This window comes from Macaca fascicularis, chromosome 6 (assembly GCF_037993035.2).
Source record: "Macaca fascicularis isolate 582-1 chromosome 6, T2T-MFA8v1.1".
NCBI classification, from domain to species: domain Eukaryota; kingdom Metazoa; phylum Chordata; class Mammalia; order Primates; family Cercopithecidae; genus Macaca; species Macaca fascicularis.
The window spans coordinates 66,739,242-66,883,420 of NC_088380.1; the positions used below are offsets into that span (position 1 = coordinate 66,739,242).

Consider the following 144,179-nt stretch of genomic DNA (forward strand, 5'->3'; position numbering starts at 1 on the left):
TGCCAGAACCAACACGCTCCTTGGGAAAGCTGCTATCGAAAGATAAGGAAATGGGTGGATGACAAATTAGGAAGTAGAGGCAGTTTAAGGGCTACTCTGAGTGGCAAAACAAAAGCATCGTGCTCAGGTACAATGACCGCCCCTGGGGAAGGGAGCTAAGTTGGCAAGGCTGTGACCACCATTGCCTTTTAATGAAATCTTCAGAAGTAACCCCATAGCAAGGTGATATTTTCCTGATCTTAAAAGAAGCACAGCAGGAGTTTTTGTTCTCCAGCCGCCAAGGCGTGGAATACGGTTTGCCATCCAACTGGAACAGCATTTTTTGCATCAGTGCCTTTCGGTAGCTTTTCCCAGCTTGCCCCCCACATAAGCCAGCCACTGCTGAGGCAGGCTGCGGTGGCACCACGATGCAGATGCACCAGGCCCCCTGGGCTCACCCACTTGCCCCTGTGTTCCAAATCAGCCCAGTGTTAATGCTTCATACCCCCATGGTGATGACTCGTTACAACCCCTGTGTCTGAGAAGGTGCCAGAGAATTCAGAGAAGAGAAGCTCAAAATTGTCCTGACTTACAGTCAAAACACTAGTATCTGGCCAGTGTATGCAAGTATCTCAGGACCGGTATAGGGGGCGCTAAATCCAGACTGCACTCTGCTCACCAAGCTTGAGGGTGGGGTGCTTCCTCCATCTGCCTGGAAGATGGGGCTCTTTTCTTCTCCTAGATGCTTCTGCTTGCCAAGCCAGGGCTGCATCTGGCTAGAGGGGCCCTCTCATCTAACTGGTACAGAGGCACAGTGTTCCCTTCCCATCCTGTCCCTAGGACAAATCCAGAAGCCTTGGGCTGATTTGAACTTGCTTTTTATTCCAACAGGAAGTATGCAAGTATGCAAGAACCAGCAGCTTTCTTACTGGCAGTGAGACCATCCGAGATGCTTGTCCTCCTTGATCCTGTTCTCTGCCAACTTCCCATTCCCCTTCCTGCAGATGGGCCGTGATCCTGGCCTATCTTCCCAGCCTTGCTCATGGTTATCTCTGTCTTCCTGGTTGCTGTCTGTCTGCAGAGCATCCTCTGACCCATTGATCACCCTGCTGGTGGGGGCCGTGGCTGCTCTCAACCTGCCCCCTGGCTCCTCGCCAGGCTGATTCCTGGCTCATGGCTTAGCCCTGGACTTCCGCTTGTTTGTGCCTAGGCTCCTGCTTGATTACTGACGCCATCCCTGAATGCTGCTGGCCCGGGCTTTCAGTCTTGACTCTGGGCTTCAGAACTTATAGGCTTAGCACTGACAGCAACCTCTGATCTGGACAGGAAAGGGTTGTTTTCCGTGGATGGAGTGTATCTGTCCACCCCAATTAGACATCTTGGAGCAGCCAGGCCCAGCTGGCTGAGCGTGCTATACATGCCCCTGTTTACGGATGGCCTCCTGGACCCTCTTTCTCTTCCAGCACTCGCTCCCCACCCTGTTCTTCTGGTCAGCAACCAGAGTTCATTCCACTGGTGTCTGTAACCCTGTTAATCTTCTAGATTTCAGATGATCTTTCTCAGCATTGTTTAAGCAATTTGCTCACAGACTCCATCATAATATCCTTTATAGCTTTACCCAGCTTCTAAGATTCTCCTAACCTGTGTCTCCCCAAGGAGCCACCCTCTCTCCTCTCCTCCCTCCCTCTCACATACAGCCTGCTTTGGGAGTGGGGTCCAGACACCATTTAGTTCTGGGCAGAAGCAGGATGAGTCAGAAGCCTAGTTTAAGAGGAAGGGAGACAGGCTGCCCTGAAAGTGCGCATTGTTGCTGGAACGAGTTGCTGTTCCCATTCTGGAGCTGAGCTGCACGGTGTGTCTGGACATGAACAACATGGGCCAGCAGGGCAACAGAAAGCCAGGATTGCAGACGAATAAGAGACTAGACATTATGGACTAAATGTGTGTGTTCCTCCCCACGAATCAATATGTTAAAGTCCTAACCCCCCAAGTGATGGTGTTGGAAGATGGGGCCTTTGGGAGGTGATTAGAATTAGATGAGTGTGGGATCCTAATGATGGGAGTGGAGGCCTCATAAGAGGAAGAGTCTCTCTCCTCATGTGTGAGTGTGTGTGTAGGGGTGTGTGAGAGTGTGTGACTGTTTATATGTTTGTGTGGGTGTACATGTGACAGTGTATGAGTGTGTGTACATGGTTGTGAGTGTGTGGGCATGTGTGTGTGAGTGTATATGAGAGAGTATGTGTGTGTGAGTGTGTGTATGTGTGTGTGTATATGTGAGTGTGAGTATGTGTGAGTGTATGTGTGTGTGTGAATGTGTGTGTGAGTGTGTGTGTATGTGTGTGCATATGTGAGTGTGAGTGTGTATGTGAGTGTGTGCATATGTGAGTGTGAGTATGTGTGTGCCCCATGCACCAAGGAAAGGCCATGTGAGGACACTGTAAGGAGGAGGCCATTTGCAAACCAAGGAGAAGTTTCCTCAACAGGCACCAACCCTGCTGGTACTTTGATCTTGGACTTTACAGCTTCTAGAACTGTAAGAAAATCAATGCTTAAGCCATCCAGTGTATGGTATTTTGTTACAGCAGCCTGAGCTGACTAAGATACTGGAGGAGATAATCCTGTCAAAAGCCTGGGAGAAAACATTACACTTTGAAAAATGAGCTTGGAAGTCATCGTGCCTCCTGCTCCCTTCCCCTGCCCCCAGCCCCACTTCTGCCTGGGATCTTCAAAGAACCCAGTTCCCTTTTCCCCCATAATTCATTCTGTCCACCTACTCATTCCGGCACACTTTTTGACCTTATTTCTATGGCTCAGCTCCAAGGTGCTTGCCTCAGTCCCCTGGGCTGCAGGAGCCCACTCTGTACTACTCCTTTGCTCCCACCCGACCCTCTCCCAAGAGATGGTTTTGGCATTCAGACTCTGCTGCCCTGCACCTGGCTCCAGTGAAGCACGAATGCAGTGAAGGCAGCAGTCCTTTCTTTACACTCCACAGCACCTAACGTGATTTGGGACATGTGTCATGACTAATCCATGTTCATTAATTGATTGATGAATAGATTGATTATAAGAACATTTTCCATTACACTTTATAATGTGGTATTTTTCTAAGTGTGCTATAAGGACCTGTTGTACCGGAATCTCATTGAATTTCTTCTAAAATGCAGATCTTGGACCCCACCACACCCCTTGCAAACCAGAATTTGTGAGAAGAGAGCTCTGGCATTTGTGTTGTGGTGGATGAAAGATGGTTACAAATTCTTTGACATTTTCCCCATCTAGAGGTGGGATCTATTTCTCTGCCTCTGAAATGCCTATGGCTGCTCTGATCAATGGAATGAGGCAGTGCCAATTCCAGAGCTAGCATAGGTCTCTGGGAGCCCTGGGCCACGAGAGCAATGTGATGAGACACTAAGACCATGTGGAGACAGAGGAAAACATGACTGAGCTAGCTTTACAATCACCCTCCAATTTTCCAGTCATGTAGGTGAAACTATCTTGGACTCTCCAGACAAGACCACCCACCAGCTGAATACCAGTGGGTGACCCCAGTCAATCACATGGAACAGAAGAATCACTCAGCTGAGCCCTGCCAGAATGCTTGACCTGCAAAATCCTGAAATGCAATTAAATGGTGGTTGTTTTAAGCCCCTAAATTTTAAGGTGGTTTGTTAAATAGTGATAAACAACAAGAATATGCAGGTGTCACAAATTCTCCAGGTTATTTGTATCCTAGAATGTAGGAGTCATTGCTATAAAAGGATCTGACATTAATGAGTAAACTTTTATGTTAAAGAATAGAAAGGATAATTCATTTCATAATGTGTTGTCTGCATATCTTAGGGGAAGGAAGATGTGGTAAAACAAAATCTCACAATTTGTGTTGTTGGTACTCATTTTATTGGACAGCAGGCCGGATCTGCTCATAGCATAAACAAGAGAGGGCCTCCAGCTCTCCTGAACTTTTCTAGACAATCTAATTGCCACAGACAGTGTTAATAAACAGTGTCACCCCAATGGAATAAAATTTAGCTTTGGATTTAAAATGTAGTGAGCCCTGAAAACATTTGGTTTGGACATGTTTCCTTAGTCTATGCTTCCAGGCCAAAACTAAGATGATTTTTTTTTCTGGTTTGTCTCTTGGGAGTGTATTTTAAGACTAAGCTTGTCGTTTTTTTTAAGGTTTTATAATGAAACCTTTAGGCTTGTGAGTCACATGACTGACCACTACTTTTGCCGTCGTTTTGGACAAAAATCACGGACCCTACAAGCCCCATTGGGATTAGTGATTTTTGTTTTGATTTCTCAACAAAGCAGTTTGGACAAATCTGAGAGATTTTTCCAGACTCAGCAGAGATCTGTGTGAAACTCAGCATCTTCCTTGGATGCTTCAGCTCAGCTTCCGTGGGTTTGGATGGACCCAGTGCTTAAAATGGAACTCTAAAAGCATAAAACCACATGAGCCAAAAATATTTTCCAAAATGAGTTTAACTAAGCTGAAGCTGCTGGGATGTGTGCCCTCTCTGTGCAGACAAGCAAATGTGTCCCTTGCAACTTGATCTCCAACTTGCCTTCAAGCACATGGCATCTGCAGTGTCACCTGCTGAGTAAAGCTGTCCCTTAGAACTGAACTCAGGCCTCTTTAGACACTCATCAGAGGTGCTAGCGTGTTTCTAAACACTTGATAATTTAAGTTGGGCAATAAATTCACCTCACCGTTTATTTTTATTTTGTTCATCTGAATAACAAAGTGCCCATATGGTGGTATCACTTGAGGATAGCTGACAAATAAACATTATCATCCTTCGAGCCAGTGGTTCTCAAACAGCAGGCCTGGTAATGGCAGGGCTGCTTCAACACTGCTTGGGGCTCTGGTTACAAATACAGATTCCCAGGCAGCCCCGCCAAATCGGAATTTCTGGGTGGGAGCCCAGGAATCTTTGTTTTTAATGAGTTTCTCAGATGATTGTACACATCCAAGTTTAGGAAACACTTTTGTGTTTAAAAAACACTTCTGCTTCTGGCTGAGATGAAGTTACAGGGACTGGATTTATCCTCCTGCCTGACACAACTGAAAAACTGGACAAAATGTGTGAAAGAATGGTTTTTAGACCAGGGACATCAAGAGCCCAGTGTGGTGATCTCTGCAAGGGGAACAAATGAGGTGGACCATAGGATAGCCCCAGCTCACTGTCTGAGGAGTTTCTGGGCTGCAATGCAGAGCATGGTGACCTCCCTGAGTCCAGGGGATAGAGCTGGGAGTCCTGGAAGCCACAGTGGCTAAAGGAGAGCTGGATACTGCTTGCTGTAGGACAAAATCTCTTCATCAAAAGAGATGATTAGGCCTGGCGTGGAGGCTCATGCCAGTAATCCCAGCACTTTGGGAGGACGAGGCAAGTGGATTGCTTGAGCCCAGGAGTTCGAGACCAGTCTGGGGAACATAGTGAAACCCCATCTCTACAAAAATTAGCAGGGCATGGTGGCATGAGCCTGTAATCCCAGCTGCTCAGGTGACTGAGGTGGAAGGATTGCTTGAGCCTGGGAGGTCGTGGCTGCAGTGAGCCAAGATCATACCATTGCACTGCATCCTGGGCGACAGAGATGATTAGAAGGCAATGGTATTTTGCTCTCCAAATGATTTGTCTTCATTTCATAGAAGAGTCATCCCACGGTAGGGACCTGGCTGCTAAATTACTAGATGCCTGTCCTTCCAATGTTCTGTGGGAATATTCTGTGGCTTTGGGAGAGGTGTGAGAGGTATGCAGCTGCTAACATGGACTAAGGCCAAGCAAAGAACGAGTTTACTACTTGCCCTTGTCTGTGTTTTTAAGATAGAGATATTGACATGTTGAGATGTGCAGAATATTTCTGTGGGAAACATAGTGAAGTGTTGTGTTAGTTACCTCTGAGGAACAGGCCTGACTGCCTGGGATGTAGTGAAAGATTGTTTTTACTGTACACGTTCTGTACTGTTTAAATATCTTACAATGCACATGTGTTTCTTTTTCAACAAAAAAGCTAGTTAAAATAAAGTATTAAAATAAATAAATCACCTTAAGGATTTCATTAAATTTTTAATAAAATTTCATTTCATTTCCACAAACTCACTCGTTATATAACTCTAGGAAATATCTACAATGTAAAGCAATTGTTATAATACTCATCTATGTGATGATTTATTCTATATGTCATTCACAATTTAGTTTATCTTTTATTCATCTGGCATATATATAACACTACACAAAACATGACAACACATTTCATCATTATTGTGTTTCAAATTGTTCAAAAGACAGGTTATTGTCTTTGCTGCCTATTCATTTCCAAAATATGAGTTTAAAAGTGTTTAATTGTTTTGGAGATCTGGCCCAGTCCTACACAATGCCCAGCATCAATTATCTGGCTACATACACATTCCTGCTGTCTCTGAAATCTACAAAATTACTCTATTTGAGACTCTTAAGCGTCAGAAAAATAAGGTATTTCTAAGGCTTTCTTTGTCTCTATGTCTAGGTGCATATAAGATAAAGAAAAGTTTCTGGGTGGAATAAATGTCCATGCCTCAGGCCATGGCCAGCACCCCAACGTGCTAACGCAGAGACCCAGGGTGAGGGCAGCTCTTGCTAAGGGTACACTGTACCGCACTTGCCACTGTGTTTTGTGTTCTTTTCTTAAAGTCAGCATACACATGTTTTTGTTGTTTAGCAAAAAAGATGAGCTCTATGAATTATCTAAAACTTTTAGATTTTGGAAGTTTAAAGAGTTAAGGGCCCGAGGAATAGGTTTAATCAAAGAACCAAAGTCAAATAAATGATTCTGGGAATCTAAATAACAGAAATCATTTCTATTCTTCCAAGCTGCTGATATCCCATCATGTCTTCTCTATGCATGGATGCCCACCACTAGGACAAAAAAAGCAAGTTCCTTTTCTCCTAAATTCTTTCTCAAAAACAGTGGGAAAGGGAGGAAAATATGGATATGCTTGTGTTTGCTTGTATCGGCATGAATCCTGGGATGATACACGAGAAGCTAATGATGTGCTGACCTTCAGGGAGAGAGGGTGGGGAAGGGGCCGGGCCAGAGCAGATGGGGACAGACTTCTCAACATACACATTTGTATATTGTGTTGATATTTCCACATGTTAATACATCAGGTGTATTACGTCACCTAGTTTTATTTTTATTTCTTAAAGACAAGTTCTGTCGCCTAGGTTCTAGTGCAGTGGCTCAATCCATAGCTCACTGCAGCCTCAAACTCCTGGCTCAAGCGATCCTCCCACCTTAGCCTCCCAAACAGCTAGGACTACAGTCATGTACCACCGTGCTTGGCTAAATTTTTTATTTTTTGTAGAGACAGGGTCTCTCTATATAGCCCAGGCTGATCTCAAATTCCTGGCCTCAAGCAATCCTCCTACCTCAGCCTCCGAAAGTGCTGGGATTACAGGCATGACTCATTGTGCCATTTTTAAAATTAAAGTTAAAAAATATTTCTCAAAGTTTATCTCTTTTCATAAAACCTTTATATAATAAGCCTGTGCCTGGGTCAAATGGATCGAAGTTGCACAAACTGACTAAAAACAACAGGAAGCTGGAGCCTAACCCTGTCTCCCTCCTGTAGTTATCAATTTGAGTGAAAAGGGATCTCAAGAAATTGTCATTTCTTATGCAGCCAACAGACACATGAAAAAATGCTCATGATCACAGGTCATCAGAGAAATGCAAATCAAAACCACAATGAGATACCATCTCACACCAGTTAGAATGGCAATCATTAAAAAGTCAGGAAACAACAGGTGCTGGAGAGGATGTGGAGAAATAGGAACACTTTTACACTGTTGGTGGGACTGTAAACTAGTTCAACCATTGTGGAAGACAGTGTGGCGATTCCTCAAGGATCTAGAACTAGAAATACATTTGCCCCAGCCATCCCATTACTGGGTATATACCCAAAGGATTATAAGTCATGCTGCTATAAAGACACATGCACACGTATGTTTATTGCGGCACTATTCACAATAGCAAAGACTTGGAACCAACCCAAATGTCCATCAATGATAGACTGAATTAAGAAAATGTGGCACATATACACCATGGAATACTACGCAGCCATAAAAAAGGATGAGTTCATCTCCTTTGTAGGGACACGGATGAAGCTGGAAACCATCATTCTGAGCAAACTATTGCAAGGACAGAAAACCAAACACTGCATGTTCTTGCTCATAGGTGGGAATTGAACAATGAGAACACTTGGACACAGGAAGGGGAACATCACACACTGGGGCCTGTTGTGGGTGGAGGGAGAGGGGAGGGATAGCATTAGGAGAAATACCTAACGTAAATGACAAGTTAATGGGTGCAGCACACCAACATGGCACATGTATACATATGTAAAAAACCTGCACGTTGTGCACATGTACCCTAGAACTTAAAGTATAATAAATAAATAAATATCAGACACCAATTTAAAAAAAAGAAATTGTCAAATTGACTGATTTCTTTTGGCTGCCACTTTTCACAATCTTATGTCAGATGAATCTCTAGGTTCTTAGAACATTTTGAAAACTAAGAGACAAAATTCTACTTTGTGTAGCTTTTCCTTCACAGGCATTTTGGGCACTTCACTACAGAATAACCTGCGTACATATTAGGAAAACAGAGGTGAACTAAACAAAGAGGAGCTAAAAAGTCTAAGCGATTGTGTGTGTGTGTGTGTGTGTGTGTGTGTGTGTGTGTGTGTGTGTGCAGGGGCTGGGGAACATTGGGGAGAGGGTAAAGAAGGACTGGAGGTATTTCCCAGTGTAAACATTAGAGGTTTAATTTTTGCAAAGCAGCTTTTCTGGTGAAATATTGCTGACTGTATTTGGAAGTTGATAATATAATTCAGTTCTCCTCTGGGCATTGTGGGTACCCTATTATTTTCTTGGTTGAAATGCTTTCTCCCCACCCCAGACTAGTAGAGAAAAACTGAATAATTTCATATTGGGCACTTTCCTTTTGGGGAATAATTTAAGCACTACCATATGTCTTCTTATTTTGTCCTTCTACTGTCTCTCATGAACCGCTGGGCTTTGAAAATGCACATAGAAAACAAACACAAAGAAACACTGGAGAAGTAAGTGTGTGTGTGTGTGTGTTTAAAATCACTCTGGTGATTCCTCAATCACTGGGCCATGGTAATTATCCAGGAAGGGGTTTGAAGATATGCTCCACTGAAGGGGAGTGATAACAACCTTTAGAAACTGCTCAAGCCCTAGGAGCTAAAATCAGCCTGATGGTGGCTGCACAAGATGGGAAGAAATCATCATTGAAACTAGACCCAAGGAAGAGCGCATGAAGTATGTTTGCCATCAGCCACCAGCATCAGAACACTTCCGGCCCAGGTAGCAGGCGTTTTACCTGCGCTGAATAGCTTGCTCTGAGGCACTCCTGTTGAGTTGGTGTCTGTTTCCCAGTATTGTGTGGTGTTATCGCGCCACGTTCACAACGCGCTGTCAGATTTGCCAGAGCAGAGGCCTATTTCCGAAGCATCCTAATCAGCCTAGAAATAATAGTCCAGTTACCTGATTTTTTACACAGTTCTTTACCTTTTCCCAGCACCAAGGAGTTGTGTAGCTAACATTATTCACATCAAACAACTGCGGAGGTTAAAGTTATCTCAGATTTGGAGCCATATAATTTACTTGAAAGATGCAGTGATTTTTAAAGTACATTTAAAGGACTCAGCAAACCGATTATTCAGAAGGCCTCTTGTCTCTGAAAGCTGATTAAATCATATAAATTATCAAGACACTTATTTCAAAGATACTGAGAAAATCAGAGTGTTTTTGGAAGGTGCCTGCGGCCCCAGCATGCCTTCACATCCTCTGAAGAAGAAGGGTCCCCGTCTCCTCAGCTGAATCAGGATGGGCTGGTGACAGTGAAGGATGGTGACTTCCAGTGCTGGGCTAGAAAAGGCCACGCTGCTTCTGCTTTGCTGTCTTTGGCCGCTTACTCTGGGGGAAGCCAGTCAGCATGAAAGAAGCCCAGCTCCATCGAGAAAGCGACATTGGGAAGCCCTTCTGGTCACAGCCCCACTGGGCCTCCAGAACAGCCGGCATCCCCTGCCAGCCATGTGGATGGGCATCTCGGGCACGCAGCCCGTGTGAGCCATCAGGTGATTGCAGTCTCGTCAATATCTGACAACAGCTTCATGAAAAACCACATGTGGCAAGGGAGCAGCCAAGCCCTTCTTGAGTTCATGACCCGCAAAATCATCTTTTTAAAAAATTAACCAATTGGTTTTTGGTTTACACCACTCCATTTTGGGGTCACTTGTCCCACAGTGCCAATGGCAAAGAACTTTCTCTCCTTAGATCTTCTGATCATTCCAGCTGCTCACTTTCACTTCTGGGTCTTTATATCATGGGTGCTTTTATCCATTTTTCCTTGGGTTTATCTTTTCATACTCCACACATAGACACACAGACACATACACAGCTGCACATGGACAGCCACCCGCATGTACACAAAATCCATCACTTGGCTCAGTTTTACTCCCTGGGTCACTTAGTTCTACCCTCATTTTTCAGCTGAGAAGACCTTGGTCTAGAGATTAAGTTTCTCACCCAAGGTCACTTGGCTAAGTAGTGGCACAGCTGCAAGCACACCCAGGTCTTCTGATGCCTAGTCCAGTCTTTTTCTCATTTAATTACTTTAATTTCCCACTGACCTCATAAAATATAATGGATCAGTTCTTTTCGAGTTCAGAGACCATAAACTCTGAAAGTGCCAAACAAGATCCTGGGTGCAGTCCCTCCTTTGGCCCCCTAGGAGTGTCCAGTGGACCCCAGGTAGCTGCCTGCAGGTCTCTGTCTGATTGGGGAGAGGAGGCGAGTGAAGAAAGGAAAAAGGGAAGTGCCAGGGGGACCTAGCCTACTCCCTGCCTTCTTCCTCCTAGGCCTGCATTCTGAAGGCACCACACTAATTATGGTTAGAGTGCAGGCGGGGATTCCCGAATGTGATGGAAAAATGCCAAACTCCTCCTTCAAGCTTCTATGTTGGACACTTCTAAAAGCAAAAGTATTTTAAAATGGCACATTGCATATTTTGGAATCAAGCTTTAAAAAGATGAGTGACTGGGACAAAAGACTGAGAAATTCTCTGGTAACCGGGACTGGGGCTGCTTCACTGTGGGCAGTGTGTATCTGTGTGCTTTATCTGCCGCTCAAAGGCCTAGGCAGGCTGTCATTAATACATTCTCAGCCGCCCACTGCCTCAGAGTTGCTCCAATTTTTCTAAGCCCTACAGCATTGCCATTCCGTGTGTCTGGTGAGGGAATGAGAGCCAATGAATAAGAAGGCCACCCCCCCACTCTGTAATGCTAGATTTCTATTCCCTTCAACTATCCTGCCCACAGTCAGATCTCCCTCCTCCACCCCCCACCTACCACCATTCTCCTACACCAAAGAATGAAGGATGATTACAAGTCTTTTACAGGAGGTGTGGTTTAGTTCAATATGTACTGTTGGTTCTGCAAATATGCTGGTGGGAGGTTGACTATGCATGTTATGTGCCATATGCCACCCTGTTGGCTGGCATGCAGTGGGAAGCCTGAAAAGCAAGGGCACAGAAATGGATATTCTTTCTGCTTTTGAAGCACAGGCTTTAATAATAATAATTTTAAAAACAAGAGTTTTTGAGAAAAAAATTCACATAACTACAGTTGTGTTAATTCTTCACGGATTCCTTACACGGAGCACAATTTGCCTCTCAAAAAAGCAGCAGCAGATTAAATCGACCTCTTCAGATCCATAAAGTCATGTTCAACTAGATATACCTCACTTTGTGTGCTCGATATATTCTGGAAAAGTTATGTGTAAATTGAATTTTGCAAATCTTGTCATATTTCAGATAATTCTCAAGGTGCTTTCAATTTAAATTGGTTCCATTTTGTAAAGCAAATAATAACTTTGTAATGCAAATAGTTACTCCCTAGCTTATTTGTTTTGTAAGTTTGGGCTCTTGTATTTACACGTTTTTTTTTCTAAAACGAGGTACATCTATAGATAAGAGTAGACAGTAGGACTTTAATTTATAAGTAATACAATGTAAAAATATAACATATAAACAAAAATCATTTTAGAAATGTGATCTAGCAATTTAGATGTTTGCTTTTTAGAACTTTAATGTAAGAACTTGCGCCTGTCCCAAACGTAGACCTTGTAGCATCACAGAGAAGTGCACAGTAGACTTTCCTTAAGGCAGTCTGGCAACACATAGCAAAATATGGAATCTAATTGTGAAAAGATAAACGTACCAAAAAGTTCATTGCAGCATTGTTTACAATAACAAAATATTGGAAGGAACCTAAACATAATCAATAGAGAGATCTTTTAAATAAAAATATTATTTTAGGCCAGGAGCAGTGGCTTATGCTTGCAACCCCAGCACTTTGGGAGGCCAAGGTAGGCAGATCACTTGAGGTCAAGAGTTCGAGACCAGCCTGGCCAACATGGTAAAACCTGGTCTCCACTAAAAATACAAAAATTAGACCAGTGTGATGGCACACACCTGTAATCCCAACTACTCAGGAGGCTGAGGCAGGAGAATCACTTGAACCCAGGAGGCGGAGGTTGCAGTGAGCCGAGATCATGCCACTGCACTCCAGCCTGGGAGACAGAATGAGACTCTGTCCCAAAAACCAAACAAACAAACAAAAACAAACAGAACCAAAAACATTATTTTACTCTCATGCAATAAAATATTACGCTGCTGTTTAAAAGGGTAAGGTGATAAAGAACCACAATGAGATAATCATTTTTTTGCCTACCAGATTGGCATTTGAAAGTTTGATCATCTACTAGTGAATGTGAAATAATGAGGTCAGGAGTGGTATGAACAAGGACCATAAAACACTCACTGTGTGGTTTTCACTGGGAGCTGTTGGTAGGGTGGGGTACCATCACGTTTGCTCATCCACAAATATTCAGGAGACTGAGATGCCATACTCAATGTGATGTGAACTTGAAATATTTACTTACAAAATCCTCAAAAGTCAGTTTTATATATTTTAAGAGATTCAAAAAGAGACGTTAAAGAATCATGTAATTTAATGAGCAAATATTAAAGTTTAATCTTCCTGAGATGTTTTTATTGGAAACATCATTTATTGGTTTTTTTAAGAGGAAAATAGGTATCCAGCTCTTCCAGAGCAGGTTCTACATAAGATTATTTTATATATTTTCAAGTTGGGTAGTGCTTTTACTACACTTGAGTAGTGGTTTTACTGCATTTATAATACTCAATGTTACCCACTTTGGAGTCTTTTTCAATCTATACTTCCTTTCTAGATTTACTTAGTTGAAATAAGTTAAGAATTACTTGACACTTCAGTTTATGGAAATAAGCTATTATTTTAAATGTGATCCTAAAGACACTTTTGATTACCAACATTAAATTTTTTCCATGTATAGTACAGAAAAATGGGGGCAAGAATTGCTTACCAATAATCTCACTGTCCTAACTTAATGTTCTTTGTTTGTTTGTTTATTTTCTTCCAAGAGTACTTCTTAGAATTGTTATTTTTTAAAATATGAAACAATTCAAACAACAAGTAACATAATAGGACTCCTGTTCACTTCAGTATGGCAATAGATACTCTGAACAGCCCTCCACTGGAAACAACTAAAAATGCTAAATAAAATGTCAGAATTCAAAATTATTTTTGGCCAGGTGTGGTGGCTCATGCTTGCAATCCCAGCACTTCGAGAGGCCGAGGCGGGTGGATCACTTGAGGTCAGGAGTTCAAGACTAGCATGGTCAACATGGTGAAACTTCATCTCTACTAAAATTACAAAAATTAGCCAGGCATGGTGGAGGGTGCCTGTAATCTCAGCTTCTCAGGAGGCTGAGGCTGGAGAATCGCTTGAATCCGGGAAGCAGATGTTGCAGTGAGCCAAGATAGGGCCACTGCACTCAAGCCTGGGCAATGGAGTGAGATCCTGTCTCAAAAAAAAAAAAAAAAAAAAAAAAGGCCGAGTGCAGTGGCTCAAGCCTGAAATACCAGCACTTTGGGAGGCCGAGGCAGGCAGATCACGAGCTCAGGAGATTGAGACCATCCTGGCTAACACGGTGAAACCCCGTCTCTACTAAAAAATACAAGAAAAATTAGCCAGGCATGGTGGCAGACGCCTGTAGTCCCAGCTACTCAAGAGGCTGAGGCAGGAGAATGGCGTGAACCTGGGAGGCAGAGCTTGCAGTGAGACGAGATCACACCATTGCACTCCAGCCTGGGCTACAGAGTGAGACTCTGTCTCAAAAAAATAAATAAATAAAAATAAAAACAAACATAAATTTTTTTTGAATGCACCATTGAGCTAATAGAAGAGTAAAAAATATCAGAGGCAAATAAAATGAAAGCAGGAATCCTGAAAGGTGGGAGTGCTTACCTGAATGTAGCCTTTTCCATGGAGGCATCTGTAAGATCCTTGCTGACAATGATCTTAGGTTTTGATGTTGGCATGGGGTGAAAGGGACAGGAGAACAACCCCAGGGCCCAACCAAGGTGAAGTCTAATACGAGATCCCCATGTAAATCTAGGTCCCCAAAAGGAAGCACTTTCAGTGTGAAGGTGAACAAGAGGTAAGTCCACTCCACAGATAGAGACAGCAAGGAAACTTCCTTGTCTTCACCATTGTGCTGAGTGAAAAGGAAAAAAAATCTTCCCTGAAAATGTATAACCACAAGCAAACCTGCACAGGAACTTGAGGTCCAAAATGTATATTATCTGTGAGGACCAAAAAAACCTCTGAAATGCTTATTTTAAGCTGATTTCAAGTTTTAGTTGCTTTCAGGTATATGGCAGAAACAAACACAATCTTCTCTGGAGGAATCCACCTTCAAATCAGGCCTCAAAAAATTCCCACAATTGAGCACCAAAGGTTGTGGTCTGACCTTCAAAACTCATAAGACACACAAGCAATTAAGACACCATGGAGGATAGCCAAGAAACCAAATAGAAGGATCAAACCAACAATGACATTAGATATTATAATTACCATGACACATAAAATATGTGAGTTTTTTTCATAATCATGTTATTTTATTTTATTTTTTAAGTTCCAGGATACATGTGCAAGATGTGCAGACTTGTTACATAGGTAAACATGTGCCATCGTGGTTTGCTACACCTATCAACCCATCACCTATGTATTAAGCCCCACATGCATTAGCTATTTATCCTGATGCTCTCCCTCTCCCAGCACCCTCTGATAGGCCGCAGTGTGTGTTGTTCCTCTCCCTGTGTCCATGTGTTCTCATTGTTCAGCTCCCACTTATAAGTGAGAACACGCGGTGTTTGGTTTTTTGTTCCTGTGTTAGTTTGCTGAGGATAATGGCTTCCAGCTTCATCCATGTCCTTGCAAAGAACATGATCGCATTCCTTTTTATGGTTGCATAGTATTCTATGGTGTATACGTACCACATTTCCTTTATCCAGTCCATTATTGATAGGCATTTATGTTGGTTCCATGTCTGGTATTGTGAATAGTGCTGCAGTAAACACACGCATGCATATACCTTTTAATAGAATGATTTCTATTCCTTTGGGTATATACCCAGTAATGGAATTGCTGGGTCAAATGGTATTTCTGGTTCTAGGTCTTTGAGGAATCACCACACTGTCTTCCACAATGGCTGAACTAATGTATATTTGCAACAACAGTATAGAAAGCGTTCCCATTTCTCCATAGCCTTGCCAGCATCTGTTGTTCCTTTCCTTTTTATATTTATTTATTTATTTATTTATTTATTTATTTATTTATCGAGACAGCGTTTTGCTGTGTTGCCCAGGTTGGAGTGTAGTGGCACAATCTCAACTCACTGCAACCTCTGTCTTCTGAATTCAAGCGATTCTCCTGCCTCAGCTTACCGAGTAGCTAGGACAACAGGCATGCGCCACTGTGCCCAGCTAATTTTTGTATTTTTAGTAGACACAGGGTTTCACCATGTTGGCCAGGCTGGTCTTGAACTCCTGACCTCAAGTGATCTGCTCATCTCAGCCTCCCAAAGTGTTGAGATTACAGGCATCAGCCACTGCAGCTGGCCTCTTGACTTTTTAATACTTGCCATTCTGACTCGTGTGAGATAGTATCTCATTGTTGTTTTGATTTGAGTTTCTCTAATGATCAGTGATGTTGAGGTTTTTTTCATGTTTGTTGGATGCATAAATGTCTTCTTTTGTGAAGTGTCTGTTCATGTTTTTTGCCCACTTTTTAATGGGGTAGTTTTCTTTTTCTTGTAAATTTAAGTTCCTTGTAGATTCTGGATATTAGACCTTTGTCAGATGGATAGATTGCAAACATTTTCTCCCGTTCTATAGGTTGTGTCTGTTCACTCTGATGATGGTTTCTTTTGCTGTGCAGCAGCTCTTTAGTTTAATTAAATCATATTTGTCAATTTTTGCTTTTGTTGCAATTGCTTTGATGTTTTCATCATGAAACCTTTGCCCATGCCTATGTCCCGAATGAAATATGTGAGTTTAATTGGAAAAAGGAATAATAGAGGGGATTAAAATTATATAAGGAGAAAGGACTAAAAATAATCATCTTACAAATTTCAAAACAAATAGAATTTATAAAAATAAAAAAGTTGTAATTGAAATAAAAATTCTAATAGACTGGTTAAACAGATTAGGCACAGTCAAAAAGAATAAGAAGAAGGAGAAGGAGAAGGAGTCAGGCGAAGTGGCTCATGTCTGTAAGTCCAGTACTTTGGGAAATTGAGGTGTGGGGATTGCTTGAAGCCAGAAGTTCGAGACCAGCCTGGGTAACAAAGAGTGACCTGGTCTCTACAAAATACTTTTTTAAAAAAAAATTAGTGGGACATGGTGATGCACGCCTGTGGTCCCAGCTACTTAGAAGGTTGAGGCAGGAGGATTGGTTGAGCCCAGGAGTTCAAGGCTGTAGTGAGATATGACTGCGCTGCTGAACTCTAGCCTGGACAACAGAGTGAGACCTTGTCTCTTAAAAAAATTAAAAAACTAGGCCGGGAGCGGTGGCTCACGCCTGTAATCCCAGCACTTTGGGAGGCCAAGGTGGGCAGATCACGAGGTCAGGAGATCAAGACCATCCTCGTTAACACAGTAAATCCTCTACTAAAAACATAAAAAATTAGCCAGGCATGGTGGCTGGTGGCGGGCGCCTGTAGTCCCAGCTACTTGGGAGGCTGAGGCAGGAGAATGACATAAAACCTGGAGGCACAGCTTGCAGTGAGCAGAGATCGGGTCACTGCACTCTAGCCTGGGCAATGGAGTGAGATCCTGTCTCAAAAAAAAAAAAAAAAAAAAAAAGCCTAGTGCGGTGGCTCAAGCCTGTAATCCCAGCACTTTGGGAGGCTGAGATGGGCGAATCACGAGGTCAGGAGATCGAGACCATCCTGGCTGACATGGTGAAACCCCGTCTCTACTAAAAATACAAAAAAACTAGCCAGGCGTGGTGGCGGCGCCTGTAGTCCCAGCTACTTGGGAGGCTGAGGCAGGAGAATGGCAGGAGCCCGGGAGGCGGAGCTTGCAGTGAGCCTGGATCCGGCCACTGCACTCCAGCCTGGGCAACAGAGGGAGACTCCGTCTCAAAAAAAAAAAAAAAAATTAAAAAACTGGTAAAAATTATTCATAAGGTTGAACAGAGAAGCAACAGAAAAGTATAAAAGGGAAACCAAGAGAGTTTATAAAATCTTACATAGATCTAATAGGAGTTTTGGAGAAAAGACTCAACTTCGATAGTAATCAGAGAAGGTTTCTTGGGGAAAAAAAAGAATATAGAAGTGACTGGATGACTTAAGCAAAAAATTGGGAACTATTTTAAAATGTATTTACCAGTGTAGCCCCTTGTCTTTGTTGCAGGACCCTAACTCTGAGGTTATTTTACATGTAACTGGAAATCCACAGAGAAGAATTGGCATATGCAATCAAAATATATCACAATATGTATAGCGAAAGCCTGGATGGAGGTATTGAAAAGAAGCTTATCCTATAGCTATGAAGTCTGATATTTGTCTTCTTTATGATTCTATATAATTAGCTGCATCTAAGGGAACAAGAAAACAGTGTCTCCTGAATCTGCATATCCATACACTTGAATACACTTCCAAATAAGCCCATTCAAAGCAGTTTTAAAACAGTAATTTTGCAGTATCAGATCTTGTTTTTAATTAAAGTTTAACTTCCACTCTCCCTTGTATTGCACTGAAGGATTAGGCCAGGCCACATCACATCTGGCTGGGCCTGTGATGTCTCAGGGATTTAGGAATGACAAGCTGTATTAGAACTGCGGTCGCGTGCAGTCATCCTGAAATCAGAAGCTGAGTGTTCCCTTCCCAGCGGCGCTGGGTTTGGGGTAAACAGGTCATCAAAGGCAACACTATCTCTGCTCTCTCCTTTTTCCAGAATCTTGCTTCATGAAAATTCAGAACCTGAATCTTGTGGACTTTTCTAATGAGTAACCTATCTTCAAAGCCAAGTGATTTATTTCTTAATGTTGGCTATGAAGAGGGCAAGGCAAGAAAGAGGCTGGGACCAGTGTGAGAGAGAATCAGAACAAGACAGAAGGGCACTGCAAGTTCACCAGCAGGAGAGGCTGCCCTTGCACCCCGGCCAAGAGGTCCGTGGAAAAGCAAGGTCATGGGCCTTGTCTATCGGAGTTCCCGCTAATAAGCTGAAAAATATGCAAACTAGCGAGTTCACACAGAAGTTCAGACATTCTTGGGGCATTACTGAGAATTATTTTGAAAACATACAATAAGATTATTGAGGGGCTGATTTGTCAGTGAGCTGCAGCAGAGGCTCTGGGAATGTGGGAGCCTTTCCTGAAGCCGCCGTGGTGGCCACGGGTTGTGGAGAGACACTTGTCTCCCTGGGAACAGGGCTGTCTGTGTATGGTCCGTCAGACTGGCTGGGCAGCTGTCTTCCTCTTTTCAATGACTGCTGCCACTGAGGCCACCTCCGGCAAATCTCTTGAGGTCATGCCTTGGTTCCTTGAAGCCCTGGCATCTTGAAGCCCTGGGCTTTTGCCTCTTCCAGGGACAACGTGCTGGAAAACAGCAAGAAGAAAAGCTGTTATCCCAAAAGACTGATCTGGGAGAAACAGACACCTAGAGATAGACACTAAATGGGACTGGGATAATAGCATGTGGAAGTGTTTTGAAAAATTCCAAGTGCGACATAAATCAAAGCTAATACTATTTCTGTATAACAGCATGGCTTAATGGATCCACAAACTGTAAGCACTGGGCCATGGACAAGCTGGTCCTTAAGAATAGAACTAATAGTACCACCTTTCCTCACTGTGCCTAATCCATAATTCAGCCTTGTGGAAATTCAACTAGACTTTGCGGTGTACCATACATATTTGGTACCATGCAAATAGAGTCAGAAACTTAACATCAGTTATGGTCAGCTAAGACGTGAGGGAATAGAAAGTGGCATCTAATCGTTCACATTAATATGCATTACAATTTTCAAAGCACTTTTGCTTTGTAGCCTCACAACTGTGTGAAATAGGTAGGAGTTGTCATCTCTATTTTCCAGGCAAGGAAACCAAGCCTCACCCAGGTGTCACAGTTCACCCCAGGTCACAGGGCTGATGAACAGGTCCCTCACAACTGTGTAGTCAGTGGCCTCTAGGATACTCTGCAGAAACATGGCAGGATAGCACTCTAAATCTAGGAATTTAACCAGCTGAACTGCAGGCAGAGCAGTAGACACTTGAGGCCCTTTCCTTTTCTGGGGCTCTCAATATTGCTGAAAAGCTGAAGTGTGCCCGGGGAGAAGGTGTGTGTGACTCACCTAAATTACACCTCACCTGCTATACCTTCTCTTTCAGAGCCGCGTGTGCTCGACAAAGGAGAGCTTGCTCCAGAAATTGCAACCTGGTAATATTTAGCACATTCAGCACTTTCCATCTAGATGTTATCTCATTAACCTTCCTGGTGTCCCAGGGAGGCATGTGCTACATGCAATGTTGCTGAGCCTCTATCGCTCTAGGAAAAGGTAGTCCATTCTCCAGTCACCTCAGGATGAAGGCCTTTGGCTCTGCAGCTATTTTGCCATGTCCTAGGTGCTTTTAAAGGAAATAACTTGGGTGCAGGTGGCAAATGCTTTCTATTGCTATTTTCTGAATGCAGGAATTTAGAAGTCAATTATTGCTATAAAAAGGGGGCATTTGCTTCTCTATAATGATACTGAGTATTATATAAATACTTTCTTTATGTCTGGCATTGAACCCTTATAACAATGTGGGAAGTAGGTATTTTTACCTTTATTTCGTAGGAAACAGGCTCTTAGAGATGAAATACCTTGCTCAAAGACACACTGGTATTAGGTGGCAGCATAGGGTTTGTTACAAGGTCTGGGTGACTTCTAAGCCAAGACTTGAGGTGCCAGCACCCTACTTACAGGATTGTTCTATGCTGTGACTTCATGAGCTAAGGGAGGGAATGAGGACCCAAATAACCAGAGCCTCACTGGCACCACCTAAATCCACAGGTTTCCCCACTGCCCGCTGCAAGCCTCGAAGCAGGTAGGGGGCAGGGGGTGTAAAGGGAAGGGATGGACAGCCTGGGACCCCAGACTCTGCTTCCCTAAGGTTGCTCATCCATTGTGGAGAAGGTCTTTTGAATGCCTCTAATGTGGAGAGGTGTTTCAAGGCTCTCTGTGCTGTCAGGGAAGGGAGCGTGTGCCCTTGTGTTGCAGACAATCAGGTGGGGGCATGGTGGGATTCTCAGAAACAAGGCTAAAGAAAAAGAGAGGACAGGAGCTGGAGAATCCATGCTAAAGAAGAGGAGCAGGGGGCTGGAGGGGGCCAGCTCACGCTGTTCAGTAAATGCTGCAATAGAAACGTGCCTGGTGTGGCTGAAAGAGGACTTGCTGATTTGTGAAAGAGTGCTACGTTTCAATGCGGGGACTGCATTTTAAGAGCTGTCCTGCAAATTTTAGAAGGAAAAGAAATGTCCCGGGGCAATCTCAATCAAATGAAGTGGTGTATGCATAATCAAATCAACAAGAATGGAACTTTTCAGAGGTTTTCAGATGCCTTTATTGTATTTACATTCGCCTCTGGGATTAATGAGAAAGTCTTGCTAATAATAGTTTTTATATAAAATTGGTTGTAACATAAATTAAAAAGAAAAAATTTGGTTGTAAGAGGAGAGGTAGTCATTACTCAGGTTAATGATGACCCAGTACCATAATTTCACAGCTAGTAAAATCAACTTGCAGTAGCATTTGAGTCGTTCCTTTAATCTGGGTCTTGGACACGGGAACCAGTGGCTGTGAAACAGAGCTGCTCCACACCGGGCTGCTTGGTGACTTGCATACTGTGTATAGAGTTTTTACATGGTCAGAGAGACTGACCATATCCAATACTCATTTTTACATTCTTCCACGGAAAAGTGGATTCAGATTAGGATCAGACCTACTAATAAGCACCCCAGACATAATCAGCCACCTTCCCTGAGGCTACATTTCTCATGCAATGTCCTTGTTCTGGGTATGTGACTAATCACAAAACTCTGATAAAGTAGTGTGTGTTTAACGTAAATTATAAACTGGATGTTGGGCTGCCATGTTGGCCTGATAGAGCTAAAACAGGTATTTCCAGCTTTGTCAGATCAAACTTATCACCTAATGGATACTTTCAGAAGTCTGTAGCTGATTCCTCATCTACTTAAGTTTCAGTAGCTTCTCTTCCCCAGACGAGCATAAGATTACAAACTTCAAGTAGCCATTTGGTTACTCCCATTGCCGTTAAGTAGGTGAATAATAAACTGCTCAAGGACTTACACTTGCCCTTTCTTGTCCTCTTCCAAAGGGACAGAATCTCACTCTCAGTAGCCCATGTCATTATTTGATCATTCTTACAGGCAAATTCTCCCTTAAATCTGGCCAGAGTCTCTCCTGCTTTAATTCCATTTCCTCTTTCACTTAGGTCTTGAGAAGTCTTGTAGAATAACAGTTTAACACCCCTCCCATAAAACTCTCCAGGAGCTTGGAAACAGCAACAAAGTTCTTTCATAGGCTTCTCTACCATAAGGCAAAACTTCTGATGCCTTTGTTTTATTTTTCATTTTATTTTATTTTATTTTTTTTGAGACAGGGTCTCATTCTGTTACCCAAGCTGAGTGTAGTGGCATGATTTTTCTCTTTCATCAACTTCAGATAAGCCATAAGCATACCGCAGCCTCCACCTCCCCAGTTCAAGCAATCCTCCCACTTCAGTCTTCCGAGTAGCTGGTACTACAGACACATGCCACCACGCCAGGCTATTTTTTTTTTATTTATTAAAAAAGATTTTTTTTTTGGTAGAGACGGAGTCTGGCTACATTGCCTAGGCTACTGTCCGACTCCTGGACTCAAGTGATCCTCGCTGCTCAGCTTCCCAAAGTGCGGGGATTACAAGCAGGAACCACTGCACCCAGCAACCTGATTCCTTTTAACTTTCTAGTTTCATTCTGTTCCTCCTAGTAGAGGACTCCTGAATCCTCTCTGGTTTCCCCCACCTTTATTAAAGTGTACAGGATTCAACTAGGGATTAATTGTCTCTCAAAATGAAAGTCTCAGGCAGAGTGGCTCCAGCCCAAGCAAACAACCAAGGCTCTTTCTACAGTCTCTAGTAGGCTGGGGATGTCCCCCACTCATGTTGCAAGATGTCTGTCTGCAACAGTTCCAGACATCCCATGCAATACTACAATGTCCCGTGAAAAGAGAGGGTCTCCTCCTATGAGTCTCTCTGTACTATAAGAAAAGTCTTTTCCCAAAGCTCCCTAGGTGGCTTACAGTCAGACCTCCTTGGCTAAGATTGGGCCACAGGCCAAAGGCATGAGTCTGCCAAGACTGCCTGAACTAATAACCCTTCATGTCCCCACCCAGCCTGGCAAGGGGAGTTGTTTCCTGAGCACATGGCCTTCAAACAAAATCAAGGCTCCACAAGCAAGGTGGAGAAGGGGGAGAAGGGAAGGTGTGGCTAAGTGGCAATCAGCTGTCTTTGTCATAGGTGAGCAAAAACGGGGTCCAAATGATTCTCCGTACAGTTCAAAATAGTAACAATAACACAACAAAACAAGTAATTACTGAGAGCCCACTAAGTATCAGGTATTGTGAGATCTAGCAGGTTCACAAATATGAACAAGATGTGGCCTTTGACCTGCAGAGTTAGCGATCAAGTTGGGGAGAAGATACATCCCATATAATTCCAAAACTGTATAGTATGTGATAAAAGAGGCATGCATAGAGTGTTCTGGAAGCACAGAGAACAGAGGCTGGCTGGACTGACTGCAAGTGCTAAGAATGAGTTAGCTCAAGAAAAACAAGACTTGGGAAGAACTATGAGTTATGTGACTTCTGATTTTCTAATCTTTGTGTAGTATTTTATGGTTTGTTTGTTTGTTTTGAGACAGAGTCTCCCTCTGTAGCCCAGGCTGGAGTGCAGTGGTGTGAGCTCAGCTCACTGCAAGCTCTGCCTCCCAGGTTCACGCCATTCTCCTGCCTCAGCCTCCCAAGTAGCTGGGACCACAGGCGCCCGCCACCACGCCCGGCTAATTTTTTGTATTTTTAGTAGAGATGGGGTTTCACCATGTTAGCCAGGGTGGTCTCGATCCCTGACCTCGCGATCTGCCCGCCTCGGCCTCCCGAAGTCCTGGGATTATAGGCAGTATTTTATGTTTTATTATTATGGCTCATCTAAAGTTGATGAAATAGAAAATCCTTTCAAGCCTTGAGGGTGGTGTGAATTTCAAGGGTCATTTCCCATGAGTTCATTTTTTCATATTTTGTGTCTGGATGAAATCCATTTTATGATGAGTGAATTCCATGTTTAAACAAGGAAGCCACTCATCCAGTAGGAAAATGTGTGAAGGAGAAAATGAATGCAGTCTTGATCATCATGATGTCACTGGCTCTGTAAATGGGCTTGTTTTTAAGTATTATGAGAAAACTTCAGTAATTTGGACTGAGGAAGAATCAGAATGAGTGAAAGTCATTTGGAATTATTAAAACACAGTTTTTATTTATTTGATTTAGGTCTAGCTTAAGTTTAAAACTGGATAACAGAGTTGCTAATGAGGAATGTGTATTAAATAGGTAAGAATGATTTCCTTAGCAAATTTACCATCTCCCTAAAAGTGTTCCTCAGATGGTAAGGAACACTAGAAAACCAGTTATTCTGTTCTCCTATGTCTTTCCTGTTTCAAGTTTTTACAAGATTTACACCTCACTAGGAAAATCTGCTTTAACAAACATAAACTTTAGTCTGGTCTCTGTGGAGTTTATTAGAGAATTATGAAAATGTAAAAAGTAATTGCTTTTTAAAATCTCAGTTACAGACCTGGAGTTCTGTGTCCATGCTCTCATGTAAGAATACAAACCTTTTTTTATAAATCAATAAGAAAAAGATAAACATTGCAATGGACACACAGGCAAAAGTCATGAACAGGCAATTCAGGGCAACAAATCATATAAAACAGATTTCTTAATGATCAAATAAATGAAAGTTAAAACAAAGTTATCACCTATCAAATTGGCAAAGGATTTTGTAGAACATAAATAAAGTGCTTGTGCCCACGGCTGACAAGAGTATGGAGGAATGAACACCAAAGTTTTATTCTGTATACAGAGATGTATATATAAGGATGTTTGTTCTAGCACAAAAGTTTAAAATAAAATGTCCATTAATAGAGAACTGGTTAAATAATGGTGTAGTCACGTAAGGGAATACTACACATCTGTTAAAAAGAATTAGGTATGTCTCGATTCTTTAAAATTTTAAAATGTATTACATAAACCAAGGGACAGAGCAGAATAAAAGTTATCCATGTGTACATATTCAGAGATACTAGTAATTATGTTTTCTGGAAGGACATATGATAAACTAGTACAGGAATTACAGTGATTACTTCAAGAAAAGAACTAGAAGTAAATGATGGAAGATTTCTACTTTTTATTTTATACCTTTGTGTATGATTTGATTCTGTGCAAGGGCTGCTTTATTTTAAAACATAAAATGTGTTTTTATAAAAAATATAAATAGATTACATCTTTGTAGTTAGTTGACATGGAAAATATCTACAATATAAGAAGAGAAAGAGTTGGTGCAGAATGACCAGAATGTTATGTCACTCCATTATGTTAATGATTTCATTTGTATATAAACATAGATGTAGACCAATATAGTGTTTGTATTAAAAAACCTGAAGGGCTGGGTGTGGTGGCTCACGCCTGTAATCCCAGCACGTTGGGAGGCCAAGGCAGGTGGCTCATTTGAGGTCAGGAGTTCAAGACCAGCCTGGCTAACATGGTGAAACCCTGTCTCTACTGAAAATACAAATATTAACCTGGCATGGTGGCATGTGCCTGTAATTCCAGCTATTCAGGAGGCAAGAATGGCTTGGACCCAGGAGGTGGAGATTTTAGTGAGCCGAGATCGAGCCACTGCACTCCAGCCTGGGTGACAGAGCCAGACTGTCTCAAAACAAAACAAAATGAAACAACACAAAACAAGAAAAGCCTGGAAGGATATATCTAAACTATCAATGCGGCTGACCCTTAGACAGAGGTGGAAAAGTGTTGACATTGCAGAAACATTTACTTTCTCTGTACTCATTAATTTTGTATAGTGGCCCGGGCACTGTGGCTCATGTCTGTAATCCCAGCACTTTGGGAGACTGAGGCAGGTGGATCGCTTGAGCTCAGGAGTTTGAGGCCATCCTGGACAACATGGTGAAACCCTGTTTGAATTAAAAAAAAAAAAAAATACTGAGCTAATTTTGTACACCGCTAGTAAATTATCAGAAAGGAAAACATAAATTTTTCTGACGGGGAGGAAAACTCAGAAGAAAGACTACACAGCCCTCAGGCGCCCGCTTCCATTTGCATGAAGCACTCCTGTCTGCCCTATGCAAAAACAAGGGTTGGTCTCCATCTCTCACCTGGCTCTTCCAGGCTTACTCTCACTCATTTCCCTTTTAAATCCCACCTGCAGGGAGGTCTTTATAGTTCAGAGTGCGATAGGTGAGAAATCTCTCCTAGGATCCAGTTTACCTACTTGAGTCTTACCCAACTAGAAAAACTGGAAAATAAAAATCAAAAACAGAATGTACAAACAGGACGCTGAAAACTAGCCTAACCTGTAAATGAAATCAGCACCTTTTAGAGCACCATGGATTGGTAACAGGAGCCAGCAGCCAGCTGAAATGAAAGGAACCACGAGCTGCAGAAGCAGGCCCTGGCACTCCCAGGGACCATCTGTGAGGTTCCTCCACTCTGTGAGCCTCCTCACTTTTCTCATTTGCTCATTATATCTATTTCTCTTAACTGTAGAGGCTGCTATGAGAATCTGTGGGGGCAGAAGGTATGCTATGAAAATGAAAGATGATTAACCAATGCGTAAGCCCTGGAGGGTAAGGCTTAAATCATGGGTTCGTTATGAATATTGCCTAGGAAATCAGGAGAACCCAAGATGTTCATTAACCCTAATATGCTCTGACATTATTAAGAAACTGCTATGACAACCCAATTCTAAAAATTCTTTTCAATTATTTTTCATATCAAGATCTCAAAAACCCCTAAATGTCACTTTAAGGTTTTCATCATGACTATACAATAATAGGTGTAAATGCTACTGGGCAACCAGTATTATCCCTATTGACATATTAATATATGTTCTAGCATCTCCCCTCCTTCACAGATAATGAAAAGTTGTCGGGTTTTGTTGTTGTTGTTGTTGCTGTTGATAGCCACCATTACAGTAAAAATTAAATAAAATAAATTTTTTAAAGGCAGCTCAGATGTGTCCCAGTGCTGAAATCTCAGTTAAATCAGTTAAATCTCAGTATAAATCAGATTCCCAGTTTGCTGGGGAAACCAGAAGAAGAGGCTTCCGCAGATACACACAAGGGGAAGTGGCCGAACAGCAGTTCCTAAAGCTCAGGCCACTATTAACCTCTCAAGCAGTTCTTCTTTGCCATTTGTTTGAATCTCATTCGTTATTACTCTAGTTACAGAACATTCCTTGTGCCGATTCACAAAACAAGATAATTTTTTGTAAGTTGAGAAAATATTTAAATGACAAGGTAGATGATGGTTATTTGCAGAATTGTGTTCCTCCCAAAAAGATATATTGAAGTCCCAACTCCCATTCCTCAGAATGTGGTCTTATTTGGAAACAGGGTCTTTGCACATTTAACCGAGTTCAAGTGAGGTCATAAGGGTGGGCCCTAATCCAGTAAGACTGGTGTCCTTATGAAAAGGGGAAATTTGTATACAAAGACAGACCCACACAGAGGGAAGAAGATACAAAGAAACAGGAAGAAGGCCATGTGAAGATGGAGGATTGGAGGGAGGCAGCTAAGCCCAGGAGCCCCTGAGGCTGCAGGAAGCTGGGAGGGGGGTGTCTAATGGCCCCCTCCCCAGCACCTTCAGCGGGAGCATGGCCGTGACAACATTTTCATTTTGGACCTCTGACCTCCAGAACTGTGAGACAATACATTTTTATCACATAGGTCTGCACCCATTTTGTGAGACTTTTCTTATGGCAGTCCTAGGGAACTAATACATCTACTAAAGTCATAGTTCTTAACAATGGTCAGAAAGTAGAGTAAGAGTAAAATCTCAGCTTATTTCAGTGCGGGATGTTTGTGTGATGACACACATAACAGGAGCTCATGGCTTCTCCATTGCAGGGGTGGGTTTTTACTGAAAACACTCAGCCTGTAGGTGGTTCCCTTCCTGCAGAGTGCAGAGAGCCGGTTAAACCCCTCCTTCAGCGGCAGGGCAGAGGGGAGAGGCCCAGAGCCCTGCCCATGACAGCAGGGAGGGTGCTATCCTAACCTAGACCATTGCTTGGCTCTGTGCAGGAGCTAACACTGTGCACAGCGGCTCAAGCCCTATCTGTTCCCCAGTAGACACAAAGACAGTAACACAGCTCCTCAAAGGGGATGAGAGTTCTAAGCCCAGCAGCCAGGCAATGACCCTTCTATGCCAGCCCTGGAAGGTACGAATCAGAGGCCAGCGACGTCTGAGACCAACAGAAACAGAAAAACTCAAGAATACCATTAACTGGACCCCATCGTCGTGGATTTTTTCTTGTGTTTTTTTTTTTTTGTTTCTTCTTTTTGTTTTATTTCAAAGCTTCTTTGGAGAGTAAAAACGAGCACTAAAACTAGAGTCCCAGCACATAATTTTTGCTTATGCTTGTGGGAATATAATTTATTCCTAACTCTGTGTGTGTGTATCATTCTATTATATGGAATCAGTTTGTAGCTCATCCTTTTGTTGGAAGCGAGGAAATAAAAACAAAAATAAGCAGATATTGTTGAAGAGAGGACCCACGTGGACCAAGAAGTCCCCACATGACGGCAGCCCTGAGTGGGCAGAGCCTGAGGCCTGGAAGCTGCCTTCGCAGGAAGGTGCGGTCCTTACACAGACCCACCCTCAATCAGAGCAGGGTCAGACACAAGCGTCATGATGGAGCTTTTGTTGTCCTTCCTTCAGTAGCTCCTAAGACCCAGCTCCGCTCCCTTTCATCTAAAGAATAAGCCAGGGTAGGAGGGGAGGGAAAACTGACATCACACAGGATGCTCGAAAATAATGTTACAAAGTTGAGGTAATTTCCCCTGTTCATGTCACCTTAGAAAAAGGCCTTCTTTTGTCAAAATTAAAACCATTTACAAAAGTGCAGGTTTGTTGCTGTTTTGAAGAATGTGAATAGCTAGGTGTTTTCCCTGGGACTCAATTTCAAAATCAACAAACGGACACCTGCCTGAAGAAGGAAAAAACGGACTCAGCGATGTCATCATCCTTCCTCAGCAGCACTCCAGGTGAGAGGAGCCGCTCCTGGGTCCCACTGTCCCCAAACGGGAACTGCATGGTGCTTCAGAAGCTGCCCAGGCATGGGAGGGAAAGGAGGAAAGGTCAAGTTGTTTGTACATTTGGTCTTCTTACTATGACTGGGCTGGTAAAATTGTTTTTCTGAGAGCTCCTTGTTCATCTGGCTTTTAAATACTTATTATGCTTGTTTTTTTTTTTTTTTTCTTTTCTGAAGGGTGAGAGAGAAGCAAAATTTCCAGTGTGAACTGTCACGGATTTTTCCTGGGCAGTACAGAGTGGCAGCAAGGTGGTTCTAAAATGTGTGATTTATTTATAAACATATCTGGAAATATTTTTAAAATAAAAAAAAGCCAAAGGTGAGGCTAGGTCATAGGCAACCATGAGAGGTAAGATGTTTGTTCTGGAGGTCGGTGTTAGCACTCTCCCACGAGTAGTTTTAGAGCAATCTAGGGTCAAGTGGAAACATTCTGACTATGCTGTCCTGCAGTTTTGTTTCAAGAGCATCTGGATCCCAGTTTCAGGGAAGCTGATTTGAGTTGCTCTGTGCTTGAAATACAACCTTGTTCTGTAGAGTTCCCAAGACAAACGCTGAGTGGGTAGTATTTAAAGAACAGCTTGGCAGTCCCTGTGCCCTGAGCCCTCACCTTCATTTCCTCCTTCTCCCTTCCTTTGTGCTGTGTCTTTCCCTTGCAAGGCACACGCAGACAGAGGAGGAGGCCAGCAGAGGATGGGGAAGTCGTTAACACGGCTTGCACGCCCTTCCCAGGTTCACTCTGCCACCTTTCTATTCTTTGCAGTCTATTCTCATTACTCCATTCTCGTTGGGAGTGTTTCTTCAGTTGCTTTAAGTAGGGGTGGGGAGAGGATGTTTGGTCAAAGGGCATGGGGATGGGAACAGGAGAATCGAGGAGAGGAAGTAAGGGGCCAGAGATAAAGAAATAAGAGCTAGGAGGAGGGAAGTAAATAGAAGCAAAGATGACGAATAATACCAGGTACACAATAGACAGGGAGCAAAATGAAAAAGGAGCGACACATAGAGGTTGTGCTGCAGAAAGGAACAATTCAAAAATAGAAAAATGTGAGAAACCTGAAAACAAACAAACTTGGAAGCCCATACAGGAAAGCAAAGAACCAAATGGAAGTAAGAAACAGAACCCCAAACAGGAAGGATGTCTGAATGAGAAATGTGATTGAGGGAAGGAACAGAGGAGCCTTTGTGGTGTGTTTGTAGATTAAAGGGAAAACGACAGAACAGAGAGAATCCAAGAGTGTTTATTCCTTGCACCTGGCAAACAAAAAATTCATTTTAATCATTTTAATCATCGAAGAAGTATCTCTAAGAGCACTGGGCCTTTCATGCTACTGGCCTGTCTCTCACTCATCTCCATCCCTTAGGATTCTTTTAAAAGCGTAAGGAAACCCAGCACAAGGAAAACCAAATTTCCACCCAGATGCTATTTATCTGAAGTTTATTTTATAGAGGTGAGTCCTCATGGTCCTTAGAGTTCAAGCTGGGTTACCTGTCCCCGGTGGTGAATGATGTCCAGCTTTTTGGTCCCTATAAATCCCAGGTAAATGACAAAGATATCTCAGTCCCTTAAAAACACGGGTAAAAAATGAAATCATTATTTGCATGATTCTCATTTCCGAAGCCTGTCTTACCATTAATAAGTTAGAGGTTGCCTTGTAAGTTTAAATAATTTAGGAAATGGAGTCATAAAAAAATGTAAGTAAAGCATAAGCCGATAAATATAACACATACCCAGGAGAAGTAAAGATTAGTGATTTCATTACTGCAAATTGCTGTTACTAAACATTACGATAGATTACCAAAAAGATGCCTCTTCACCCTTCTATAATTTTAGGTTATTAATTTTATTCACATACAAGTGATTCTTTCCTTCTACGCCTCTCTCGTCCTGTTTCTCTAATGAGGAGACAGAAAAAAAAACGCAGTAGATAAAATGCTTAAACTGAGGCTGAGGCAAATGAAAAAAGATATCAGAAACAAATAACATTATCAGCTTTTAGCTCCATAATAAGCTCTTGTTTATTTAGACCCTATTAATTTGGAATTTACAATAACTTGATTGGGACCTGGGCAGAAATTTTCCTTCCATTTAGCAAACCCTGTCTTGCTAAGTAGTGCAGAAGAATGATGTAAATGAGATTACAGGAGGAATATTTGAAATACATCTTTGAGCACTTCAGGCAATCCCTTATATATGAATAATTAATATAAGAATACGTATCATTCTTATCCAATAATTATCTGGCAATTCAGAAGGAATTTGTTAGGTCACCCTGCAGAGTAACAAGGTGTGTGTTTGTCACTAAATAGCTCTATGACCATAGGCAAGGCACTTAACTTTTTCAGCCCTTATTTTTCTTACCTAAAATTGGATTGATAATAACAACTCTGACTAGTTTGAGAGGTTGTTATGATCATGAAATGAGAGAATGGATGGAAATCCATTTTGAAATCCATAAGGGATTAGGAAAATCTGTATTATGTAAATGAGTTTAAAATTCATACTTTCTACTAATTCAATCCAACCCTCCCTCTGATGGTCTACACCAGTGAGGTTTTTATGTTTTATACAGCTGTTACATAATGACATGTTTAGCGCCTTCAGCCATCACTGAATTTCCCTTTTGTTAGGGAAACTGCCTAATGAATTTGTGTGTGTGTGTGTGTGTGTGTGTGTGTGTGTGTGTGACACTACTCCTCCTCCGGCCTCTAACAGCTCTTTGGAGTCATTCTTTGTGTTCTGAGTACACTAAATATACTTAACATGACATAACTGGAGAAAGTTATTGTACTTGAAAGAGTCTAAGCTTTGAGTCTGACAGTCTTGGGTTCAAATTCAAGATCTTCCACACAGATGAGTTAGCTGAAACAATGATTTCTCTGAGCCTCAGTTTTTTAATACAATTTTTTATGAAGCCTAAAAGAGATAATGTACATAGCACAGTGTCTGGCACAGAGTCGGCACTTCAAAATGATGACGATTATATGAAAGATAAGTTATCTTGAGGTGATATTTGCATTGGATAAAATATCTAAGACTCCCCCCTTGAAATCTCTGGCCCCTATTACAGTTTGGTTCCCAAATTACAAAGCCAAATAGAGAGTCACCCTTACAATATCCAGTCTTTTTACACATAGATAACCTGTATTGTTTTTGGTATGTCGCAAAGTATTAAAATAATGTCTTCTCAATTCTAAGACTCCTGCTTTTTCACATTTGGATGCTTTGGAAATCAGAATGAATTTTACAATCATTGTCAAAATGAACATGTCAACTGCTAGGTAGAAGAGTTGCTAAGAGGAATTGTCATTTGCTTGTAATAGGTGAAATCAGCCAAAGCTTTCAGAATAAAGGGTTTTCAAAGCCGGGAGATGTTGGTGTTTATGCTTCATAAACAGATGTTTATGCAAAACCTCTGTCTGTCAAGTGCTTTCAACGAAGCTATTGAACTCCCTGTAAGATGTAATCAATTAAGGGGGAAAAAAATTGAGATCCCAGATCAAGAGTGCTAAAGAGGTCAAACTCCCAGGCACTTTTATCAGTGTCACCACCTCTTCTTTGCAGCAACCGCCAATGTCCTGGTGATTCCAAGGAATCTTTAGAGTGTAGTTAAGATGAAGTAATTACATTAATAAAGTGCATGCTGTTTGTTGCCAAAAAATGTGTATATTTAATGTAGCATTTCTTTTTTTTTAAATATCTGATGATATGGTTTGGCTGTGCCCCCACCCAAATCTCATCTTGAATTATAGTTCCCATAATCCCCAAGTGTTGTGGGAGGGACCTCATGGGAGGTGATTAGATTATTGGGCAGGGGGTTTCCCCCATACTGTTGTCATGATAGTGAGTGAGTTCTTATGAGATCTGATGGTTTTATAAGGGACTTTTTCCCCACTTTGCTCTGCACTTCTCTCTCCTGCTGCCATGTGAGGAAGGACGTGTTTGTTTCCCCTTCTGCCATGAACGTAAGTTCCTTGAGGCCTCCCTAGCCACGTGGAACTGTGAGTCAATTAAACCCGTTTCCTTTGTAAATTACCCAGTCTTGGGTGTTTCTTCATGGCAGTGTGAGAACAGACTAATTCATCTGAATAAAACAGTATTTTAATTCAATAAATTAATCTCCTTTCTTCTAATTGACAGACTCAGCAGAGAAAGTGTCTAGCTTTTAAAAATCATCTAAAAACAGGTTAAATATAATTATATTTATACTTAAGACATCTGCTGATTGCTGAATGTGTGTTATACTTTAGTAAAACATTAAAAAATTAGAGATGTGTATTTGTGTATTTAGCTTGAATAGCTGAAGATTTGTCAAAATATACACAGTTACAGCTTTCAAACTAATAGGTGTACCATTTATAGAACACACTTTCTCGATCAAGTCTTGGGCACTTTACACTTGTTATTTAATATTAATAATAGCAGCTAATATTTATTAAGCATTTACTACGTGCCAAATATTTTCAAGGGGTATTTCATCTCCTTTAACCTTTAAAAGACTAATTGAGGTGAGTATTATTATTGCTGACTATATGAGATGGGTAAGTTTTACAAAGATGGAAATTCATATATAAGGCACATATAAGTTAGTTATTTCATGAAATCACACAGCTAGAAAGCGGTTGGGGAAAAACTAGAATCCAGAAACTTGCATTTATGTATTTCTTCATAGTCACCCTAAAAAGTACATGACGGGTCATACTGTCCTTATTTCACGGACAAGCACCCTGAACCTCAGAGAGGTTAAGTGATTTGACCGTATCACACAGCTTGCAAGTGGGAGAGCCAGGATTCTTAACTGAGCCTGTCTCCAAATAGACAATGCAATGCCTTTTTTGGAGATCATGTTCTTCAAACATGGGCTTCTTAATATCACCTCCAAATAAGCCAAAGAGTGAGAACCCAGGGGTGGGGAAAAGTGGGGGAGACAGGAGAGCGGAAGAAGCAACTCTCAGAACTTCCAGGGAGCTGTCACTGATGTCTTTAACCCAGGCAGTCCAGAAACTACAATTTTCCTCCTTTTTTAGTTACTATGACTATGGATGTAGTTGCCAATGAAATTTAATTCACATTCATTGGGATATTAAGTCACAAATTTTCTCTAACTCAGAAGTATATTTTCCTTTCTCCCCCCTTCCTTTCTGGTTAGCCCCAATACATCTGCTCCCCTTAAGAAAACAAAAGAGCAATAGTGGACTTTAGGAAGCATACTCCTCAAACATAGGAACCCGCACAGGCAGCCACTGTTGTCTTGTTTAAAGAAGGGGGTGGCTGAGTCCTGCCCCTCAATGCCAACCTGGAAGGTTAGGCTTCTTTTAGCTTCCTCTATGTCTTGTTATTTGTACATTAGTACCACCCTTTTAGTTTCCAACTACACACACACACACACACACACACACACACACACACACACACACACAAAATGCTGGCTTCAACAATAATTAATTTGAGGCCATTTTAATTGGCTGCACTTTTCCTTATTAGGAACTGAAAATTATGATTGGGGTCAGTTCCACTGTCTATGAAAGAAAAGCTTCATTCTTCATTCATCCTCACTCTCCAGGCCCCCTCCAAGACAGTCACAATATTGGCTTAGGAACTTACAGTAGAGGAGACGGCATTGAAATTCAGGGTACTATTTTGGTATTTTTAGCATTTTGAAAACCATCTACTACATTGTAGCTTGAGAAATTTTGAAAGGTTTCTCTAAAAGTTGGCTTCTAGAGACAAACAGAAAAATAGATATGAAACAATTTTACAAAATTGCTGATTTTTTGGAGAAGTTAACAGACTACAGTAATTTTTATCAGTAGAAGTATATTCTCATTTCCACTTGTTTCACTCTATAAATGTCTCAGGAAATAGTTTATGTTGTAAAGAAAGGTAGTACTCTAATGTCAGCATCTACCTAAGCAATACAAGTTAAAATAGAAAGAAGGAAGGAAGGAAGGAAAGAAGGAAGGAAGGAAGGAAGGAAGGAAGGAGGGAAGGGAGAGAGAGAGAGAAGAAAGAAAGAACAGAGAAAGAAAGAAGGAAAGAAAGAAAGAAAGAAAGAAAGAAAGAAAGAAAGAAAGAAAGAAAGAAAGAAAGAAAGGAAGGAAGGAAGGAAGGAAGGAAGGAAGGAAGGAAGGAAGGAAGGAAGGAAGGAAGGGAGAAAGAAGAAAGAAAGAGAAAGAAGAAAGAAGGAAAGAAGAAAGAGAAAGAAAGAAAGAAGAAAGAAGATTCAGTTTGACCTCTCATTAATCTTTATGAAAAAACAAGGTTAAAAAAAATTGCCACCGTTCATGGTTTTTGAATGTTTGAATGTTTTAAATAGTGGGTTACTGGGTGTGTCATTTTTTTCTTTGTGTTCAATTTCCTTTTTAGCTGTAACATAGTGACATGTTTACCACCTTCAGCCATCAAGGCAGCTGAAAAATAAAATAATCTGCCCCTCTGAATTTTAGTTTTGGGTCTGTACCCCAGTACCTGTCAATGTCAAATCTCCACAGATGCCAGATTCCAAGCTTGAGCCTCCATTCACAAACAAAGGAGTTGGGCAGGAGGTGGGGACAAGAAATTAAAAAAAAAAATTAAACCAGTGGAATCTAAAAGCAATGGTTATGAAAGTTGAGTTGGAAAATGCTAGACTGACCAATGCATTTGAGTATCAGGAGTGGTAATGTTAATGCCCCCTTCAATAATGATTTCTGTAGTTTAAGCCATCACCTACCCATGGACACTCCATGATCTGATCACTAGATAAAAGAGAGGCTCAGCTGGTCTAAGGTAAGGGCCCTGTTTAATAAGGCAAGGTGGGTCTGTTTTTGTCTAGAATCCCTAGACAGGCCTCTTTTTCAGGAAAAGAAGAATCTGCAAAGTATCAAGAAACATGAAGCTACTTGCTGAGTCTGTAAGATCTTCTTTAGCCACAGCTACATTCATGCAGTGGGAATCTACATGGATGCATAGAGTGATAGCCTTAGACAGTACTAGGTTCCGATGCCTGCCTTGCCACTTTCTAGCCCTGTAATTTAAAGAAAGTTACTTAAATCACCTAAGCCTCCCTTTTGTCATCTGCAAAGTGGGGATAATAATGGTCACTACCTATCAGGTGTGGTAAGGGCCAAATGTCACATGTGCACCTGGCATGTCTCATGTGCTAATAAATGCTTGAAATGTATTTCTGTCCTTTCACTTCTTAGGTCATTTTTAACTGTATGATTTGTATGTTGTGATAAGATCATTTACAAAACAGCTCACATCTCTTTGACGTTTCATATGTAACAGAAGCTCCAAGTTCTGCCCTGAGATAGGTACTTTCTTGGCTTCCTATTGAGGAATTTAGGGTATAACATGGCTTCCAGGCCCTGAACCTTCTCTGTGGAACTGTGGGAAATGCCACAGGTGGGAGCCAGTTACCTGCTGAGAACAAGGATGCCAAAGCCCCACCCTGCTTCCTTACCCTCCGGCCCTCTGGCCCTTTGGCCCAGGACTAGGTGCAGACCAGGAGAGTGACTGGCAGGGGGCAGTCCCAGTGGTGACAGTCGGTGTGAGAAGGTGCCCAGCTTGGGGCAGGTAGGCATCAAGAACTGCATCCAGAATGACCAAGTACAGTAGACCAGAGATGGGCTGGTCCACTCCAGGTCTGGAAGGCCACCATGTAGATCAAGTAGAGGACACTTGTGCCCACAAGTAAACACCAAGATCCAGCAAGGAGGCTCCAAAATCCCTTCCCCAGGGCAGCCGAGTGTCGAGGTCTGAGCTGACTCAGAGCTTCAGGGAGCTTCACCCACTGCCAGGGACTGTTTCTATCCAGATATCTGCTTCTCCCCACCATCTCACAGGCCGACAATGCAGACTCCGAGAATGGGGATTTCCTTCCTTCCCCTTCTGCCTTGCAGGCCTCATGGAGCTGTAAACTTCTTGGAGAAAGAAATCACAGGCCAAGGCTGCAGACATCATTTCAACTAAGAGCTGTTCATACAAAAAGAACCTACAGGGCTCTGTCTGCAGTTCCTCTGCAGAAATGGAGGACCCTGGTGGGTGCCCTGGAGGCCCAGCCCTCTTCAACCTTTTCCTCTTGTCCCCTTCAACCTTCTCCATTTTTAAAAATCAATAGGGAAAAGACTAATGACCCAAAAGAAAAATGGGCCAGGCCATCAGCAGGCAGTTCACAAAAAGAGAAAGAGAGAGAGAGAGAGAGAGAGAGAGACCAAATTGGCTGCTAAATATTTTTAAAATTCTCTTCCTCTCAATTTAAAAAATCCAAAGCAAAGTAAGATTTCATTTTCCACTTGTCAGGCTGAGTAAAATAAAAAAGATGTTTACTAATACATTGCATTGTTTATGATCAGGAAGAGCATAACACAATGTAAATAGCTATAATCTCTTCAGAGGGAAATTTCAAGGCTACATATTTTTCCTGTGTATACACTCTTACCTGTGAGCCAAGAAATATGCACAAAGAACCAGTTAAAGAAAGCATGGTTCATAATGGGGTAGATTTATTTGTACTCATGTGGCACTATCTCCAAGACACGATATTCAGTGAAAAAGAGTGGGTCAGAGCAGGGCATAAAATATCTCTGAAAGAAGATACAAGAACCAACAGGTCACGGTGGTTGCCTCCAGAGAGAGGGCTGGAGGGCTGGGCCGCTAGGGTGGAGCACAGACTTCCATTTCACTATACATTTTTGGATTTGTTTTTAAACCATAGGTATGTATTTCTACTTTAATTAAAAATATACTACATTTTTAAAGAAAACCTTCTCCATCCTTTTCTATCCCTCTATCCTGTCCTGTAAACTTCTTCCTTAGTCTCTTTTCTTCTCTCTCTCTTTTTTTTTTTTTTTTTTTTTTGGGAGACAGGGTCATCTCACTCTATCGCCCAGGCTAGAGTGCAGTGGCACAATTGTAGCTCACTGCAGCCTTGACCTCCTGGGCTCAAGCAATCCTCCCATCTCAAACTCCAGAGTAGCTAGGACTTCAGATGTGTGCCACCATGCCCAGATAATTTTTTAATTTTTTCATGGAGTCAAGGTCTCACTATTTAGTCCAATTTGGTCTCAAACTCCTGGTAACAAGCAATCGCTCCAGCCTCAGCCTCCTATAGTGCTGAGATTACAGGCATAAGCCACTGCATCTGGCCTCCCCTTCATTCCTTCATTCTTTTTTTTTTTTTTTTTTTTTTGAGACAAGGTCTTGCTCTGTTGCCCAGACTGGAGTACAGTGATGTGTGCACCCTTGATCTCCTGGTCTCAAACAATCCTCTTGCCTCAGCCTCACAAGTAGCTGGGACTACAAGCGTGTACCACCACACCTGGCTGATTTTTTTTTTTTTTTTTTTTTTTTTTTTTTTTGTGGAGATGGGGTTTCAGCACATTGCCCAGGCTGGTCTTGAACTCCTGAGCTCAAGAGATCCACCCATCTCAGTCTCCCAAAGTGCTAGAATTATAGGCAGAAGCCACTGAACCTGGCCTCTACCTCTCATTCCTGACAGATTATCTTGCCTTCCACTAACATAGAAAATCAAAACATCAGTGAGAACATCTTCAACTCAGTGCACAGCCAAGACCATACTCTTAACTGCACCACATCCATCCTTTCCACTTTATTTTCTTCTCCCAGTGCCTGGATGCCATCCCTAGTAGGACTTTGTCCCTCTTTGGTAAACCCTCACCCCCAATCTTCTGGATTTTTTCATTGATATTCAAATTCACCAGTCTCCCAGTTCCTAAACCACCTCTCAGCTGCTGCTCCTGGACCCTTTAGTCCCTTTTGTGGTTAATTTTCTCAAAAGAGTTGTCTACATTGCCTATTACTTGTTCCTCTTCCTTTGCTCATTCTGCAATCTGGCTTCTGACTCCATCCCCACCCATCTTATACCTCCAAAATCATGTGTGACCTCCATATTACTATTATAAAATCACTGGACACCTCTTCTTGAACGCTCTCTTCCACTCCTATAACTAGCTTCGGTTACCACGTCTATATTTTTAGTGCCGATTCATCAGCTAACTTACTCACTCTACACCGGTCATCTGCTTTAGATGCCCCATAGACACATCAGCCTCAGTACCTGTGTTCTCTCTTTCAATGAATGGTGCTGTCATCCAAGCCAGAGACTTAGGAGTCTTTCTCTCATCTTCCCCCTCCCCTGCTCTCTATAGCCAGCCTTCCAATTGTCATTTGAATCTGCCTTCTCAGCTACTATCCTAGTCCTTGCCACCAGTTTCTCTGTGTCATTACAACAGCTGATCTCTCTGCCTCCAGCCTTCCCCTCCCCCATCAATTCTCTACACTCTCTGCTTTGACCCTTTCAATGGCTTCCCCTACCCTCAGGATAAATCCCACGTTCCTTGACATGGATACAAGACCCTGCATGACCTCGTCTTATTCACCAACCATCTTTTGCATTCTAAGATCCAGCCCTACTGCTTTCATTCTTTAAATACTCTATATTCTTCTATACTCTGAATCTTAGAATGCACTGATCCTTCTGCCTAGAAAGCTCTTTTCTTTTTCTCTTCTCCTGGATAGTTTCTCCTCATTCTTCAGGTCTCAGTGTTCATCTCTCTTCCTCCAGAAACCCTGATTTGATGAGCTTCACCCTGGGTTAGATGTTTCTCCCATAGCATCTTGTGCTTCCTCTTTCATAACTATTATTGCCCTGTAATGAATTGCTTCTTTACTTCTGATTCCTCCACAAGATTGAAGTTTAAAATGGAGCTTATGGCTGGGTGCTATGGCTCACGCCTGTAATCCCCAGCGCTTTGGGAGGCCAAGGTGGGCAGATCGCTTGAGCTCAGGAGTTCAAAACCAGTCTGGGGAACATGGAGAAAACCTGTCTCTACAAAGAATGCAAAAAAGTTAGCCAAGGATGGTGGTGTGGGCCTGTAGTCCCAGCTACTTGGGAGGCTGAGGTGGGAGGATCACTTGAGCCTGGGAGGTGGAAGTTACAGTGAACCCAGATTGTGCCACTATACTCCAGCCTAGGCGGCAGAGACAGACCCTGTATTTAAAAAAGAAAAAAAAAAAAAAGAAAAGAAAAGAAAAAGGAGCATAGCCCTCCTCGTACATCACTCTGGCACATAGTAAATGCCAAATAATCACTGTATGAACTGATGAATGCACAACCAACCTCCATTTCACAGTGCATTTTAACAAAGAAACATACACAGAGCCTTGCTGCCTTTGTGGAATCACCAAGGGAAAATAGCTCAGCCAAAGGTACTCTACATAGTTAGAATTCTAATTCTGACTAACTTGTTATGGTTCTCCCTCTGGTGATATATTGTAGAATTTAAAACATGTTTGCAGTAATGCATGCCTTCATCTTCCTTTTAAAAACTGTGTGTGGGGGTGTGTGTGTGCATGTCCACGTGAGTGTGTCAGAGAATGGGTTTGCCAGATAGGCCTTTGTAGTCCAGTAGTTTGAACTATTTGATTCCTAATAGAAATCTATGAGAAGATTGTTCTTTAGCAAGTTTTACAGAAAATTATCTCCAGGCAAGAATGTAGCAACTGGGTATTTTAAAATGTATTTTTGTAGCAACTATTGACAAAGTACAGCCTGTATTGCTTAAGAAATTTTAACATGTAGACACCTAAAGCGCATTGTTGAAATAAAATGATACATACATTCCAAGGGTCAAGGCTGACCAATGTCAGATTTAAGAATGTCAGTTGGTAGAAGTGGAGGAATTTGGGAACTAGAAAACATGGCTATTTGCTCAGGTTAATGCTGAAATGGGTAGAGGGAGAATCAATGAGCATGTGAATCCAAGCAGTCCTCAGACAGAATTTTTAGCAATGCACCACAGTGAAAGTAAAACCTTTAGAAACTAAAAGAATTAAACATCAAGCTGAAAAAAATAAATAAAGCAGGAACAAAATTGGCATAGGTCTGGTCTTTTAAAAGAAGAGAACCAAAGCAGGCAGTTCTTAGCTGATCTCCTGGAATTCCTAGTAAAAGAAAGAAAGAAAATAAGGGTGCCCACACTGGATTATCAAATCTGTTTTCTTTTCCTTAGCTCTAGGGCTGTACAGAAGCCTCCACACCCTTGGATATGTGCGCCACCCCAAACCCAGCCCCTCCCAGACGCTTCAGGCCCTGAGCTGCACCCCCACCTGGCTCTCCTTCCTTCCTCCCCCACCTGGCTGTCCCTCTCCCCTCCTCCACTGCTGGTCTGGGTGTTGTCAGTTCTTCCCATTTAATATGGGTCTGTCCATGCCACCACCCTGGTGCAAGCCCCCACTGTCTGCTGCCCAGCCTGTGGGCAGGAAGGAGCCCCTGGGATGTAGTAACTAAGCTCCAGGCTCTAACCAGGGACCACCAGGGTCACATCATAGTTCTAGCACTTACAAGCCAACCAGCGCTGGTCCAGCGACTCTGTGTCTTAATCTCCTTTTCGGTAAAAGGAGAGGGATGATCGTCCCTGGCCCACAGGGCTGTGTGAGGACTGAAGGAGACCATGTGTATAAAGATCAGAGAGCAGTACGTGGTCCACAGTAACACGCTCTGTACACACCAGCTACTGTTATTTCTTATTGTTTCCTTGCTCCCTTTCTTGCCTCCTTTCAATCCATTTTCCTGCAGTGATCACTTTCAAATAAACTCTGATCATGACACCTTCCTGCTGAAAACACTTGCAAAAGTTGCCCATGATTTTTAGGAACAGCCTAAATCCGTAAAAAGGCTTCCAAAACTGGAGGTAGCCTGGGCCCTACCTCCCTCTCCAGCCCCATCTTGCACCCTCTCTCCTTTGTTCTCAGAGTTCCAGATGCCTGGCCGTCTTTCAGTTCTTCAAACTAGAGGAGCTTCCCTCCACCTCAGGGCTTTACACAAGCTGCTTCCTCTGCCCAGAGCGCCGACTCATCCTTCCCGTCTCGGTGTGAGCCTCATCACTTCCTCAGGGAGATCTTGCCCAGCCTCCCACACTAGGTCAAAGCAGGCTGTGGCACCAATCATACTTCTCCTTCAATGGCGTTCCTCAGGGTCGCCATCTAACACATTTGTGTGGTTACTAGATTAACACCACTCTCACTGCTACAGTGAAAACTCTGTGAAGGCAGGGAGCATGACTATTTTTTATTTATTCCAACCCTCAGAGCCTAGAGTAGTTCCTGAAATGCAACAAGGTAGGTGCTTAGTTAATACCTTTGAAATAAGGAAGGAGCTGGGTGAGGTGAGGTGGCTCACATCTGTTACCCCGGCACTTTGGAAGCCGTGGTGGGAGGATCATTTGAGGCCAGAAGTTTGAGACCAGCCTGGGCAATGTAGCAAGACCCCATCTCTACAAAGAATTTTATTTTTATTTATTTATTTTTGAGACAGGGTCTGGCTCTGTTGCCCAGGCTGGAGTGCAGTGGCACAATCACAGCTCACTGTAGCCTCAACCTCCCAGGATCAAGCAAGCCTCCCACCTCAGTCTCCCAAGGAGGTAGGACTCTGGGTATGCACCACCACGCTCAGCTAATTTTTTTTTATTATTTTTTGTAGGGACAGGGTGTCCCTATATTGCCCAGGCTAGTCTTGAACTCCTGGACTCAAGCGATACTGTTGACTTAGCCTCCCAAAGTGCTGGGATTACAGGTGTGAGCCACTGCACCTGGCCTGCTCTAAAACATTTAAAAATTTCCTAGGCATGGTGGTGCATGTCTCTAGTCCTAGAGGATCGCTTGAGGCCAGGAGGTCGAGGCTGTAGTGAGCTGTCATCGCACCACTGCACTCCAGCCTGGGTGACAGAGTGAGACCCTGTCTCAAAGAAAAGAAAAGACAAAGAAAAGATATAAGGGAGGGAAGAAAAGAAGGAGAGGGAAGAAAAATGCATGCTGGTACCCTTGCCTGTTCAGGAGGCCACACTGCCCTGAGGATTTCTGTCAGTCTCCAGGAACCATCTCATTCCATAAGCCTCATGTGCTTTTCTCACTTTCTACTGCCTTTGATTCATTAAGGTGTTGATTCTCAATTCAATTCCAGTGTTTATTCTTAGGAAAAATGGTCCTTACATTGGCATGACGGTGTGACCTCTGAATGCATTTTATGGCTTTTTTGTGTGTTTGTTTGTTTTGTACAGACATTTTGTGATTTCAAGAAAGGAAAAAGTGAGAGGTATGAAATTGCAGGGAAAGAAAATTCCACCAACCCAAATCCAAAAGGGAATTCCTTGCCCAGCACAGCACAGCAGCTCACTCTCTGGTATTTCTGCCCCACACTGAGGAGAGACCCACAGGAGGAGCTCCAGCACAAGCCGATGGCAATGGAAGGAAAACAATAGGAGGAGAGAAGAGCCTCCCACGTCCACCATTTCAACCTCTCAGAGAAAGCACTGAAAGTGAAAGGAACATGAATAAAAGAAGCCATTTCTCTGAACTAAAAGCAGAGGAGAGGGCTCTTCCTCCTGCTGCACATGAGTGAACAAAGATGGGCTCCAGAGGAACCAGAGGAGAAAGAATGCCAGCGCTGAGAGGAACTTTTTCCCTTAATCCAACTCCATTCTTGCATGAGGGAGGCAATGAAAGGCCAGAGAAGTGAAGGGATTTACAGAGGACACACAGAGGCGAGCTAGAGGAAAGGAAGTGGGGTTTATTGAGTGACTACTGCTTTCAGCTCCTCCCTGTAGTTTAGGTATTTTGCCCTGATTGAATCTTATGTAACTATATGAAGTAGATTTCATTACCACATTTTACAGAAAAAACAAACAAACATGGATACTCTAAAAGGCCCAGGACGAAGATATAAAGCTGTCCAATGGAAACACGCTGTGGCTGACACTGCAAAGAATCCCCACTTAGCCACATCCTTGGTCTTGTGCAAGCCAGAGCCCTGCACCTGAAGGCCCTTATCTGGAGGGCGACCGCAGACTCTGCCTTGCCTGAGTCAGACCTGGTTTACACCTGTTGTTCTCAGTAATAGCACCTCCTCTCCCAAAAGTGCCTTATTTGAGGCTGGGTGTGGTGACTCACACCCGTAATCCCAGCACTTTGGGAGGCCAAAGTGGGAGGATCGCTTGAGCCCAGGAGTTTGAGACCAGCCTGCACAACTCAGTGAGACCTCATCTCTACTAAAAAAAAAATTTAAATGTAAAAGGTGCCCCATCTGGGATAACGATTTTTTTGTATAATCACCCTACTGTCTATAAAATGGGGATATTAATGTTACCTAGGTCATAGAGCGGTTGCCAGGACTCACTGAGATGTTGCACAGAAAATGCATGGCATCTAGTCAGTGCTCAATAAATGTTAGCTGTTATGATTATTATTAGGGTGGCATCTAGAGAGGGGGCAGCAAGGAGTGAAGCCCGGCTTCCCACTTGAGATTCCCACCTTGGTCTCTGTGAATGATGCTCCCAGGAGCTGTGCAGTGCCAGCCTTTGTGGCTTCAGACTGACCCAGCATGGGCAGCACTAGCTACTCTAGATTAGAGACCATATGGGGGCACCACACTTGCCACTTCTACCTCTGCACCAATCAGATTCACCACCTGCTCCTTCTTCAGTTCCATTGTTGGGACTGAATCTTTTTTCTTTTACTGAAAAGTTTAGAGCCCAGATTTCTTAAAGAGGAAGAGTGTCAAGCAGAGAATCCTGCAGAGCATCCCTACCCCCAGCCCCAGCCCATGCTAATTAAGTGAGTGACTTAAGGAAGTTGCCTCCTCTTAGAAATTAAGAGGTGGATGTGAGTATTTTCCTCTGTCCTCCTTAAATGCTCTTGATTACAGTAATAAAAATGCTGAGCTCTATTGCCTCCTATTGGAGTGAAGGCTGCTGGAAACTCCTCATTCCCTGAAGATCCTAATTGTCGACGCTAGTGCATCTAAACAGGTGTTCTTTAGATTGCTTTTGCTAATGCCTTTTCACTGCAAAGATCAATTTAAATGTTGCTTTGAGCTAATTAGTTATTGCTTCTGTGTTCATCCAAATGTATATATTTGATTCTGTGTGCTGGATGTGGCATTATCCTCAAAGTCTCTAAGCTTATACAAGGTAGGTAATTTTTAACTTAGTTATTTGTCCTCTTCTATATTTTATACAAATATGCATATATTTCTTTTATTATTTAAAATGCCATCAGGTGTTGTGGCTCATGCTTGTAATCCTAACATTTTGGGAAGCTGAGGTGGGTGGATTGCTTGAGCCCGGGAGTTCGAGAGCAGCCTGGGCAACATGGCGAGACCACGTCTCCACCAAAAAGAATACAAAAATTAGCTGGGCATGGTGGTGCCCGCCTGTAGTCCCAGCTACTTGGGGGGCTGGGGTGGGAGGATCACTTGAGCCCAGGAGGTTAAGACTTCAGTAAGCCTAGACTGTGCCACTGCATTCCAGCCTGTGTGACAGAGCCAAACTCTGTCTCAAAAAAAAAAAAAAAGAAAGAAAGAAAAAGAGAAAGAAAAAAAAAAAGAAGAAAAGGAAAACAAAATGAAATGCCTAGTTTAAACCTATATTAGAACGTCCAGCGTCATCTTTGGATGTCCTCTATCACCAAGCATGGTGTGTTATATAGAGTATGTGTTGAATGACTATATATGAAACAGATAAACTAATACCCTAACTTAAATGGCAAACAGATTAGATTTGTTGTCTCTAGGTGTTTTCGTTAGAGAATCCTTTAAATGTTGCCTAAACTTTCTGTGTCTATTCTGTTCTCTTTGCCTAGAATTTCCTCCATTTCATCTCTATTTGTGGAAATCTTGCCATTCATTCAAGATTCTCTTCAAATGCCAGTTTCTCCATGAAACCCAGCTTGCAGTCTTCAACCAGGTATCATGGAGTCATTCTTAGAACAAAGGATCTGGAAAGGGCCACGTCTAGTTTTCCAGATTCCACATTACTCCAGGTCTCTATTACCTTATCTGGTGGGTGTGCGGAGAACGTGAACTGACTAAAATGAGACAGAGGGTATACTCTGCTGAACCAAGTATGTTACCTAACTGATAGAAAGTGCTTAATGAACGATAAGTTTATAGTTTTGAAGAAGGATGTTTAAAAAATAGGGTACACCTGAACCTATTAATAAAAGTAATTTATGTGGCTCTTCGCATTATAGACATTTTGTACAGACATTTTGTGATTTCAAGAAAGGAAAAAGTGATAGGTATGAAATTGCAGGGAAAGAAAATTCCACCAACCCAAATCCAAAAGGGAATTCCTTGCCCAGCACAGCACAGCAGCTCACTCTCTGGTATTTCTGCCCCACACTGAGGAGAGACCCACAGGAGGAGCCTGTTTTGGGGGAGCTTTAGAACCTAGAAATTGTTTGTTCGGACTCTCCTTTTAGAGTCTTAGGATCTTGTCTAAGGTCACCTGGCTGAGGAGGAGCAGAGTCCAGCCAACAGGTCTCTTGAGTGCTGTTCCAGACATTTCTTCAGGCATAATTTAACATGTATCAGTTTATCCTTGAGTGTAAAGTACACTTCATGATTGAATGAGGGTAACTGGCTATTCATACTTCCCCACCCCCTTTCTTTTACTGCCTGTTTCTAAGCAGCAAAGTTGTGGTTCAGTGACTTCTGTCTGTATAATATGAAAACAGGGCACTCAGCCAATTTTGATGAGCTAACTATTTCCCTAAATTATCATGCCTAAGCAAAGGGCCCTCAACTCTGCTGTTCAACACTTATCATTGTATTTGGGGGATGAGTTGTACACAGGCATATCATCAGATAGCTGGGATATTCTATTTCAGATTGTCAAGCAGTGAAAAATTGTCGTTCTTAGAAATGACTGGCAATCCCCCTGCCTCATTTCTGCTATATTGAGTTAGGTAAAGAAAAAAAAAAAAGACTTCAGTCTTTTTACAGATTTCTTGCTGAAAACACATGACAGAACTGTACATTTTCACTACAAATTGATGGAAAAATGAGCACTTCCAAATGCCTGAAAAACTTGGCAAAGGTCCCAATTAACAGAATGTGGCTAACACCTCAAAAAATAAAGCAAAATAAATGTTGCAGTGGGCATGAATGTTGCTTCAAGTGCTGGGTTGTTGGCTGGTTGCCTGGGGAGAGTGGGGCCAGGGCTTGCCAGCTGGCTGAGCCACATGCCTATAAAGGATGCAGTCAGCTTACACCTTGGCAAACTACAATTTTGATGGAAATCTTAGAGGTCAGCAGACATTCTCCCTAGTAAAGTTATGTTGGCTCAGGTCATTGTTTTTATTTGAGTGAAGAAAATATCTTAATGGCCATAATTCATAGGACCAAGTCATTACCCTGATCTAAACCAGAGTTCGTTACTGGATCTGAATAGGTAGATATACCCTAAAGAAGGCACAGGATGTAATTGAAGGTGGCACTTTCATCTAATCCCCAAGTTCAACCAGTCATGCCACTGAAGCACACCAACTGGCTGGTGAGCAAGCACATATCTGCCCAAAAGTCCCACTCAACAGCCATTGTTTTCAAACTCTGAGCTCCAAAGCTACCACTATCCTATTCTCTGATGCTCATTCATACTCTGCTTTGTGTAGTTGTTGTTTTGTTTCTTTTTCATAGATCTGAAGGCAGTATCTCCAAAATAGCCAGCTTAGTGCTTTTTAGTGAAGGAAAGAACTGCAGAGAGAGATTCTAGATTTCAGAGTCCATACTGAAAATTATAGCCATTAATATTTTTAATTGACAAAATACCCATCAGTCTCCCAATGCATTTGTTGTTGTTGTTTTTAAATGGTCTAAATTGATTCTAATATTTATTCTTCTAAATATTAGAATCAATATTGGTATGGAAAATAGCCAAAATAATACTGTGAACAAATTTAAAAGACAACTATAGATTGGAAAAACATTTGCAATACTGTGTATGTAACCAGCAAAGGGTCAATATCCTTACTACATACAAGTGGACAAAGAAAATGATATAAGAACTTACAGAGGAAGAAATAACTATTTCACATGCAAAAGCATTTTCAACCTTACTAGTAATCAAAAACTACAAATGACAGCCAAATGCCTCTAACCTGTCATATAAGGAAAAATCAGAGTTGTCCTGAGTGGTTATTTGACACTTTGATACACTACCCATGACAATGCAAAATGATACCACCTTTTGGAGGAACAAATTGTCTTTCTCTCTCTTTCTCTCTCTCTCTCTCTCTGTATCTATCTATCTATATAGATTCAGGATCACTATATATATATATGTGTGTGTGTTTGTATATATACAGAGAGACTGTCATATAATACATATATATGACCTCTATGTGTGCAGATATATATATACTGCAGAATATATATATGTGTGTATATATATGTGTGTATATATATGTGTGTGTGTGTATATATATGTGTGTGTGTATATATATGTGTGTGTGTGTGTATATATATATATTCTGCAGAAACCCATCCCAAGGGAACAATCAGATGAGTGTGTAATGGTTTATGTGCAAGCAAATTGGAAAGAGCCTAAATCTTGGCCAACAGAGGACTAATCAAATGAGGTAAACTACATCCATATTATTATGCAGCCATTGTATTTGTAAGAGTATGATCATTTTTTGGAAAAATGTACTTATATATACATATATATGTTTACATATTTTTATATATATACACATATACCTATGCACATATATGTTTACATCTTCATGATAGCTATGATTTATGCCCTCGAGAGTGGTTTTCATATGAATGGATTGATTGAACTTAGTTTTCTGATAATAAATATGAGGGTTTTGTTCAAACGTGCTTAATGTTTTTTAGAGACTGGTCTCGGTCTATTGCCCAGGCTAGAGCACAGTGGTGCAATCACAGCTCACAGCAACCTGCAACTCCATGGCTCACACAATCCTCCCATCTCAGGCTCCTGAATAGATGGGAGCGTGTGCCACCATTCCTGACTAATTTTTGTTTTGTTTTGTTTTGTTTTGGAGAGACAAGGGTCTCCCTATATTGCCTAGGCTGGTTTTGAACTCCTAGCCTCAGGCAATCCTCCTGCCTTGGCCTCCCAAACTCCTAGGATTATGAACGTGAGCCACCATGCCCAGCCCAAACATACGTATAAAATTTTTAACCGTAAAGACTTAATGGAGCTCACGTATTTGGATATGAGGAATAGAACAGAGGACTTGAAAGAGAACTCTTATTGATGCTTACATGAATACTGCAATAATGAATGCATTGTTTTTTCTTTGCCAGATATCAGCCTAGTTAAGGTCTTTAGATTTAAATATTAGTCAGTTTGAGAAATGGATATACACATACTAATAAGGAAGCTGAATTAGATGAAAACTAACAAGTTTTCCATGCTTTAGACTGACTGCATTACAAGTATACACAAGTGACCCTTGACTGATTTACCCCTCAGTTGGATATTGAGGGATCATTAGAATTCTAGAACTGATTGTATAATTTCAGATATATGGAAGAGGGAAAACTGATGAAGTGAAGAATAGTAAGAGAGCAGGTTAAAAGGAAACTGTAAAGAAGTAAGAAAAAAAATACTTTTTTAATGCTATAAAGTTAGTTGGTAGAGGATAGTTTACAATTATTAAAGTTGAATATAGTAAATCAAATTACCATTAATATTTGTGAGCACATGGTTGTGAAAAGATGGATGAAATGACTAGCTAACTGTCTTTTTAATAAGACTATTGGTAATAGAATCAGTTGTGGTTCATTATTAACTGTATTAACAGAAAATTAGCCTACATGAGCGCTTAAAAATGTGAGGTTGTTTTAATAGACCGTGGTCCCTTATCAACACATGTAAAACTTAAAGGTTTATAAACCATTTCCCTTCCCAGAACTAAACTAGATTAGATGATCAATTAATGGCTAAAATGTTATTATATCTCTTTTTAATATTTCTTGTTAAAAACTTAAATATTCCTGATTCAACTTGTGCTTCTATTTGCCTAATATAATTTGGTCATAATTGGTTTCATTTTGATTGTCTTTACATTTGGGGTACTTATTATCTTTTCTCTCATCCACTGGGAATGCCAAGCACCAATTTTTGCTACTTAGCAAGTCAGTGAGGAGCTTCCCACTGAGTGCCTTAATTATTGTTAATTGAATATTGTAAATGATTTTTCAGGATAACCATCCTGGCAATTCACATAGCATTTTTCTCAGTTAGCAAAAGTTAAAGCACCAAGTGTCCCTTCTACCCCTTACCGTACAGTCATCAAAACCAGTATCAGCAGTAACCAGTTCCTGCACAAACGAGTCTTCTCTTTTCAAATGTCACATCATGTATATGCTTCATATGGCATTTAGAACATGGTGGCTGCTCAATGAATATTAAACGACAGCTGTCCTTTTATATAGAAGGAGTCGCAGTTCCAGTCTGAGAGGGAACATTCAGTTTCACTTTCCAGAGCTCTCACGGTTCATCTCATGTCGCATGGCATGCCTGGTACCCCAGGGTAGCACTCACCCATTGTCAGGCTCCAGGACCAAGCTTTCTAGAACTTTTTACTGCTCTATCATCAAAATGAAGCAAAAAAGTAGTAAATAAAGAGCTTCAGAAGATCTGAGAGTGTTGGAAATGCTACAGGCAAAAAACTGGAGTGACTGAGCCAGCCTTCTTAAGTACTTCTTGCCTTACAATATACAATAAAAAAGAAATGAGAAATGTATGATCTGCCTTTTCAGCTTTCCAACTATGTCTCCAACTTTGGAGGGGGCTGGGGGCTAAGGCTTCAGAGGAATGAAGTTGTGTTGGAGGTTGGTTTCAGCCACATAAAATTTTGCCTTCTTAATAATTTGTTTTCTGGCCCAGTCAATGAAATTTCAACCACTGCTATGAAATCAAGACCAGAAGAAGCCTTGAGACATAATTTAGCATCTTCTTCCCTATCAAGGCAGCCCACAGATGAACACAGAAAGAAGAGAATCTGTCTCTTTTGAGAGACAGACTTCCACAGGGTGGGCTTATAACCTCTTCTATAAATGACATTTTCTGCCTGGACTTTCCTCTTATATGTAGCCACTTGCTATTAAGTTTGACAGGTCTTAGATTTAGAAACAAATTCAAGGCCCACTGTCTTAGTCCCTTCCCACTATTATAACAATATACCTTAGACTAGATAATTTGTAAACAACAGAAATTTATGGCTCACAGTTCTAGAGGCTGGGAAGTCCAAGATCAAGGCACTAGCAGAGTCAGTATCTGGTGAGGGCTGCACTCTCTGCTTCAAAGATGGTTCCTCCTTGCTGCATCCTTATGTGGTGGAAGGGGAGAACAAGCTGCCTTAGTCCTCTTTTATAAGGGCACTAATCCCATTTATGAGGGCTCTGCCCTTATGGCCCAATCACCTCCTAAAGGCCTCACTGCTTAATACTGTTTCAATGGGGATCAGGTTTTAACATATGAATTTGGGGAGTGGTGGGGCATACAAACATTTAGACAATAGCACCTACTTTTAGCAATTTTCTAATGTTGAGTGTTATAGACTACTTGGTACTAATTTTGTCCCTGTGAAATAGGGACAAATTCTCTTTTTTTTCCCCATTTGCCTACATTTCTCAACTATTTGGTCCTTTTATATTGTACATAGTTGTGTAAGTCATCTCAAATCTTTTGTTGTAGAGATAGGTAAGAATTAATACATGATTGAATGAATAAAATAATAAAACATGCCCTCAGGCTGCAGTTTAAGGGCATTTTTGCTGGTTCTGAAGGAAAGCTGGTCCTCATTAGTAATCAGAGCCTGCCTGTGCCTCAGCCCTTTCTGATGAGCAATGCTCTGACCACACCCTTTTGCCTCCCACCCATCATCTGCTTTGGTGAATTGGACCGGTGGTGGGCACCTGACCTAAGGGCCACCGTTGCATTGGCCAGACAATGGTCTAAAATGCAACCTGACTCCAGTAGGTGAACTGGGCCAATCAGAGTCATGCTCCTGAGAGCTTAAGTCCACCAAGAATATGCTAGGTTGTAGCACTGAGCTGAAACTGAAGGGTCTTGGTTGGAGAGAGGCCCAAGAGGCTATAATGAATGCCATGTGTAAGCTGGTTATGAGGGAGCAGAAGCCATGAGGAAGCCAAGAAACTGGTCAGAAAGGAGAGAAGGATGAGTCAGGGTGGCCCCAGAGAGAGATGGGAGAACAGCCAGACCCAGAGCTGCCATTGTTTCTGGAGGTTTCCATATCTGCCCAGTCCAGAGCTTCTCCTGGTAAATCTCCCATTTTTCCAAGGTGACCTGAGAGAGTCTATATTGTTTGCAGTCAGGAGTCTTGCTCTGTGTCAAAATATTTTCTTTTCTTCCTGTTTTCTCTCAATTATAAAGTTTTTACCTGCTCACTTAGGGCTTTTCTGTTTTTCCAATAAGGTATAAAAATTATTGTCTCGTAGAATGATGTTTGGGAACAGAGGTTTAATAGAAACCAAACAGAAAAGAATAATTATTCCCATCTACTTGTCTCCAAATAAATACTGGATTAAAAATTCTAAATATTTATGGAAGGAGATTCCCTAACTTTCTTCAATGTCTTGTTTAATCTTCTCACAAGTAGGAGAACTTATCTGCCCTGAGGCTGCACTGTCTAATATTTGCAGATACTGAGCTTTTCCCCCTCCTTTTCTACTTGCTTTGGGATGACTTCAATGCAATTCTTGGGCAAGTGATTTCCTTCTCTGGGGCTCAGTGCCATAGACTGGAGACCTATTTGTCTGGGAGGAATGGGAGGGGACTATCAGCCTGTTTTAATATATTAGGTAGCTGAATTTTAAACTTTGCACATGGTCAAACTGACACCTAGTGCCAGAGAGATCCAGAATTTTTGGTCATTCCATCTCCTACAAGGGAACACTGGTGACTAGCATGACGAAAATGTAGATCTCATGAGGGTTTTGCCATCATGACATGTCTTACGTCACTATATTAGCCACTCTCTCTCATTTATTGGCGTTCCCTTGAGCTTTTAGAAATATGTAAACATATAAACCCTTAGAAATATGTAACATTCCTACGTTTTCATTACTTTCACATTCTTTGGGCCTAGGATACCCACCTGCTACACAGAGTTCATAACTTTAAATAATTCATGAATTTGTCAGTGTCTAGTTTCTTTTGTAATCATCCTAATGACAAAATTCACTATACAGCAAATCAAATCAGCTGTGCATCATCCAATTTGATCATCAGCTGAAAATATCAGAACTTTTCCCTTTGAATATGTGTGGATGCTGATGTTTCAAGAAATATAATTCAGAATCACTATGTGATATACTTGGACTATAGGTAATGCCTATTAATGGTGGCTAGATTTGCCAGCTCATTCTTAGCTTTATGAACGGTTAAGGCTTGCTCTGCTGAGGAGTTCGTGGTGTTAATATCTCACTTACTTTCCATAGGAGAACCCTAGTTGCTTAATGGTACTGGTGTATAGAAACATTCTGGATATTCATGCCTCTAAGTGTCCCATGGTGTTTTCATTCTTTTTAGCTCAAGTATCCTCCCTTTTCTGTGCACCTTTCAAGACCCAGCTGACATCTCCCCTCCTTCCTGAATTCTTTTCTGACCTTTCCAGCCCCCCATGATCTCCAGTTCTTTCAAATTTTGACAGCCTTAGCCATCCATACCAGCTTACCTCTTTATGACAAGCTGCAGTGGATAGCTTCCTGCTGTTTAGCAGGTCATCCCCTCAGCCAAATCACATCCTTTGAAATGGGCAGAGACCATGGCCTTTACCATGGCTTTATACTCTACACACCTTGCATGACCACATTCATCTTGATTCGAGAAAATATTGTTTGGTTGATTCACTTCAATTCTATTTTCTTTGCACGTGGAAAAGCAATATGAGGCCCAGTCACCATCACTTCTGTAGGAAAAGCTAGAGGGGCCACAAACCTTTCAATAGTTCTGTAAAAGAACCCTTATTCACCCAGAAACTATATTGCAGTAGGGCAGCCTGGAGAGAGGGCAGGCAGACTCCCAATTCTTCCTAACCTTGCTTCATTAAGTCATTCTAAGGGAATGTCCAAATGCTCTGACACGTTCATATTCAAATGAAAGTATAAAACCCCCTCCAAAATAAAACCAAAATGATTTTTTTCCATTATCCTCTAGTGTGGCCAAGTGAGCACTGAACACAGTGAAATTGCCTAATATTGATACTGTGGTGTTGTTATCGCTCCTCTCCTTCCTAGCTCACAGGAGGAAATTGCAGTGACATTTAAAAAGTGCTCTATCATGATTTGAGTTGAATTATAACTAGAAGACCTTCTTATTCTCAATTTTTACATATTCGGAATGTCAAAGATGCAAAATTACTTTTACCATGCCGTTCAACGGCTCCATGATTTTTGACAATTAAGGTTACTGCGGCATTGCTTACAACCAGTAGGCTTGAGTTTGTAAAGCAAGCCCTATTAAGACTGGCTAATTTAAAAAAAAAAAAAAAAAGACTGGCTAATTTCCCCTAAGCCCCACGACTGCAAATTAGGTTGCTGCCACTAGGGTTTTCACATGACTCAACTGTTCTCCAAGCTCTCTCTGCTGAGGCAAAGCATTTAGCACACAATGCAGTCAATACCTTCAAATGAGATAATGAGTGTGAATGGGCTTGGAAGTGTCCCCCTCACTGCAGGGGACCTAGCTCTGACAGCTATGATCAGAGAATAGCAAAGACTGTTGTAGTCCTCAGCCAGCCTGAAGGACTCCAAGGCAGAGGAAAAGAACTCTAAGACCATCCATTTCTGTATTACTGCCCCTATGGCTATTCCACATAGTGGTCCAGGAGGCAGGGCAGAGAACCTGGAAGTGGGGGGGCACCAGGAAGTAGTCACATCCAAGTAGGGAGCACAGCAAATGCTCAAGTCCCAGCTGCAGTTCCTGCCCAGGGTGGGCATCAATGAGGACAGGCTGGAGAAATGCAAATTCTGGACTGGCTTGGTCACTGCTGTTCTGTTCTGGTGAACTCTCCTTTGAAGGCCTCTTGCACCACCGGCCCTGGGGCACATCTGCAATTGTTAAGACAGCACAATTCAGAACTGCCTTACGCCAAACTGCAGGAGCAGAAAAATGAGAAGAACTGATGAAAGGGAATCAGAAGCCTTGGATGACCTCTACATGCAGTGGGATACCACAGCTGGCTCGTGAGAACCAGATATTGCTTCCCAACTCTATGTTCAACGATGTTAGGTTGATACCCTGAGATCATTCTTTATTGGGATAGTTACACCATAGAAGTTGGCAAAGAATAAAAATCAGTGTTGTGGGTTTTCACCCCCCAGAGAGCCACCACTACATATCTGCCACATCAGCCATAAGAGTCTGGGTTAATTTTTTAACTTTCCCAAATCTTACATGATACTTATTTCACAGGGCTACTGGTGTAAATAAGATAATTAGTTTGGAATTTCTCTGTAAGATGACAGTTTGTACTAGTTGAAATAAAAGTTAAAGTTTTAATATTTATAAAAGTAAAACATATAATAATCATCTTTTTTTCTTAAAGCATTTTTTTCAAAATTTTTTTTATTTTCATAGGTTTTTGGGGAAGAGATGGTATTTGGTTACCTGAGTAAGTTCTTTAGTGGTGATTTGTGAGATTTTGGTGCACCCATCACCTGAGTTGTATATGCTGAACCCAATTTGTAGCCTTTTATCCCTCACCCGCCCTCCCACCCTTTCTCCCTGAGTACCCAAAGTCCATTGTATCATTCTTATGCCTTTGCATTCTCATAGCTTAGCTCACACTTATGAGTGAAAACATACGAAAAACATACAATAACAATCGTTAATTATAAGCTTCTGATATGATGTAGGACAAGATTTTAGAAAGTGTAACACTTAGGAAGCAGCGTATTTGTGTAAGTTAAAGCTTTACATACAAGTTACAATACTCTTAACTCAAATTGGTTTCAACAATGAAGTGAGTTCATTGTCACCTAGACTAAAAAGGCCAAATAGAGTGCTAGCTTAATACAGCCAGCTGAATTCAGAGTCAAGGCTTAATCTAGCAGCTCAGACAGTGTCATCGTAGAGTGGATGACTGTGTGTCCCTGTTTGCCCAGAACAGTTCTGTTTATGCCTACTGTTCCGGCATCCTGTCTGGTTTAGCTTTGTCCTGCCCTTTTTCATTCTCAGAATTGTCCTGGTTTAGAAGATAAATGATATGTTTACTTAACCCAGGTTTGCTTTCTCTGCCCAGTTGTTTTGTGTTGGCAAGCTTCACCCGCAGGCATCACATGATACATATTCCCCACCCACTCCCTGTAGCTCCAGCCTCTTTCCATATTGGTAGCAAAGTATCTGTAGCAGCCCCAGACCTCACACCCTTACAACAGCCAATCTAGTGGGACTGAAAATCTCTTCCAACGGTTCCCATCCAAGTGCTGGGGTTCACTGTCTCTCACTGGTCCAGTTTAGGTCATGTGGCCATTTCATCCAGGAAAATTGATGGACCTAGTCAATCATGCTCATGTCGAGAGTGAGTTTAAAATAATTCTACACAAATCACAGAGTTGAGTATTAGGAAGAGGTGAATCTCCCCAAGGAAGAGTCAATGATCACTGGCAGTAGAAGAAGTGAATGAATCCCAGGAGATAAGGAGAGTGCTCCAGGCCAAGGCAGAACAGTGACAGTGCTGGAGGAGGAACCAGTTGACCTGGCTTGTAGCCTTTCCACTAACTGGTGTTGGGACGGTGGACAAGCCTTTGCATGCCTTGGGCCTCAGTTTCCTGATGGCTAAAGTGGAAAGGTAGACTAGAGGACTCCGAAGGTTCCAGTTTGCTTTGAATGTTTCAGTTTCATGTATGGCTATGTTCTCTCATTAGTCTTCAGGGTTATCAACCACAGGTTTATTTTCTTACCTGATTTTCTCAGTAGGACTAAATAGAACTCTCCTTGGCTTTGTTTCTAATGCTAGAAACCTTCCAACTCTGGTAGAGATTTGAAATATGCCATTGCTCCTATTAACTAAGTCATATTCTTTAACCAGCCAACTTTCCCCCACAGTTTACAACTTCTGTCAGACACAGGGAAGATTTGCTTTTGATTTTTTCCTTGTGAACAAAACAAGTCATTAAAAAAATGTATATCATGGTTTCCTTGCAGTTGCATTTCATCCTGGATTTCTTAAATCAAGAAATTGACTAACATAATGGCTGAATGAATAAGACACGGCAGCAATGAATGACTGTCTTTAGCAAACTGAGAGGGAGTCTCATTATTTAAGTGTTCCTGGTTATATTAAGTGGAGCAAAAGGCTTGGAATCAAAAGTGAGAGAAATAGGCAGCCAAGTCAAAAACGCCACCAAGCTGTAAATAAAATATGAAACTAGCTTAGAAAGGGAGCATTATTTCGAAGTCCAACACTGATATATGGTCCATAATTGTGGGACGTTTGTAAAAGGTGACATGACACCTGTCAATTATCCACAGCAGCCAGGAAATGTAGATTACATGAATAATTCACCAACCCAGTGCCCTTTGTTGTTAAGCTGTCTCAGCCCAGTTCCATAAAATAACTGCTGATATGAAAGAAGAAAAAAATATGTTTAAGTTGCAAAAGCCTTATGTTACACGCGGAAACGTTTTCAAGGCAGCTTCATCATATGACTATGTTCCAGTTAGCACCGTTGGCTAAATAATTAACATGTGAGCCTTTATCAGGTGTAACAAAGGAGGGGGCTAGGACTCTGGAAACTTTATATGTTCCCTTTGTGGTGGGTGGGAGGTGGGGGTGTCGCATAAGAGAATCTTCAGTATCAGAAACACATCACTATATATGTCATAATTTTCTCACCCTCCCAAACAGCACACAGTCTTTTAAAGAGGCTAAGTCTGTGTTTTTGTTTTGGAATCATGGAATTACAGAATAATCAATTTCATAGGTCACTTAGAGATCACCTAGTCCAGTGGTTTTTAGAAGCCAACAGAAATTTTTCTTCTGAGAAGGTTTTATGTGAAAATATAAAATATAAGACAGATGAAAGTGGAGTCGTTTTTGTTGCCCTTGGGGTGGTGGCGAGCAGGATTATAGAGGATGGCAGGAAACTGCCTGGTCAGCAGCCCCTACTCTGCACCCCACTCCCCACCCTTTCCCAAGCACCTACAAGGATCCAACTGTGCCATTTTGTAGATGAGAAAACGGAGGCTCCTTGAAGTGGCAAAGGGGCTCTCTGAAGTCCCAGAACGAGGCGGAGGCAGAGCTGGGACTGGAAGCAGGACTGCTGATTTCCATGCAACACACATACATGTGTATCACTATAAGTACAGCTTGTCTACACAGCCATGCGAGCCGCCAGGATTTGGAGAAATACCAGTTCTGCAGCTCCCAGGACCGCACAAGAGAGCATGTGACATGAAAACAACTGACTCTTTCATTTGTAGCCTGGGCCCAGGCAGCCTGATACCTATACCCACCCCGCTCTTTCCCCACACCCTTGCTGGCTACAGGGCCAGGGTCAGAGGTCATGGGCCAGGTGGAAGGTGGGGCCTTGGAATGCCCAGGGGACTGGGCAGGCAGCCACAGGTAACCAGAGCCAGCCATCTAATCCATCTGCTTCCCTGGGCTGTTGTGAGAAAAAGCCTCATTGGAGAGACCTACCAAAGTGGCTGCTTCCAGGAGCAAATCCAGCCACACTGTGGAGAAAGATTTTCTTGCCCCTACAAGGTGGTTCATTCCTTGTAACTTCCTTCCTTCAAAATGAAGTTTCCAGCAGACAAAGAGAACAAAAAAGAGGTCTGTTTCACATGGTTTACAAGGAAAAGAACACCTTGTAGATAAAGTACAGCCTTTCCCATTTTTCAGAAGCAAATGAGAGTTTCTTTCTCGTTTGAGGCTTATTTGCAGCCAAGGTTTGGCTTTGTTTTTGAAAGTTTGGAGAAGGTTACATTCCTGTGTATACCCACTGGGTGCAGGTGCTTTGGCATAGGTTTTCTCTAATATTTGCTGTTTTTCTCCAACTGTCCCAACTGGTAGTTTACAGTATTTCAGCTCTTTCAGAGGCCAACTTACAGGGAAATGCATGAAAAGGGAACTGAGTTTCTGATTCAGGTGAAAGGCAATTGTAATTTCAAGGCTCTCTGCGTGTATCTCTGTGCAATCAGTCATTACTTTTAAAATGAACAACATTATATTTAGTCATATGCAGAAATAATAACAAACGGCTGGTTTCATTGTGAAGATCTGAAGTTGAAAACTTCATGTTTTAACGTTGACCATTCCAACGAGCATAAAACAGGAGACACTGAACATCTTGACATTACAGCTGCACTGAGACTGATTCTCCAGTGCGTATGTCACAGGATCCCTTTGACAGCGTGGCTGAGAGGGTTTCTTTCAACAAATGGAGGTAATTATTAAAAGAATCAATGATTACCTAAGCCAATTAATGCCTTTTCTAATAATGCTGAAATGTCTCCCAAGAATAGTCTGGAAAACTCTTTCAGAGTAACAGATTGGTGGAGCTGGAGCGGTAGAGTGTGAGTCCTGGCAAACGGATGGATGTCGCTGAACCTTGGCTTTCTTATTTGTAATTTGAGTGCCATGCTGATAGCAGCAGTCCCCACTTCACAGGAAAGCTGGGCACATTAGGGCTACCTTGTCTGCCTGGAAAAACCCTTGACCAGTTGGGTCGTAGCCTGGGTTCCCAGAAAGCTGGGGCCAAGGCAAAGGCCTACCTGTTCTGTATTGTGGATGTGACCCCCAGGAGCTGGATGAGAGACAGGGAGCCAAGCAGGGAAGGAAGCAGAGCCTGTTCCACGCCATATTGGCAAGTCGGCTACTACTTAGGGTTGTCGTGTTTAGCAAATACAACCACCAAACACCCAGTTAACTTTGAATTTTGGATACATGACAAAGAATTTTTCACTCTTCATATGGACCAGACAGTATTTGGGGCATACTAATACTTAAAAATCATTTGTTTTTTTGTCTGATATCTGAAGTTAACAGGACATCCTGGATTTTATCTGGCAACCCTGCCAGGGCAACTTGTGATGGGTTGCCGGACCTTGTGGGACTGTCTGAGATGCCGAGCGAAATCAGTCTTGGGATCCATCCATTTGTTCTAGGACATTAACTTCTCAAAGCACTTGTGGATTGCTCATGGCAGGGCGATGAGTGGGCTCCTGTTCCACTCTGCAATGCCCAGTGAGAAGCCTGCGGTGAGGCATTGTCAAGTTGCTCCAGTGTGAGGTTGATCAGAGGCAGGCGCGAGACAGCAGAGGGTGTGTAAGAAGCATGCACAAGTAGTGAAGTGTAGCAATTGAGAACACAGATCTTAGATCCACAGTGCTTGTGTTCAAATCCCAGATCTGCTGCTTATTAAGGCAGATCATCAAAAGTTTCCAGGTCTCAGTTTCCTCATTTTTAAAATGGGCATCATAATAATGCTCGCATAGTAGGATTGTGATGAGGATTATAAACACATATATATCTCTTAGAATGGTCCTTGGGACATTCTAGGTGTTTGCAGTTATTATTCTGAGAGTAGTAGATATCAACCACTGTAACTTGGCAGGCTGGTGTATCTTGAACACCTGACAACTAAGTGTGCTGCCAGATTTTGATCAATGTCTAGAATATATTTTTCCCATAAAGGAGGCTAAACATTATCATCACCTTGTGGGTTTGGTTGTTCTTCAGCACTAAGAAGAATTCTATTGCTCCCTAGCTGCAGTCTTTCATGTAATCAAGAGGAAAAGCTTTTCATGCCCCATTGAACATGTGGTCTTCCTTTGGAACCAGCTCGATGCCGTGAACTTCCCACATCTCCCTCTCAGCCAGTCCCACAGCTGCCTCTAAGCCAGTACCCTCTGTCCTGAGCCAAAAGGTTGCTTAGCTTGACACTCTTGGCTAACATTGAGGTGACCATATGTATCCGCAGTTGTAGCAAAAATATGTCTTACATATTGATCAGAAGACAAAACCATATATATCTCCATATACCAACATTAACAGCAAGTTTCTTCAGTTCTCTGAAACTTGCTTCTTTGGCCCAGTGTTCTTAATTTGTTAATTTATCAAGAAATTATAAAATTTGAAAGTGGGGGGCCGGGCGCGGTGGCTCAAGCCTGTAATCCCAGCACTTTGGGAGGCCGAGATGGGCGGATCACGAGGTCAGGAGATCGAGACCATCCTGGCTAACACGGTGAAACCCCGTCTCTACTAAGAAATACAAAAAATAGCCGGGCGAGGTGGCAGCGCCTGTAGTCCCAGCTACTCGGGAGGCTGAGGCAGGAGAATGGCGTGAACCTGGGAGGCGGAGCTTGCAGTGAGCTGAGATCCGGCCACTGCACTCCAGCCTGGGCTACAGAGCGAGACTCCGTCTCAAAAAAAAAAAAAAAAAAAAAAAAAAAAATTTGAAAGTGGGCCTCAAACACAAAATTGCTGAAAAATGCTGGCTTAAACAGCCACTTGAGCAGCGCTCCTTTCACAAAGTTGTCCTCCCACTGTTTGTAGGGTTAGGAGCTGACCCCTCCATGCTCTTGTAAAACCAGTAACAGACTTAAGTCATAGCCCTGTTTGCCAGCCACCAAATGGCTTGCTTGCAGGTCTGTTTCCCTGAGACTGTTGAGCTCTTTAAGGTCGGGGCTGCATATACTCATCCTTGTGTCTGTAACCCATAGCCCATACTTGGCACAGGGTGGCCAGCAGGGCTGGTCCCTCTGAGAAATACAGTAAGCATAGTGCCTGGACTCACAGTGCTTTTTAGGGGCCCAAGAAAATGTTTTCCTTTGTTTTGTTTTCGTGTGTGTGTGTGGGTGTTTGGTTTTTGTGTGTGTGTGTGTGTGTGTGAGACAGGGTCTCTATCTGTTGTCCAGGTTGGAGTACAGTAGTCCAGTCTCAGCTCACTGCAGCCTTGACCTCCTCAGCTAAGGCAATCCTCCCACCTCAGCCTCCTGAGTAGCTGGGACTACAGGTGTGAATCACCATCCCTAGCTAAAGAAAATGTTTTAATTTCTTTTTTTTAATTATTATTATACTTTAAGTTCTAGGGTACATGTGCATAACGTGCGGGTTTGTTACATATGTATACTTGTGCCATGTTGGTGTGCTGCACCCATCAACTCGTCAGCACCCATCAACTCATCATTTACATCAGGTATAACTCCCAATGCAATCCCTCCCCCGTCCCCCTTCCCCATGATAGGCCCCGGTGTGTGATGTTCCCCTACCTGAGTCCAAGTGATCTCATTGTTCAGTTCCCACCTATGAGTGAGAACATGCGGTGTTTGGTTTTCTGTTCCTGCGATAGTTTGCTGAGAATGATGGTTTCCAGCTGCATCCATGTCCCTACAAAGGACACAAACTCATCCTTTTTTATGGCTGCATAGTATTCCATGGTGTATATGTGCCACATTTTCTTAATCCAGTCTGTCACTGATGGACATTTGGGTTGATTCCAAGTCTTTGCTATTGTGAATAGTGCCGCAATAAACATACATGTGCATGTGTCTTTATAGCAGCATGATTTATAATCCTTTGGGTATATACCCAGTAATGGGATGGCTGGGTCATATGGTGCTTCTAGTTCTAGATCCTTGAGGAATCGCCATACTGTTTTCCATAATGGTTGAACTAGTTTACAATCCCACCAACAGTGTAAAAGTGTTCCTATTTCTCCACATCCTCTCCAGCACCTGTTGTTTCCTGACTTTTTAATGATGGCCATTCTAACTGGTGTGAGATGGTATCTCATTGTGGTTTTGATTTGTATTTCTCTGATGGATAAAAGAAAGGGCCAGGCGTGGTGGCTCATGCCTGTAGTCCTAGCACCTTGGGAGGCTGAGGCGGGTGGATCACGAGGTCAGGAGATCAAAACTATCCTGGCTAACACAGTGAAACCCTGTCTCTACTAAAAAAATACGAAAAAATTAGCCGGGCGTGGTGGCGGGTGCCTGTAGTCCCAGCTACTGGGGACGCTGAGACAGGAGAAGGGTGTGAACCCAGGAGGCAAGAGCTTGCAGTGAGCCGAGATTGCGCCACTGAACTCCAGCCTGGGTGACAGAGTAAGACTCCGTCTCAAATAAAAAAGAAAAAAAGAAAAGAAAAGAAAAAAAAGTGAACTGTTAAGACAGAAGAAAATGTTTCAATTTTTCCTCACATTAGAAAAAATGAAATTTTTAGGACCCACAAAATCTATTAAGCTATTTTAATTTTTCTAATGGAGGAAGGGGCCCAAGAAGGCAAAGGTCCTAGGACCCACAAAAGGCACAGTGTGGTCCTGGCGTTGAAGGAATAAGTAAACAAACAAATGAGTATGTAATAGCTGTTAAAAATGCACTGCAAATGATAAAGTACCATGAAAACATGGCTGGTTAGTAAAAGCTGACAATTTTATTGCTGTTTTAGACTTATCCTGCCCTTTAGGACATTATACTCTAAGGAGTTTACTTTTTTTTTTATTGAAAACTTTTCTTAGTCATGTCTATATTTTCTTCCTCTGACATAAAATCTTCCAGTGACTTTTTGTGAAGATATTTGGGTGTTGATAGGAAGACGGCAGTGAATGCACAGAATATGAAGTCTCCACTAACCAGAAGAGACGTCCTGATATTCCAGTATCCCACACTTAAAATGAACCCACTGCATGAAAAGCTCAATTCCTACAGAAGGTAGACCAACGGGACTATTTTTGTTTTGTTTTGTTTTGTTTTTGTTTTCTTTTCTTTTTCGTCATCTTTTTTTTTTTTTTTTTTAAATAAGACAGAGTCTTGCTCTGTTGCCCAGGCTGGAGTGCAGTGGCGCGCTCTCTGAGTGCAGTGGCACAGCCTCGGCTCACTGCAACCTCTGCCTCCCGGGTTCAAGCTATTCTCCTGCCTCAGCCTCCCAAGTAGTAGCTGGGATATAGGTGTGAACCACCATGACAGGCTTTTTTTTTCTTCAGAGTCTTATTCTGTCACCCAGCTGGAGTGCAGTGGCACCATCTCAGCAGAGATGGGGTTTCACCATGTTGGCCAGGCTGGTTTTGAACTCCTGACCTCAGGTGATCCACATGCCTCGGCCTCCCAAAGTGCAGGGATTACAGGCATGAGCCACTGTGCCCAGCTGGGGACTATTATTTTTACAAAAAAAAAAAAAAAAAGGGGGGATCTATAAGCCTTAACTCTCATGTATGTATTATTAACACTCTCCAGCCATGGTTCTCCTCTGAAAAAAAAAAGAATTCAAGCATTTCTGAGGGGATCTGGGGCTATAGTCCATCCTTTGAGTTGGTTGATGACAGATGAATCTCAGCACCTTCTGTTTTGGAAAATACAAATGCTGGAGTTGCTCCAGCTCATGAGATCTTCCAAGGGGTTCTGAGGCTGTTCTGACCTGGACAGTGCTCAAGGAGATGATACCCTAGGCTTCCTCACTTTACCAAAGAGAGTCCAGGCACATCCTTTTCTTGCAGTCTTGAAGGGCCTAACTGTCTAAGAAAGAATCTTCACTCTGTGAAATGGTTATCAGTAGAATTCTTTAAAATACGAGTTCTCGTAGTACATTAAAACATGAGAGTACAAAATGACAACAAGTGGTGGACTTAAGGAAAGGATTTATTTTTCCTTTTCTTCCTCTTCTGTGTTTTCTGCATGTGGCTAGAGTGGTCTTACACAAATAAATGAACAAGATAATTTATGGAGCCCCAAGCCCTGCTCAAAGCATGCTATATATGTTATTTCCTTTAAGGAGAGAAATTAAATGTGATTTCCAAACGTTTTGTGGAGTAATTGAGGAAGACGTTGTTGTCTACCTACAACATTGGGACAAAAACACAGTGAGCTATAATAGAAAACCTGCCACGTTATTTCCTTCCTGTTTCAGTTCTTGACTTGTATGTTCTAGGCCAGGCTTCCCCATGGTGTGGTTTTCATTTGGTGCAGAGTAGAGAAGAGTGCTTGTGAAAACACACTGTGTAGAGAATGCACGAACAGGCTTCCTGGAAGTGAGCAGCCAGAGTGGACGGCGAGAGCAGCAAAGGGTAACTACCACCTTGTGACTGTCCCCAGGCAAGCTGCATTCTAGGCATCTTCTATCATGAACAAATGTCATGATGGCCAACTTTTGGGGAAAGCTCCTGTGTGCTAGGTATTATTCCAGGTGATTTTATGTTTATTCGCTGATTTAATCTTCCCAGTACACTAATATAGTAGGTCCTATTATTATCACTTTAGAAGTGAGGATACTTGGTTAGAGAGAAGGTCAGTATCTTGGTCAAGATCATCGAACTAGTAAGGCATATACAAGCTTGGAACCCTGGAAGCGAAACCCCAGGGTTATGGAGCATAATATAAGGCTCACAGCCATTCCAAGAAGTAGAGTTTTTCATTATCCCCATTTGACTTGTGGAGAACATGAGATTTAGACTAGATAAGTAACTTTCTCAAGGTTATCTCGTTAGTAAATAGCAGTACTGAGAAGTTTACGCAAGCAGCAGGCCACTGAGTCAATGTGTTGAATCATTTCAACACACAGAGTCTCCACATTCAGAATGGCGCCTCCAGCCTGTTTGCTGAAAATGGATATAATAGTGACAGAGAGCCTGGAGAGCAGAGAAAGGAGAGGAAATGATGCATGTGGGACAGGGCCGGGAGGAGAGAAGAGGCTTTGTGGAAGACAGGAGAAAGGGAAAGGGGAACGGTGCTATGCTTTGTGGAGCAATAGTGGAGATAGTGCAGCTTTCCAGGACACAAGGAGAGAAAACAAATCAGAAAATGGGTAAGTCAGAGAGATTTAACAGAAGCTTGGGGCTAGGGGAGAAGGCACTGGAAGTGGAAAGAAAGAGAAGGTGAACAAATGATAGAGGCTACAGTACAAATGTCTGGGTGAGTCCAAACCACCAGCTTACAGAAGGCCAGTGTTGGGTGGGTGAGGTGAGAGCTCACCATGCACCCAGATATCCTGCGGTTGTGTGCAGAAGATCACACACTGCAGCACTAGGCAGCCCTGTCTTCATGAGGGTCACACACATGTGAGGATTGTAAGATGAGGCCCTTGGGGCTCTGTTCACAACAAAAACATTGTATGAGCCTTTTACACATGACTCAGTGTGTATTGTGTGTCTGATTGAAAAAAGATCAGCTTTACCTACAAGTGCTAACATGTTGACCGAGTTGAAAGGAGTGCACAATTGCATAAGGAAATAAAAATACCAGGGGGACAAGCAGTTTACCACCTTGTATGGGACATGCTGAATCTCCAGAGGAAAAGTGCCAGGTGACTCCTTTGCCAACTGTGAGAATAGCTGTGGTTGGACTGGGTGTTTGTTTTGTTTTGTTTTTACCCCAGTGTTTGGCACAGAGTCCTGAACACCAAGTGAGGCCCCTGAACCCTGCTTGACACCAGATTGCATTTTCTAATGTCATTCCTGTTTCACTTCATTTGAAAAGGACTGGATAACAACAAAAGAAAAAGGGAAAGAGTAATTAAATTTTGTTGTATTGGAAAAGTTTATGTGCTAAGCCTGCAAAAAATAGAGTGTAATGGTTAAAAGTAAAGATTTTAGGGCTAGACATAGGTTGAAGCCTTAGCTCCATCATGACTCAGCTGTGGGGCCTTTGGCTAGTTACTCGAAGTCTCTGAGCCTTAATTTTTTCCTCTATAAAATGGGCATAACAATAGTACCAACCTCAGAAAGTTCATGTGAGAACATGTGAGAGAATACAGGCAAATAGCTTGGCTTAGAACCTGGCACATGATGCCCAGCCAGTGTTGGCAAATATTATACGTAAAGACGGGCAGATCCCTTCCCCCAGTTTGCTCAAGGGAGGTGATATGGTTTGGCTGTGTCCCCCCGCAGATCTCATCTTGAATTCCCACATGTTGTGGGAGGGACTTGGTAGGAGGTAATTGAATCATGGGGGCAGGTCTTTCCTGTGCTGTTCTCCTGATAGTGAATAAGTCACATGAGAGCTGATGGTTCTATAGGGGGAGTTTTCCCACACAAACTGTTTCTTTGCCTGCTGCCATCCACCTAAGATGTGACTTGCCCCTCGACTTCCACCATGGTTGTGAGGCTTTCCCAGCCACATGGAGCTGTAAGTCCATTAAACCTCTTTCCTTTGTAAATTGCCCAGTCTTGGATATGTCTTTATCAGCAGCACGAAAACGGCTAAGGAGGCTAAGGCTGAAACAAAAGTTTGGCAAGGTGGAAGCTCTTTGAAAAGTACCTATTAATATCTGTTTTATACTGTATGTAGTGTGGCATAGTAAAAACAATATTGGATGAGGAAGTAAAAGATGTGGATTCTGGTCTCTGGACCCTCATTTTTCCATCATTTAATAAGTAGGCTAAATTAAGCCCCATTTAATATTCCTTTCGGCTCTGGCATTCTGTGACTCCAGTGCCCATTCATTCCCCTGCCTACCTGCAGCAGGAAGGCTGGACAGTCTCCCATTCCCTGCTGGCCTTGCAGAGATCTAGCTGATTAACTTGAAAAAGAAAAGAAAGAAAGCCCTCACACATACCTGGGAATATATCCCAGGTACTTTAAGTGAAAAGAAAGATAAGTTGAAGTACTATGTGTAATTCTAATATATAAACATTCTACAATACTTTTGAAAATATAGATTTGGTAGAAACTATCTTTTAGGCAGGATTGAAGGAAATTTTACTTTAGACTTTACACATTTCTATATTGTTTGAATCTCATACTGTGAGCAAGTTTCATTTGATAATCAAGATAATAATAAAGATGTAAAAAATAAAATTAAACATGTTCATTATAGAAAATTTGGAAGAAAAAAAGAGAAACATCAATTACAGTCCATCCCAACTTAGAAATATTGCCATTAACTTTCTAATTGATATCCTTTCAGTCTTTTTTCTATGTGTGTGTATTACCTGGAACTATACATGTATATTCATAAAATATAATCATATTGCCCATGCTGTTTTAAAACTTTCTTCACTTAACAATATATTGTTTATATTTTTCCGTATCATTAAAGTTTCTTCTACAGTCTACAGCACGATTTTAATGATGGCTTGTTTTTCCATCATGTATGTGGCCAACCTTTTATGCTGCACATTTTGGCTGTTCCCAGTTTCCCCTTTGTAGTATTGACAGGCTTTTGGAGAATAATGAAACACTGAAATGTTTGGCTTGGTTTCCCTCTTGGGTAGAGTCTGCTGCTCAGTCTTTTCTTCTTCCTCTTTGTATCCTTTAGCTTTTGGGTGGAGGCCCAAAGAGCTCCACAAGGGGTGATGTGTGTTTAAGAAACTCAGCTAAAGAAACAAACTGATTGCAAAGAACTCTGAACCTAGGGTGTTGGGGAAATGCTGAGCATTGTAATTGGCCTAATGCTACTCCCGTGAGAGATGCCATCTCCCTAGGCCTCCAAAGTTCTGGCAGGGATTTTAACTCTTCTCATCCAGCTGATGACAGACAAATATTCATCACTTTAACAGTTAGGTGCAACCCCCAAAATGTTTCCTCAAGTCCTTCAAACACTCACTGCAAATGCTTACCACCCCATCTCTGAAGATGGAAAAGCAAGTGCGGTGACATCTGCAAACCAGGACAGTGGGCTTTAGGATTCATCTGAAAAGAGAGGCTCTTCGACAGTGCTGGACCTTGCTCCCTGAGCCAGGCTGTGGGTCCAGTGGTGACTCAAGAAGGAATGCCACTGACAAGCCACAGGCATGCCAGAGAATTACTCAGCACATGCCAACAAGTAACCTCATATGAGAATCAAACGCCAGCCAATCTGTGAACGCTTTGCGTAACAGCATATTTGGATTTGGGGCTTAGTTTTCAGGCTTGAGTTTCACGTGTGCCTGAGCATACTCCCAGCCTCCCAGGGCCCCTTCTGTGTGCCCTGCCTCTGCTTGCAAGTGCAAAAAGCAGTTCTCCCAAGAGCCAGGGCTCAGCTCTCCCCTGGAGGTAACGCAGACCTCTGCCAGGGATCAGCTGTCTCTAATCTGGCTGTGCCCCTCTTTCTGGCCAGTGCTACAACTTCATATGCTGTTTCTTACCAACAGGTCAGCACTGTGGGTGACAGATGCTTCTTTTTGCTGTTGGAACACTTCATATTCATCTCTGGTATTGTTACGGCCTTCAACATACCTTACCAACAAGAGAGGTTTGTTGACTGATGACAGCAGATATAACAAAATCTAACTAGCGACGGCTGTAAGAATTGGCAAAGCATTACTGCATCAACAGGTATGTGGACTATCTAAGAGCCCCAGAAAGGACAAAGAAAGAAGTTTACAGATTCTAATGCCCCTTACTACTGTATCCGGCCTTTCTCCTGGTGGTATGGTGAGAGTTGACAGTTTGGTGGATTTAATTTAGGATCTATATTAGGATAAGATACACTCTGTTTTCCTACACAAATTTGCTGCAGAATGGCAGCCACAGTCTGGGACCCCCTTGATCTTGAGGCTAAATGACCTGGTGGCCCACCCTTCTCATCTGTACCACCTTTAATATGTCATCGTTTCCTCAAGGCCTGGGTTTTGTTCACTTAGGGTGATATTGAACATGAAGTTTTCAAACAGCAATACCTTGAGTGACAGACAAGGGCTAGTTAATGATCTCCTTCATAATTCATCCCGTGAAGGAACCATTTACACTCAAACTCCAAGCAGGAAGAAAATATTCCCATTAGTTAGGGCTTTTTAAATGCTTCTGCCTTTGCCACAGTGCTGAGAGAAAACTGTGGTCTTCAGTAGTAAGGGCATATGGCTGCAAACAGAGTGCCCAGGTTAGAGACACCAAGAGCTGCAGCATCACTCAGCAATAGCTATTTCAGAGGGATGCAAAGCCTTCCCTGGGAAAAAGTTGAACAGGACTCAGTGCCTAAACACAGCACTTTCAAAAAGAAATGAATTTCTAATTAAACATCCCGAAGACAGAAGCTGACATGTCATTGCAGAGCTAATAATAAGACCTCCTGAAATGTTCAAAAGTTCTCCAGAGTAGGTGTGAACAATTACATTTCCCTCTCTCCGTCAGTGAAGGGTTACCACCAGTTCTTTAAGAAAGAAAAACTGAAGGTTAGTATCTGAAAGTATTGAATCATGTGCTTATTACTATGTGTGGGTTTAGATATTCTCCAAAAAAAAAATCCCTTTTCCTTCCAAAATTAAAAAGAACCCCTCTAACTTTTGTTAACTGTAAATAGAATCTTTTTTTAAAAGAAAGAATCCTTACTGCATGTCTAAAACTCGTGGCTGAAAAAAAGTAGAGGATGTCCAGCCTAAGAAGCTGTCAGCATTTTTTTTGTAGCACTCGATATAGCTGCAAGTCAAGGTCCTCATGAAAGTGAAAGTTTTCTTTCAAAGTTGAAAACGTACTACTTGCATTTTACAAGCTCAAGAGTAAAGCACAATAATTATCAGTGCTTTATTGGTACTTCTAAGCCTCCAAAATGTCAATAAGTTGAATCTAAACTATCTTTGTACAAGAACATAAAACATAGCCTCAGGTGATAAAAATTTAAGGAAAGGATAAATTTGGTGAATTCCCTGCACAGTTCATAATAGAGATTAGTCAACCCACGTTACAAAGATAATTTTTGAGACGAGGTATCACTCTGTTGCCCCGACTGGAGGGCAGTGCTGCCATCATAGCTCACTGCTGCCTTCAACTTCTGGGTTCAAGGGATCCTTCCTACTCTATCTCCCGAGTAGCTGGGATTACAGGAAAGAGCCACCATACCCGTTTGATTTTTTAAAAAAGAAATTTTTGTGGACACAGGTCTTGCTATGTTGCCCAAGCTGATCTCAAACTCCTGTACTCAAACAAGCCCCCAAGTTACAAAGACAATTTTTAACGGTTTAAGAGGTTTGCTTCAAAGAGCTATTTCTTTTTTCTTTTCTTTTCTTTCTTTCTTTTCAGAGACAGGATCTCACTCTGTCACCCAGGCAGGAGTGAAGTTGGCTGGATCATAGCTCCCTGCAGCTTTGAACTCCTGGGCTTAAAGGATCCTTCCGCCTCAGCCTCCCAAGTGGCGGGACTCTAAGCGCACACCATCACAATCGACTACTTAAAACCATTTTTTTTGTTGTTGTTGTTAGAGACAAGGTCTCACTATGTTGCTCAGGTTGGTCTCCAACTCCTGGGCTCAAGCAATCCTCCTGCCTCAGCCTCTCCAGTAGCTGGAATTACCGGCGCAAGCCACCACACTGGCTAAAGAGCTCTTTCTTTTATGTAAATTATATGAAGATTGCAAAAAGGTTTTAAGTCAGACTACATGTAAAAACCCCTTAAGCTCAAACTCACCAGGAGGACTGTGGGGCTTGGAGCTAAAGCCCAGGTGCTTTGCCCTCTGCTGCTGACTTCGGTTGCTGGCTGGGAAGGATCCATTTCCAGGAGGGACCCAGCAGAACCTCGGAGCCACACGTCCCTAATAGGCAAATATGAGCCTGCCTCCGCTCCTTAAGGATGGGGCTACTCCGCTTCGCCACCACTGCCTGCAGTTCCTTGTCTGAGATAGGCAGGGCGTGGTGCCCCAGGTCATCTCCCAGGCATGCTTGCCCCATGAGCAGCGCTGTGAGTGTGTACTCAAGGCAATCCAAGGTTCAACGTCATACCATTGTCCTTAACAGAACCCTACAAACATGTAGTGGCCAAGGCATGGTGCATCCTGCCTCTTCCTCTGCTATTTATCTGCCTTTTTTTTTTTTTTTTTTTTAAACTTTAACTTGGTCTCCTCCTATTTATTGGGCAATCCCCTAGATTCTAGGGAACCAATATATTTAATTTTTCTAATCTACAGGTTAATAAGGACTCTATCTTCCCTAATCAGAGCCACAAGATGAACTTTCTCAACCCATCCTGTTTAAGGAAAAGAAGGTGTTGGCTGAGTCACGTGAGTGTCTGTTTACACCCTAACAGCATACAGGGTACATACACGGAGCAGCACTCCTCCCCACCAGGAAGGCTGTACTCCATATTCATGTGTCAAGTGATGTAAAGGTTGCCATGGTTATAATCTCTGTTTAGTCAATAGTGTGTGTGTGTGTGTGTGTGTGTGTGTGTGTGTGTGTGTGTGTGGCGGGGGAATCACCCCAATGGGCGTATTGCAATTTAGAGGAATCCCTGGGTACTTTTAAAGTATTGAATCACAATTTACATTTTTAAAAGTGTTGTCAATGACAGCATATTGGTTGCCATTTATTGAAAACTCTTCTTTGTAGAAGACCTTATGTATGCCAAGAACATCATTTCTGCCTCCTTATGTGAAACTTTATTTCCTACATTTAGGATTCATTAGGATTATCTAAGATAAGTGTTGGCAAGGGGGGAGAAGCATGAAAATCATGAGGGTGAATGTGGGAAAGGGATGAGGGAAGGTGAGCTTAATTATTTCAAAGATAATAATGAGTGAGGGTCCCAACCCCCACACTGTGGGAGGTCAAGGTAGGAAGATTGTTTGAATACAGGAGTTTGAGATCAGTTTGGGCAACATAGCCAGACCTGTGTCTACAAAAATTTCTTTTTAAAAATATCAAACAGATATGGTGGCTCTTTCCTGTAATCCCAACTACTCAAGAGACAGAGTAGGAAGGATCCCTGGAGCCCAGGAGTTCAAGGCTGCAGTGAGCTATGATGGCAGCACTGCCCTCCAGCCGGGGAAACAGAGTGATACCTTGTCTCAAAAAACAAACAAACAAACAAACAAAAGAATAAAAATAGAAGTGTCAATAATTCCTACTCTTCTTGGTCCACCACCTTCTTGCCTTGGTGACTTTTGAATCCCCCATCCCTCAGTTTTCTCATCTGTAAAATTGGAAGGATAACAGGGAGTTGCGGGGTCTACTGGGTTGCTCACAGGCATTTAGAGCACTCTCTGGCACATAGTGAGCACTCTTTAAATGCACCCACTCTTATTCATATTCTAGTCAACACACAAAGAATCTGCTGTGCTTTTGGATAGAGAGAAATTCTTCATAGCAGCACCATCACACATTATTGAAAAGATTTTGGTGTGATTAGGGCCGATGGACATCCAAACTTCCCTCCCACCTTTCTGATCATAACTCCTCCTTTTCTCACACTCAGTATCTTTCCTTTATCTACTCTAAGCAGGAACATGATAAGTTACATAAATTACATGAAGATCATTAAAAGGTTTGAAGTCACACCACATGTATGACTTTGTATTTGAACAAGACTCAAAACAATAAGTGAAAAAAGTGACAGTTGGTGGAATTTTAGAAGTTGAGGGCGGAAGGTGTTTCCAAAACCCCTCAAATCACACACTTCAGATGTGGCTGCTTCCTGCATCCACTAGTGAAGTTGACTTTGTCAGGGAGCCACTTGCATTTTTCACTAACTGAGGTTCTGCCCTCCCAAATCTCACAATCTAAGGGAGAGAATCTTGATCCAGAGTGGTAACAAAACAGGTAAGTAATGCAAGCTCAGTGATGTGGGCTGAGTAACTCCCCTGTCCCTGGTATTAGCATGGAGGTGCTAGACACCCTCCGGTGGAACAAGACCCATTCTTTGGCTTCAGGAACTTCACAGCTTAATGGAAGGGACGAAACATATCAGATAGTGATAAGAAAATGTGTATGAGTAAAAGGAAGAGATAGGTATGTTGACAGAAGACAGCCTGAGGAGTTTAGAGAACAGAAGCATTTCTCAAGAACTTGAAAGCAAAAGAGTCTCTTGAAACGGTTTGTTGTACACTGACTGAAGGCTGAGGTATGGACTGGAAAGTGACTTAGTCCAGTCCCTTCCAGCTGGGTGAGTAACTGAACACGCCAGCACGCAGATCTTCACTGGAGAGAAATGGGAGCCTGAGTCGTCTCTTTGACATCATCTTTAGATTTTTGGTTTAACTTTTCCCTTCCACATCAGACGCCCCTGTTGTTGGGTGGTCTGCCATGCCACTTCCTCCAAGTCCCAGCTACTTTACTCTAGGTGGAGGGCTGGGGGTAATGGATCTTATTTCAAAAGGAGAGGGGAAATTGAAACCAGAACGGCTTTGTGATGAACTGTAGGGGAATCCCTTTTTCTCTGGCAAAGGTTTCCTGAGGCTGGTGTCTCCAGCTTGGAGCTTGATCATGTGTGGTGTGTGTGTGTGTGTGTGTGTGTGTGTGTGTGTGTGTGTGTGTTTATTTGGTGAGAGTTAACCATTCAAAATGGAAGTCCTTTCATAATTTGATCTAGTTATGCAAACACAGCCCACTGATGTTAACAAACAGAGACCAGATGCAAATAACCCATTCGGGCATAACATGGAATAACTAGCAGAAGTTAAAGCAAACTGTCTCCTTCCCCACCGCCCTATTACCTCATAAGAATTCCTTCCATTTGGAAATAAGCAAGAGGAAAAGGAAAAAAAAATGGGACTATTAGGATGTTTTAGTCTTAAAATTATAGCAATAATAGAGTAGCCTGGATCACACAAGATTGCCATGAAAAACTGAAGAATTTCAGAATTATGTGGAATGAGACATTCATCCCTAAGAAAAGTGAGGTGCTCATGAATGTGCATAACACAAGGAAAAATTAATTACAATGGGAAAACAACTCCAAATGGAAGTCTGCAAGTCAATGATTCATAGCCAGGTGTTCAAAAGAAAACGTGGTTCTCTACGACTCATTGAATATGGTGTCACTGGATATGGTAAAATTTTATGACATTCCCTGGGGCTCTGGGTATTTTAACTGTTCTGCATAGACAGCCAAGCCTTACAGGGTGAGGCCTAACACAGGGAATCCTAGAATGGTAATGGTATTGCCATTTTCTGTAGAAAACAAAGTTTCAGTTGAATAAAAAGAGGTAGTTGATATAAATAAGCTCACAGAAAGTCTCCAAACCTTTGAGGTGACTACTATTGCTGCCGCTTTTCCCAGAATGCCATTGCTTTACGAATGGCTTTTTGACCAAGAGGCTAAAGAACTCTTGACTTGTGTAGATTTTCTACTTTTTGAATAATGCTTAGTTTTTAAAGCTTGTGTGTGTGTGTGTGTGTGTGTGTGTGTGTGTGTGCGCGCGTGCGTGCGTATGGCAGGCTCCAGGACTTGTGGACCCAGGGAAACTTAATTGGTGGCTGAGAATAAAAAGAAAAGTTAAGTTTGAAAAAAGAAATAGCAACACTTCAGTTTAGGAAAATCAGACTCTGGAAAAGCATTTGGGTGAAATCTTCCTGATTTAGCTGTAGGACAGAATTAGACACAAAGCAGGAAATCTCCAGAAGGTGCTCAGGAGATGTTGATAGAATGAAACCCTGAAACTCCTTCTGTGAGGTTCTCCAGCACTTCAACGTTATTAGCAGGAAATTCTTCCGAAAGTCAACACCAAATTCCTTCTGCAGCGATTTTAGCGCATTCTCTCCCTTCCGACTCTAAAGAGAAAAAGGAAAGATGCTGATATTGCTGTTCTCACATTTCTATTAAACTTACCCTCAATCTTCCATTTTGTGAACTAAATAATTTTTTAAGCTTTTCCCTCAAAAAGGTAATTTCACAAACATTTTCATGTGCCAATCTTGAGTCACAAATGTTTAGAAATAGCTTACTTATTACCATACAGACAGAGTATACTGATATAAATACTGTGCTTAGTTCATAAAGGTGCTGCTTTGTATTGAAATTCCTGCATCCGGGGCAGCCACTGGCAGCACTGTGGGTTTCTTTCTGTGGTCTCCCTTGAGCCTGAATGAAGGTGATGGCTGATGAGCCGGACTAATAAAATGTACCCTTGCACTGATTAAACGTCCATTTTCTTGAGGAAATGGCTGACAGGAGCAGGATAAAGCTGTGAGGAAGCTTGTAGCAATTTCACAAATCTACTCCTACCAGTGAGCTTTATCTGAATGCTTAGAGCTACTCTGAGCAAAACAATGGGTGTTGAAAATGGACCAGGGAGAAAATTAAGAAATGACAAGCTTGTTTTTTTTAAAGTAAGAGGAAAGCTTCTCATGTTAGTTTTTTCTAGAGTGTTCTCGTGAAGGGAAACAGAACGTTTCACTTCAGCAAGATGCACCGTATAACCATGAGACACAGGGAAACAGGGCAAGCAGGTAGCGAGCAGTCAGGGTGAGCTCCAGTTATCTGCTTGAGGGCTTTGATCTCAGTTGCAATGGACAAGGCAGAAGCAGGAGCTGGGGGCCTTCTAGGAGGGAAGAGAAAGAAGAATTTAGCACCACAACAGAGTGACCACCTTAAAATCCTCAAGTCACCTGTGAATGATGGTGTAGGTGCTGATGGGGGTGAGGGGATCCCCAGGATTGTGGTGGTAAGTGGAGAGAGTTGTTGCTCTTGTTTTTAAAAGGTAACATAAAAGACTTTGACTCGTGCTGTTTACAGTAGCCACTAGCCACATGTAGCTACTAAGCACTTAAAATGTGCTGTAATTGTAAAAACTCACACCAAAATTCAAAGACATATTTTTAAAAAGTAAAATACATTATTAATCCTTTTTTTTTTTTTTACTATATGTTAAAATGGTAATACTTTGGGTTGATTAGGTTAAATAAAATACACGACTAAAATGAATGCTGTAACATGGATGAACTTTGAAAACAGCGTGCTAAGTGAAAGAAGCCAGACACAAAGGGCTACCCATTGCATGATTCCATTTATATGAAATGGCCAATAGGAAAATCCATAGAGACAAAAGGTAGATTAGTGGTTGCCTAGGGCTGGGGAGATTTGGAGGGAAATGGAAAGTGGGTGCTAATGGTATGGGGTTTCTTTATGGGGTGAAAAAAATATTCTAATATTGTTCATGAGGCCATACCTGTAATCCTAGCACTTTGGGAGGCTGAGATGGGAAGATCACTTGAGGCCAGGAGTTCGAGACCAGCCTGGCCAACGTAGTGAGAAACTATCCCTACAAAACAGAAAAAATTAGCAGGACATGGTAGTGCGCACCTGTGTTCTCACCTACTTGGGAAGCTGAGGTGAGAGGATGGCTTGAGTTTAGGAGTTCAAGGCTGCCGTGAGCTATGATCGCACCACTGCACTCAAACCTGAACAGAGCAAGACCCTGACTCCAAAAAAAAAAAAATCCAAAACTGACTGTGGTGTGATTGTAGAACTCCGTGAACACAGACGGGTCACGGTGGCTCACACCTGTAATACCAACATTTTGGGAGGCCGAGGTGGGTGGATCACTTGAGGTCAAGAGTTCGAGACCAGCCTGGCCAAAATGGCGAAACCCCATCTCTACTAAAACTACAAAAAATTAGCTAGTCATGGTGGAACGTGCCTGTAGTCCAGGTACTCGGGAGGCTGAGGCAGGAGAATCACTTGAACCCAGGAGGCAGAGGTTGCAGTGAGCCAAGATCACGCCACTGCACCCCAGCCTGGGTGATAGAGTGAGACTCTGTCTCAGTAATAATAAGAAGAACTCTGAACATACTAAATGGTACACTTTAAATGGGTGAATCGTATGGTGTGTGAATTATACCTCGACAATGCTGTTTAAATAAATAAGTAAATTTGGATGCAAAAATCTCTAATATTACCTGTTTTAAAACCTTTTAAAATATGGCTAGCAGGAAACTTAAAATTACATAATTGGCATTGTATTTCTATTGGACCTGCTAGGCTGAGAAGACCGAGGATGAAGACTCTGGACCAACCTGGGGCTAATGGTACGCAGAGCGAAGGCCATAAACACAGGGCAAAAGAGCAGCCAGAAATGCTCAGCTGTGGTGTAGAGCAAGAAGGAATGAAGGATTGGGGAGAGGGTCTTGAGACTAAGGATGAAACTGCTGGACTGGGGCTGGCCTCTGCACAAAGGGCCAGCAATGGGACTGATGGCTGACTAGAATTTCTTGCCCCTAGGCAAACACAGGGAGCTATCTTCAGTCATCTCTCCAAAACTCTTATCAGCTCAGATGATAAAAGGTGGGGCATTTCCCTTTAAGTAACATCAATTTAAAGAAAAAAAAAAAAAAAAAGGTGGGGCAGAGCTGCCCTGTGTTTCACAGGTGGCTGCTTTAACTGCCTCAGGCTCTGGCCAGCAGCCCCAGGGCTGAGAGGATCCCTATCTTAACCCATCTGTAATGTATTTTCATACCTGTAACCCAGCCTTGCTAAACTGCTGCAGGCAAGCTGGGAAGCTCTGGCCTTGTCCTGGGGGATATAAACTTTTTCAGGAAGTATTAGCCAGGAAAGCTGTCTGGCCTATTTACAAAATGCCATAAACAAACCCTAGTGCTTGTCCGAGGTTTGGGTGAACACATCATAAGGGGAAGCCTTGGGTGCCTTCTTGGCATCCTCTCCCCAGCCCAGGTTTCCTTCCAGTTCAGTTCCCCCCTTCACACGCCCTCCCCAAAACACAACAGTATTTCAAAGGAAACAGTGGCTCAGTGGATGATGGATAAGGAACCTACACTTAGGGTCCCCCCTGCCCCTCGCCACCAAAAGAAAGGACCTCATGGCTTGCTTCTGGAGACCAGAAAAGTGACTGGACCGAAGGACAGAATGGGTGAATTAAGCCAGATGAGCTGTAACCCCAAAGGCCTAGTTCTGGAGGAGAGGTCAGTAGCCTAGAAAGGAGAGAAAATTAAATACACTATACTTGGCAGTGGCTGTTTCAATTTTACAATTACAAAGTGAATATTTGACATTATTCTGTATTTTATCTGAACTATGTCCTGAAAATTTCTTCCATTGCAGTAAACATTAATTTTTCTCTTGACTGTGTGTCATGCTTCAGTGGACAGGGTGGATAGCAAGCATAGACAATGGAGTAGGTAAAGTTTATGAACCTAAGGGCACTGTCTGGGGCAAAGCCACATCCCCTGCTGTCCTGTCCAGGTGTAGTAACAGTAGAAAGTTAACTGTGTTCAATGAAGGTATACACAGGAGACACAAAAGACAGTATCATCTGCATGCCTGCAAGCTTCTGAAGGACAAGGCTTGCAAATTGTTCCTCTCCATATCTCCACCATAGGGTCATAGGCACATGCTAAGTACTCAAGAAATACTTGTAGATGGATATGCAGATGGATGGATGTGGCAAATAGTAGTTACTTAATGTAGGTGTTACGTAATGATCTCATATTTTGAGTAGTTGATGATGAAGAGAAAGGACAAAAGCTTTCATTTTTGCAACAGGAAAATAAATTCTGGATATATTACACTAAACAAATACAATAGCATATAGCATATGCTATTTTGTCATCCAATTTTTTCCAAACAGTGCTTTGATATGTTAGGTAAGGGTGGAAAGGGGAAAAAAATGCCCAGTACAGCTCATGAAGCCTCTTTCTCACCAGATCTTGTAAAATGCAAGCTACTTGGGAGTGGACGAATGACTTAACGATGATGTTGTCAGGGCCCTCAGAATAAATATTGCCTTTTCCATTCCCACTGTGGGTACTACAAGTGCCACTGGCACCTTGTCAAGAAGTTGAGATCTCCTCATTCTTATCTTCTGCGTCAGGCAGCACAAGATGGTTAAAAAAAAAAAACTCGTTCAAAATGCACTTGAATGAATATTCCATCCCTTGTCCTTGCATTTACACTATTTTCTTGCAGCTGAAAGCCTAACAGCTAGTAAGTAGAAAAGGAGAGGACAGAACCATCCAAGAGTCAGCCTTTCCTTCCTAAGGAGAGCCCTCGGTGGGGTTTGTCCATCAAACAGTAGCCTCCCTAATGGCGTCTTCACTCTTTCTTCCTTTGCCACCCAGTATCGAGACACTTCTCATCTCTCAGAAGCAAGGAACTTCAGAATTGGTTTCAGTTTTATGATTCTCTTTCAGCAGCCATCCCAACAGTCTATAAGATGAAAGAACCACTCAGGGCAGCAGGGACTTTAGAACTGATTGAAAGTCATTTATGGCCAGACACGATGGCTTATGACTGTAATCCCAGCACTTTGGGAGGCCGAGGTGGGCAGATCACTTCAGGTCAGGAGTTGGAGACCAGATTGGCCAACATGGTGAAACCCCACCTCTAAAAAAAAAAAAAAAAGAAAAGAAAAAAGAAAAAAAAAATTAGCTGGGCATGGTGGCGCATGCCTGTAGTCCCAGCTACTTGGGAGGCTGAGGCAGGACGATTGTTTGAACCTGGGAGGTTGCAGTGCCGAGATCGTGCCACTGCACTCCAGCCTGGGCGACAAAGTGAGACTCCATCTCAAAAAAAAAAAAAAAAAAAAAGGAAAAGAAGGCCACTGATTATTGTCAGTAGCCAGGGCAGGAGTAGGTTATAGAATAGAGAATGAGGCAATTCTTTCTGGCCAAGGATCCTGTTTCATAAGTGAGTTGGCTTTTCGGCAGTTAAGAATCCATATTTGGCTGGGCATGGTGGCTCACGTCTATAATCCCAGGACTTTGGGAGGCCGAGGCGGATGGATTACTGGAGGTCAGCAGTTCAAGACCAGCCTGGTCAACATGGCAAAACCTGACTCTACTAAAAATACAAAAATTAGCAGGGCGTGGTGGTGCACGCCTGTACTACCAGCTACTGGGGGAGCTGAGGCAGGAGGATCACTTAAATCCAGGAGGTGGAGATTTCAGTGAGCCGAGATCATGCCACTGCATTTCAGTCTGGGCAACAGGGAGAAACTCCATCTTAAAAAAAAAAAAAAAAAAAAAAAAAAAGTCAGGATACAGAAAAAAAATCTATCTTCATATAGTTTTATGAGGGAGCTTACAAGGCTCAGCTGGAATATTCAAAGGCAAGGTACTTCAAAGGAAGCAAAAACATGCTATTTTTAGATTTAACTTAGATTTCTAAAACTTCTGTGCAACTCTCTTATGTGGGTATGTGACACACCAGTAAACAGGGTGGATGTGACCCTGGCAGGGTGAGCTAAGAAACTTGGATTCCTTGAAGGAAATAACTTTCTGTGATATCATGACTGGCGGGGTACTGCTGGTGAGGGATGACTGGCAGGGGATGCGCAGGTGCAGCTGGATGGAAGCCCTTGGCATTGGGGCTTCTGTCATGCATCCAAATCCCCAGTGCCCCTATTCCTCCACCCAGGTCATTCCTGCTCGTGATATCAGTACTCTGACTCACAAGTAGCCTGCAGCAGCTGAAAGGAAATGATGTGGCAACTGTGTACGAAGACTGGTTAAACGCTGCAGACAGAAAAGAAAATCCATTTGAAAATATGTTGCTGTATTTTACAAAAGGTTGTTCAAGATTTAAAAAGTATGTTTAGCATTCCAAGTATTTTCCCTTCTGTGCCTTCAGAGACCATCTCTGAGAGTGATGTTTTGTTTATTTAACATTTAATCAAAAGAGATGTGGACCCCACCAGCTTTTGAACAGCAGATTCAGTAGCACTGCCTCTTGCATTAAGTTTGAAAAGAGAAACTTCAACCACACAGAGAATTTGATGTCTGTAATATGCACTAAAAGATCAGCTGGTCTAACTTTACAGGGCTAATAAAAGGGAAAATTTTTCCTGTGCTCAGGTCTTTTATGAATTATAAATAACCATTCACTTTGGAAGATAGCACATCATAAAATTTTTTTTCACAAATATGCACAAATCCATTTTAAGATCCAAGGAAAAAGATGTTCAAAAGTCTCAGATGTACTCAGTTTTGATTTCATAGGGAAACATGTTCTTTTACCATATGGATGCTTTTAAGGGGGCCTTCAGCTGGGGCTCAATAATGACACTCCAGTGGCTAAATAAGGGATTTCTTTCCTTCTAACATTATTTCTCTGTTATTAAAGGTGGAAAAACCTTCCACAAATAGCATACTATTAGAGTGCTTTAGGGGGTATCCTGGGAATCAAGGTTATGTGTCTGCTCCAGAAATACTGTCTGTAATTATCATTCCTCCGTGGTTCTGAGGATGCAGTCTTGGTGTTTTCATTAATTTTTTCATTCTATAAGTCTGCAGTGTGTGCCTGCTCTTGATATTCAATATTTTACAGTAGGAATTTTGTTGTTGTTGTTGTTTTTAGGGTCACAGATCTCTCCCCTCTCTTTTCCTCTCATAATAACCGTTTCCTGGCTTCTTTTGCCTACTAAAATAAAAAAGTATGAAAGGCTAGATTTGAAAAGAAAAATAATTCAGATATGAAATTTTTGCAATTCCAGCCTTCATTTCTCTATTTATTTATTTATTTATTTATTTATTTATTTTTTTTTGAGACGGAGTCTCGCTCTGTCGCCCAGGCTGGAGTGCAGTGGCGCGATCTCGGCTCACTGCAAGCTCCGCCTCCCGGGTTCACGCCATTCTCCTGCCTCAGCCTCCCGAGTAGCTGGGACTACAGGCGCCCACAACCGCGCCCGGCTAATTTTTTGTATTTTTAGTAGAGACGGGGTTTCACCGTGGTCTCGATCTCCTGACCTTGTGATCCGCCCGCCTCGGCCTCCCAAAGTGCTGGGATTACAGGCGTGAGCCACCGCGCCCGGCCATCTTCTCTATTTATAATCTGCTAGTATGAGCATTTAAAAATAGAGCATTCAGATCTACCAAGCACATGAAGACGGTTCATGGGTCGCAAGAGCACATAGATTTCCTCCCAGTGCTTTGTTATCAGTATTTTCAAATATGCACCACATTAAAAGAATTTTACAGTGAACACCTATATGCCCACGATCTAGTTGTAGATTCTGCTATTAATAGTTGACTCTTCTTGCTTTATCACATATTTATACACCCCTCCTCCATTAATTCACCTTATTTTTTCATGTGTTTAAAAGTAAATTGTAGGCATCCACCAATATCTACTTTAAAACTTCAGTTTGGTATTTACTTTTTTCATTTGGTATGAAATTTACAGATTTTAAACTGTTAACACTAAGTGTCCAGTTTCAGAGTTTTGACAAATATATCCCTGTGTGCCCAAACCCTTACTGAGATATAAAATATTGTCTTCACCTGGGAAGATCCCTCATTTATCTTTCCTGTCAATCCTTGTTCCTAATCCCTTTCCCAAACCCAGAGGCAACCACTGTTTTGATTTTTTTCACCACAGATTAGCTTTGTCTATTCTATAATTTCATGTGAAAGGGTCAAATAGGTTGAATTCTTTGTGTGAGGCTTCTTTCACTCAGCATAATTTTTTGAGATTTGTTCATGTTATTGTGTGAACAGTGGTAGCCCATTCTTTTGTATTGCTGAGTAGTATTCCATTGTATGACTAAACCACAGTTTGCACATTTATTCTCTCTGTCCTTTTTGTTTTGTTTTTGTTTTGTTTTGTTTTGTTTTGTTTTTTTAGATGGAGCTTCACTCTGTTGTCCAGGCTGGAGTGCAATGGTGTGATCTCAGTTCACTGCAAGTGGGTTCAAGCGATTCTCTTGCCTCAGCCTCTTGAGTAGCTGGGATTACGGGCACCCACCAACACACTTGGTTATTTTTTGCATTTTTAGTAGAGACAGGGTTTTCACCTGGTTGGCCAGGCTGGTCTTGAACTCCTGACTTCAAGTGATCCAAGTGATCTGCCTGCATTGGCCTCCCAAAGTGTTGGGATTACAGGGGTGAGCCACCGTGCTGGGCCCCTGCGCATTCATTCTCTTCTTGATGGATACCTGGGCTGTATTCAGTTTTTGACTATTACTAATAGAGCTGCTATGAGCACTCTTATACAAGTATTTTGATGAACATATGTTTTCATTTCCCTTAGGAAAAGACCTACTTATGTAATTGCAGGATCACAGCTAGTATATATCTAGTTTTTGAAGAAAATGCTATTTCTTTTTCTAAAGTTGATGTGCCATTTTATATTCATATCAAGAATGTATAGGAGTTCCAGTTGCTCCACATCCTTGCTGACATTTAGTGTTTTCATTCTTTATATTTTAAACCATCCTGGAGGTAGTGATACTTCATTCAGGTTTTAATTTGCATTTTCCCAGTGACTAAAGATATTGAGCACGTTGTCATGGGCTTATCTGCCATTTATATATCTTCTTTGGTAAAGTGTCTTTCATCCATTCAAAAAAGTTTTCTCTTTATTAATAAGTGGGAGTCCTTTATATACCCTGGATATCAGTCCTCTGTCAAGTTTATGTTTTGTAAATAATTTCTTCCAGTCTATATCTTGACTATTTGTTTTTTAATGGTCTCTTTTCATGACAGGTTTTTAATTTTGTTTAAATCTAATTTATCAATTTTTTTGTGGTTATGGCTCTCGGTGGCCTAAACAAAGCACATTGATCTTAATAAATGGTGTTCACAAAATGTGTTGTAAGCTCAAGATAATCCAAAGCTTCACTGTGGTCACTGTAATAGAAGTGTTTGCCTAAAGAAACATCCATGTCCGTACATACTGGGAACAACTGAGGAAAACCTTGTGAACTGTTTACACTCTCAAGAGCCCCAGAGAATGAATCCAACTCTAGACCTCCCTTTTCACTTTGTTTTATAATAAGAAGCTTTCTGTTTTGATGGCTGGAAGGAGTCACCACAGGCAAAACTACCCGGTCATGGCCTTGTTCTGGAATCAAGTCAGCCTTTATGTTTATGAACAGGATAAATGTATTATTTTAATAAGCATATGTTATTGGGAGATTATATTTTAAATAGTTTAATATATGGCATGAATGAATAAAAAATAGACTCCCCAGAAGCTTTAAAAACATTCAAAGAAAGAAATCCACAGAGAGACCCAGGTGTCAGTTATGACATGGGGCAAAATGAAGAAAACAGGACTTGGGAAAACAGAGATCTACTGAAGGGATATAGCGATTCTTTAGAGTTGTTTTTAGGCTACGCATTAAAGGGTTTCCCAAGATTTTACCCTGGTCTCTTTGCCAGCTGCTCTGCTTGTCAGTGAAGCTGTTTGATTTCTCTCTTTGTTTCTTGTTCGAACAAAAAGGACACTCAATACAGACATGACATTTTGAAAACTAAACTCACATCTTTTTCACCCTAACTTCATTGTTGTTTTGGCCTACTTTCTCTTAGACACTTTCTTGAGGGTTCAGGCTAAATGTGGTCTTTCAAACTTTCAAACTCCCTTGAGTACCTCTTTCTGTGATTCCGTCTCCTCCTAGTGATCATTAATGGTCTGCAACTGCTTCTTTATTTGTGGGGTATCTTGGGCCTTTTGCTTCTTCAGTTTTCTACTTTTTATCATTAAAAATCCCCCCCCTTTATTAGAGACTGATTTAGGAAAAGAAAGGGATGGAACTTAAATGAACGAACTGCTGTTTGATTGCAGATTGAAATTAGTGGCCAAGTTTTTGTTTTTTGTTGATTTAGTAGACTTTTATAAACCAAAACTAACTGTATGATTCTCATTGGAAGTTATGTTGAAATATAAGATATGAAGAGAGTACCAATTCACAAAGCCCTGGACTGTTCTAACCCTAGGGAATACTCACTGGTGGCTGTGTGGGTGTGCCTGCCAGGCTGGGAAGGGATCTAGCATAATGGTGAGTTTCGTAACACACCAGCCCAGGTCCAACTGCTTGAGTAGGAAGATTAGAGGTGGGTGGTTAGTTTTGTGGCCTCCTGGATCTGTTCCTGAAGAGAGCAGGTAAGTTCAGGAATGGAGAAGTCTAGGTTTTAAGTTAGAAATGTCAAGCAGGACTTCGAGACCTCTGAAATAAAGATGTGTCCTAAGTAATTAACACACAAACCTGATGGAAGCAATCATAAGAGAGAAATGAATGGGGTTAAAATCACAGGGCCACATGACAAATTATGTCTGGCTATGCAAGTGGGTTAAATCACTTCCTAAGATGTTGCCAACAGCACAAATATCTGTATTCAGCATCACATGCAACCAAAGAATTAACCAAACTCTTCAAGTTTCTTCCCCCTTGGAATAATAATTCCTGCTATTATGGTGTTTCCACTAAGGTGCTGGAGATCCAGGGCAAAGTCTAATTGAGGTGGATTCCACTGGCCTGCAGTGTGGGCAGCATTAAGCGGGTACCCGAATGTGGTGGGGGAGGACTGTGAAGCTCTACTTTCTGTGCAACTGTTAGGGAAGTCCTGTTGCCAGCCCTCCTCAAACATCATTTTCTGCTCATGAATATTGCCTTTTATACCAATAGAGGTGGGAGAGGGAACTATTCAGAATTCAGTCTCAAAATCTTTTATCCTTTTCTCTCATTTACTTCAAAATGTATATAAAGTAAAATGCAGAACCCCCCCAAAACCATTTCAGCCTGAAACTAAGCTCAAGCTCTTTAGCTGGACTATGGGGTCCTCATGGGCAGAAGGGTTCGATAGAGGAAATGAATTATAGGGGGATGCTTTTCTTTGATTTACCAGAGTTCAGTAGAAACATCTGGGTTACTTGCCGTTAGATTTTCTGAAGGGAGGGTTCAGCCATTGCTACCATAGCTCTTAGTACCATAAGGTTTATCTGAATCTCTGAATATCTATGATCTTGCAAGATCCAAATTTCCCTTCAAGCTGATATTTGTCTTTCATTTGTTTCCTAATTAGCATTCAGGTTTCAGCCCAAGAGTGCACTGCCAGAGGCATAACACCTCCCTTGGTGGGGACCTTTGTTGGCATCACTCTAAAATGAATTCATAGGATTGTTCTCTGATTTTCAACTTTGCTTTGTGGTACAAGGTCTGTGAATGTTTAGTCGACAATACGTGTGCGCCTCTCTCATTTCCTGTTTTTTAAGGGCTGCACTTAATTTATTTGAAAGGGTGGAATATTTTAAATTACAATTCAGCAGTTTTACTAAGGAAGGCTGTAAAACACAATGAGCAAGGAGTTTTACTTCCTCCTTCCAATTGCTACTCCCTGTTTTGAAATCTTGATGTCCTCCAATCAATGGGAATGACTTTAACTTACACTGTAACATTTTTAACAGCAACCACGCCATGGCTGGAGCTGCAGAGGGGCATGGGATTCCTGCACACTGTAATTCCATTTTTCCAGACGCCTTATTAGTACACGGAATGCGTCTGCCTGTGCTTGATATTGTTCTATCTTGTTAAGTCCCCTCCCCCAGGCAGAGCGTTTGGATTGGTTAAGGAATACGGTCGCTTAGCCAATCAAGTGAAACCTTTCTCCTGCAACCCTAGCAACACCTGACAATGGTCATTGACAAACGTTAAGAGAAAACCCCTGACAAATCCAACCGGTCCTTGAAAGTGGTCCCTGTCAAGGGCAAGCAGGGCTACTCCTACCCACAGAGCACTTTGTGAGGCCAGAGGAGTTAGTGGTTTGTGTCAGACTTGCAAAAACAGAACCTGGATTTGGCTGCAAGTGCTTGAGTCTAGGGCCCTACTCCTATCTGCTGTCAATTTCAGCGAAACTGACTTTTGTTAGTTAAAGCCAGTGTTGGAGCTTGGGGTGGGGCGGGGGTGAATGGTTGTCTATGGTGGGGTGGCAGCGGGCAAGTGTGCTCATACTCTCCCATACCAACCAGACCCCCATACCCACCAGAATATTTTCGGTGGTTGGAGGAAGAGGTCACATACAACTTCGGCCCCAGGGTCACACTTCTGTCACTGACGCTAATTTGTTTTGCAGGTAACAGGAGCATTTTTCTGAGGGCGGCAAGATACCTGGCTATGTCCCCAGTGGCGCCTTTCCAAGACTTCTGGCTACACATCTTTCACCTCCCAGCCTCGTGCTGAACCCTGTTGGGGTGCAGTTGGCCTGCCTGCCTCACCCACGGGCATATTGGGACACTCCTCACAGGGTGTAGTTAGACCTAAAAGAGCTCTCACCCCTCTCTGGGAGGCTTCATGACTGAGGAATCTGAAGGCAGATCTGGCAGAACCTAGGGAGGGGAACGGAATGGAGAGTAAGAAGGGGGACCTGCCAAAAACATGCACAGACAGTTCGTAGGCAAATGCATGTTCCCACAAAAGACATAATCGCTGTGTGTGTATGATACCCTGCCGAAGTCCCCTTACATGATCATTCCAGTTAGTCTAGCCACCTTGAAGGCATATTTCAAACCCTGGTTGAGTAATCCATTGTGCCATGATTAGCTGTTAATGAAACTGAAAATATCTAAATCATCTAACAAGTAATCTGAATTAATTTTTTATGATTACCACTTCCAGACAAGCTGGTGTCAGGACAAAGAAAGACCTGGGCATAGAGACACAGACATTCACACATGCAGATAAAACGTGTACATACAAGCAAGTACACAGATAAACTTAGGCCAGAGGAGCAAAGGAGGAACAAGGGGGAAAAAGAAAAAGGGGAATGTTAAAGAGAGCCCATGAATTGAAGAGTGTGAAATCTTGTGTCAGACCTGTAAAAACAGAACCTGGATATGGATGCTAGGGCTTGAGTCTAGGGCCCTACTCTGATCTGCCACCATTTCAGTGAAACTGACTTTAGTTATTCAAAGCCAGTGTTGGAGCTGGGGCGGGGGATGGTCTGTGGTGGGACTCTTCAATTCATGGACTCTCCTTCGTGAAGTTCATTTGGTCCTCCCCAACCCCCAGTGTCCCTTTTCCTCCTAGCATCACCCTTCAAGGCCTGTCCTGAATTTAATTTTCCACTGGAGGTTGGCATATAGCTTAAGCAATCCCTTGGGAGCATAAACTGGTAATGACTTGAAATCTTAACCCCTAAAAGGATATTCATACTTTTTAAAAAGGGGCTCAGGAAGGTGCAAAAGAATTAAATCTCTAATGGCTGAATTGTAAATTGGGATTATCTTTATTCTGGAGACTTGGTCTTGTTCAAATATACTTTTTGGGTACAGATCTCCTCTGGGCATTCCTAAGGCCAGAATTACAGGCAAGAAAGAGTGGTCCTGGAGAGGAGGGTGGGTTGCAGTGGGGAGAAATCCATCAGGTGGGTGCTCAGCAGGAGGACAGATCCTGAAGAAGTGTGGGAGAGGCCAGGAGGCTGAACTTCCACACAGAGACAAACTAGGAGCTGGTTTTATAATCTTCCATATCTGTCCTTCAGGGAAGTTGCAAACTTTCTGGTGGCATGAGATGTAGTATATTACAATACAGATTACGTAACAGGTTAAAAGCTGAGTCTTACATGGTCATATACATGCACACAGGTTCTAGGTTCAAAGTCTCAAAGAAACTATTCTGAGAGGTTATTCTGAGAGGATGTAAAATCGTAGACATTTGCCTATTAAGGAGACAAGTAAACTATTTTTTTCCTTTTTCAGATTTTTCAAGTTTTTCAGGTATGTCTGGTCAAGTTTTCTGTGGATATGAGCAACTATCAAGTATGAAGATTATAGAACAACAAAAAAAGCAACATTACATGTTTATTTCTTGCTGTGGAAGTCAAGAGATTTTTATTTCCTCGTGAAATAGAAAATAAAAAAATAAAATTAACAATGGATATACCATGGTTCTTTGTAACCCGAGTGTCATGAAGAGCTCTATAAAATATCTAAGTGCTTGAGGGAAGTTACCTTCCCTAGAGGGAAAAGGTAAAGATTCTCACTACAGAGCTAATAGTTTCTGCTCAACAATTTGAATTTCACTTAAGGATAAACCTGAGAGCCCACATCTGGAAGAGCATATTTATCTTTAATGTAGCAGTTTGGAGGTGGAGGCATTCCTGGAAGAGAACAATGCCTGATGCATTATAGGCACAAAAATAAAGATTTGTTGCCTGCCTCCAAACCAACATTCAAAAATACTATCAAAGGAAGAAAACTCTAGAACCCCATTAGAGTGGATATCTCCCTGCTCTTAATCTCCAAGATCACTGTTTCCTATTTCCATGGAAACTAGAAGACTTGAAATTGCCAAAACTTGAGAGACACTTGAGATGAAAACCAGAAAAAAAAAAATAACAAAAGACAAATGTTACAGGCAGCATGTATGACAGTGTGGTAAAGTTTCTGACATTTGTTTGGGAAGATTCTCTTATTTCTTTGCTTGGAAGAATGCAATGATGTCCAGAATGTGGCAGTAATTTCTTCACACCATGCTGCTGAATGTTCATCGAGTAGATTTTACTCTTTTCTAGAAAGGAAAGGAAAGACCCATGGGCCTTGGCAGCAATCAAGTGAATGTTAAGCTGTTGGAAATTGCTCTCCCGGCACACCTTGATGTTAACCACAATGAGGAGGTCAGTCTGGCGGAAGTGCCCTTGCTCACTCCCTTCCATTCAGTGAACAAATATTTATTGAGCACCTACTATTCTCCAGGTAATGTGTCCTACATACAACTAAATGAAAAATTACAACTCAGATATTAGTTCCTAGGAGAAGTACATGTAACTACTAGAGTGTGTAATAGGCAGAACTGACCTGTCAGGGCAGCGAGGCTTTCCTAAGGAAGTGTGATTAAGCTGAGCAGGAGGAAACCAGGCAGTGGTTGTGGGGCCTGGGGAAGGAGAACATTCCAGTGAGCAGGAACTCTTGGGCAAAGGCCTCTGGAGGAAGTGAGTGTTCAAGGAATGGAAAGTAGGCCTGAGTAGCCTGTGTTGGCAGAGCCCCAGAGAGCAAAGGGAATGAACCAAAAGGTAAGGCCATTTGGACAGGTGGGCAGGGACCAGGTCATTCCTAATGCACAGTCTTGAGTCTTGCAGGACAGGCTTGTTAAGCATTTGGTTTCTAACCCTCCCCTCCCAAGGGTGAACTCAAGCTGTCACAGGAGTGCATGGCATACAGTCCCTGTGTGTGACCTGGGAATGCAGATTTTGTTTCATCTGAAATCTGTCAAAACATGGCCATAGATTTCAGAAGTGAACCACCAAGTTCCAAAGGTTATAATTTCGTGAAATGCTTTAAACCTAAATCATGTTCAGTAAATATCATTTTACACATGATGATTCAGTAGGCATCTCGGACTCATCATCATGAATGTCAATTATCATCCTATATTAACCCCTCAGAAGCCAGAGTTTGGTTATCTAATAACCTCACCATTTTCTGGGACCTGGCTGGAATCTAAGAAGTCTGTAGGAGGCAAAATAAATGTGACAAAGATCATGCACATTTTAACCAGGTGGGAGATCCTCATTAAGAACTTTGTTGATTTTACTTTACACATAATTGTAGAAAGCAGGTTCTCCGGGTTCAGAGGCCACAGCATGGGGAGAGCAACAATTCAGAAAGGGAGAAGGGACATTATGGGTGGTTATATGACAATAATTAAGAGTAACAGGGGCTGGGCATGGAGGTACATGCATGTAGTCTTAGCTACTCCTGAGGCAGGAGAATCACTTGAGCCCAGGAGTTTGAGTCCAGCCTCGGCAATACAGTAAGATCTTGACTCTAAAAAAACAACAAAAAAGTGAAAGTAACAGGAAATAGCACAACTGTAAAGTCTGACACCAACAAACCAAAACAAAACCTAGAACAAACTAAATAAAAAATGGAGGGAAAAGAAGGGAAGAGAAAGAAGGGAAGGGAAAGAAGGGAAGGGGAGTGAAGTGGGGAGGGAAGGGAACGGCAAAAGAAATAAAGAGAAAAAGAGAAGAAAAATCAAGCCAGCAATCTGGTTTGTTGTTGTTGTTGTTATGAACAAGCAACCTTGCGTACCTTAGTAGCTCTTAAGGGCATCATTGTGCTTATAATCAGTCCTTGTAATATGCTTAAGAAGTCAAAGAAGTGTGTCATTTTTAGAAAGATTTCTAGCGTGCAAAGTTAAGCTTTTATTTTTATTCTATTTTGAGACAGAGTCTCACTCAGTCACCCAGAATGGAGTGCAGTGGTGTGATCTCAGCTCACTGCAACTTCTGCTTCCCAGGTTCAAGCGGTTCTTGTGCCTCAGCCTCCGGCGTAGCTGGGATTACAGGTGCTTGCCACCGAGCCCAGCTAATTTTTTGTATTTTTAGTAGAGACAGGGTTTTGCCATGTTGGCTAGGCTGGTCTCAAACTCCAGGCCTCAAGTAATCTGCCCGCCTCGGCCTTCCAGAGGGCTGGGATTACACGTGTGAGCCACCACACACGGCCCCGTCAAGCTTTAAAAAGATTTTTGGGCCAGGCACAGTGGCTCACGCCTGTAATCCCAACACTTTGGGAGGCCAAGGCAGGCGGATCACCTGAGGTCGGGAGTTCAAGACCAGCCTGACCAACATGGAAGAAACCCCATCTCTATTAAAAACACAAAATTAGCCGGGAATGGTGGCACATGCCTGTAATCCCAGATACCTGGGAGGCTGAGGCAGAGGAATTACTTGGACCCCAGAGGCGGAGGTTGTGGTGAGCCAAGATCGCTCCATTGTACTCCAGCCTGGGCAACAAGAACAAAACTATGTTTAAAAAAAAAAAAAAAAAGATTTTTGGTCCTTAAAAAGTACAACTTCAGCTCTTTGGGAAACCTGTCCATTCTGGGTGTTTTTTGCAAAAGTTCTGCATAACCATGGTTTTACTGCAATGTGATTCTGTGGGGGTGTGAGTTAATATAGATTTCACATTGAAAAATGTCTGATACACCGGCTTTTACTGAAACCTCTTCATTTTCACAAGTCATCTAATTCTGGATTTGAACAAAGTCATTGGAAGTGACACTTCACATCTGAATTGTCATGATGCTATTCTTGATGGGGAGTGAATTCTTGAATATTTAAAAATACTGTAGGTGATAAAATGCTGTTAATAAATTTGTTTCAGAATTTGGCTTTCATGTTTTAAATTTTAATTTTCATGTAACTTAAATGCAAATAATCTTTATCTAGGCATAAGGTGCCCCCTAAAGTTACCTGGCTGTCTAGATTTTACATCTTTACTTCCTCCAAATAGGAATGAGAACGAACAAAATATTATTTGATCACTTTGAAAAATGATCATTCTATATGCTTACAAAGTGAATTTTGGAATGACTTTCTGTAAATACATCCTTCATACATGTCAGAGCATCTTTTGTCTCCCTAAAGAATATGTCTTAAACCTGTTTTACTTGTACTATCTCACATTATCAGAGATATCTGCAAGACAGTGATCAGGTAGGGTGAGGCAATTTTGAGAAAATCATTAATTTTTAAATTATGATTCTTCTATACTAACACTTTTTTAGTGTTTATAAGAGGGAGTTTTTTCCTAGTTAACACAGGTAAATAAATACTGAAGTAAACGTCTTTACATTATCCTATTAAATAGCATTATTTTATCTTGTGACAATCTTAACAAAATAGTTCATGAAAAGTTAGTTATTTAAAAGGGGAAATATTAAGGTTATAAGGAAATATGGTGTTTCCTATTTCTTTTGGTGATTACTGGATTCTAAGCCTGTTTTGAAGCCTGATAAACATTCCAGTTTTAAGATGTTTTCATTTAATAAGATCCTCACCATTGCACTTTGCATTGGAATAATTAACAGAATAATAATAGCCTAGTCACTTTTAATAATATTTAAATGGTATACAGACTATATGCGAAAATGTTTTTCTTTTCTGAAAATTAACATATGCAAATTATTTAATATTTAATGAAAGCAAATCTCTTTTACTTCTTGAGGTAGAATTATTGCCCAAATCACATTTAAAACAAATTCATTTGTAAGCAATTTTGCCAGCCTGGTTTTTTGGTATATATTGAGATGCAATAATTTATTTTTCAAAATTCCAGCTTGTAATTTTAAAGGCTTCCATCTAGACACAATACACTGTTCTTGGAAGCAGGTTGGAAAAGATTGGTTGATTGATCAGTGGTTGAATATACTTTCTTTTAATTCAGCACATTTTAGAAGGGGACATCTTAAGGAATGAAATAGTGTGGGTTACTGAGTGACAATGTGGTGTGGAATATGATGTTTCCCAATTTTGCCTATTCTGAAGAATTATCCAGGGCATGGGTTAAAAAGATAGATTTCAAGCTCCACCCCAGCCCTGCTGAATCAGAATCTCCAGTGGAGAGGTAAAGGAAATGTATATTTTTAACAAGTGCTCGGGGTGATTCTTATGACCTGACAAGTTTGGGAAATACTGGATAATGGAAAAAAATTCTGGCTTTGGAGTGAGACAGAATTTGAATCCCTGCATAGCCAGATAGGAGCCAAATAACCTTTGGCAAATTTCTCTGAGTCTCAGTTTCTTCTTTTGTTTCTTGTGTAAGGGGCATTAAATGAGTTACTGTTTGTAAAGGACCTTGTACAGTGTCTGTGCCCACTGTACAAAAATATTAATAGTAAGATATTAGTGGCTTGGCTGGGCACTGTGGCTCACACCTGTAATCCCAGCACTTTGGGAGGCCGAGGTGGGCAGATCACCTGAGGTCAGGCGATCGAGACCATCCTGGCTAACATGGTGAAACCCTGTCTCTACTAAAAATACAAAAAATTACCCGGGCATGGCGCAGGTGCCTGTAGTCCCAGCTATTCGGGAGGCTGAGGCAGGAGAATGGCGTGAACCCAGGAGGTGGAGCTTGCAGTGAGCTGAGATTACGCCGCTGCACTCTAACCTGGGTGACACAGCGAGACCCTATCTCAAAAAAAAAGAAAACCATATATATATATGGTTTATTATATATATATTATATATAATATATATTTATTTATATAATAAATAATAAACCATATATATGGTTTATATATGGTAAATATATATATATTTATTTATTTATTAGTGGCTTCTCAAGGATTCAACAAAGTTAAAATGAACCCTCTTCAAAGTTGGAGCAACTGTTTTAAATTTTTCAGTTCTGGTTTATCATTCCCTGCTTACCTCTTCCTTTGCACAAGAATCTATTCCATGGAAATGACTGACCAGGTTGACTCTTTTGGCACTTTCCCCTGTTACTGGACATTTTTCACGGATGAAGTATCATCTACTCCCCCTCATTCTTCACTCTTTTTAGCCATACAGAGTGAGATGCTCTCTCACTGCACAGGAAGGGAGAATGCCTGGTTCACAGGTTAACTATGCTGTTTTAGCCTTTTATTCTCCTCTAAACAAATTATATTCCAGGGAACATAATTGGCTTTGACCACAGTATTAAAAATATATCCCCAGTATGAAAAAGAGAATGGAAATGAATATAACTTTGTGTCCATCTTCAAATGACTTGAAATTCCTTAGATCTAATTTAATTTCCATGTCTTGGAATCTTCCTACTAATGGCAAATTATTATCTTAATTAGCTGAGATGACTAGCAATAATGATGAGGCAATGCCATTTTCTCCTTCTGCAGGTCTCCTAAGTGCTGGGGCCCTGTGAAGTTCTTGTCACCAAAGGGTAGTTTTCAAACTTTAGTGCAAAGACGACTCATGTGGGGAGCTGCTACATGTGTTAATGTTAGTTTTCCAGCTCCAGAGTTGTGTGCATTTTGCCCTGGGGCACTCTAGGGGTCTCTCTCTGAAAACCACTGCTCCAGGAATTTGGTAAACCACTACTGAATTTAATTCCAAAATTTCATTTTTAAGTTAAAGGAGGGTGGAGGAGCCATGATGTATCTCTGGCTAGGACTCCACTGCCCTTCTCAAATAAATTCCTTTGCCATTCATCTGTCCATCAACCTATCTGTGCATCTGACTGCAATTGGTTGGGTGCTACATGTGGTGCTCAGGTGGGCATTGGGTGGGGTTTTCTCACTTCCTTGAGATCATCAGTTTAGCTACTGGGAGTACTATTTACGAAGTGGGCCAGGGAGCCTAGCTCCTGACCACACTGGTGGTGTGGTGTGATGTGATATGAGTCACTGCATATGGGAAGCAGTAGACTTTCTGTACTTTGATTTCCTACTATTGCCTAATGGTAAACACTGGAGGTGGCTCTATCCCTGATTTGGTCCCTGGGGTAGAAGCCTGCTGGAAAAGGGCAATCATAAGTAATTTAGTAATGATTTCTATGAACACCAGGAAAAACACTATAATTACTCAAAAAATGAGAGATGGCAGAAGCACTAGCCAAAGATGACATACCATCACTTACTTCTCCCGTGGCTCCTGGGTGTAGCTAACCTCTGGGGAGACAGAAACCTTGCAGGACAGTGCTGGGCATTCAGGGACTACAGAAATGGACAAGGCATACACCCAACTGTCAAATAATTTCTAACCAGAGAAGGGGGGGGGGGAGAGAGAGAGAGAGGACAATGGCTCAGGCAAGTGTAAACATAACTCTGATGCTAGGCAGAATAGTATAAATGTCACAAGAATGATCCAAAGTTCTCCTTAAAGGGGCTTGAGGAGAGAGATCACACATCCAGGTGGGTTTTCCCAGAGGAAGTGGCATTTGAGCAAATCCTTGTAGGAAGGGTAGGAATTTGACAAGTTGCAAGGGAAGGGAGAGACATTTCAGGCAGCAGGAACATCTTGAGCAAATGTGTGGGGTGGAGAAGTACTGTTGGGACATAACAGAATTCCTGCTGGGGAACTGGGAAATGTTCTGTTGGGTTTTTTGTGGGAGGCAAGGCTGAAAAGTTGGGTTTGGTCAAGATCAGATCTGAGTTTGGATTTCTTCCAGTAGGCAGCAGAGAGCCATTTAAAGGGACTTGAGCAGGAGGGTGATACAATCCGAAATGTACTTTCGGAAGCACAGCAGCTGGGTGGAGGATGATTTGGAGGAGGAAAGGCTGTACAGACACACCAGGGAGGAGGCTCCTGCAGAGTGAAAAGGAGGAATAATTGACTGTGAGCAGCCAGAGGGGCTGGGATAGACAATACAAGTCAACTGTGGGAGTTGCAGGCAAGAGGCAAAGGCAGAGGAAAAGAGCTTGGGGCCCTGGGAACAGGTGGCAACAGTATCAAAAATAAAAGAAGAGAACCTGGCTTCTAGGGAAAGGTGGTTCTTTGGGTTTGAGGTGGCCATGGGCATCCTGGTGGTGATGGAAAAGTGAGATGGCCACTGGGAAGAAATATGTGAGCTGGAGAGGGAGATGATACTTTGGGAAACGGTTGTAGGGTGGGTGGTGGAAACTCTCCATGTGGTGGATCATCCAAAATGAAGAGGACTGTGAAAGGCTGCAGGACAGGGTATACATTAAACGGGTTGAAGGAAGATATACAAAAAAGAGGTAGGGAAAAGAGGAGTTGGAGACACTGGAGCGATGGCAGAACTCCAGGAAACTCAGAGAGAGGACCAGTTCAAGAGGGAGTCGGTAATCAGTGTCAGAGAATGCAGGGAAGGCCAGCTGGGTCAGACTGAGCTGGTGGCCCCTCATTTGTCTCTGAATTAGAGAGCTAAAGTATAATAGATCCCTCCGGCAAATGACGGTGCCTTAAATCCAGTCTCTTGCTCATTATAATAACGAAAGCTCTAAAAGTTAGGCACCTCCAAAGGTAGCTGTTTTCCCGTTCAATGTGAATTAATCTTTTCTACTAACAAGCCCTATGAACCTGAATGAGTCATTTATCCTGTCGGGGGGCACCAGTTTTGTCATCGCTGACTTTCCAGTTCAGTGATTCTATGTGTTTATGTATGAAAATGCTTGCTACTACGTATTATACAAGCCTAAGTCCTATCATGACTGTTTCTGGACAGAACAGAACCCAACTTGTGTTTTACTTTTAAACTTACTGTCTTCTATACCTATGTTTTATACAATTTAAAGATTATTTTTATTTTTAAAGAGATCTAGAAATGAAAGCCCTGAAAGAGACTTCCCCCTCTACTTGCCCATAAAGATCTTCCAGTTTTCCGCAAAGGCTTTTTCCTAGACATGGAGGAGGTGCCCAGAAAAATACTGGACGAATATACAAAAACATAGTGTCACAAAAATTTTCCTAACAAGTAAGGCAGCTGCGAAAGTCGGCCAGCGTCCCGACCCCAGGGACCTGCAGCCTGGGACTTGTGAAGGCCAGCGGTGTAGTTCGAGGTTTCCAGGGCTTCGGCCCCGAATGAGCTATTTTCTTTAAAATGCTGAAGCGCGCTATCCCTTTAAATCCAGGCTACCAGGCAGGCGGGTGAGGAGCAGCCAATAACCTTAAAAGATGCGAAAGTGTCAAAGGAGATACAGTTTATCTCCAACAATGGGAGCGGATCAGCACCACTGTTTACAGTAAAAACAGAAGGTGGGGCTGGGAGGAAGCGTGTCTCCGACGCGGTAATTAAGTCTGCGGCTTGGACGCAGATTTGACCGAGCTCTATGGAGCACGAACAATGTCCGCAGGGCTCCCAGTTCAGAGAGGGACTCGCTTCTTCGCCTTCGCCCGCGTCCAGGTACCGGCGAGCCGCGCTCTGCGCTCGCTCTCCCTGGTCCACCCCTAAGCTGCCCGGACCCTGGGAGACTAGCCCTGCGGGCGCCGCCAAGGCGGCTGAGAGCGCTGCGCGCGTCCTGAGCGCCTGCACTCCGCGCAGCCGGGCGCCGAGGTGGGAGCCGGGCCGCAGACCCAAGTGCGCCCGAAGCCGCCGTCCGCCGCCTGGCGGGCCGTCTGCCGCGGGCTGGGCGGTGTGCGCGCGCGCCCGTGGGGCTTGCGCGCGCCCCTGCGGCGTGTGTACTCACAAAGGTGTGTCTGCTAAACCCACAGCCCGGGCTGCATTCCACCCCAAGCGGGAGAAACCCCGGCCTGGAGCAGGGCTTCGTCCGCGCGGCCGCGAAGGCGACAAGGGCGGCGGGGGCGACAAGGGCGGCGGGGGCGACAAGGGCGGCCGGAGCTCCCCGACTCCTAGCGGGCTTCCTGGACCGAGGGACGGAGGCAGCGAGGGCGGGACGGTGGCAGCCGGCTCCGGACGCGCGTCGCGCGACTGCTGGGCACGTTCCGAGCGCTCAGCGTGTTTTCGGGCACAGCCCTGCAGTCGGGACAGAACGGACGCGGGGCTCGGGGATGGGCGCACTGCAGCCACGCGGGGCAGCGGAGCGGGCGCGCTCCTTCCACACCGGGTCTGCAAAAGTCAAGTGGAAAGCTGCCGCCGAACGCAGCCACCCTCCCCCTTCCCCGCCGCAGCTTCGGCGGGTGGTGGGGAGAGCTCCCCTGGACCGGCTGGAGGGGAAGCTGGCAGCCGGTCGGGTTCGGCCGCGCCTCCTCCGCCTTCCTCTCCACCCGCGTCCCCCGGGCTCCATGCCGCATTTCTTTGTTTTGAAAGCGCCTCCTCCGCCCAGAGGCTTTTCCCCCGAAGGGCAGGCTGACGGGGGGTGGGGCATCGGCCCGTGGGCCCCGCCCTCTATTTAGATAAACCCTCCCCTTCACTCACCTCCCCCGTCTCCCCTTTCCTCCCCGCGGCGACCCACGAGGCGCATCCTCACTTCTCGGACTTCAAAGAGAGGCTGAGAACTGGAGGGGGAAAGTGGAGTAGGCAGGGGGCGCAGAGACCCATCTACCTCAGCCCCGGCCCAGCGGCCCGCCCCCTCCCACGGGAACCCCGCCTGAGCCCCGCCCCCCCACCCCCCCACCCCCCCACCCCCCCACCCCCCCCCGCGTCACAGCAGCCTGACATTCTCACAACCCACCGGGCACCCAAACCGCCCGCCCCCGCCACCCCCGTGTCCGCCAAGCACTCTATTTATGTTTCAGCCCAGTGATTTGCATAGGCCCCGCCCCCGGCCCTAGGTTCCCCCTATCGGAGCCCCGCCCCAGCCTTACGTCACAGCGGAGGCCCCACCTCTTGTGCCCATACAAGGAGCGGCGGGCCCTAGATGGCAGCGTGGCGTCGCGACGGCGTGTGCGTGTCGCGCTTCCTAGTGCCGTTTATAGGGTCCCGGCACTTCCGCTGTCGGGTTAGAAGCGGCGCGGTCATGGCGGAGCGCGGACAGCAGCCTCCTCCCGCGAAACGGCTTTGCTGCCGGCCGGGCGGCGGCGGCGGCGGCGGGGGCAGCAGCGGCGGCGGCGGCGCGGGTGGCGGCTACAGCTCTGCCTGTCGGCCCGGGCCGCGGGCGAGTGGCGCGGCGGCGGCGGCGTGCGGGGGCGGTGCGGCGCTGGGGTTGCTGCCGCCGGGCAAGACCCAGAGCCCCGAGTCGCTGCTGGACATCGCGGCGCGCAGGGTGGCGGAGAAGTGGCCGTTCCAGCGCGTGGAGGAGCGCTTCGAGCGCATCCCGGAGCCGGTGCAGCGCCGCATAGTCTATTGGTCCTTCCCCCGTAGCGAGCGGGAGATCTGCATGTACTCTTCCTTCAACACCGGCGGCGGCGCCGCGGGCGGCCCTGGCGACGACAGCGGCGGCCCCGGCGGCGCGGGCGGCGGCGGCGGCGGCGGCGGCGGCTCCTCGTCCTCCCCGGCCGCCACCTCGGCCGCCGCCGCCGCTGCCGCCGCCGCCGCCGCCGCGGGGGCCGGGGCCCCGTCGGTGGGGGCTGCCGGGGCGGCGGACGGCGGCGACGAGACGCGGCTGCCCTTCCGCCGGGGCATCGCGCTGCTGGAGAGCGGCTGCGTAGACAACGTCCTGCAAGTCGGTGAGTCACGGGGCAGCCGGGGGCCGTCTGTCCGTCTGTCAGTCCCTGGGTGGGGGGGGGCGCCCGCTTTTCTCCTGCGGACAGCCCCCAGCTCCGCGCGCGCCCGCACCCCTGCGGGTGTCCTCACTGGCCCGGACGGTCCTCCTGAGCGGAGCGCCCATTTCCTCCCTCCCTTCCCTGCCCCCGGTCGCCCCGGACGGGCGAGCGCGAGTGGGAAATGAATCAGCAGGACGCGCCCCTCCGCGGGCTCCGCGCCCCCGGCCCGTGCTCCCCTCCCCGCTCTTCTCCGGGGAGCACATCCTGGAGGACTGCTCGCCGGTTTCGGGGGTGGATGTGGACAAAGGCGCGGGCGGACGGCCGGGCTCCCGCGAGGGTGTGTGTGGCGGGGCTGTGCGGGGCGGGGGAGGGGGCGCGGGCCGCAGACAATGCCGGCCGCGGCCCGGCCGCTCGGCGCTCCCCCCCTTTCACTGCCTGTCGCTCGCTCTTTTTTCTTTTTGGCCCCCGCCCCACGCGATTTGAGGGGAGGGGAATACATTTAAAGCCGCTCGGCGACCGCTCCTCCCAGGGCTCCGACGGGGGAGCGGCTGCTGCGCTCCCGGGGTCGCTGTGGTGTCTGGCCCGGGCGAGCTCCACCGGCCGCCCCGGCTTTAAATGTCTTTTTCTTTCCGTCTCCTCAGTCTCCAAGCGGCGCAGGGGGGAGGTGGTGGCGGACCGGACTCGTCTCCGGAGGGACATCTCGGCCGGAGGACGCCCCCTAATTAAAGGGCGCGAGCCCGAGGAGGAGCCGCTCGCGCTTCCCTTTTTTGTGGAGCTGCCTCCAGACGCCACTGTGCGGGCCGCGGCGCAGCCCTTGTACCCCACCGCCCGAGTTTTGTTTGCGCTGGGTGGTCAGGTCGTGGTGCCCCGGGCAAGCCGCGGTCAGCAGTTGCGGATTTGCCGCTCGCAGCCAAAGGGGAGAGCGGGCTGCAGGAGCGCGAGACACTGGGCTAGGCTGCTGCTCCCGCGTCCCCGCGGCGCGGCAGCCCGGCACGACCCAGCACTTTGTTCTCATTTTCAGGTTTATTTGTGCCCCTTTCAGTTTTCTGTCACCCTCCGAAAAGGAGAAACCAAACAAAAGAGTCTCTTTATTTCTTTTCAGGGCTTGTAAAGTAGAAGATATTTGACAAAGGCGAGAGAAGGACTTGTGATTTAGAGCTGCACAGCCCTCCTTTCTCTGACAGATCCTGAGAGTTTTCTCAAATACCTTAGTTTAAAAGCGTCCCCTGTCCCCCTTCCCCCAAAATATTCTTTTTCCCCGTCCAGATCTTTTTCAGCCATAGCAATGGGAATGTTTGAGCCAGACTGAAAAGAACAATGAATGCTATAGTGAAACTTCCTATTTTTTTTTTCCTGATTGCAAATGGCATATTTTCTGACCCCTTCTCTTGTTAGTGTACTTGAAATTGTAGCATACTGAACCCGGCACGGAATGAATGGGGTTAGATTTGGACGCATCTCTATCTCTTTGATTTTTAACTTAATCCTTTTTCTCTTTCTGTAGTCAGTTCCTTTTATCATTCTTTTCTTTGGGAGTGGGGTGGGGGTCTGGATAGGGGCCCCAAGAGAGAATTAAGATTTGTTTTAATCCCGTCTGGTTAATTTGAATTCTAATGCAATCTGTAAACGTGATTTTCTGCATGGTCATTTATTTCCAAAGGCAGCCCCCAGTGTTGCCTTTTCTATGTTGGGCACTCTCTCCTTCTGTCTAGAGAGGGTTTAGCTTTTGAGGCTATTCAGCTATCCTTTTTTCCCCTTAAAACAAATCTAATTAACATTTTTTGAAGTTATACCTTTTTTTTGTTTGTCTGTTTCCTGCCAGTTGGAGATGGATGGAAGCACATCTATGGCTTCTCAGTATTACAAACTAGAGTCTGCGAATTTTTATGGCTTGGCTGGCAATGTTGAGGGTTTTTTTTTTTTTTTTTTTTTTTTTTCCTCCTCCTCTCCCTGTGCTTGACTCTGCTTGCAAGCAATGAGGAATGACAGGAGAGCACATAGGGAGGGTTTCTTGGCTGATTGCATTTAAGCCAGGAATTCACTGTGAAAATAAAGCCAAGGGGCGATAAATAAAAGAGGCAATCTTCTCTAGGAGACAGACACACAGCGTGGGCTTTGCCTGCTTTCATCAGTGGAAGAGGCCTGGGTGAGTAGTTGTAAAAGAAAATAGTAACTTTTTGAATAGTCCCCAAAGGGGAAGGAGGCCACTGAATGGAACTGGCAGTGGTTGACGTGAAGTGGTGTGATGTTTCTCGTGTAGTTTGAAGAGTTGACCACCACTTCAGAAACACATACGTGCTAAACAAGTGCTATACAAATTGTGGAAAATATTCTTTTTTCCCATCTGAGTTCTGCCATTTGCCTTAACTTCCAAGTTGTATTACTTGTTGTGCCAGTCAGCTTTAGAGATGGAAGGCTGTTATATGCCTGGCAGCTGGCACTGTGAGATAGAACACTTATGATCAGGGTTCCCCCAGCCCCCTTTATGGGGAACAGAGAGAGGGTGGCTAGATTAACCATTTAATTTAGCTTCAAGTGGTGGTTTGACTTGATACGCTAACTTGAAAGGCTTATTTTGTAATTTTGATTTGAGGTGGAACTCTTTTGTTTGTTTTAGTTTCCTGAAATGGAAAAGAACAGAATACTTCGTTGATAGCACCATAAAGCAGTTTTCTGGTATTGCAGAATTACAAGTTTATACAGAAATTATTCATTGACTTTTGTAGAGATGACTAAATTACAACAGGGAAAATCTAGTTGTTGGACTTTATTTTACATTTATGCGGTTGATAGTTTCAGGATTGAGGGGCTTGTCAGAAATTAAATCTATGGGTAATTACTGTTTTTCAACTTCTAGATTTTAAGAAGAAATTTAAGGGAAAAATTTAAACCTTTGTTACAGTAGTTGTAAGCAATATTTAATTGGCACAGAGCTTGCCCATCAATTGATTACAGGAAAGTGTTAGAGAAAGAGTAGTTGGCTTATTTTTGTTAAGTAATTTATATTGCCGGGCATGGTGGCTCACACCTGTAATCCCTGAACTTTGGGAGGTTGAGGTGGGTTGATCGCTTGAGCTCAGAAGTTCTAGACCAGACTGGGCAACATGGTGAAACCCTGCCCCTACCAAAAATAGAAAAACTTAGCCAGGTGTGGTGGCAGGCATCTGTGGTCCCAGCTACTTGGGAGGCTGAGATGGAAGGATCACTTGAGCCCAGGAGGCGGAGGTTTCGGTGAGCCAAGATCGTACCACTGCACTCCAGCCTGGGTGACGGAGTAAGACTCTATCTCAAAAAAGAGAAAAAATTGATATTGATATTGGAAGAGAGCTGTCTCTGCAGGTGCTGGTATGTATGTATTATTGACATCATTTAAGTAATGATTTAGAAGTTACATAAAAAATTTTTCCAAGTTATTGTCTAGCGAAGAGCTTCCCTGGTATGACCTGAAACTCAAAGTTATAGAGGAAAAGATAGATAAATTTAATTGGATAAAAATAAAAAAGGGCCGGGCGCAGTGAGTCGTGCCTGTCATCCCAGCACTTTGGGAGGCTGAGGTGGGCAGATCACTTGAGGTCAGGAGTTCGAGAGCAGCCTGGCCAATGTGGTGAAACCCCGCCTCTACCAAAAATTACAAAAATTAGGCATCGTGGCACATGCCTGTAATCTCAGCTACTTGGGAGGCTGAGGCGGGAGAATGGCTTGAATCTGGGAAGCGGAGGTTGCACTGAACTGAGATCGCACCATTGCACACTCCAGCCTGGGCAACAGACTGAGACTGTCTCAAGAGGAAAAAAAAAAAAAAAAAATTGAAAAGTTTCCGTAGGGCTGAAAACACTACAAATCAAATTTAGCAGTTAATTCGGCCAAATATTTACAGCACATTGGACCAAAGGTTGGTAGAAAACTTATAAAAATTGTCAAGAAGGGAGATGGATAACCCAATAGGAAAATGGGCAACACATTTCAGAGAGGAAGACGTAGATGGCCAATAAACATACTCGTCTTCATTCTTACATAAAGAGATGCAAATAGGCTCGGCGTGGTGGCTCATGCCTGTAATCCCAGCAGTTGGGAGGCCGAGGTGGGTGGATCACTTGAGGTCAGGAGTTAGAGACCAGCCCAGCCAACATGGGGAAACCTTATCTCTACTAAAAATACAAAAATTAGAGCGGTTGCGGGTGCCTGTAATCCCAACTACTCGGGAGGCTGGGGCAGGAGAGTCGTTAGAACCTGGGAAGCAGACGTTGCAGTGAGCCGAGATCGCGCCACTGCGCTCCAGCCTGGGTGACAGTCTTTTTATAAGACTCCGTCTTTAAAAAAAAAAAAAAAAAAAAATGCAAATAAAAATGAGATGCCATTTTCCTCTACCACATTGCTGAAGACTAAAAAGACAATACCCAGAATTGGTTGAAGAGACAGGGAAAAAGGATTCTGCCTACGCTGCTGTTTGACACTATCTTTTTCTGTCTTTTTAAGGAATTTATCTTATAGATAATATTGATATTATTGTGTAATGATGTTCTGTATAGTGATGCTCGTTGCTGTGTGGTTTGCAAGAGTAAACAGCTGGATGGAGTTAACCTAAATTTCTACAGAAGGGAAATGCCCAAGAAATACTCAATGGAATACTATGCAACTATGAAAACATGAATTAGATTTACACATACTGACAAGGAAAGATAACCAGAATATTTAAAAACAAGTTAAAAACTTCCTATAGTATGCTGCAATTTGTGTTTAAAACAAAAAAGATTTGCATATAGATGCATAAAAATGTCTGTGAGGCTACACAAGCAATCGTGGAAGTATGGGTATTTTTCGAGAAGGGCAGTTAAGTGAATGGTTAAGGATTTGGGGTGGGGGAACTTTAACTTTTTACTTTATACCTATTTTATGGTTGGATTTTTCTTAAAACTAGAAGCATTTATTTTTGTAATAAAGAAACTTACAAAAATTATCCTTGAGTTTTTAATTTATATTTGTTTTGGTGTGTTTGCATATGTGTGTGTTTGTGTGCTTGAGTAAGTGTGAGTATGAAGGTCCTTTCTGAAGGAAGGAGGTATGTTCTAAAAGGAATGGCCTTCTAAATGGCCTTTTTTTCTATTTACTTTTGGGAGAAAAGAATATTGCCCAGCATTCCACTTAACATTCTGGTAAACACATTCTTACACTCTTTTCAGATTCATAACTTAAAAGTTTTGTGTTTTTCTATGGGGGTGGCAAGGCAGTAAAAGGAGAACATTATTCGAATTGAGATGAGTACAAATTTCAATCAGATAATTTATTGGTTTTTGAGTATTTTGATTTTTCTTTACAAACCAGAGATGACTAAATAAAGATGATTCTGAATGCACATTGAATATTGGGTGCTTGTTTATTGATGATAGTACATTTCATTGAATGCATTGTCAAGGTTAATATAAAATAATTTTATGTCAGATCCTACCCTTTTTCTGCCTTTTGATTAATAAAGAAATACACAATACATTTTGAAACCAGTTGCATAGGTATTTTTTATTCTTTTGTGTGAGTTGAGATTTTGATTTATATGTGATTTTTGAAAGTATTTCAGTACTTGATAGGTCGTTAGCATTGTTCTGAAGGAAGTTAAATTTTCAGTTTTAGGAATACCTGGAATTTGTTATACTTAGTTCTCTGAAGGATAATATTGCTCCGTTGAGAAAATCTAAAATGTTCAGGAGACAGTGACAATAATGGAAGGTGAAAATGGCGGATTTGGGTTAAGCAAACATTTTCACTCTTTCTAAAGCCTTTAATTTCTTGCAATTCAGATGTGTTACAAGTACACCCTTGGACTGAAAAGGCTATCCTCAATTTTTTCCACTTTGCACTGAGTTTCATCTGTTTTGCGGATATGAGACTGATGCCTTCCTTTTTAGAAACATCAGGATGCCCTTGGAACATGTTCTTTAGTAGAAAAATTATTGCAATTAACTGAACCATTTAAGTCATTATTGTCTTAAGTACGTCCTCACTGATTTTTAAGATTTTTATCCTGGGGCTCTTCCCCCCCCCCCGCCCCCACAATGGATAGTCAGTTGCTGTCTCAATTCTAACCCTATGAATATTTCATGTGGAAAGGTATGGACCAGCATCTATTTCTGCTTACACTCATATTCACTGTTTAGTTAAGAATGCGTGATTTCAGCTAGCAATATGTTCAGTGATAGGCCATGTAGGAATGACATGTTTTATAAGAGTTGTCGCTTTGAAAGATCACATGAGACCAGCCTGGGCAACATTGTGAAACCCTCTCTCTACTAAAATGCAGAAATTAGCTGGGTGTAGTGGCATGCCCCTGTAATCCCAGCTTCTGAGGAGGCTGAGGCGGGAGAATTGCTTGAACCTGGGAGGCAGAGGCTGCAGGCTGCAGTGAGCCGAGATTGTACCACTGTACTCCAGCCTGGGTGACAGAGCAAGAACCTGTCTCAAAAAAAAAAAAAAAAAAAAAAAAAAATCACGATTGGATCTGTACTATTTCCACATGCTTTATATTTTTTTGTGTTAGACTGTAAATTTTCTTCAATGAGGCAAAATAAATTTGGTACCTTTAAGAAGCATACTGACATATGATAAAGTCATTTAGTGTTAGAAACTTGTATAGGGGCCATCATTAAACTGTTGACTTAAACTGTTATATTTAAGAGCACAAATATCCTAAAAATGAAAGATTATAGGTAAGTATAAATATCTTAGAAACAAAGTGGGTTATAGGCAGGTCTATTTTAAAAAGGTAGTAAACAGTATGAAACCCACAACACCATTTTTAGCTACATTTCAAATTACCATGGTATAATTTTTAAAATAGTGCTTTGTGACAATAGAAAGGCTAGTTTAGTTTTTGTGATTTATTAATTTTTTAACATGTAAATAATTGGGGATTACTTTAAATTCAAAACCACGAGCTGTTCTCTCCTTTAAAGGCATCTTCTTTGGAAAAATCAGTATCAAATGATAATTAGGAGAAAAGTGTTACTGAGTCTTGTCTTGTGAAGAGACGTTTTGTTTGTCAGTCCTATCAGGACTGTTTGTCAGGATCCTATCAGATCCTACCAGATCTCAAAAGTAAAGTGTGTCTGTTAGAGAAAAACCTGGTTGTCTTCAGTTTTTGCTTTCAGTGCCCTGTGTTCCTCTAAGAATATGCTTTGTACTTGGTTTTCGGTTCTTTAAAAATGGGACGCTTCCTTATTTTTTTCCATCTAGAAAAGATAGCTAAAGCAAGCTTCAGAGACAATGCGGTGCAAAATTGCTTGTCGTTTTGAACTTTCAGTTGATAATAAACTGTTGCTTGAGTACGCTAAATGTTTTATGTTTGTGGAATTCGCTTAACTAATTTTTGTCAGCTAATATATGTGTGTATATATGTCTACAAATAGATATATGTGATGATGTCCACAGGTGAACAGAGAAGGAGACAAATTAACCCAGGTATAATTTGAATGTTGTAACCACATGCATATTCCAGTGACCCCTCTGTACAGATCCACAGTTCCATTTCTTCTTAAAACAAAATATGCTGAAAGATGAAAGGTATTTTTGTAAATAAAATACTCTTGCATTATAGTTGTTATCTACTAGTAGAGCTATGGAGATTTTAGAGATAAAAAATAACTTCAATTTCAGTTTTTCCATTTTCCTGATAAGAAAACTGAGGCCCAAACATGTTAAGTAAATTTTTTAGAGTGGCATAGGAAATGGCAAAGCTGTGTTGCATATTTTTCTAGTGCTTGGACCATGTCTTAGTTTGGTAGTCTCTGAAATCAAAACAAGCATATTCTTGAATGTAAATTGGACTCTTTGGAGAGGTTATTTGGCTAACATTTATTGAATGTTATAAATGTATTCCTAGATAGCATTTTAGTTTCAGGCTAAATTCTGATGACTGCAGTACAGTACTGGTTCTAGCATGCTGAATTCATGCTAGTGTAAAACACATTTGTGGATATTTGGAAATCATAGTAATGTTATGAGATTAAAGTTCAGAAAAAGTTAGGATTGTTAAGTATAAAACTGTATTACAGCTGTGTGATTATACAGCAAGTCCTTGAATAACATGGTATCACTGTATCATTGAGGAGAAAATAAGTCAGTTCTGGCCAGGACCATTATCTTGGGTGGAATTTGCACGGTCGGCTTATGTCTGTGAGGGTTTTCTTTGGGTACTCTGGTTTCCTCCTACATCCCAAAGATGTGCACAGAAGGCAAATTGTCCCGTTTAAATGGCCCCAGTCTGAATGGGTGTGGGTGTGTGTGTGTGCCCTGCATTGGGGGTGGCATCCTGTCCAGGGTGGGTTCCTGCCTTTCTCCCTGAGCTGCTGGGACAGGCTCTGTCCACCTGCTACCTTGAACTGGAATAACTGGGTGAAGAATTATCTTGTTTTTATTAATCGTTGTTAAATGTATGTATATTTCACATTTGTTTCAATGTTTAATATTAAAAATGTTGTGGTCTTTATTTAGAAGGTTGGTGATGTTTTTGTGACCAGAAATATGTGATAGGAAATTACTGTTTATGTCAATTAGCCTATGATAAATTGGTTTTGTAATATGTCATTTTGATTAAAGTCAGTTTCCAAGAACCTATTGATGGCATTAAGTGGAGGACTTGCTGTTACACGAATATAATACACCCATATAATAAATATGGTCATATAATAAAGAATTTACTGAAAGTTTGAAGTGCTTATATAGAACAACAGAAGTTTGCTCTCAACTTAGTGTATATATGAAAACTTGTCCAGTATTGTTTGTATTTGACCAGGTTTTTAAAATATAACGTATTGTTTTTGTCAATGTGCCTCCTCCTCCTTCACCAGTAAATAGTATACACATAATCCTTTGGGATGTACCTGTACATATATGTACCTCTTTCACATAAATGATGTGGCCTCCAAACTGTAGTTCTCTGTAATTTTTTTGTTGTTGTTGTTGCCCAGGCTGGAGTGCAGTGGTGCAATCTCAGCTCATGCAACCTCTGCCTCCCAGGTTCAAGCAATTCTCTTGCCTCAGCCTCCTGAGTAGCTGGGATTACAGGCATGCGCCATGACGCCCAGCTAATTTTTGTATTTTTAGTAGGGTCGGGGTTTCACCACGTTGGTCAGGCTAATCTCGAACTCCTGACCTCAAGTGATCCACTCACCTTGGCCTCTTAAAATGCTAGGATTCAGGTGTGAGTCACCACACCTGGCCTTTAAAGCCTTTTTGTATGACTTGGGGCAGTTCTTCACGAACCAGCTGGACGTGATTTATGGTGAGACTCTTAATACTGCTACAACATTTACTAGTAGTAAGAGTAATAACAACTAACATTTCGTAGCACTTAACCAGGTGCCAAATACTGCCCTGGAATATGATCAGAAGAGGTAAGTAATACCTACTGAGTGTATATTCCATTTCGCTCATTTCCTTTATGTATTTCTTAACAGCCATATGCGTTAGGGACCATTATTGTTTCTATTTTACAGATGAGGAAACTGAAACACAGGGAAAAAAGTAGCAATAACTTGTTGCTGTTAAAAACAGAGCCTGACACACACAGTCTCTTTGGTTGGTGTTCAAGCAATACTGCCCATGATGCATCATCATTCCCTATCCTAGAAGGTTTAGCTTTACAGTGTCTTGCTACTTTGTAGAGTAACTTTCACAGTGGCCTGGATTTTAAATTGTGATCATAGGTATGATTTTAAAATGCTATTTTTTTTTCCATTGGGAGGATTTATTTAAAAATCATAAGGATATTTACACATTAGGATTAAAAAAATTTTGGTTGTGGTAAAATGTACATACTGTAATACCATCTTAACCACTTTTATGTGTGTGGTTCAGCAGTGTTAAGTACATTTACATTGTTGTGTAAATAATCTCCAGAACTCTAAAATTTTACTTGAAAAACTACTACATTTAAAAAAATGTCTTTTAGGAATTCCAGCTTTGAAGGATGGTTGTGTTGGGTGATTTTGATCATCTTCCATGAGATATTAAGCTTTGAAAGAAATTAACTTGCAGGTTAGATGTAATATATATGCAGCAAAGTTAGGTTCTCAAAGTGTATTTGAGAAATTAAATATCTCATTTTAAGGTCCTTTTTTAAATGTTACAATTATATTATTTCTTGTTGCTGATAAAGAGATTTGATATTTCTTTGAAAGATGGAGTTTTATCTGCGCAATTCCTGAACGCTGATGTTAATTGGAAGGATGCAGCAGAACCTGTCAGTACATTTAAACTCTTCCTAACTGAATAAGCTGATCAGATACATTGGAAGCTCATTTAGTGAATTAATGTGCTTAAAATTTAGGTGACTGACTCCCTCTTCTTGCCTTACTTAACAATCTCTTTACTTGAAGTGTTTTTCATTGTTAGTTGGTGTCAGATCTCTAATGTTGGAAGATTTTATAGAGAAAACTTACATAAGAAGATTGTGTATAGAATAAGTCCACAAAAGCAAGTTTTAAATTCTTTTATGTAATTACAATCAGTACAGATTAGAATTTTGTATTGCCAGGTTGTACATGATAAATGTTTGCTGACAGTTACTAGCGTTTTTATGAGTGTAGTACTGTGTAGGAATTCTATAATTTAGGTATAAGGGGCATACGTGGAATCTCTTCTGGTGTGGCTATTGGTCTCTGTTGGTAGAAGCCTGGTCATGCTGAACCTTTCCCCCTGCAGCTCATTTCTACAAAGAAGGTTGTCGTGATTTTTATAATAAGTACTTGTCATAAAATAAGATTCTAAAACCCAAATACCATGTTTGTAATCTGGCTGTTTTATGTGACCAAACTTTTAAATATGTAATATGTTAGCCTTGTTCCTTTCTGACTTTGTTTTTTAGTGTTCCGTGAGTTTCCTTTTTTTTTTTTTTTGGTGAAACAGAGTCTCTCTCTGTCACCCAGGCTGGAGTGCAGTGGTGCAATCTTGGCTCACTGCAGTCTCCAATCTCCACCTCCTGGGCTCAAGCGATTCTTGTGCTTCAACCTCCTGAGAAGCTGGGATTACAGGCACGTGCCACCACACCCAGCTAGTTTTTTGTATTGTTAGTAGAGACGGGGTTTCACCATGTTGGCCAGGCTGGTCTGGAACTCTTGACCTCAGTGATCCACCCGCCTTGGCCTCCCAGAGTGTTGGGATTACAGGTGTGAGCCTGGCCAGGATTTTGTATTCTTGATGCCATTTTACAATTCTTCTTCCCTCTTTCCCCCGAATATCACTTATATAATTTTTGTCTGATATACCTTCAGCCCAGTCACCTAGCCAGTCTTTTCAGGATTGTGGTTTATACTTTTCTCTAGACAGTGGTAAAGTTGATGACTGAAATGATCAATGGCTGCTTTCTGATGATGGCAGGGTAGAATCAGGTGAGACTTGAGGGCAGCAGGTGTGGAAGACTCTGAACCCAACTTGCCTCACAGCTCCAGTTTGTTCATTCTTTTCTTTCTTTTCTTTCTTCCTTTCTTCCTTTCCTTTCCTTTCTTCCCTTATTTTCTTTCTTCTCTTCTTCTGTCCTTTTCTTTCTTGGGGATGGGTTGAGGGAAGGGAGGAGAAAGGAGTGTGTCGTAGAAAAGAAGACAAATCAGAAGAGGAAGTAATACCTACTGAGAGTATATTCCATTTCCCTTATTCCCTCCAGTTGTCCCCCTCTTCCTCCAGTCACCCTTTAGGGAAATAAAGTTGAGGTCAGAAGGACCTATGTGTTACAGCTGCTGCTTAGCTGCTATTTTTAGCATGGCCCTACATCAGGCTGGCACCAGGCCATGATGGCACAGGGCCAGCACGTTGTGGGACTGCTGGTAAATGTCAAAAACTTAACTTTCAGATATCAAACAAAACTAAATTTCAGACATATTCTGTGCTGTGGTACTCTATTTGCTTTTCTTTTTTTTTTTTGAAATAGGATGTACATGTTTTTAGACATGATTGATTTTTAATAGTAGTCGTAAATAAATCTTGGAACATGTAATGTATAGTTTATTTTAGGTAGGAGAAAGATTTAAGAATTGTCTTGTCAGATCAGACATATAGTCCAGCTCAATACTTTTCATTTTGTGGTGCCACCAAGAGGTGTGAAATTTGCCTGATTTATTTACCATGCCTTGGGCATTCTTAAAATTGCTGTAGCTGTTGAAGTTTTGGAGTCTGAATTGGTTTATATAATTATAGGTGCCATCAGACATTAAAAAGAAACACATACTGTTTTTTCCTACAGTTACCACTGTTCTCTTGGCTAACTCATTTGTGTGTGTTTAGATTTGGTTAATACTCTAGTAATATGTTTAAAACTTGCTATTCATTTTTGTAGGGAGCAGCTAGGTTTTAGTTGAAATATTAGTATCTGGGTCTAGATTCTATACACCCTAGAGCCAGTGTTACATAGATTGTGTTTGCAAATTGAGTTTAAAGTTTTTGGATGCATATATGAATTTAAGAACTTGGCTATCTGTAAATATGTTGCATTTGTTCTTGAGTAATTTTGGAAAGAAAAACGTCACAAGGTGAATTTGTATATTTGGAAGTGACTTTAGTAAGAATAGTAATTGTGTTCTTTCTATAAAGGTACGTAGAAAAGCTGAGGGCATGTTGGGGATGATTTGTGGTGTACTATGAGCTACCCTGAATACAAATAGAAACGCTGATGATTATTCACTTATCCAATGAGTAGTGGTGTAACATTCTTAAATCCATCAGATGGCAGGATAACATTTAATCGTGCATTGATCTGACACCCGTCTTAAGGTAACACAAATAACTAGAAATGGCCCAAATAACTAGAAATGGAATCAAATTGATTTTCTTCACATTGTCTTTAAAGTAGTTATTGGATGAATTCTGCTGAATTTACTTTTATGAAAATAAGAAAGCTTAAGTTGAGGGATTTAGTGAAAGGTGAATTGCTTGGTCTAGTATATGACAGAAGGCAGATGTTTTAGAAGTTATTTACATTCTTACATCTTTTTTCCTTTTCTTTTCTTTTTTTTTGAAACGGCGTCTCACTCTGTGGCCCAGACTGAAGTACACTGGCGCGATCTCAGCTCACTGCAACCTCCGCCTCCCGGGTCCAAGTGATTGTCCTGCCTCAGCCTCCCGAGTAGCTGGGATTACAGGCACCCATCGCCACGCCCGGCTAATTTTTTTTTTTGTTTTGTTTCGTTTTTTTTTTAGTAGAGACGGGGTTTCACCATGTTTTCCAGGCTGGTCTCGAACTCCTGACCTCAGGTGATCCACCCATCTCTGCCTCCCAAAGTGCTGGGATTACAGGCGGTAGCCACCGTGCTTGGCCCACATTCTTAAATCTTAAAACAGATTCTTATATTGTGGATGAGAGCAAGTTGGGTAGTGTGCTGAAATACTAGGAAATATAGTGAATATCTTGGGGATAGAATATCAAGTTCATTGAACTATATCATAGTGTAGTAATCATACAATATGATATATTTCTGTAGTTAGAGGTTGTAGTAGACAATTCAAAAGTGGCCTGGAGATAAAGATTGTCAACTGACCTATTGATATCAATGTATCTCTCTAGATATGTATATATGTATAATATGATGCATAGAACATTGTAAAGTACTGGATGTTAGTGGGTAAGAGACTACCTTTTGTATCTTTAATGCAATTTATGTTTTGTTTAGGGGAGTCATGTAAATGATGTGAGCTCTAGCTTAACACACCTTATTAAAACCAAAGCCCACTAGGTAGTTTGATTAGTGCTGTTTAGAGTTCTTATAAGCAAAGTGCTCAGATGACTTTCCTTATTAGAACTTGTCAGAGCAGTTTCTTTGGAGTTTTCATGGATCTCCCTTAGCAACTTATTAAAGAGGCATTTTGTTGAAGCTGTTTCATAAATAGCAGGAAATTCCAAAGGCCTGGATTGTATTGCATTTTTGCTTTCAATAATGACTACAGTGGGGGGGAAAAAGCCTTTAAAAATACTCTATTCATTTTAACAATTTGTAGCAAAGTACTTTTATTTTAAAATGGATGAATTTTTTAAAAAGTACAGATTCAAGTTTCATTCAAAATTTTCACTTTTTAAAATTTTTCATAGTTTATATTTTAGATGCGTTAGACAACAATTGGTGATATAATAGCTAGTAACTATGAGTTTATTTAAAATTTACTATTATGTAATTGGGTCTGAATTTGTTTCAGTAGCTCATAGATACTCTGTGTGTCATTTTGCTGAGTGAATTGTACCCATCCCTAAATTACCAAGTTACGCAAAGAGGCGCTGACCCTGAACAACATCTGGCAGTATTATGTGTTGTGCAAGAACAGGAAAGACAAATACCAAGCTCTGTGCAGCATTTATGGTGGCATAACCATTGGCCAGGCCATCATCTTCTGTCAGACTCATCGAAATGCCAAGTGGTTGATTGTGGAGATGATGCAGGCTGGCCACCAGGTGTCTTTGTTAAGTGGAGAGCTGATCATGGAGCAGTGAGCTTCCGTCATTCAGAAGTTTCAGAATGAGAAGTTTCTCGTAACAACAAATGTTTGCACTGGAGGGACTGATGTGAAACAAGTCACCGTTGTCGTGAACTTGGATCTCCCTGAAAACCAAGCAGAGGAGCCAGACTATCAGACCTGCCTCTAGTGCACAGTGGGGACAGGACAGTTTCAGGGAAAAAAGGCCTCACTTACAACATTATTGAAGCAAATAAGCTGTATGTGCTTATGAAAATCCAGGATCACTTCAGCTTTAAGCAGCTGGACCACGAAGATGTGGAAGAAATGGAAAATATAGAATATTAAAGGGAAAACTGTATTGTTTGTGAAAATATCCTAATTTATGGTAGAATGTCCTGGTGAGTTTTGAAGGTAAGTTTTCATGTTGAAAACGTCCACTTTTTTGACATGAAACTCACAAATGGCAAAATAAGTGTCATAGTACTCTTAGTTTTAAGACCTGAAGTCTTTTTGAAACCAAGTTGATGTTAAGCATGTGGTCTTTTCGAATTAAAAAAAAGCAAGATTTGCGCTGGGCGCGGTGGCTCACGCCTGTAATCCCAGCACTTTGGGAGGCCGAGGCGGGTGGATCACGAGGTCAGGAGATCGAGACCATCCTGGCTAACACGGTGAAACCCGTCTCTACTAAAAACACAAAAAATTAGCTGGGCATGGTGGCGGGCGCCTATAGTCCCAGCTACTCAGGAGGCTGAGGCAGGAGAATGGTGTGAACCCAGGAGGCGGAGCTTGCAGTGAGCTGAGATCATGCCACCACACTCCAGCCTGGGCGACAAAGCGAGACTCTTCTCTCAAAACAAAAAACAAGATTTAAAAAGAAAAGAACATAATTTGTATTTTTAAAATAGCATATGTGTGATGAGTCTTGGTGGTAGTGGGTTCAGCCATGGTGGATTAAGCTTTGAAAAACACAAAAAATTCATGTAGCCATATTTAGATATAGAGACTTCTCACCCCTACCTCCATTCAGGTATTTGTACTTCATTGGGCTGCCTATTTAATGTCCTTGAATAAAAACTTTTCACGTCTTGATTTTCCCCCTTCATACTTCCTGTTAAAGATAGGAAATATTACAGTTCAGAATGTAATCTGTAAAAGTTCAGCATATGACAGTCGTTTTGGAGATTTATTCACTATCAGATTTTTAAACTGCCAGTTTAAAAATTTATGAGTTGCTGTTTTCCTCTTTGATCCTTTACAATTGTGCAACAATTAATTTTCTCCTCTTTTGTTTTCCTTGTCTTAGAATTGAGCTTTGAACCCAACTCTTTCAGGAAGACTTATTTAATAATCCTAAAACATTCTATGTCTTAGATTCATACTGTTTCTTAAAAATCTGTAATAGTAAACCAGATCCATTTAGATAATCTGGCTTCCTTTCTTGACTGAGGGGCATTCTGTCTTTTCAATGAATGTGGGTAGACCTTCTGAAATTCTGTAAGGGATTGTTGTGGAGACTGACCCTTGCCTGATTCATGATCTTTTCCAAATTTGAGAACACAACTGTGGAACTCATCCTTAATGTAAAAATTAGAGAAAATGAGGGACAGTTTCTTTTTATGAGAAAGCAGAATATCCTTTGTAGGATTGTAGATTTCTAAGCATCTTTGATGGAGGAAGCATCAGTTGTCTAATCAAATTGAATAAAAATATGGAGTGCTAACAGATGTAAAAATACTCTACCATACACTGTTATGCAGTAGTCATTTTGAATTTATCATTGTTTAGCAGATATTTCTAGTCTTGTTTTTTTGGGGTGAGAATTACAGAGCATTTAAATACAAAGTCTTTTTTTGGAGTGAAAGATGAATCTGCTAGTTTGAAAAAAATTCTGGCAAATTTTAAATCTAGAACAGCCAACTACTGTATTAACAGTGCCAGTGCATTATATGCATAGTAGACATTGAAATGTCACTTGGATGAATGATAGCCGTAGAGTATATGCCAGTCCTGTGGGTGTCTGCATGAAATTCTCTTAATTGAAAAAAAATAGCTCCAGTTTCTAATTTCTGTTTGATTTTCTGAATCTGAATTGCTGTGACTTAGTCTTTTAGGAAGGTGAATAGGAATATGACTGCTGGATAAGTAGGCTGGTTTTCAGTACTGGGTTTGTCATCAATATATTTCTCCAAATACTGTGTAGGGTTTCTTTTTTTTTCTTCTTATTTGAAGAGGCCTTTTCTTTAAGCTTGTTAACTTGCTAATAGTAGCATCAGCCCAAAAGCTATTCTGAAAGCAATTTATTTATTAGACGATTCCAACTTCTAAACAGAAAGTAACTTGAATATTCCTGTATAGAACAGTACTTTTGGGTCACCTAGAAAAATAACTTTGAATTATAAATGCCTTTGTGGGATTAAGTGATTGCTTTTTCCTTCTATTTGATACTTCATTTTTAAAAGAAACTGGTATAACTAAATTTAGTTTTTACAAACTCTCCCTCTCACAGATGACATGCAAAAACACATATAACTTCAGAATATCCCACAAGATCGTACACGTTGTGAAATGACACTAATTAGTAGGAATGGTTTACTAAACTGGTCTCCAAAATGCTGATGACTTTCTCTTGAGGTAGAATTTGTTTAAGACTCAATTTGCATAAAATGGGGTATACCAGAACAGTTTTTTGAATAATAATTTAATAATAGGGCTGTACTCTCAGTACTTGGCCCCTGAGACGGATGGGTTATCCAGATGTTGGGTGACCTCCCGTTTGTCCAGTCAATCTTGGCTTACGTCTCTTTTCCATACAGTCACCTCTTTCACTCGTAGAAATGTTGCCGTTTGGATAATAAAGTCTATGATTACCCTAGCCATACATCTTGTTTCTCAGAAGGAAGAGGGCAAGATATAAATCAGTTTAGAATTGTGCCCTGTGTGCACTTGTGTGTGTAGGGAGAGAGAGGGAAGATGGTGTTTTTTGGGATTGAAAGGTGACCTTTGGCTTATTTCTGGTATCCATCAGTGGGCTCTCCTCAGTCTTTCATATAGGAAATACATTTCTGTCTGGGTTATTCAGACCAAAATGAAGCAGTTAAGAGATTCTCAGTCTCCATGGGTTTGATTCACCACCCCTGACTTTTTTTTCCCTCAATTTAAAGATATGTATATTTTATATTCTTACTCGAAGTTGTATTTTAGCAGTCTTAGATTGATGTTCACAGGTACTGCTTTCGTTTTAGATACTTGCAGTTAGCCACTTAAGTAATGTATCATTTGCTAATCACATGGTCAGGAGCTTGGGGAAGATATCTGAGCCATTAGGAGGCATCTTGTCTTACTATCCGTGTGCCTATAGGCAGGACACCTACTGGCTCTGGACTTCCTCAAGTCCTTATAAAATGGGACTAATTATACCTTTATCACCTCTATCATAAGCCTGCTAAGAGGCTCACATGGGAATACATGAAAGTATTTGCATTCTAAATAGTACACAAAAGGGAAATACATTGTTACGCATTGCTCCAGTTTTACCTAATTTCCTTCATTTGTTACTTTCTTCTAGTTTTCTGTATTTTTCAAAAATTCTGTAATCATCATATATTGATTTCATAATTAGAGAAAGGAAACATTGTTTTAAAAGAATCTGTCTTATTACCATTAAAACACAAATTTCTCTATCCACAGATTTATTTTTGTTAATAGTTTATTATAATTGTTGCCTGATCTAGTGCAGCTAAACAGAGCATGTTTTATTCATCGAGGTGTATCATGCCTTAATGTCTTAGTTTCTCCCTTGTTTTTGACCCTAGTGACTGATGAATTTTTGTCTTCACTTGGAACTCTAGAATTTGCCGAAAATGGAAAAGGGATAGCTAAAATTAATTCTGTGTTATTCGTGTGTAGAATGGACACTTGTGGATTGACCTCATCACTTAGGGTTTAGTTTTCAGACTTCCCTGAATATGTACCATGGCAAGTGGAAGACGGAAGAAGATAGAACAACTCCTAGATTTGTGTTTCTGAATTCCTTATGTGACTGTACTAAGATCTACATTCCCTTCTTTTGGAAACTTTCATTAATAAATGAAGATAGTTGGTTAGCATTTCCCCCAATTTAAAGATTTACAAATAAAGTATTCAGAAAAATAGTTTCAAATACAATTTAAAGGGCTTATTATGAACTGAAATCTTGTGTTTTTTTCAAAATTTTTGGGTATTCTCATAAGTTCTTGCCTTGGAAAGCTGTGGTGATATGACCCAGACTACCTATTCCACATTCTATTTTTGCTATCCACAGTTTAATATTTTCAGTGACGTTTAGACTGGATTAGCCATCACATCATGCATTTCCCCCCTTTCTGACCTGTTTGTGGCCTTTCTGCACTTCTAATTTGTACCATAGAGCGCCATTAAAAAATTTTAATGTGCTATGTTTGTACACACATGCATGTGTAAGAGTGGACTTTGTGTATGTATAAGAGTGTTAATCAGCTTGCAAACTTTGGACAGGCAGGGCTCAGCTCTTAGAATCTATATTGCAGCCAGGATGATGTTGTCCATAACTACCCTGTGCAGAACCTTCAGTGGCGTCCCTTTGTTCAGAGGCCTGAAGTCATTTATGGGTGTACGAGGCCCAGCATAGTCTGGCCTTGACCCTCAGCCACCTTCGGTGCAATGTTCTCCCTTGCTTTTCAGATGCGTCCAGGCTGCCCTGCTACCTGCCTTTGCCCATGTTCTTTTTTCTGTCTGGAATGCTCTTCTATGCTTGGTTCATGCCCTAATTGTCATCTTGGCTCAGAGAAACAATCCTGGCAACAAATTACCTCCTTTGTAATCCTAATCATAGTTTTTTTGTGTGATTTTTCTTTTTTGGATTGTCCTCCCTCATGAGATTGTAGGCTCCAGGAGGGCAGAAACTGTAAATATGTGTGTGAATATGTATGTGTACATGTGTTTGTATCCATGGCTACCAGTACAACCATTTGCACATAGTTGTCTCTCAATAAAAGTTTGTTGAATAAATGGATGAAGGAAGTGGTGTTTTCCTTTGGGAATATTTTCATAACTCTCCAGGAGGAGGCACGCTATTCAGTGGTTCCATCTATCTATTGCTCCACACCTATCACACAAACAATATGCCAGTTTGAAAAATACAGCCTAGTTTTGTGTTTTTGGCACTTTGGGTCACTCCCAGATTTTCCAAAGGTACACTTGCATTCACCTTTATGTTTAGAGGCACTTTCTTAGAATCTGAGTTTAAGAAACGGTATGCTGTTTTAATTATAGTAAGTACTTTATCAAGGTCAGTTGTCTTGGAATGTGGATTTATATGACAGTCTGATACATTCAGTTTGGCATGTATTACTGGGAAAAACCAAACAGTGCTGTTTGCAGCCAAAGATTGCAAGATGGTGGCACATGTGTAGTTAGAGCAGGAGACTCCCTTTTGCTCTCATACATAAGTCAGTTCTCTTCTTTCCTGTCTTCTCAGTTCTCTTGGATGAGCAGCTGTGTTTGGTCATGATGGGCAAGGCACTGACCTTGGAGCTCATGTGCAGGGTTACTGTGGGCCATAGCAAGTCTGCCTGAACTTTTTTTTTTCCTTATCTGTTAATCTGTGCATTCTTGCTTATGCTTGAGCTTTTTTCCAGTTTGTTTTTAATCTTTGCTTCCTCAAGTTAACGTAAGTAGCAGGGTAGAATGATCTGCCACATAAAGTCATTTCTGTCTCAAAATGGTCTTGGAGAAACCTGAAGTTTTTCAGTATCTTGTTTGGGATGAGGATTGGCATGAGCTCTCATTTGAAACATATTTATTTGCCATTTTATATTGTTGCAGCTCAACATATTGACCACCTTTTGAGTAGTACCAGTTCTGTGCTTTACAAGCATGATTTCTAGCTCTCATAACAACTTTGAGGAGAAGGTATTCTCATTCCAAGGCTGAGGAAACGGATATGAGATGTTAAGTCATTTGTCAGGAGCATCTGGGAAGTCTGTGCTAGGCTTGAACACCTAAGCCTCCCAGCTCTTAAGTGGGATCATGTTGTACTTTGTTTTCCAAGTGTTGCTAGAGGCAGCTTGTCATTTTGCATATGTGTCATTCACAGTCCTCCTTGGTCTGTGGTACCATTCAGATTTAGTGGCCTGGCCTCCGAGCAGTGTTTCATTATTTCTGAATGTATATGTTTTGTTTTTCTTCCTTGATAAGTAGTAATGGATGTGTAGCGCGTTCATGATATAATACCTTCTTGCTCCTTGGAGCTGATACTACACTCAGTTGAGGGTGACTTTTTCTTTGTTGGACGTTTAAAAATAATTTCAGTCACAACATTTAGTGACATGAATACTTTGACTTGAAACAATGACCATTTTCTCGATTTTAGTGGGAGACTTGGGGCAATGTATGTAGGACATACTTCAGAGAGAGATTAGTGTAACAAGCTGTGTGAGGCAGTAGAGGCACACACACCTCAGTTACTGGAAGGCGCAACTTCGAGTTCTTGTGGATTGTGTTGGCAGCCCTGTAGACAGATTCAGCAGATGCTGTGGACATTCTCTTACTACCAAATTATAGCTTAAAGACCTAACTCTTAGAGCAAGCCTTAAAATGTGCTTTCCCCCTTTTGTTTTAGGAAACTCTTCTGTTTGCTGATGAGGAAAGGTTATCTTTCCAGGCAGCATTCAGGAATGGTCTTTTGAGTGTTTTCGTGCCTTCTTGTGACCTCATTCCTGCTGCCATCATACTTATCCCTGCTCAAATTAGTGAACCGCTGGCCTGTTCAAGTTTATTCCATAGCTGGATCTGCCTGTAGCATTTGCAGTTTTCTGTGTAGACTGGGCACAAGTTAAAAGCTTAGGAAGTCTATATAACTCACCATAATTTTAGCACTTCAACTTATTAAGGTACATGTTTTGGTTATCTGATTTATAGAAGTACCATGTAAAAGTCTACCTATGGTATACAATTGCTGAAATACTGAGTAAGCTCTGCATTTTATGACCAAGTTACGGGATGAATAATTACTCTCTGGAGTGAATGGTTCAAAATGAAATAACTGTATGCCTTAGATGTGACGTGACACCAGATGTATTTAAGCCCCAAAGGTATGTAATTATCTCACTACTCTTGCACATACACACAAGTACATTTATGCTTATGGCAAGAGTTTTATGTGCAAAAGAAAACTCACTTTCTGATAAGTGAAGGAACAGTCCATTATTTTTGAGGGGCTCAGAAGTTGTTTGATATTAGAGGCTCCATTTCAATCCCCCTGCATTTCTTTAGGGTCTAATGTAAATTCATACATCACTTGATTCTAGAGTAAACAATTATCATACCCTGGATTTTAAATATTAAGGACAGTTGAGGGAGTTTCTCAAAGCACCATTTTATGACTTATAGTTTGCCTCTTGTTATAGATTCCATTCTTAGACTGCATTTTAAAAATATTTCCTATTAAAGGTTTTTCTTTTTATTTATTTTTCGTTTCATTCCATAGCACTTTGGATAATATACACCTCAACTAGGTATTCATTCTATAATGCAACAGGCAGTGATCATTGGGGGCTTTCTTAGGGGCTGCCTACCATGCTACCTCTGGCCTTGCTTACATTATTCACCTAGAGTTATCCAAACTCAGTAAAAATATTTCAATGACTACCTTTCTCAGTGATCTATTCTCTGACATGTTAAACTATGTTTGTTTGACCTCCAGAAATAAAAGCAAAAAGAAAAACAATAAAACATTGGCTTCACCATGCACTTGGACACATCATTTTGTTTCTTTGGTAAGACTCCACTGTGTCCTCAGAACACTTAGCAAAGTGCTAAATATAATATATGCCCAATATAACTATGTTGACAATAGAAAATTAATTGAAATCATTTTTTGGAGTATTACCTGTGTATGTTCATGCTTGCTTTTAGGTCTATTATTACTATTGTTATTGTTTATACTTTAAGTTCTAGGGTACATGTACACAGCGTGCAAATTTGTTAACGTATGTATACATGTGCCATGTTGGTGTGCTACACCCATTAACTCGTCATTTACGTTAGGTATGTCTCCTAATGCTATCCCTCCCCCTACCCCCCACCCCACGACAGGCCCTGATGTGTCATGTTCCCCTTCCTGTGTCCAAGTGTTCTCATTGTTCAATTCCCACCCATGACTGAGAACATACAGTGTTTGGTTTTTCTGTTTTGCGATAGTTTGCTGAGAATGATGGTTTCCAACTGCATCCATGTCCCTACAAAGGACATAAACTCATCCTTTTTATGGCTGCATAGTATTCTATGGTGTATATGAGCCACATTTTCTTAATCCAGTCTGTCACTGATGGACGTTTGGGTTGGTTCCAAGTCTTGGCTATTGTGAATAGTGCTGCAATAAACATACATGTGCATGTATCTTTATAGCAGCATGATTTGTAATCCTTTGGGTATATACCTAGTAATGAGATGACTGGGTCAAGTGGTATTTCTAGTTCTAGATCCTTGAGGAATCGCCACACTGTCTTCCACAATGGTTGAACTAGTTTACACTCCCACCAACAGTGTAAAAGTGTTCCTATTTCTCCACATCCTCTCCAGCACCTGTTGTTTCCTGACTCTTTAATGATTTCCATTCTAACTGGTATGAGATGGTATCTCATTGTGGTTTTGATTGGCATTTCTCTGATGGCTAGTGATGCTGAGTATTTTTTCATGTGTCTGTTGGCTGCATAAATGTCTTCTGAGAAGTATCTGTTCATATCCTTTGCCCACTTTTTGATGAGGTTGTTTGTTTTTTTCTTGTAAATTTGTTTGAATTCTTTGTAGGTTCTGGATATTAGCCCTTTGTCAGATGAGTAGATTGCAAAAATTTTCTCCCATTCTGTAGGTTGCCTGTTCACTCTGATGGTAGTTTCTTTTGCTGTGCAGAAGCTCTTTAGTTTAATGAGATCCCATTTGTCAATTTTGGCTTTTGTTGCCGTTGCTTTTGGTGTTTTAGACATGAAGTCCTTGCCCATGCGTATGTCCTGAATGGTATTGCCTAGGTTTTCTTCTAGGGTTTTTATGGTTTTATGTCTAACATTTAAGTCTCTAATCTATCTTGAATTAATTTTTGTATAAGGAGTAAGGAAGGAATCCAGTTTCAGCTTTCTACTTATGGCTAGCCAGTTTTCCCAGCAGCATTTATTAAACAGGGAATCCTTTCCCCGTTTCTTGTTTTTGTCAGGTTTGTCAAAGATCAGATGGTTGTAGATGTGTGGTATTATTTCTGAGGGCTCTGTTCTGTTCCATTGGTCTATATCTCTGTTTTGATACCAGTATCATGGTGTTTTGGCTACTGTAGCCTTGTAGTATAGTTTGAAGTCAGGTAGCGTGATGTCTCCAGCTTTGTTCTTTTGACTTAGGATTGTCTTGGCAATGCGGGCTCTTTTTTGGTTCCATATGAACTTTAAAGCAGTTTTTTCCAATTCTGTGAAGAAAGTCATTAGTAGCTTAATGGGGATGGCATTGAATCTATAAATTACCTTGGGTAGTATGGCCATTTTCACAATATTGATTCTTCCTATCCATAAGCATGGAATGTTCTTCCATTTGTTTGTGTCCTCTTTATTTCATTGAGCAGTAGTTTGTAGTTCTCCTTGAAGAGGTCCTTCACATCCCTTGTAAGTTGGATTCCTAGGTATTTTATTCTCTTTGAAGCAATTGTGAGTGGAAGTTGATTCATGATTTGGCTCTCTGTTTGTCTGTTACTGGTGTATAAGAATGCTTGTGATTTTTGCACATTGATTTTGTATCCTGAGACTTTGCTGAAGTTGCTTATCAGCTTGAGGAGATTTTGGGCTGAGACAATGGGATTTTCTAAATAGACAATCATGTCATCTGCAAAGAGGGACAATTTGACTTCTTCTTTTCCTAATTGAATACCCTTTATTTCTTTCTCTTGCCTGATTGCCCTGGCCAGAACTTCCAACACTATGTTGAATAGGAGTGGTGAGAGAGGGCATCCCTGACTTGTGCCAGTTTTTAGGGGAATGCTTCCAGTTTTTGCCCATTCAGTATGATATTGGCTGTGGGTTTGTCATAAATAGCTCTTATTATTTTGAGATACGTTCCATCAATACCGAATTTATTGAGTTTTTAGCATGAAGGGCTGTTGAATTTTGTCAAAGGCCTTTTCTGCATCTATTGAGGTAATCATGTGTTTTTTGTCTTTGGTTCTGTTTATATGCTGGATTACGTTTATTGATTTGCGTATGTTGAACCAGCCTTGCATCCCAGGGATGAAGCCCACTTAATCATGGTGGATAAGCTTTTTGATATGCTGCTGGATTTGGTTTGCCAGTATTTTATTGAGGATTTTTGCATCAATGTTCATCAGGGATATTGGTCTAAAATGCTCTTTTTTTGTTGTGTCTCTGCCAGGCTTTGGTATCAGGATGATGTTGGCTTCCTAAAATGAGTTAGGGAGGATTCTCTCTTTTTCTATTGATTGGAATAGTTTCAGAAGGAATGGTACCAGCTCCTCCTTGTACCTCTGCTAGAATTCAGCTGTGAATCCAACTGGTCCTGGACTTTTTTTGGTTGGTAGGCTATTAATTATTGCCTCAATTTCAGAGCCTGCTGTTGGTCTATTGACAGGGATTCAACTTCTTCCTGGTTTAGTCTTGGGAGAGTGTATATGTCCAGGAATTTATCCATTTCTTCTAGGTTTTCTGGTTTATTTGCATAGAGGTATTTATAGTATTCTCTGATGGTTGTTTGTATTTCTGTGGGGTCGGTGGTGATATCCTCTTTGTCATTTTTTACTGCATCTATTTGATTCTTCTCTTTTTTCTTCTTTATTAGTCTTGCTAGCAGTCTATCAATTTTGTTGATCTTTTCAAAAAGCCAGCTTCTGGATTTTTTGATTTTTTGGAGGGTTTTTTGTGTCTCTATCTCCTTCAGTTCTGCTGTGATCTTAGTTATTTCTTGCCTTCTGCTAGCTTTTGAATGTGTTTGCTCTTGCTTCTCTAGTTCTTTTAATTGTGATGTTAGGGTGTCAATTTTAGATCTTTCCAGCTTTCTCTTGTGGGCATTTAGTGCTATAAATTTCCCTCTACACACTGCTTTGAATGTGTCCCAAAGGTTCTGGTATGTTGTATCTTTGTTCTCATTGGTTTCAAAGAACATCTTTATTTCTGCCTTCATTTTGTTACATACCCAGTAGTCATTCAGGAGCAGGTTGTTCAGTTTCCATGTAGTTGAGCGGTTTTGATTGAGTTTCTTAGTCCTGAGTTCTAGTTTCATTGCACTATGGTCTGAGAGACAGTTTGTTATAATTTCTATTCTTTTACATTTGCTGAGGAGTGCTTTATTTCCAACTATGTGGTCAGTTTTGGAATAAGTGCGATGTGGTGCTGAGAAGAATATATATTCTGTTGATATGGGGTGGAGAGTTCTGTAGATGTCTATTAGTTCCGTTTGATGCAGAGTTGAGTTCAATTCCTGGATATCCTTGTTAACTTTCTGTCTCGTTGATCTGTCTAATGTTGACAGTGGGGTGTTAAAGTCTCCCATTATTATTGTGTGGGAGTCTAAGTCTCTTTGTAAGTCTCTAAGGACTTGCTTTATGAATTTGGGTGAAGAGCCAGAATGTTAACTTGGTTTTATAACTAAGTGTTTGAGAACAATACATTTAAAACTTTAAACTTTTAAAAAATATAATTTACAAGTAATTTGTAGAAAAGGATAGTAGATTGTTATCATTATGCTAAATATCAATCTGTTCAGTAAAGAGACTAGCGAATTTTTATTCATCTGTAATTTTGGTGTCTGATGTGGTAGCCATGTGGCAGGCTGGAATTGAGATTACTGAAAGTGTAACACATGCACCAGATTTTGAAGACTTAGTGCAATAAAAGGAATGTAAAACATTATGAGCAGTTTATTGAAATGATAATATTTTCTGTTAAAAGTATTATTAGAATTAATTTAGCCTGTTTAGTTTAATTTTTAAAATGTGACTACTAGGAAATTTAAAATTACATAGTGGCTTCATTATTTTTTAATTCGTGCTAGTCCCTAGGCTCTTTGGTCTCATAATAAGTTCTTTCTGTTATGTATACAATTCAGCTATGATTTGATTACATACTTGATTTTAACTTTTTGCGAGCATAAATCTAAACACTGTAGTGATTCTTAAACCTTAGTTTCAAAACACTGTGTGTGCGTGTGCATGTGTTTCGGCAGAGATGGAGTCTTGCTCTGTTGTCCAAGCTGGAGTGCAGTGTCGGGATCATGGCTTACTGTAGCCCCGAACTCTTGGGTTCAGGTGATTTTCCTGCCTCAGTCTCCCAAGTAGCTGGGACTACAGGTGCACACCACCATGGCCCGCTTCAGAACACTCTTTTTAAGTTGCCCTTCACATTATTTGAGACTGTTTTTTATCTTAAATTTTAAGGCAGAAGAACTATCTGCCAATTACTTATTTTGTATGTTTCAGACTTCATTGGCTGAGTTATTTACAATAATATGAGTTAGGATTCATTTTATTTTAATAGAAGTTCAGTGGGTTGGTTATGATATTTGGGATTTTATTTCTGGTAAAATACAATGAATGCTATTAATGAAATTATTGAAAGTAAGGGCAAAAATTGTATTACTTTTGCACCAACATACTATATTTACTTTAAAAAATCATTCCTTTGGGCTTGGCTGTGAAAATTAAAATAAGATAAAATCCTCATTCCTTAAAAACATTGTCTTTCGTAGTAATAAGCTGTCTTACAGATTTGATATATATATATTTTGTATGAAGACAGAAGTATGGGTTTTCTTGAGTCTTGGATTTTACTATCCAGTTTTTAAAAAGGAGAAACAGACCAGCGTAAGATGTTCAATTCTTTGCTTTTTTGTAGTATTTTTCAAAATGTCTCCGGTTCAATAGCATCATCATCACCTCTTAATTTGTTAGAGATACACATTCTTGGGCTTCACATAGACATACTGACTGGGAAACTCTGGAGATGGGGCCTAGCTTCTGGGTTTTAGTAAGCATTCCTGGTGATTCTGATACACATAGAACCACTGGCCTAATGTAGTGGTCAGGGTCCACCTAGGAAAGAGAAACCACTCTTAAGTTTTTGAAACAGGAATTCAGTACAGGGGATTAGTTATGCAGGTTGTGCAGCTGAAACAGCAAGCTAGATTGAATGATGAGGCCTTTTAAAGCAGCATGAAGGTAATACACAAAGATAATACACTCACTAGGGTGAGGCTAAGGAGCCAGGGTTCGCCTCAGGAGACTGGAACCTCCTGGTAGGGGCAAGTAGGAGCTGGAGTCATGGAAGCAGTGCAGCCATTGCTGGAAACAGTACCGAAAGAAGAGATGGAAGGAATGGGAGAAATGTTGTGAATCCTTCCTTCCTTCTCACCTGCCAGTTTTCCACCAGTGCCTCTCATAGACTGAACTCAGAGAAAAGCCAGCTGATCTAGGAGCCTGAGAAATGGGGTCTGGCAGTCATCAGCTCACTTGAGATACAGAGCTCTCAAAGAGTGTATCTGTGGGTAAACACACCCAGAACTGGCTCATGTAGTAATTACCGTTTAAAACAAAACATTCTAATAGAATTCAAAAATAATCTCAGAATAGAAGGCAATCTTCTTAATGAAATAATCATAGCTTTATGAAAACTAAACCATTCTTTTATAATTTCTCTGTTGGCTAGGGAAATGTTTTCACAGGTGTCTATAAATTTGGAAACCTTACCTTATACCTTTGAAGGATTTTTAAAAAAATTGCCTGTTTACTCCAGGACCTGTTTTAACCCTACTCTTCCTATTTAATGAGTTACCAAACTGTCCTTGGTTGTTAGCGCCATCTTATGGCAGTCATGGGAAAGTTGCCGCCTCAATTTTTGACAGCTTTCCTGGAATATCCTGAATGGTTTTTCTTTTCGTATCTCTCCTGTCATTTATTGCTCAAAACTAAGTTCCACCATTTTGTATGTCTTCTTTGCCTCTAGTTATTTCCTTGCCCCCTTTACTTTTCCAATGTTCTCTTTTTTCTGTTCTTTTTGTTTCAATTGTCATTATACATGGCTGATAAAGTTACTACAGTGATAGCCTTGTAACAAGGAAAATGCATCTTACAAAATTTTAAAGTTAGAAATAATGTCTTGAACCTTTTAAGCCCTTGAAAGGATCTTGAATATCCCCAGAAATCTCTGCAAAAAAATCATGTATTTCCTCATTCTTTTAAGTTAATGCTTTCCCCCCCCCCGAGACAGCAGTATTTAACTGCTGTTATTTGAAGCAGTATTGTTTTAAAGTATTTATTTAAAAATGGAAGCCTAAGAAGCACACCACAGTTTTCCCCCTTGATAGGAAACTGTGTTCTGAATTCCAATTGACTGCCAGAATCCAGTTATGTGTTAAATGGTCCAAAATAAAATCTAATATTTATGAATACAAATGAGTCTGGAATATATAGTCTTCTTACATTTAAAAGTTCTGTGTTTTCATTTATTCACTTTTTTTATTCACATTCCAAAAATTAAGAAAATTGTAAATAGGTGAGGAATTGGTATGGTTTTACTTGAGAGCTTTTACAAGTACAAGGAAATGCTGCTAGTAAAAATTTGGAAATAGAGAAGGAGTTCTTTCCATTTCTTGAGCTCTGGTAGAAGACCAGTGCTATTGTTTTGTGTTTAAGGTGCTGAACCAGACGCTGTAGAGCAGTGCTTCCCAGTCTCTTTTACTTCATAGCACACAGAAAATAATTTGTACTGCACTAGGATAGGAGGTGATTTCTAATTGTAGATAAGCTGCTAACAGGCTGGGCTGGTGATTGGATGCCACAGGTGTTGGCTGGCTCAAGAGCTGAGGTATTGCTGTCTTGGAACTTTAATCTCTCATATGGGGAAGCTCTGCTGTATAGAGGACGTTTCAGGTGTAATGAATGTTAGTCTCATTAGGAGCACAATACATACAACACACATAGTGGTAAATTATGTTAGTGATGGTTTGGTGAAATGCTGAAGAAGAATAAGAGAGGTTCTGATTGAGATGGAAAGGATCTAACAAAGGCTCTGCAGTGGGAGTGGATCACAGAAGGCATTCCATCCATATATGGAGGGACCAAAGGCAGGGGTTTGGGGAATGCCAGGGATTTCTCTTGTGGTTGGGGTACAAGATTTGAGGGCGCAAATAGGAGACAGGTATAGTGAGAACTACTGTTAAGAAAGAAGGCAGAGGTTCAGGAAGGCCGTATGTGGCTGAATGGACTTGTGACCTTGGGTACCACTTTTTTTGTTTGTGGGGAATGACGTGATCTGACTGCCCCGCCACTGCACTCCAGCCTGGGCGACAGAGCGAGACTCTGTCTCAAATAAAATAAAATAAAATAAAATAAAAAATAAAATAAAATAAAAAAATAAAATAAAATAAAATAAAAAATACTCTGGGGCACCTGTAGAATGACCTAGAGCCTGCAAGCAGAGAAATCCCTGGGGAGGGGGAGGGCCTTGATCCAGGCTCGTTAAAGGCTTACACTGGGTGAATGAAGATGGGTGGACTTGCTAAAGAGAGGACCCGCAGATTTTGCATATGATGTGAAGAAAAGCACCTCAGATTTGGAGCCTGGGTGAGGGAAAGGATGATGGGACTGTTTTCAGAATTAGATTCTGTATGGGAGACAAGGAACTCGATTTTGGATGTGGGTTTGATGCTTGAAGAGCAACAATTGTTAATATTGATAAAGTGCTTTCTAGGAGTCAGGTAGTGATCTAAAGTCTCTACTTTCTAAACTAATTTCATTTTCAAAACAAGTGTAAGAAGTAGGTGCTGTCAGTTAGTGTCCAGTCAGGAAAATGGGGGAAAAAAACCTCACCAAAAACCTACCATTAGATAGATGTTTTAAGCAGAGAAAGATTTAATGCAGGGTATTGGTTATAGTGATGTTGAAAGGGCTGGAGGAACAAAAAGGAAAAAAGTGTGTGTTGGGAAAGTGATGTTGGACCAGAAAAGCAGAGAGAGAGAGAGATAGAGAGATTGTGTGTGTGTGTGTGTGTGTGTGTGTGTGTGTGTGTGTGTTTGTGTGTGAGAATGAATGTTGATTGTTGAATGAGTAAAAAGGAGAAGAGGATATTATCAAATATCAGGTGTCTGCTGCTGCATAAAGTGCATGCCCTGCAGGTCTGCTGGAGATCTTCATTGGTTCTGCTGTTTTGGAGCCACCACAGATGATGATGGAGCCTACAGTTGTCTGTTGCTGCTGTTGGAGGTATCACTAGAACCAGGAAACAAAAAAGGCCTTTTCTTTCTCTCACCTTGCAGTCTCTTGACAGTGTTTCCTGTGAGTGGAACCCAACTGGAAGGAAGTTGACAAGGGTGTTTGGAAAATATAGTTTATAGACTTCTATTCCCTTGTAATACAGAGAAGAGTTGAGAACCAACAGAAAAATAACTGGCAGAGGAAGTAACATTTTTAAGCTTGCTTTACAGATGTGGAAATAGGCATGGAGAAGGTAAGTAGTTCTCCTGAGGTCACATAGCTACTACTTGGTAGAGTTGGGATGTGAATCCGGGCAGTGTGGTTTCAGAGCCTGTGCTCTTATCTCCTACTCTTTTATCTTGCCCCCACACATGGTAATTGTTTGATTTGTCTCCTTACTGCTGAGCACTTCAAATGAGTGGCTATTTCCATTGATTTTACTTATCTAGCACTTATTTTTATTTTGATTTCTGTTACTGGCTTTAGTTTTTTACCCTCACCTTTGGAACATCTCTCTTCAAGGTCATCACTGATTTTATAGCCAATACAATGGGTTATTTCAGCTTCTGTTTCTCTTTGATCTTTTCCTGGCTTTTGATACCAGTAGTCATTTATATGGAATTCCAACTTTGACTTCTGTGATGTTGGACTTGCTTGTTTTCCCCTTGTCTCACTGAGGCTCCTTGGTTTTCTTCTTTCTCTACCCTTTCCTTAAACCATTGCCATCTTTTGGATTGAGTTTGAATTTAGGTGTGTTATATAAGAAGCCCCTTAATGTTAAATTTATATTTAAATCAGGACCAATAAAAAGATGAAATACATATATATTCTTGTGGTCTTTTTCCTTGTGTATGTGTGTGTTTTGGGCGGGGGGTAAAGTCTCAGAGGAGTGGGAGTAGGTCCCAATGTAGACTTTTCCCTGGGCTGAAGGAGAGGGACTTACTTTTGAGTACCCACCATGTGCCAGCACTGTGCCAAGTGCTTTAAACACATTGCTTCCTTTTAATTACCCTGTGTGAGATTGGTAGTTTTTATTTTACAAATGAAGAAACTGACTTTGATGAAAAAGTAATAGAAGTGGGGTTGAAACCCTCATCTGACTGCTTCTGACAGCCAGGTTCTTTCCTCTGGATCACTTCTGACAGCCAGGTTCTTTCCTTTGGATCACCTGGGAAAAGCTCCAGTTTCTTATCTGTTAAATGAGGGAACTTGGCAAGATAATTTTTAAGGCCCATTTCAGCAGCATCATCCTGATTCTGTAACATACTAATTGTCCTGAGCAGTTACCTCTTCTCTAAGTAAATATTGAAAAAGAAAGCGTCCCACTACAGAAATGTCCTGTTTTGTTAAGACCAAGAGTACTGACACGTTATTTGTAAGAAGTTATGAACTAGACAAAGACATTTAAAGTAGTCATGATACTAGATTCTCATGTTTGTTTCCAGGGAACCCCCTTAACTCCAACTGAGGTTGCTGCCCAGAAGATTAGAAGCTGTGACTTCTAACGACAGGGACTCAGGATAAAACTTTGGGACAACTCCAATCTAAACAAAAGGCAACCCTGTTATTCTATTATACTTTATGTTGAAAGCATTTGCTTCCAGATTATTAAGTAGTATCCTTTCCTCGCAGGAAATTTAGTGTGAAATTTGCAAGAAGATTGTGGAAAACATGCTTTAAGGACAAGATTCACTGTGGTGTGGTTTGGTGCCTTTAGAACACTAACAGACAAACCTAAAATGATTAACCATTATGTGAGTCTCCCACATGTCTTCAAATATGGAAATAGGTGGTTTAAATGGATACCAACATCCTCTCTTGGTATACAGTACTTACCATAAAATATCAAGTGAGTATTCCTAGATATGTGTCAGCAAAGTAAGTAAATTTCCAGGCTCTGCAGCATCTTTTTTTACTGTCTTGTCTTTATAAATGTTCTCTAACCCTTAATCATTCATGCCTTATTTTTTTAAAATGGGAAATTGAGATATGCCTTTTTTTTTTTTTTTTTTTTTTTGAGACAGAGTCTCGCTCTGTTGCCCAGGGTGGAGTGCAGTGGCATGATCTTGGCTCACTGCAACCTCCGCCTCCCGGGTTTACACCATTCTCCTGCCTCAGCCTCCCGAGTAGCTGGGACTACAGGTGCCCGCCACCACGCCTGGCTAATTTTTTTTTGTATTTTTTTTTAGTAGAGTCAGGGTTTCACCGTGTTAGCCAGGATGGGGTCTCCATCTCCTGACCTCATGATCTGCCCGCCTCGGCCTCTCAAAGTGCTGGGATTACAGGCATGAGCCACTGTGCCCGGCCTGAGATATACTTTCTTACTAACTTTTTTTTTTCTTTTTTCTGAGACAGAGTGTCGCCCTGTCCCCCAGGCTGGAATGCAATGGCCCAATCTTGGCTTACTGCAGCCTCTGCCTCCCTGGTTCAAGCAATTCTTGTGCCTCAGCCACCTGAATAGCTGGAATTACAGGTGTGTGCCACCATGCTGGCTAATTTTTGTATTTTGATGGGGTTTCACCATTTTGGCCAGGATGGTCTCCAACTCCTGACCTCAGGTGATGTGCCCACTTTGGCCTCCCAAAGTGCTGAGATTACAGTTGTGAGCCACTACGGCCAGCCTTAACTTTTAGTTTTACAAGTTTTCCCTGTAGTATAGGAAGCTTGCACGGGGAGCCTCACCTCATGATTTTCCTCCCACCTCTCTGGCCACTCCATCTAGTTTTGGTGGCTCTTCCTCTATCTGCCCTCTAAATGTTGGTGTCCCTATCTTCTAAGGCTGGGCACTTTTCTCCTACCTGATGCCCTTTTCTTAGATTATACCAATTATCCCAAAGCTTTCTCTGCCATGAAGTGATGACTGCAGTTTTTATTTCCAGGTCTGACTGCTCTCCTGATTACTTACTTATCTTTTATGTCTGTTTAGGTCTGGCAGGCATTTCAAGCCATTTTTAAGACTGCTATTCCCTGTAAAGTAAGAAAATTTGCATCACAACCCAGTACACACATACTGTAAATAACAGAAACAGATTTTCACAAGACAAGACTTACCCCTAAAACATGCCATGCTTGCTGATGTTCTCAATAATACTGTTTCATTTCCATTAAAAAATGCTTTCTGTGACAACACAGCATTGGCCTATCACCTCTTAGTGGTTCAGGAACCCACTATTTGAAAAACACTGTTCTTGAGCCACTGTAGATGTTTTTTAGAGATATTGTAGGGAGACAGCTGACATATTGGAGACTCTGCCCTCCTTTCCCCACCCCACAGGAGGCACTGCCTGCAAGGAATGTGTTAGATCTGAACCCACTGAGGCCAATCAAATGGAAAAGGTTCAGTACAGGCTAACAGCACCAGTTTACAAGGGTATCCATACAAGAACGATCACATCAACTCATGGAAAGTGTCATCATGGAATCAGAGTAACCTCTTGGTTATTCAGAATTGTTGTATAGAATTGGTAAGAATACTGTGTAATCTAGTGATGTATAGAACCAGTTTTGAATAGTAACAGAACTGCCTATATGATTTTATAGTACTTGTACACTTCTGCTGAGCTCACAGAAGGTTGACTAAGCCCTTGTTCTCGACAGTCTCATCTCTGATCCCAAAGTGTTCTCATGCTTATTTTAGACTCAACATATTTTCTAATGAAGCTTCTGGAAATAGCTGGTATCATATTACGGAAACTTACTATTGGCACAGTGCCTTAATGATTAGTTGGCTTGGGGGGTGGGGAGATACCCTAGCTATCAAGGATGGACATAAAAATACTGTGCTAATATGAGCACTGCTGAGGTTTAAGTCATTCCTGAGGTAAGCTAAAATATGTTTAAAGGTTATTAAAAAGACACAATTTCTCATTTAACATTTTGGTATTAACTTTAGAGGCCAAGAGTTTTAAGTAGTCTCTATAGGATAGTTTGTTTGTTTCTCTCTCTCTCTTTCCTTCCTCTCTTCTTTTCTCTTCTTTCTTCCTCTCTTTCCTTTCTTTCTCTTTCTCTCTTTTCTAGGTCTCACTGTTTCACCCAGGTTGAAATACAGTGGCGTGATCACAGCTCACTGCAGCCTCAACCTCCTGGGCTCAAGTGATCCTCCCACCTCAGCCTCCTGAGTAGCTGGGACTACAGGCATGCACCACCATGCCTGGCCCATAGTTTCTATTTCAGAAAACATAATAGCATACTCTAGCCCCTTTAGATTCAAAGGTAACATAATTCTAAAGTTGTAGTTGGTAGGTGTTTTTGCGTATACATTCTTGAATATTAGAGCAGCCTATTGTCAAGGATCTGAAAATTGTGGCCCATAGGCCAGATCTACCTGTTTTTGTATAGCCTGCAAACTAAGAATGTTTTTTACCTTTTTTTTTAGTGGTTGGAAAAAAAGTCAAAAGAATAATATTTTGTGATGTGAAAATTACATGAAATTCAAATTTCAGAGTCTATAAATAAAGCTTTATTGTAACACATCCATACTCATTAGTTTATGTCTTAGTCATTTGGGGCTACTATAGCAAGATACCATAAACTGGATGGCTTAAAAACAACAGAAATTTAGTTTCCTACAGTTCTGGAGGCTGGGCAACCCAAGATCAAGGTGCTGGCAAATTCAGTGTCTGATGTGAGCCCTATTCCTGGTTCATAGATGATACCTTCTTGCTGTGACCTCACATGGTGGGAAGAATGAGGGGGTCATGCATGCCCTTGTATAAGGACACTAATCCCATTTACGAGGGTTCTGCCCTCATGACCTAATCGTTCCTCAGAGGTTCCACCACCAAACACCCCCAAATTTTGGGGGGACAAAACCATTCAGACCATAGCATTTAATGTATTGTCAGTGACTAATTTCATGGTCTAATGGCAGATTTGAGTAGTTGTGACAGAAACTTTGGCCTTCAAAGCCTAAGATATTTACTAACTGGCTCTTTACAGAAAAAGTTTGCTGACCCCTGCCCTATTATGGTTCATAACCTTTTTGAAATGTGACACATGCCAGGCATGGTGGCCCACGCTTATAATCCCGGCATTTTGGGAAGTTGAGGCAGGCGAATCACCTGAGGTCAGGAGTTGGAAAACAGCCTGGCCAACATCTCCACTAAAAATACAAAAATTAGCCATTCGTGGAGGTGGGCGCTTGTAGTCCCAGCTCTTTGGGACGCTGAGGCAGGAGAATTGGTTGAACCCAAGAGGCAGAGGTTGCAGTGAGCTGAGATCGTGCCACTGCACTCCAGCCTGGGCGACAGAGCGGGACTCTGTCTCAAAAAAAAAAAATTATATATATATGTATTTTATCAATCAGCTTCTTGGATAGGGAATGACTGACACGCTGAATTTTGAAAAATGTTTGGGAATGGCAGTTTCTATGATGGGACACAGAAATATAGCAGTGCTTGATATAGTTGCTGTAATAAGAATGGAACATTCTAAACTTTGTTTTTGATTTGACAGCTCTTTTATTTTTGAGGCATCTCAGATATATTTTGTGTGATCCTTCCATTTCACCCTCCCTTGTGTGCTTTTATTTTAATCCAGTGAAGACTTTGTCTCACAGTAAACAGTGTGATTATGTTCTCTTCTACCACTTAGCGGTTTTCAGTACTTAGGTTTGTCTAATGGGCTCATCACTGAAAGATGGAGTCAGTTCCCTTTGCTGACTTACTAGAGAGTGTGTGCAAATAGCATTGGGTTGGCACAGTGTACTGAAAAGTTCTGTCAGACCATATTTGGCAGTAAGTTTGGCAAATGTGTCTAAAAGGGAGACATCTGCCCAATACCTTAGTTCCTCCTCTGTAACCACCTTAAACCTCCAAATGTGTCTTCAATTAGGTGTCTTCTTTTTTAAGATGGTCTCTTTCTGTCATCCAGGCTGGCAGTGATTTTGGCTCACTGCAACCTCCACCTCCCAGGCTCAAGTGATCCTCCCACCTTAGCCTCCCAAGCAGCTGGGACTACAGGCGCTGGGCACCATGCCTGGCTAATTTTTGTATTTTTCATGGAGACTGGGTTTCACCATGTTGCCCAGTCTGGTTTTGAACTCCTGGGCTCTAAGCGATCTGCCTGCCTTGGCCTCTCAAAGTGCTGGGATTACAGGCATGAGCCACCATGCCCAGCCTACATGTCATTTTTAATTTCTTTTAACTCTTAGCCAGAAAAAGGTTGCATGTGCTTTTATGCATTTTTTGAGCAATGTGGTATACCAGCCTGAACCCACTTTGCCTGTCTTTGTCCTGTGTATTTGATTGGATGGGATAGTGGCAGTGCTACGTTATAGTGTGCTCCAGTAAGACAAAGTTTATGTGTAGATCTAAAATGTGTGGTATCCTCAGCATTCTTCAAACCTCACAAAGAAGGTGAATAAGCAAATCGAACTCTAAAAAGCCAGAACTAGATGTTACAATGTCCACATACTGAAGTTTTTCTCTTAGCTAATTGGAAAGACCCAGCATCTTCTCCTAGAATTTGGATATTCCTACTTAGAAATATAAGTAGCTTTTAGCTTTCTAGTTTATAGTGTATTTGAAAGAGGCACATGCTGGGTGTGGTGGCTCATGCCTGTAATCCCAGCACTTTGGAGGCTGAGGCAGACAGATTGCTTGAACCAGGAGCTTGAGACTAGCTTGAGCAACATGGCGAAACCCCATCTCCACAAAAATACAAAAATTAACCAGACGTGGTGGCACACGCCTGTAGTTCCAGCTACTTGGGGGGCTGAGGTGAGAGTATTGCTGGAACCCAGGAGGTTGAGGCTGCATGGGCCATAATCTTGCCACTGTACTCCAGCCTAGGTGACAGAGCGAGATGCTGTCTGAAAAAAGAAAAAACAAAAAAAGAAAAAAGAAAAAAAAGGCACAGAAGGGAATGCCTTATATACAGGCACATCCCCAGTGTCAGCTTGATTAAGTGATAGCATGAAGAAGTAAAACCTTTAAAAAAGAAAGAAAACTTAAGAATGCAACAAGAGCAGTTCGAGGCCATTTGGTGTGAAGCCATCGCCCCAAACACCTAACCATCCCCTGAGGAGTCACTGTGTTACAGCTGAGATTTTTGATCCCTAAGCATGAGCCAGTCACTGTTTTCTAGGCGTTACGTTTTCACAACAGTTCTGCAGTGCAGAAACGCTTACATCAGGCCTTAAGTGCCTTTTTTCTTTTTCTTTTTTTAAATTGAGACAGGGTTTCACTCTAGTCCAGGCTAGGTACAGTGGTGCAATCATAGCTCGCTGTAGCCTTATACTCCTGGCTTCAAGCAATCCTCCCAACTCAGCCTCCTGAGATTACAGGTGTGTACCACCATGCTTGGCTATTTCATTTAAACAAAGGTTTTTTAGAGATGGGGTATCACTCTGTTGGTCTTGAACTCCTGACCTCAAGTGGTCCATCCTCCTGCTTTGGCCTTCCAGAGTCCTGGGATTACAAGCATGAGCCACTTTACCCAGATCCTTATGTGTCTTTTGTTGTTGAGAAGTGCAAGAACATTTTCTCTAGCTTTCTCAAGATTGCATCTATAAGCACAGAAGCTAGGATTTGAACCCAGTTAGTCAGAGTCTGGAGGCTATGCTTTTTCCATTATCCCAAAGCCACACAAGAGAACAGGTAGATCACAGAGGCCATATAGTATAGTGGCTAGACTTTGTACATTCAGATCCCAGTTTTCTTACCTTCTGATTGGTTAAGTAATGTTTAGTGCCTCTGTTTTCACATTTATAAAGTAGATTTAAAAGTTGTTTGTGGCCAGGCATGGTGGCTCATGCCTGTAATCCCAACACTTTGGGAGGCCAAGATGAGAGGTATAACTTGAGGACAGGAGTTTGAGACCAGCCTCGGCAACATAGGGAGGCCTCCATCTCTACAAAAAATTAAAAAAATATTCAGTGAGGTGTGGTGGCACATACCTGTAGTCCCAGCTACTTGGGAGGCTGAGGCGGGAGGATCGCTTGATGCCAAAAAGGTCGAGGCTGTAGTAAGCTGTGAGGGTGCCACTGTACTCCAGCCTGGGCGACAGAGAAAGCACCTGTCTCAAAAACCTACACCATAGGATTGTTGTGAAGATTCAGTGAGATTTCATGTTTAAATAGCTGAGTGCCCAGTACATAATGAAGAACTCAAAACATGTTAGCTACTGTATTTTATATAAAACATAATTATTAGTAATTCATAGGAGATACACCAGTAAGTCTCCATACTTAAGAAGATAGCTATTTTAAAGTTTAGAAACATTTTATTCAGTTGAAATAATTTAAAAGTATTCATATTAATTGGTGTAATAAGTTAGGACTTTAGGACCACTGCCAAATGACTATGCAAAATAATTGGCATAGTTATTGTAGGTAATTGAAATGTCTTGCTTGATGTAAACAGTAGAAAACAAGGGAGAAAAACCTCTGAGCAGTCTGCCTCTGGTTTTCCTTTATGTTAGTCCTTGAATTTTTAAATAAATTCTTTTAAAATAATGTTTGGACTTTGGCTCAGTAGGAGGCTTACCTTTTAGGTTTTACCAGTTTGCCTTTTGGGTAAAGGCTTTACCAGTTTGCCTTTTGGGTAAAAATCTATGGATTTTCTATTATGGAGTGTCAGTAGATGAAACAACTCTTACTGCTGGCCAGCTATCAAGAAAGGACATATATCTGGGATGTCATCAAATAATTTCTTTTTGATCACATTGCTTGCATAAGAAGCAAGTCAGTCAGCTCTCTGATGGAGATCTGGTAAGGGAAGGAGAGGCAAATGAGAGTGTCGTTCACCCTACAAGTGTAGTTTCTGCTTTGACATCTAGCAGCTATATGAACTTTTGTAGATCACTTAAGCTTCTCATTTACCACACCTATGATGAGGTGATAATACCTGCCTTGCTTAACTAAAAAGGCTTCTTTGAATATGAAGTGACATATAATGTGTGAAGGGAGCATGTTGAAAGATGCAAAGAAAGGTCTAGATACATTTTAGTTATCAAATAATATTTTGTATGTGATGTCCTTTTTAAACTAGAGTATTTACACATATTCATTGGTGCTTTTAGTATGTTGTACATCACTTCATTGGGTACTGGATATAGATTATAAACTTCTTCCTACTATATTTTTCTAAGACCTGAAGACCCAGTGGCTTTAATAGCAAATGTAGCAGCCTTGGTTAACTAAAATGCCTCAGTCCCTACTGGAGAATTTATCTTATATAACATTTATTTCAATCAAAATGATCTTTCAGCATAGGTCAATGAAAGCCAAGTTACTATATTACAGAATTATCTATGTAATTTGGTCATTGGATCAAACTCAGATACATTCTTTTGACATGTCCTAGTGAAAGACCATTCTGTGTTAACCACCACTAACCAAAAGGCCAAATTCTCAGAATCCATTGTAGTAATGTATACTTTATGGTTGGCTACAATTGAGTATTCCAGGGCTCAGGCTTAGATGACCTGGGGGCTTGCCTGAACTGTTTTGGTTTGGTGCTTTGGGTACTCACCTCTTCTCTCAGAAATATTTTACTATCTAAGAAAGATTTATTTGAATGTGGACAGCCCTATTTATGTCTGCTTACTTGAGTGGTGGTTTGTGATGATCTTGACTGATGGGGCATTAGTTTTTCCCCTTGTATACCTCCTCAAGCACAACTCTGTATACTTATGTGAGAACCACCCACCACGTGAAAATAAGATGCATCCCTGCCATACCTCAGAAACTGTCAGTGTAGTAGGGGAGATGTTAAGATTTGCAATATTACTAAAAATGATTTTTTACCTAATGATGTTTTTTAGATTAAGAGTTAGGTGGTGTAAATGATTCTTTCTCTTCCCACAGATAATTCACTGGACATGTAAGATGTCAGATTTTACCAAAAAACAAACTAGAAAACAGAGGCTATAGCGTAAATCAGATTATGGAACATTCCAACTTAAAACTCAAATGGCTTTCCAGTTTTATTTAGAATTAAATAATTTCTGAGATAACTTCTAAGACCCCAAGTGAGATCATAACCATTTTTTTGCATCCTCTGTACAAAAGAACTGCATCAAACAAATTATGAATCATCCTTATTGCACTGTTATTTTTGATTTTTAAACAAGTTTCAAAGAACACTCAGATTTGTATTCTTCTACTTTAAATTTGCAAATACCTTATGAAATCCTCCCCTCCCATTTTTTAAAACTGTATAAAAATAGTAGAAGCAATGAAATCACATTTTGAAACATGTGCAAGATACTGGGAAATGGGAAAAGTCATTCTATACCATTGTGTTAACCAACCATAGTCACTATTTTAGTGTTTTTCCTCCTTGTATTTTCTGTGCATTAAATGCAGGTTTTCATTGTTTGCACATTTTTATATCTAGCTCTTTTTGGTTTGACATTGTATGAGAAGCATTTTTCTGTTATATACATGTTATGTGTAAACATAAATAATTCAGTGGATTTATATTTTATTTGACCGTTGTCTTATTTTGGGCATTTAAATTTGTTTCCAAGTTTTCATTTTATGCGTGAGGCTCAGATGAATGTCTTTGTGCATGTGGAGAAAGCACTGCCCTTCACTTTGCCCATATTTTCTTTCGCCCTTAATACAGACTTCCAGAAGAGGAAATAGTGGGCGAAAGGGCATGTTGGATGTTTTTATGGCACTTTATATGTATTACCAAATTGCCTACCAGTTTCACACACCAATTGCCAGCACTGGATATTAGCATAGTTTTACATTTTTTGCCAATTAACAGCAAAATAAAAAACAAAAGAACCCCTACAAGTTACCTGTTGTTTTAATGTGAAAATTTAAAGTTACTCACAAAGTTACATATTTTCCCATATGTTTGCTTATTCATTGCATCTCTTATTTTGTGAACTTTACTCCTATCCTCTTTTTCATCAGTTGATAAAGGTTGTGGAGGGCCATAGTGGTGGACAGCACAGGCTCTGGGGACACTTTCAGGTCTGCATCTGGGCTCTGCCCCAGGGTGGGGAATATGTCGTGGCCACAGAGGAGTGGAAGATTTTTTATTTTTAGGAATTCAGTTTCTATTATTTTTTCCCCTAAACTTAGAAAAATTCCTTGCCTTTTCAGATGTTTGGTCGCTAGTTCTGAATTTCTTCAAGTTTAGAAAGTTCTTTTACCTCCTTCACCTAGATTTTATTTTATATTTTAAACTCTTAAAATTGATGACTTTATCAACTATCTATGCTTATTATGAAGATATAACAGGCATTCCTTAGAAATGAAATTTCTCACTTTGAAATTATAAAATTGGCACTGCATTTATAGTAAAACTAGATGTTCAGAAGTTTATTGGGTAATGATATTGTTTAAATAATTGGTTAACGTCTACCTAAATTGCTTTTATTTTAAAGATAAGAAGGTCAGAATTTTGTTAGGTATATTAGCTAGTGTGTGGCATGGTGATTTGTTAGGTTTTGGGTATTATAAAAGAGTTGTATTTGTTTAGAAGTAGTTGGCAAGATATTTATCTTTTGATTTTTTTCCTAAAGGTGAGTTTTATATAGGAATCTGTACCTCCGGATCACGTGGCTTTGTGTACTGAGGGTCCAGGGAGCAATTAGGAGGGCAATCTGTAAGTCTTCTGCCTCAGGGCAGAACGATTAGGTGTGCTGTGTATGTGCCTCAAGGGGTGTAAATAACTAAGCTATTCATGTACTCATCAGTTTCCTTTCAAGGCATCTGTAAAACCTTTAATCTGTGGAAGAATCAGAGAAAGTTGACCTATTATATTATTGTACTCCCTCACCTGAATATTTTGATAAAGTATATTTTAGAATTTACAGATTGGACATTAAGCACATGAACTTTAAGTTCCATTTTCCATTTTGATGTGAATGTTCTAAAAGTTCCCTTATGATTTAAATGTAAGCAGATCTCCTTTCATGTCTACAGAAGAGGTTTTTTGTTTGGTTGATTTATTATCTTTCGGAGTGAATAAATTCCATTTACTGATGGCTGAGATGTCTCACTGTCGTACTACAGAAATGAGCAGCATTCCAGTTTGTTTCCTATATTAATTTTGGGGCATTATTAAAAAATAATCATTCTTTCCCTTTCTACCATTGTGCATAAATGCCATTTAAACATGGAGAAATCTCTTCCACCTTAAAAATAAAAAAGCCCTCCTTTGATACTGAACCTTTCTACCCCATTCTTACCCTCTGCCTGATTTTTTTTTTTCATATCCAAATTTCTTCAAAGAGTGATCACATTTGCTTTATTTCTTCACCTTGTACTTCATTCTTTCAACTTTGGTCTCTGCCCCATCACTCCACTGAACCTGCTAAAGATGCCAGTGTTGCTAAATTCAGTGGGCTCTTCATTCTTCATCTTATTTGACAACTCAGTAGCACTGAACACAACTGACCACTGTTTCTCATAACAGTCTTTACTGGACTTTGATAAATCAAGATCTGTTGGTTTTTCTCTTACCTCTTTGGTAATTCCAGTCTTAGTTAAGCCACCTTCTTCCCGCTTTCCTGGGCCCTTTTCCTACTCTCATCTACTCTCAAACTACTAGGTACCAGGTTCGAGTGTTCACTTATTCTGAGCTCCAGACTCCTGTAGTCCACCTAGTCATAGGACATCTTTATTTATTTGTTACACTTGTGCCTCGGACTTAATTATTTTCCTTTCAAACCTGCCTTTCTCTCTTAGTTTCCTAGTTCTATAAATGACACCATCATTTATATCATTTCTGAGTTCAAGTCAAAAAATTAGTAGTGTCTTATCATTTTTACCTCTTTAAATATTTCTTTTTTCAGTTAGTTATTTAATTTAGATATGAATTAAGGCTTTTTGTGTTTAATTTGTAGGAAAATTTCTTAGAAAATTATAAAGTATACAAGTCATACATGAATGTATTCTTATAAAAATAGTATCTCTTTGTTACCCATAATTTTCACCTCCTTTCTCCAGAACTAACCACTATTATCAGTTTGGTTGCATACTTCCAGAACTCTTTTTATTCATTTACATTAAAAAAATAAAAATAAAATCTTATAGAGACGGGGTCTTAGTATGTTGCCCAAACTGGTCTTGAACTCCTGGGCCCAAGCAGTCCTCCCACCTTGGTCTTCTGAAGTGCTTGGGATTACAGGCATGAGCCACTGCACCCGGCTCTATTTACATTTAAGTACTGATTTATTGAAGCTTTGGTAGAATGTGTCAGTAACCACTGGGACTTTTTTTTGGAGGGGGACTATTAGAACATTTTGACTACTAAAACTTCTTCTACTCAGTATTTCTTAAATGAATCCTTTCTTCATCATACTGCTGCTACCAATCCTACCCTAAGTCTAATAATCATGTCTGGTTCATTGCAGTAACTTATTTTCTCTATTTCTACCCTTGTCACCGTGCAAATAACCCATCTTCTACATTGTTACCAAATGATCTTTAAAAATCAGCTAATGGTCACAATCTTTTCTTGCTTAAAATCTTACGGATTTTTCACTATTCTTATGGCCAAAGTCTAAAATTCTTACTGTTGCCTACAAGACCCTTCATCATCTGGCCCCACCTACTTCTTTAATATCATATCTTACTCCCCTCACCCTTCAACAGGGATTTTTGTTTTGATATCTAAGATTTTTAGCATTAAAATTATAGGGGGTGGTAGAAATAAAAGTTTAAAAGTATTGCTTATAAAATTATTCTTCATTTTAATGTATTTATTCATAATTAGTTCACTATGCATATGTGTCAAATGAGATAGTTTTTGTTAGTGT

The 144,179-nt window shown here is 41.6% G+C and overlaps 1 protein-coding gene, 2 long non-coding RNA genes and 1 pseudogene across 4 annotated transcripts in view; 3 read left to right on the forward strand and 1 right to left on the reverse strand.

The window, feature by feature from the left end:
* Positions 1–15,025: 15,025 nt before the first annotated feature.
* Positions 15,026–71,162, reverse strand: LOC141407002 (uncharacterized). The gene is made up of 2 exons (XR_012413690.1): positions 70,956–71,162; positions 15,026–19,040 (listed from the first exon to the last, which is right to left on the reverse strand). It is a non-coding gene; the product is annotated as an uncharacterized lncRNA (long non-coding RNA).
* On the forward strand, positions 68,489–90,881 carry LOC107129997 (uncharacterized). Of its 2 annotated transcripts, none has more exons than XR_006698721.3 (4): positions 68,489–68,609; positions 68,708–68,891; positions 71,452–71,544; positions 88,689–90,881. It is a non-coding gene; the product is annotated as an uncharacterized lncRNA (long non-coding RNA). The 2 variants fall into 2 exon arrangements; XR_012413689.1 differs by lacking the exon at positions 88,689–90,881 and adding an exon at positions 77,241–78,339.
* Positions 90,882–99,075: 8,194 nt separating this feature from the next.
* Positions 99,076–144,179, forward strand: part of ZSWIM6 (zinc finger SWIM-type containing 6) — a 215,812-nt gene continuing 170,708 nt past the window's right edge. The window contains exon 1 of the mRNA XM_005558859.4: positions 99,076–99,739. Coding sequence (XP_005558916.3) covers positions 99,091–99,739 — 649 coding nt within the window. The 5' untranslated portion in view covers positions 99,076–99,090. The remainder of the gene's footprint in view (positions 99,740–144,179) is intronic.
* LOC141407003 (ATP-dependent RNA helicase DDX25 pseudogene) lies at positions 113,706–114,674 on the forward strand (annotated as a pseudogene).